General features: G+C 38.1%; 2 protein-coding genes across 4 annotated transcripts; both read left to right on the top strand.

The window, feature by feature from the left end:
- Positions 1-17,524: 17,524 nt before the first annotated feature.
- CTXN2 (cortexin 2) lies at positions 17,525-24,472 on the top strand (the record flags this gene model as incomplete). The annotated part of the gene is made up of 2 exons (XM_084900774.1): positions 17,525-17,708; positions 24,170-24,472. The coding sequence occupies exon 2, from the start codon at positions 24,227-24,229 to the stop codon at positions 24,470-24,472; it is 246 nt and encodes an 81-aa protein (XP_084756900.1). The 5' UTR covers positions 17,525-17,708; positions 24,170-24,226.
- A 4,741-nt stretch (positions 24,473-29,213) lies between these two features.
- Positions 29,214-118,775, top strand: SLC12A1 (solute carrier family 12 member 1). Of its 3 annotated transcripts, XM_084902281.1 has the most exons (28): positions 29,227-29,254; positions 30,343-30,975; positions 41,332-41,466; positions 41,618-41,693; positions 45,970-46,065; positions 46,591-46,686; positions 49,051-49,190; positions 51,356-51,466; positions 53,351-53,462; positions 55,172-55,299; positions 61,708-61,792; positions 64,784-64,935; positions 66,084-66,191; positions 66,480-66,603; positions 68,292-68,393; positions 70,402-70,557; positions 73,540-73,639; positions 74,407-74,518; positions 81,177-81,317; positions 84,471-84,577; positions 89,249-89,331; positions 99,916-100,059; positions 102,722-102,853; positions 103,095-103,206; positions 108,436-108,522; positions 114,855-114,990; positions 116,406-116,473; positions 117,470-118,775. In XM_084902281.1, exons 2-28 carry the CDS (start codon positions 30,559-30,561, stop codon positions 117,603-117,605), a joined length of 3,396 nt encoding a protein of 1,131 aa, XP_084758407.1. In that variant the 5' UTR covers positions 29,227-29,254; positions 30,343-30,558; the 3' UTR covers positions 117,606-118,775. The 3 variants fall into 3 exon arrangements, with proteins under 3 accessions (XP_084758409.1, XP_084758407.1, XP_084758408.1); XM_084902283.1 differs by lacking the exons at positions 45,970-46,065; positions 46,591-46,686 and adding an exon at positions 47,200-47,295 and having other exon boundaries at positions 29,214-29,254; XM_084902282.1 differs by lacking the exon at positions 45,970-46,065.
- Positions 118,776-120,703: the final 1,928 nt, after the last annotated feature.

The raw sequence follows: 120,703 nt of genomic DNA, 5'->3' as shown, positions 1-120,703 counted from the left end.
GTAGGAGCAGTTTAAAGGAGAGAAGCACACACACACCGCTTTGCATACTTAAAAGGCGTCTGCAAACCTTCAGGCTTCCCTTAGACATCCTTTGAATAATGCAAGTAAATCACTTGGCACTTGAATGCCTAAGGCACCCTGTGGCTCCATAGGTAGTAATTGATGACTGGTTGCAATTCAAGAAAATGAATGGCTTTTGAATTTCTGGTGAGTTCTGGTTGTTCTTGACAAAGGCTTTCCTTGGAACTCAAAAGAAGACAAGTTTTTCATGTCTCTAGGAAATAATCAATGAGGAGAGCCAGTAATTTTTATAGGAAATCTACTAGATTGGCTAATGATAGATATTTTGTTTTTTGGTTATGTCTTTATTATATGCTGATGGAAGTTATATTTGAAGCAGTTATAGACTCTTAACCAAATTGAATTACCCTATGGAGTTTTAAAATACAGTCATGGATTTTTTCCCCCTAAGTATAAAAATAATCCATTAAGATTAACTCCTAACTATTAAGTACTTTAATTTCACACTGAAATAACTTTTTTCAGCTGAACAGTTCAAAGAATTTCTTAAACGTTTCTTTTCATGAAGAAGCAAACATGTATGATTTAATAGTTTGCAAAATATTGCACACGTTAGTAGTAAAGTTGTAGTTAGAAACATACTCAAGTGTTACATAATTTCCCCCTGTTCTTTGACATTTCAATATACATGTTTCTGCGCTTAATCATAACATTTGATATACTAGAAGAGTTCATCTATGATGTCATCAAACACACAAAAATGAGAACAATTTTAATCATCAAGTACACTTGCTAAAATTTTGCTGCTTAAGGTGTTATTGAGATTCTTAAACACAATACATTCTATTAGAGTTGCTCTATTAAATTGTTGCTCTTCAGTCAATCTTATGACTGTTTGAAGAAGGGAATGGGAGAGGGGAAGGAAGCAAGAGAGAGAGAGAGAGAGAGAGAGAGAGAGAGAGAGAGAGAGAGAAATAATGTACCCTAAACAGGGATGAACCCCAAACTTGGGCATGTACCCTGACTGGGAATCCAACTGGCAACCTTTCAGTGCAAGGGACCATGCTCAACCACTGAGCAACACCAGCCAGGATGGGAATTGGATTTTGACACAGAAAACCTAGGTTAGAATGTGAGCTCTGCCACTTTCTCCCTGAAACTCCTTGGGCAGGTCACTTCACTTTTAAATTTTTCCACAATAAATAGGAATGGTAATACTTAACCTTGCAGGGTTGAGTATTAAAAGAAAGCACAAAGCGCCATATGAATGTAAAGTAGTGTACAATTCCCTATTTCTCCAGGCTGGGTAGGGTTTAGTCATAGAGAAGTCAGGTGATATTTCCAATAACTGAATTGTAAGCATTTCAAAACATTCATTACTCTAGTTATTATTTTGCTATAGTTGAATTTAATGATGAAAACTTAATCCTGCAGTCCCAAGTATATTTTTGCAAAATCATTCAATAGATCTAATTTAATATTTTTAAGAGACTTTTATGCTTGAAACAAAGTAGTAGGTGCATGAGGAATATAAAAAGAAGTGTGGGCCTGTTGAGAAAGGATGTTTATAAAAAGCGCTATTTGAGTTCTATAATAAAGATAAAAAGCAAAATATAATTTAAAATGTATTGCAGGCTAGAAGAGGTTGTGGGGGGGAACCTTTGTAATACTTCTAAAATTAAAGGTTTTTTTTTTTTTTAATTATTTACAAAAACAGGAGACCAGCCTGCATGCTATAGTGTTATAATTAAATATTCCATTAAAATATGTATCATGATTTTGAGCTTTTGACCCCCTTTTAAATTTTATGCCTAAGACAAATGCCTTACTCACTGTACCTTAGTCCTGTTTCTATAAATGCACACAGAGCAGAGGTTAATTCCTACGTGGAGATCCCTGGGAGCTGCATAGAAGAGCCGGATCTTACAAGATGAAGAGAATTGGGGACAGCTTCTGAAGAGAAAATGATTAATCCTTTCCACTCTATCTGACTGCTCTATAGATTGATCTTTTCTCCCTCTTTTGCTATTAATATTGTACTTAGCTAAATCTACAAAAAATAAAAAAATATTAACATTCTATTGCTACAATACATTCTGTTTCTGTATTTTCTTTCTTCTTGCTCCCTCTACTTTTTAAAGGCTAATTATACATGCTGTGAAATAAGTTAGTAATGTTTTAGTTTTTGTCTTCTTACAGTTCCTCTTTCAAATGTGACCCTTTGCAGTTGCATAAAATGTATTAATACAACTTCACATAACCACTTAGCTTTTTTCTTACAAATTGCAATGTGTGCATGTACAGTGTGTGTGTGTGTGTAACAGGGAGAAAGAGAGAGGAAGAGAGGGAGGGAAGGAGGGAAGGAGGGAGGGAGGGGGGAGGGGGGAGGGAAGGAGGGAGGGAGGGAGAGAGAGAGAGAGAGAGAGAGAGAGAGAGGGAAATGTATATCTGGGAATTTATGTATATCTGGGAATTTAACCCTAAAAATCTCAAAATAGTTTCAATTAATGTTTAACATATGCATCATTTAGGATTTGTGTTCAGCTGCTAGTAACAGAAACTGGAAATTAAATGATAGTGTCTGAAACAAGATATAAATTATTACTCTCCTGAGAAAAATAAATGCAGAGGGAGGTGTCTCTGAGCAGATAAAGTAGCTCCACCATCATCATGGACTCAGATTCTTTCTTTCTTAATCTTAGACCACCCTAGTATGAGGTCTCCCTTCTGAAGGTCACCCTCTAACCCAAGGTTACTGCTATAGATCTAGGCATCTAGTGGGCAAAATTTCATGCATCAGGCCTCTAGTATTATAATAACTACTAGAGGACTAGAGGCCCAGTGCAGGAATTATTGCATGGATGGGGTCCGGCTGGTCCAGCCCCAATCAGGGTGGAACAGGGCCAGGCCTGTTGAGAGTAGGAGATGGCAGGAGGTGGGCTGGCTGATGGGAGGGGCTGAAGGTGATTGGCTGGTGGGCCCCACCCCCATTTGGGGGGGGCTATTAGGAGTGGGGTTGGCTGTGGGGAGGGGCGGTGGGAAGTTGGCCAGCCAGCCCCTCCCCCAATTGGTGTGGGGAGCTGGCTGTGGGAGTGGCTACAGGCAGATGGGTTGGTGGGGGCTGATCAGGGATGGGACTGGCTGTGGGGAGGAATTGTGGGCTGGGGGCCGACTGGCCCACCCCGAAATGAGGGGGGGTTGGGGCGATTGCAGGCCAAAGGCTTTGCTGGGAGAACATGGGTAGTTGGCCAGCTGATCATGCCCCTGATCAGAGTAGGGGGCCGATTGTGGGCAGAGCTGACTGAGGGGAGGGGCCGCGGGCTGATAGGGGTGGTGGGGCCCATCAAAGGTGGGCCAGCCGGGTAGGGGCTGCAGGAAGTTGGCCAGCCAGCCTGGCCCGCAATTGGGGTGGGGAGAGTTATCAGGGGTGGAACTGGGAAGGGGGAAGAGTTGTGGAGTGTTGGCAGGCTGGCCCAGGTCATTCTGGTCATTACAGCATTCCTGTCACTGACTTTATATAGAGAGAGATGTATGGTGTCAGACAGGTCCTAGATTTATCAGAGTGATCACTTCCTAAGCTATATAAATATCTAATCACAGTTTTGTACACTGGAAATTAATATAATAATACATGCCATGCTCACTTTGACAGCACATGTGCTTAAACTGGAATAATAAGAAAAGATCAGCATGGTCTCTGAGCAAGAATGACACACAAATTTGTGAAGCATTCCATATTTGACAAAAAAAATAATATATGCCATCTGTAATTAAAAATAATAATTTTTTAAAGAATTCAAAGGCAAAAAGACCAAACTTATGAAAGTCAAACAGAAAGTGTAGTATGATTTTGAAGTCAATTTGCTTGACTTTATAAAATTAAATGGCTGCATTTGGAACTATTGAGTTTCCAAACTTTAGAGAATTAAAATGGAATTTATAACTTAAAATAATACTACAGGTGCCCTAGTCGGTTTGGTTCAGTGAATAGAGCATCAGCCTGGGAATTGAAGGGTCCAGGTTTTGATTTCGGTCAAGGGCACATGCCTGGGTTTCAGGCTCAATCCCCAATAGGGCATGTAGGAGGCAGCCAATCAATGATCCTCTCCCATCATTGATGTTTTTATCTTTCTCTCCCTCTCCCTTCCTCTCTGAAAAGAATAAAAATATTTTTTTTAAAAAATACTACAGGTTGTATTTGAAATCCATATGTATTTTGCATCATAGAAGTTCATTCTATGATTTAAAAAGAAATGGATAGCAGTTATTGTCACTAGAAAGAAAAGTATTGTCTTATTCTGACAATCAACTACTTACTATTTCTCTCCCTCCACCTCCATTGCTCTGCTTAACTTAGGAATCTATTTTTTAGCATTTAGCATTATAAAAATACATTTTGAAGAAAGCTATCAGTAAAGTGAAGTTTAGAATTAGGACAATTATCTGAATAATCCAGGCTGAAATTCTACTTTCACTTCAATTATTCAAATGATTCAGAAAATACCAAGGGTTTTGCTTGAATTTCCTAGATAACTGTACTTTTTTCAACTTTACAATGCTGGGATTATTATCCAATAATATTTACTTTTGATTTTTTGTAAGAAATATTGGGACTTTTTTTGAAGACTAAAGATTTCTTTAATTTCTGTATATTTATTCGAGTCTCAATTTTTATCCACAAACACTACTTTCAAGTTTTTTATTTTCTGAAGATAATTTATATTGGTTTTTATTTGCTCCTTTGCTTTATGCGATAAAACATTACAAGTTTTCTACTTGATAAACATTTCCCTTTTTTTTTCTTATTGGCAGAACCACAATTTTGTTGACAGTAGCAATGTGCCTAGTAAAATAGGAGGCCATAGGACAAGTTGTAAAAACAAATATGCTACAAATTCTAGAACAGTCTTTCCCAGTAAATTCTTTGCATTCCTTCTTTTCTGCAGAAGATCCCTCTTGAAACCATGAGGCAACAGTGCTGAGGACAAAAGCTACAAGCTACTGATAACAGATCATTAGTTTAGGAGATTAAAACATTGATGACCTCATAGAACCATTGTATAAGCCCTGGATTATTAATATCCAAACTTCTTGTTTTGAGAGAAAAATTATCCCCATTGCCTTTAGGCATTGCCACTGGATTTGTTACCTCACTTTTATAAAATGGAACCAAATCCAAAAAATCTACACTTTTGCAGCTCTTTTTAACAAGGGTCACACCATTCTTGCTGGCTACTTATGAGCCCAATTTGTTAGAAGAAATGATTTTTCAATAGTATGCAAATATTATACATTCTTTGTGGTGTATTGTAGATTAGTAGGCTGAAATTGTTTCATGCCATTACATTTCAATTCACAAACTGTTTGAATATGCAAATATATACACATAAATATGTATTTAAACAAACTTTACAAGGTGTATTTCCATGGTTTTCATGTCTTATTTTAGTCAGCAGAAAAAGAAATAAAGCTTTGGATCACGTCAAACAATATACGTATTTCATGTAGGATTTAATGCACAAACACATGTTTACCACAATAACTTGTAGGGCTGGGGGAGCAAAGGTATAGGAGTAATGGCTAGATTTTAGGAGAGCAACAAGAAAAGCCCAGAGGGAGCAGAAGGAAGGAGATAATAAAGATCAGAGCAGAAATAAATGACATATATATATATGATCAATGAAACCAAGAGCTGGTTCTTTGAAAGGAAAAACAAGATTGATGAACCTCTAGCCAGACTCACCATGAAGCAAAGAGAGAGGAATCAAATAAAATCAGAAATGAGAGAGGTGAAATAACAACAGGACCCACAGAAATACAAACGTTTGTTAAAAAATACTATGAACAACTTTATTCCAACAAATTAGACAACCTAGAGGAAATGGACATATTCCTAGAAAAATATAACCTTCCAAAACTCAATCAGGAAGAATCTAAAAATCTCAATAGGCCAATAACTATGGAGGAAATTGAGGCAGTCATCAAAAAACTTCCAGCAAACAAAAGCCCAGGGCCAGATGGCTTCACAGGGGAGTTTTATCAAATATTGAGGAAGAACTAAAACCTATCCTCCTCAGACTATTCCAAAAAATTCAAGAGGAAGGTATACTTCCAAGCTCATTCTATGAAACATTACCCTAATACCAAAACCAGATAAAGACAACAAAATGGAAGAGAATTACAGGCCAATATCCCTCATGAATATAGATGCCAAAATCCTCAACAAAATTCTAGCAAATCTGACCCAGCATTACATCAGAAAGATTATACACCATGACCAAGTAGGATTTATCCCGGGGATGCAAGGATAGTACAATATCCACAAATCAATAAATGTGATACATCACATAAACAAATTGAGAGATAAAAATCACATAGTCATATCAATTTATGCAGAAAAAGCATTTGACAAAATCCAGCACCTTTTCTTGATAAAAACCCTCAGCAAATGGGAATAGAGGGATCAGACCTCAACATAATATAAGTCTTATGTGACAAACTCACAGCCAACATCATACTCAATGTGCAAAAACTAAAACCATTTCACCTAAGCACAGAATTAGACAGGGATGCCCACTTTCACCACTCCTGTTCAACATAGTTCTGGAAGTGGTAGCCATAAAGCAATTAAACAAGATGAAGAAATAAAAGTTATTCAAATTGAAAAAGAAGACATAAAACTGTCATTATTTGTAGATGACATAATACTATACTTAGAAAACCCTAAAAACTCCATCAAATAATTATTAGTCTTAATAAATGAACTCAACAATGTAGCTGGATACAAAATTAATGGAAAGAAATCTATGGCATTTTTATACACAAATAGTGAACTTACAGAAAGAGAGATTTAAAAACAATAATCCCTTTTACCATAGCACCAAAAAAATTAAGATATTTAGGAATAAACTTAAGAAAGAAAGTAAAAGACCTGTACTTAGAAAACTATAAGACACAGAAAAAGAGTTAAAGAAAGACACAACAGATGGAAGAACATACCATGTTCATGGGCTGGTAGAATCAACATCATTAAAATGTCCATACTACCCAAAGCAAACTATAGATTCAATGCACACCCCATTAAAATACCAACAGCATAGTTCACAGACCTACACTGAACTCTCCAAAAATTCATCTGGAATAAAAAAAAAGACCCCGAATAGCTACAGCTATCCTGAGAAAGAAGAACAAAGTAGGAGGGATCTCAATACCAGATTTCAAGTTGTACTACAAAGCCACTGTTCTCAAAACAGCCTGGTACTGGTATAAGAACAGACATACAGATCAATAGAATAGAATAGAATAGAGAACCCAGAAATCAAACCACTACGCTCAATTAATATTTGACAAAGGAGGCATGAACATACAATGGAGTCAAGACAGTCTCTTCAATAAATGGTATTGGGAAAATTGGACAGATACTTGCAAAAAAAATGAAACTAGTCCACCAACTTACACCATACACAAAAATTAACTCAAAATGGATTCAGGACTTAAAAGTAAGACAGGGAACTATAAAAATACTATAGGAATTCACAGGTAGCAAAATCTCAGACATATGACAAAGCAATATAATCACCGATACAGCTCCTAGGGCAATGGAAACTAAAGAGAAAATAAACAAATGGATCTACATCAAAATAAAAAGCCTCTGTAGAGCAAAAGAAACCATCAACAAAATAACAAGAAAGCCCATTGCATGGGAGAAGATATTTGCTAATGTTATCACCGATAAGGATTTAATTTCCAACATTTACACGGAATGCATACAACTTAACAAAAGAAAGATAAACAACCCAATCAAAAAGTAGGCAAGGACCTAAATAGATACTTTTTGAAAGAAGATGGAAAGAAGGCCAAGGGACATATGAAAACATGCTCAAAGTCACTAATCATTCGAGAGATGCAAATCAAAATGACAATGCGGTACTATCTCACACCTGTCAGAATGGCTATCATCAACAAATCAACAAACAAGTTCTGGTGAGGATGCAGAGAAAAAGGAACCCTTGTGCACTGCTGATGGGAATGCAAACTGGTGCAGCCACTGTGGAGAACAGTATGGAGTTTCCTCAAAAAACGAAAAATGGAACTACCATTTGACCCAGTGATCCCACTTCTAGGAATACATCCCAAAAAAACTAGAAATACCAATCAGAAAGGATATATATACCCTTATGTTCACAGCGGCACAATTTACCATAGCTAAGATTTGGAAACAGCCTAACTGCCCATCAGTAGATGAGTGAATTAAAAAACTGTCGTACATCTACACAATGGAATACTATGGTAAAAAAGAAAAAATACTTACCATTTGCAACAGCATGAATAGAACTGGATAATATTATTCTAAGCAAAATAAGTCAATCAGAGAAAGATAAATATCACATGATCTCACTTATTTGTGGAATATAATGAACAAAATATACTGATGAACAAAAACAAATCAGAGTCAGGAAGCATCGATCAGACCCTCAAACCTCAGTAGGAAGGTAGGGAAGGGTGGGGATGAAGGGGAGAGATCAACCAAAGGACTTGTATGCATGCAAATAAGCCTAATCAATGGACACAGACATCAGCAGGGTGAGGGCATGAGTGGGCGGGTGGGAAGCAATGGAAGGATAAGGACACATATGTAATATCTTAATCAATAAACAAAACAAAACAAAACAAAATAAAAAGTTATGGTGGGGAGGGATGACAGAGAACCAGCACCATCTTTGTTGCCTGTGGCAGTAAGTCCCAAACTTTTCTTATACCCAAAAGCTACTGGCATAACATCTCATCTCGTCAGCCATTTGCTAATACCTACAAGATTACTGCTGCAGACATGAATGGTTTCTCTTTGTCTTCCTCCTCTAAAAATCTGTGCCAGCACCTACCTCTCAGTGAGTTTAAGTTGGAACGGTGCTGGCAACCGAGTCTGAGAAAGATTTAATAAAAGGGAGAGCTTCTAAGGATAAGGAGGATGCTGAGCATCAAGAACTAATATTTGGCACAGACTCAAATACAAAGGAAAGAATTACTTCATTCATTCATTCATTCATTCATTCATTCATTCATTCATTCATTGTGTCTGTTAGATTTAGGAATGCCTGCACTTCGAAATAAGATTAAATATGTAAAAACAATTATAAATTATGTTATTTTCTTGGCTCCACCAACAAATCTTAACTTTGAGTTCCCCCTAGATAGCCTTCAGATTCCCAAGGAGACTGCATGGTAGATGTCAAGGTAGATGGTCTGACAACCCCAAGGTCACTGAGGAAATGTGTCCATTTACTCCCACCTATATATTTCTGCAACTGGCCTCCTGGTATTTCTGGAAACTAGTTCAAAAACATTTCTGGGACATCAGACCTTATTCTTCCCAACTGTTTATTAATTTGCACATCATCTAAAGTTCTAGAACAGTCCTATAAGAACAATTGTATAATGTATACAAAATACAATGTAAAAAATTATTAAAATTAACCAGTCCTCAGAAAATTCTTTGAACTTTCTCCATAAAACCTTCATATTTTAAATATTCTTTTATGAAATAGCCACTAACTTCAACTTTTTAAATACTGCCTTGTAGGTAGCTGAAAGATAAGACCCTTTTGTAGTCTTTCCAATTGTTTTCTGTAGTTGCCCAAAGTGACATTGTATCTTACTAAATACTCATTCAGTTTAATTTTGCTTAAAATATGAGAGGTGTGAGTTTTATCTGACTAGTTTAGTTTTAGACATCTGATATCAAATATGCAAGTGTTTCATCCTTGACAATACACACATTCCTGGGGGAAAACACACACCTCATGTTCTAAAAAATAATGCCCTAAAAATAACTGGTACCAAAACCGGTTTGGCTCAGTGGATAGGGCATTGGCCTGCGGACTGAAAGGTCCCAGGTTCCATTCCCATCAAGGGCACGTACCTTGGTTGTGGGCACATCCCCAGTGGGGGTTGTGCAGAAAAGACAAGACAAGCTCTGACCAAGATAAACATCTTTGCTAAACACATCTGATAAAGGCCATATATCCAAAATATACAAAGAACTCTTAATAGTCAATGATAAGAAAACAAACCAAAGAACTTATAGCATATATAAATAGCCCAGGGACACAGACAATAGAATGGTGAAGGTCTGGGGCAGGGGACTGGGGTAGTCTAGAAGGGGTCAATGGTGGGAGAGGGAGACATATGTAATACTTTCAACAATAAAGATTTAATTTTAAAAAAAGAAAAAGTAAACAAACCACCAATTAAAAAGTGGGAAAAGATCTGAACAGATACCTCACCAAAGATATACAGATGGATGATAAGCATAAGATGTCCAATATTTTACACCATTAGGGAATCAAAACAAACACAGCAAAGTGATACCACTACATAGCTACTAGAATGGCTGAAATCTAAAGCACTGCAACTCCAAATGCTGATGAGGAATGTGAAGCAACAGGAACTCTTATTTATTGCTGGTAGGAATGTAAAAGGGTACAGCCTCTTTGAAACACAGTATTGCTGGGTTTTTTGTTGTTTATTTATTATTATTATTATTATTTTTATAAAGCTTAACATACTTTTACCACTTAATCCAGCAATCATACCCTTAGTTATTTACCAAAATGAATTGTATAGGACTCTCTTTCACGGCCCGCGTAGAAAGAGTTCCAATTCAGGGTTCAGGTTCTAGAGAAGGGCCGCACACAAATGAAGAGACTTGAAGAAATTCAATTTGGCCATATGGGGGGCCAGACGGTAGTCCAACTCTAGTGGGAGAACTACTCCTGCTCTGGCCCTGCCATCCCCTTTTATTGAGGCTTTGGGAAAAACATCTTAAGCAACATAAACAGAAATTTACATCTAGCCCCTGGGCAGGAAATAACAGAAACTTACACAGGACAAATAAGGTAGATTCTGCTTCAGCTAACATAATCTCAACTAAAGGTTACAGCAATTAAGGTTGTTGACCAGCCTTCCTGGCTTCCTGTCAACATCTCTTTTTCAGTGAAACTGATTTGGTTTCCAGCAGAATTGAAATTTATGTTCACACAAAACATCCACATGAATGGTTACAGTATCTTTAGTCATAATTTCCCAAAATTGGGAGCAACCAAGACATGCTTCAATAGGTTAACGTTGAAACTGCAGTATACCCAAACAATGGAGTATTACGAAGCAATGAAAAAATGAGCTATCAAGCCACGCAAAGTTGTAGAAGCACCATAATTGCATACTGCTCAGTAAAAAATGCCAGTCTGAAAAGATAACAGAGTCTACATGACTCTATACTTACATTCTGGGAAAGACAAAATTATAGCTACAATAAAAAGATCAGTGGTGTCCAGAGGCTGGCTGGGGGGCGGAGGGAGAAAAAGAATGAATAAGTGGAGCACAGGAAATACCTAGGGAGGTAAAACTGTTTTTAAACAACACTACGAAAACCTGTAAACTAAACACAAAGAGTGAACTTTAATGTAAACTATGAACTATATTTAATAATTTTAAGGTATCAATATTGCTTCATCAATTGTAACACATGCATGTACTAATGCAAGATGTTAATAACAGAAGAAACTATGGGGTAAGAGAAAAGAGGTATATGGGAACTTTCTGTACTTTCTGTGGATTTTTCTGTAATCCTAAAGATATTCTAAAAAATAAAAAATAAAAATAAATAAAAATTCATTCAATTAAAAAGAAAGTAGAAAATATTTAGGAAAAAAATCATGTTGAGGAAACATCCATTGTAAAACCCCTACAACTTCACAACCAGAGGCATTACAAAACACTCTTTACAAACCTAATGAAAATACTACCACAGTTAAAAGTGAAAAGTTAAAAACACATATGCTAATATATAGAACTTTACAAAGTAAGCTGAAAGAATAATGAAGTTAAGAAAGAATGATGCAAAAGTATAAGGAAAGTTTGCATTATGAAAATAAGGACAAATGCACAAAGATCAGGAAAGCTGTTCAATATGCATTTCAAGACAGCATGTGGGGAAAAACAAAACAAAACAAAACAAAACACAAACAAACAAACAAAAAAACAGCATGTGGCAAAATTGAGCCAAGAGGAATGAGTGGAGGATGGGCACAACCTATAGAACTGCTTTCCTCCACAGCTTACTGCATTCAGCTGGGGTGAGAGTTAAGCTGCTTTTACTGGCAAGTCAAAACACTAATGTTCTGGAGAGCATCATGTATAAACCAATTGATTTCCTACTTGCCAGTAACTGATTAATATTACAGAAACATAGACCATAGCAGAATAAACTGCTTTTTTTCCCCTGTTTCTTTAACCCAGCAAAATAACTGAAACCAATTAAATATATTACATTGTAGTTATGGCTTACACATTCTTGGAGATTGCGCCCAAGGTACCTTATAATACTCATTAGATTCAACAGTAAATATAACATAGGGTTTGAAGTGCACTTTACATGAATCAATTTAAGGTTTGGGAGCACTAAAATTAAAACCATTTAAATAAAACATCATAGATCACTCTGAATTGTAATATTTAGTACCTTTTTTTTTGCAGAAAAGTTTACCATCAAAATATAACATCTCATTGTCAGTGAGTCTCATCAAATAGACAGTGGTAGATCATTATCTACACCAAAGTGTCATAATGCTCAATTCACTTATGATTCCACTTAGATTAATTTCTTCCCTGTTGACAAAAATCCCACATAGCCATTTTCTAATCAAATCCATCCTATTACTGTACTCAGATCCTAGTTCAGCACATTCAGTATTGGCTACTTTTTAGAGATCAGGTGGTACAACGACCACATCTAATTTCCAAGGAAATCCAAGGGGGGAAAACAACAAAAAAATAATGGATGGCTCAAAAAACAAGTCTTTAAGTCTGTCAATACTTAGTTGCAAAATTAGGAATGAGAGATGGATCATTCATTTATATCAGAAATTTTTAAATCACTCCTTGCTTTACTTTGGGATTATACAAATGGACTTGGAGGGGCCCATGAATGCCTTGAGTTGTAAGCAAAATTATCTGCATCTGTGTTGTTTTAGGTAGATGGCATATATTTCTTATTGGAACTTCAAAATCATTCTTGATCTTTCAAAAATATTAAAGCTATGTTTGTAGAAAAAAGTATGGGTAGCTTCAAATGATACTCAAAATATGCAAATATATATTTAAAAAACAGTTGGCTTTTGGATATAGTTAATTCTCTAATCCCACCTAAAGCTAAATAAGCATAGGATTAATTTTTATATGTTTATCACAAAAGTAATTTATATTTGTCTTTAATCATTTTTTAAATTTTTTATTCAGAAGTTTTAATATCTAACATTTGAGTAAATACATCCTCTATAATAAAGAGCTAATATGCTAATTAGACCGAACAACCAAATGACCTTCCAGATGTCCTTCAGGACAACCTTCCGGACGAAGCTGAGGCTGTGAGGGCTGAGCCCCTTACACAAATTTCATGCATCGAGCCTCTAGTTTCAAATAGAAAGGCACAGCAACATTAAAACATTTTAACTCAGAAAGAATAACCAAACTTCAGTCAGACAGATTTCCATGAAAAGCTGAAGGTAACATGATGGTCTAATAAGTTCAAGGGATGATCCCATTATAGAAAATGAGAGCAAGAAGTCAACTGGAGCCAGGATAGCAAAAATTCATAACAAGCACAGTTTTCCTTTCAAAAGAACTCTGAGCTGGCTTGTCAGAGGAAATTCTTGTTTTCAGTTCCTTTGTAATACCCTCATTCGAGAATATATTCATTATAGTAAAGCTGTCATGTTCCTCAAATTTCTAAAGTTACCATGTCTTCTAACAAGGTAGATAATTAACATTTCTACGCTCTGACAAAAAAAAAAAATTTAAAAACATCTTGTCATATAAGGGACACTGTTTATAATGTAGAGAAGGAGAAACAGGAAAACAAAATGTTTGGAAATAAAGCTGATTGATAGTTATATGAATTGAAATTTTCTCCTATTAGCTTATTAGTTATTATAAATTAGATTTTACCTTCATAGCTATCTAGATGATCATTTTTTCTATATTTTAGTATAGAGGCATAATAAATTCTTGGAGTGGGGACCATACAACAACAATAGAACTATATATTTTAGTATCTTATTCAAAACAAATTTATGAAACTTCCCTCTGTTATTCTATAGTCAAAAACTTTGGCCAAAAAGTAGAGAAATGAATGTGTTTATTTACTGACTTCATTTTCTTATTTTATGAGGACATTTACATGTCCTTATATATAATTACTAATATAGTCAAAAATTTTGGCCAAAAAGTAGAGAAATGAATGTGTTTATTTACTGACTTCATTTTCTTATTTTATGAGGACATTTACATGTCCTTATATATAATTACTAATATAGTCAAAAATTTTGGCCAAAAAGTAGAGAAATGAATGTGTTTATTTACTGACTTCATTTTCTTATTTTATGAGGACATTTACATGTTCTTATATATAGCTACTAATTTGTAGCTGTTAATTTGACTCTGACATCCCTGGTAACTATAATAAAAGAAAAGGCAAATGGAATCAATTACTTGATACAATACATTGTATATAAAAAGAGAACCACACTACTTACCCCTTTTAAGTGAGTAGGAGGGGTGTGAAAGTTCAATTCATGAAATTAATATTGAAAGAAATGTTTTTTGGAGGAATATCGTAAAAAATAGGAAGTCTTTATAACAATACTGTAGTTTTTATAAGCTGATATTATTTTATATAGAATATTTGTGCATAAGCTGAAAATGTAATGCACAGCACAGTAAAGGCTATTCTGTCTGGGGAAGGTCTAGACAATGCTACCCACATATTTATCTTTCTAATAACCTTGATTGCCCCGAAAAATAAACAATGGACTATCCAGGAGTATATGTTACCTACATGTTCTGTAGAAGAACATTCAAATATTTCATATCTTTCAACAACTATTTTCTTTTTTTTAAATATTTTAATAGATTTTTTAGAGAGGGGAAAGGAGAGAAATAGAGAGATGGAAACATTAATGAGAGAAAAGATTGATTGGCTGCCTCCTGCACTCCATTCTCTATTTCCATGCCATGATCTGCAATCACCCATTGGCTTTTCAAGCCCAGCTCAAGGAAGCTGGACTAAGTTACATGATTCTACTGTTGATGTATGGGCCCCACTCCAAGAATTTATTATGATTGGAGACCCAGTAGGAGATCGAGCCAGCAACCCGGTCATGTAACCTGACTGGGACTTCTTGGTTCATGGGTCCATGCTCAACCACTGAACTACACCATCTGGACCCTTTCAACAGCTTTTATTGGCAGCAGACATTGGTAAGAATTTAAAATACAGGCATTATGGGATTTACTCTATTCTTCATTACTGTTTTTCATAACTTCTTTGGCAATAGAGATTAAAATATAAATTACTAATCTCTATGCTTCTATAGAACTTTGTAGAAATTGTCAAGTTGTTGTGCAATGTATCTTATCAAGGGCAAATACCAAATCTCATCTATCTTTGTGTCCCAGCATCTAGCAAAGAAAATGGAAGTTAGGGGATTTTTTAATCCATTATGCTTTCCTGAATAAGCCACTTTGCAGACTTTTCAGAGTATCACCCTTGTTCATATAGTTTAAAAAAGGGTCAAGGTCATGCACCCGCTATGACCAAGAAACCTAATTTATAGTCAAAACTTTCCTTTGGCATCAATTCAAAATCATTAACTAAAAGCATTGCATCAATTGACGGAGGTGTGGATTTTTTTTTAAATACCAGAAAACCATCCAGAGGAACCTTCAAAATATAATAGATAAACATTCACTCAAATGATCTATGAAACAATGGCTATATCCCACTTTCTAAACGTGGTGAGAATTATATTTGTAACATCTCTCTATATATTTAAATTATATTTGACACAGATTTTTAAAATCAGTGTCATGAGCATTTATTATAAAGCCATATTTAAAGTCATAAATTACAAGTCAAGGTCTTCAATCATAATAAATTCTTGGAGTGTGGCCCATACATCAGCAGTAGAATCATGTAACTTAGTCCTGCTTCATTGAGCTGGGCTTGAAAAGAGAATGGGTGATTGAAAATCATAGTATGGAAATAGAGGAGTAAAGAATATAGCCTGTGTTCAGACATGTGAAAATCAATCAACTTCATAAAGTTTGTTGTTAATATTGTACAAAATGGTTAACCCCTGCATTTACATGAGTAGACTATTCTTGCAACAGTCTAGAAACATATATAGAATAACAGAGGGAAGAATATAACCTCCTTTCCCATACTCTGTAAGTGACTGCATTTCCAGAATATGATTTCTCTAGCGCTTTGCTACTTGAAACATGGCTCTGAGGCTAGCAACGTCCAGCATCCCCTGGGATATTGTTCAGAATGCAGAACCTGAGACCCAACTTCACATTTGCTGAATGAGGATGTGCATTTTAGCAATATCTCCAGGGGATTTATATTCATACTAAATTTCAAGAGGCACTACTTTAGTACTTAGTACCAAAAAATAAGGATTTAGTGAGCTTTAAAAAAAAGTCAAAATCATAGCTTGATCATGTTATTGGAAGAAGATACTCCAATTTTTTTTGCCTTTGGTGGGCAGTCAATTCACCTATATTATAGAGCATTTACTACTTTTAAATGAAAAATAATAGTGTTTTTGTTTTTAATGAAGTATTTTATGAACTCCCAGTTATACATTGCCCATATTTCGCAAGACCCTAAAATTTTTTTAATTAGTAAACACTCCAATGACCACAAAGTTTGTCTTCCCTTTATTATTAAACAATAACACTCCTTTACAGTGTTTTATTTTTACATGAACGATGACCCAATTCTGTATTTATATTCTCCCCAAACTCTGACAATTTAATTACCCATAAGGTCAATAATTCATGTTTAGGAAATCTACAGGTGCTCACAACTTGTAGGTTCTGGATATATTATCCAAACTTGAATAGAATTGGAATGTTCTAGCTGAATCTGGAGAACGACAAGAATGAGATGAGAAATTTGGTTTTGTTTTGCTTTCAATGTGGTTTGGGCTGGGATTCTTTAACATTGTTTAGAAACGCGCCTCAAAACCACATTGGAGTTTCATCAGAGCTCCCCTCGCTGGGAATCTTCTTAAGTGGGAGCTAGGTTTTACTACGCAGTGCTTCAGCACTACGGACAGCGCCTGGGCACTTACTCCTGAGGAAGGGAGGGGATCCGGTTGGGTTTGCGTAGTGGAGAATACGGGGAGCAGGGGGAAAATAACCCCAAATGCCGCATGCAGTCCCCCGGTTAAAGCTCTCACTCGCGTCTTTTCCGTATTGGAGGAGAAGAAAGACGTAAGGATTTGGAGCCCTTACAAACACCCACACTCGCGCGCGCGCAGCAAATATTAGCACACTGCTACATCGAAGAAATCCAGGCACATTTTCCTGCAAACACACACTCGCGCGCGCGCACACACACACACAAGTACTTGGCGGGCGCCCGCGGCTCCTGCCTCCCGCTGACAGATACGTTTTCACAGGTAGGCCAGGAGAGCGCCAACCACGGTCCTGTGACTGACTCCACGCAGGTTCCCGGGACATGCCTTTTACATTACTGCTGAGCAGATCAGCGAACACAGACAAACCTGCCAACATTTAAGTCTACTCGCTGGATTTCATCTCCATGGCAACAAGCATGGAAGGTGAGACAACCCTGGCCAAGAAGTAACTTTCTCCCCCTACCCACCGCATTCACTGAAGGATTCCAGGGCAGGTCCAGATGAGGAAGAAGCATGTCCTCATCCTCTTGTGTTTCTGAAGCTAGGAAGAGGGAGAGGAGGTGGGGGAAAGGAGCCTGCAGGTTTGGTGAGTTCGAATTCTAAAGGAGGAAGAGCACTGATGCTGCTGCTGCTGCTGCTGCAGCTGTTGCTGCCAAAAAGAAAAAGCAACACAAAACAAAAGAGCACGTATGTGTGCAGTTTGATGATGCTTCTCCCATGTTGTGTAGATTTCTGTGCTTCTCCAATCCAGTATTTGTCCAAAGAGTACAGGAGACAAACAAGGCAAAATGATTATGATAGTCTAGGTTTCTCCAGTGAGACATTTTGAGGATTTTAGACTAGGTTTTCAGTGCTTTGAGAAGGAACGAATATCAGAGTCCTTGAGGAATCAGCCAATGATTCTCTTAAGAAGGGAATTCTCTTAAGGTTGAAATCTGAAAATTAAGGGGAGGGGTTGTTCTGGCAGATCCCAAGGTTTTGGATCCCTGGGAAGGCCTGAAATGTATGCACTACATCATGATGAAGACATCTGGGTTTGTAATTTAAGGTTTTCCTTTGATTACAACATATTCCATTCCTCATGATTAACTAGCTCTGTGCAGATGTAGCCTCAATAATGTTTCATTTTACCTCTTTAGCTTTGATGGGATTTAATAACCTTGTTATATGGGGGGAGGGCCTGTACGTGTGTGTATGAGAGGATTCATTATTTCTTAAGCTTGGGTTTTCTTATATGTCTCATTTTATGAAATTGTGAATGTTCATATTATTGCCATTAGAGATTATCCTATCTAATGACCAATATCAAAATACTTTTCACCCAGAAACATCATATTCCACTATAATAGCTGTTATTTCAGATTTCCTGCTTGGAATATCATTAATAGATCAATAAATGGGGGGAAACCTGTTGATTAAAATAAAATACAGAAGATTCTTTATTTTTGATGGGCACATACTTTTCAATATTGGCTCTGCAATTGCACATGCTGCATGAAAATTAAATAACTATCTGTTTCTGAAAAATAAATTTTATACCTCCGATCAGTAAACTTATTTCATAGAAGAAATAAGCATCACACATAACAGTCATGTTTATAAAATGCTATATATCAGGTATAAAAATACTGTTATCTTTGTTTGACTACTAATGATGGTATGATTTGTAAGGCTTAACATAGAAAATTTTATTTGTTGATTAATAGCTACAAGACAACTCAGTGAGATTTGGGCCTTGTGATATCTACAGGTATAGCCTTGGCCCACTCCTAATACTTGTCAGGACTTAGAGATTGCAGTTTCTGACAATTTCCATGAAGGAAATGACGTTTTCAACTCAATTATTCATTTCTAAAGGTGCCTAAATACTTATTCCAGTGAATATGGCTTGAGGCAATATTTTATCATTTGCAGTAGTACTATAAAATTGTATTTAAATGCTTTAATCATAATATATATAGACCCCGATATTTAAACTGTACAATAATGATAATTTTACCCATTTTTTGTTGTTGTTGTGTAGCATGTTTAAAATAACTTTGCCACACAATTTTAACATTCTACTCCTTTTGGAAATTTTATTTATTAACTATTTTTTCTCATAAAAATTTATTCATGGTTTTGTAATTTCATAGTCTAAAATTTTGTCTTTTTGCACTTATGTACTATTTCCCACTAAAACAGATTCCTTTTGAGGTAGGCATTAAAATGACTGTTGTGCAGCAAGAAGAACATGCTGATTTATTTTTATTTGCTTTCCAATCTCTTCCGGGGATTAGAGAAACTGAAACTATATTATTTATCCAGAGTTGTTGAGTAACTTTTGATACTTATTCATTATGATGAAATCAGTGTTGTAACTGAAGACTTCTATTTATTTTAATAATACCTAGTTATTACCATGGATTTCATGTTATATTATTATCTATACCAATAGAAAGGTGCAAAGCTCAGCCCTAGCTGGTTTGGCTCAGTGGATAGAGTGCTGGCCTGTGGACTAAAGAGTCTGGGGTATAATTCTAGTCAAGGGCACATGCCCAGGTTGCAGGCTCAGTCCCCAGTAGAGGGGCATGCAGGAGGCAGCCAATCAATGATTTTTTTCCCCCTCATCATTGGTGTTTCTGTCTCTCTCTCCTTCTCCTTTCCTCTCTGAAATAAATAAAAATATATTTAAAAAAAGAAAGAAATGTGCAAAGCGCAGCATACTTAGCAGTATATTCTCAAATACTTTAAGACTTGGTGTTGAAATGACACCAAGTTCTTTCACATTGTTCATTTCACAGAGCAAGATAAATGGAAAGTTTGGATAAAGATTTGAAAAATTTAGGCCTGAAAATAGTAGTATTTCAACTACTATGTATATGGCTTAAATTACCAAGACCATCTATTTGCTAAAGATAATGTTAGGCAATTGCTTAACAGTTTACTTACTTGCTTGTGTAGACACAGCCTAGAGCAATGGCCAGACTTTCTTCAACCTTGAATACCACACTTTCAGTTATTCTTCTTGACTGGTGTTTTGTTTTCATTTTTAATAAAAGTTAGAATTTTAGGGCTAATGTACAAGTCTAAGTTCTTCCTTTTAAGATATTTGCCAAACATCTGTTTTTCTCATCCCAGCATTTTTTTTTTTTTATTAAAAATGGGAATGTCATAGTTCTTTTGAAACCCAAGTGAATTTACTCGGTTCTATTTTTAAAAAACTGAATATACAGTATAATCATATCCTAATTCTTGAAAGTACTTTGTCTGATAATCTCAGCTTCTATACTTTTATAACTTTTGTACAAATAAAACTCCTTTTCTGTCAAGTTTCCTTTAGGGCCTGACCCCATTTTCTCTTTACCCACCATTCCTAAACCTTCTTCAGTTTAGTGTCCTTCCTGGACATTCAACTGAAAATTTTAAATGATGAAACAATTTTGAATGGCAGTGTCCCTTTTTTCAGTTCCCATTAACCACTGCAGAATTTGACACAGTTTAGCCACACCTTATAGACCATCTGGCCTCCTTTGTTCCAGGGGAACTTCCTACTACAGATTTCCTTGTTTTTCTGATCATTCCATATATGACTCCACAAACAGATATGATTTTCTCCTCATAAGAGAATTGTTTGTTGAGGTTCTTTCCTAGGCTTCTTCCTTCTTCAATCTTTCTAGTCCCTGCAAATAGAACCTTAAATGAATTACAACAAAATCGCCTTCTAGATCAATCCAGAACAAGTAGATCCCAGAGGATCACACTTCATATATTTGAATACATCTATGCAGCTATGTTCTTTCTTTCTTCTTCTTTTTTTTTTATAAATATATTTTATTGATTTTTTACAGAGAGGAAGGAGAGGAATAGAAAGCTAGAAACATCGATGAGAGAGAAACATCGACCAGTTGCCTCTTGCACACCCCCTATTGGGGATGTGCCCACAACCAAGGTACATGCCCTTGACCGGAATCGAACCTGGGACCTTTCAGTCTGCAGGCCGATGCTCTATCCACTGAGCCAAACCGGTTTCGGCCTATGTTCTTTCTTGATCTTTTTTTTTTCCTAGGCAAAACTCTTAAATTTTGATCTGTGAAGTTTTGATGCTTCTTTGTATTTGACTCTCTCCATCCAGGATGCATTCTTTTACACAAACTTTACTTGATAATAGGCCTTTAAGATATTCTCCCCACTGGAAATTTTATGCTGGACAAAATGATCTGGATTAATTTATTCAAAACTGTCTATTAAAGTGTCTAACGTGTGCCACTAATTCACTAAGTTCAGAAAAAAAACTCTTCATTTGCTTTCTGAATTTACACTTTGCTCATATTTTCTTTATTTTGGTTAATGAAAACACTGTCTCCTAATATATGGTGACAGGGGAAGATTTGATTTTGGGTGGTGGGCACATGGTGCAATATACAGATCTTATAACATAGTAACCCACACCTGAAACCTATATGTTTATGTTACCAATGTCACTCAATCAATTTATTTTTTTTTTAAGAGAACTCTTTCAAGTGTCCAGCTATAATAAAATGGAATCACCTTGATGCCTCTCTTTTCATGGCCCAATATACTAGTTGCCTAATTCTATCCTTCATCCTATATAATAAAAGGCTAATATGCAAATTGTCCCTTGGACCAGGAGTTCGACCAGGAGGCAGGCCTGATCCCTCCCAACTGTCCTCCCCTGTAGGTCTGGTCCCACCCAACTGTCCTCTCCTGCCAGCCTGGTCCCCCCCAACTTTCCTCCCCTGAAGACCTGATCACCCCCAACTGTCCTCCCTTGCAGGCCTGGTCTCTCCCAACTACCCACCACTGCCAGCCATCTTGTGGTTGCCATCTTGTGTTCACGTGGGGGCAGCCATCTTTGACCACATGGGGATGGCCATTTTGTGTGTTGGGGTGATGGTCAATTTGCATATTACTCTTTTATTGGATAGGATGTTAGACAAATTATAATATAAAATATAAGAGTTTTTGTATCTTTAATAGGAAGATACCTTGTTTTATTTTTTTTTTTAATTACCATTCATCTTTAACATTATTTTGCATTAGTTTCAAATATACAGCAGAGTGGTTAGACTATCATATGCTTTACAAAGTATTTCCCCTGATTTTTTCAGTACCCACCTGGTACCATTCAAAGATATTACAATATTATTGACTATATTCCCTATGCTATACTTTAAATCCCTTTGACTAGTTTATAATTATTTGTAGAAAGATACAATGTTTTAATTTGTCACAATGTAGTGACAAATGAGTGTTTTATTGCTAGCACTAAAAAAAAAACCTTTGTTTATTTATTTGGTCAATTGGTGGGTTTTAATAAGAATGACAGGGTCTATTGGGTTAATCACTGGCTAAGAGCCAAGTTAACAGGGTTTCATTCTTCTAATGAGCCCGCTTCTCTGTCTACATTATGATTTGATTAATTGATTCTAAAGGTAATTAATTTAATTAACATTAAGACATCAAATGAGAAAATTGTTTTGCTTCAATTCAGTATACACTTTTATTTTTGTTTTTTTTACCAACACTTTTGTTGTAATTTCAGAATCTCAGAATAGTAGACGCTTAGGTGCGGGATCTGGTTGGGAGGGAACTGAGGGGCTTGCCTTGAAGCTACATTTTCACAGGAACCATGCTGTTTAATTTGAATTTTATGTTTATTTAGGGTGTTCTGAAAGCTAATAGAGATCGTGGAAAAATGGCTAATAATCCACATTTACTGCTGCTTGTTTCCGGCACGCTGCTATGCTGGATACTGCACTTATAAATAAAATTTTAAAAGTACAATTTCTCTCTTTAACAAATTGAGATTTAGTGTGTGAAGTAGTTGTAGAAAAGAAAATACATGAACATAAGTCTAAAAGCTAAGGAAGGAAAAACAGAGAAGACATTAAAAGTATCAGAATCATCTGGCCAGTGTAGTACAGTGGTTGAGCATTGATCTATGAACCAGGAGATCATTTTTTGATTCCCAGTCAGGGCACAATCCCCAGTAGGGGGAATGCAGGAGGCAGCTGATCAATGATTCTCCTTCATCATTGATGTTTCTTTTTATCTCTCTCTTCCTCTTACTTCCTCTTTCTGAAGTCAATAAAAAGAAAAAGAAAAAGATCAATACCTGTATCAGACAAAATGGCACTAGAGATAGGACTTGTAACATGGACCTCAGAGAATGTGACCACCTCACACTCTATAATTATATGTGGTTGTATCTACACATGCAAAAAAAATAGATGACAATGCAGGTCAAAGAAGCAGTGACTTTACCTCACAATGCTTTTGATTAAAAGCTTTTAAGATTAATTATTTGAATATTTATCTTCATACTTAATTTTTTAAAAATATTTTTTAACCTATTTTAGAGAAAACGTAATGAAAAGAGAGGGGAAGAGAGAGAAAGAGAGAGCGAGAGAGGGAAAAGGAGAGAGAGAGGAGGAGGAGAGGAGAGGAGAGGAGAGGAGAGGAGAGGAGAGGAGAGGAGAGGAGAGGAGAGGAGAGGAGAGGAGAGGAGAGGAGAGGAGAGGAGAGGAAGAAGAAAAACATTGATGGGCTGCTTCCTGCATGCCCCCTACTGGATGAAGCCTACACTCCAGGCTTGTGCCCTGACTCGAACCAGCTACCCTTTGGAACCAGCTAGGGCTATACTTGGTTTTATTTGAGCATATAGAGCTACAGTTTTATGTGTTCACAAAGGCAGTTCTGTACTTGCTACAATAAAAGTAGCATCTCTAATGCTAATTTGATCCTGATTCGTATCTAATGATGTTTTCAAATGTCTTGTGAGTTAAGTCAAGAGGGCTTGAAAAATGCCAGATTTTATAAAACAATTACCTGCTCAATATCACACATTGATAAAACTAAACTGATTTCAATTTTGTATCTAGGCCAAGAGGTGACTCCAGCTGAAATTCTCAAGAGCCACAAGGATGTGACAGTGAATAATGAGTAGTTCCTACTGTGGCAACTCTTCAGCTAAGATGAGTGTCAACGAAGTATCTGCTTTCTCATTGACTTTGGAGCAAAAAACTGGCTTTGCTTTTGTTGGGATTTTGTGTATTTTCTTGGGACTTCTTATTATCAGATGCTTCAAAATCCTGTTAGACCCGTATAGTAGCATGCCTTCCTCTACATGGGAAGATGAAGTTGAAGAGTTTGATAAAGGGACATTTGAATATGCACTTGCATGACTATTCCAGCTTCCTGGTTTTTAATGTTTTGCTCTTGGGACATGTGGTGAATACATTTGTAATTACCTTGAGTGTGCTGCTAGAGAGAGGCTCATTTCATTGCCTAAATTCAATAAACATGCGTGGTTAATTTATCCACCTTGCTGTGTAAATGATAAACCATTGTGGGGTTTTCTCACTTTCATATATCCCCTAATACTGAGGTGTCTAAAGAATAGAGTAGAAGGATCCTTCAACCATATATACCATCTTTATTCTTATCTCAAACATCAACCTTAAATCCCTGCTTTCTTTTTGTGCAAATGAACTCTACTAGAGGCTTCCTGCTTCTGCCCTTCTGCAATGCCACTGTTAGGGTTAGGGTTAGGGTTAGGGTTAGGGTTAGGGTTAGGGTTAGCACCCTCTCCACACCCCCAACTCCAGCCCACTTAACATTAGAGAATCACTTGCCTTAAACATATGGGACCCCTAGTCCCAAGGATAAATCAAATATGATTTTCCTAGTAATAGCCATTGGTCAAAAATATTCACAGATAAAAAAAAAATTACAACACTAATACATAAACCTACAAATAGCCACAGACCCTGAAGATCCCCAATTATCACAGTGTCCTGACCCTTCTAATTATTCTCCTTCTGAAATCGCTTACAATAAAACCTCTGAGCTTGAGATCCAAACCAGACCTGCTTCACACTGATACTTCCTCCTTCTCCTTGCCCTTTTTAAATTAAATTTGTTGGGGTGACATTGGCTAATGCAATTAAAGTTCAAGTGTGCAATTTTAGGATACATGTGTGCCCAACACTCAAAGTCAAATCTCCTTCCATCACCATATACTTGATCCCTCTCCTCTTCACTTTCTCCCCGCCCTCTTTTCTCACTGGTAACCACTGTACTGTTGTCTGTGTCTATGAGTTTTTGTTTGTTTGTCTTGTTTGCCCATTGTTGATTTCAGTTTATATCTCACATATGAGGGACATCATACGGTGCTTAACTTCTTCTGTCTGATTTATTTCTCTTAGTATGATATGGTACATATAGACCATGGAATACTACAGCCCTAAGAAAAGATGAAATACTGCTATTTGGGGCAACATGGGTGGATCTTGAGAATATCCTTCACTCCTTTTATCAACTGCACACAAAAAGGGAGCTTCCAGCATGACTTACTGAAAAGAGCACTTGTCCAGGAACAAGCAGTTCAGTCTCCGCTCTGCTACCACTTCAGCTGTGTGAGTGGGCTAAATCATCTCATCTCAGTGGACTTCAGTGAGGAGGCTAACTAGAGGATGCTTAATGTCTCTTTCAATCCTAGTGTACTATGAACTCTACAAACATGTCTGGCAACCCAAACATCTGAGATGAATGAGGACTTAAGATGCTATTAAAAAAATTAGTTTAGGAGCTTAAACTCAGATATATTAATTTAATATTGGTCCACCCCAAAATAAGCTTTATGACCTAGATATTTACCTAAAGCAGACTTCTTTTCAAAACCTGCAAAACAAGGATAAAGAAGCCCATTCTGTATGTCTTTGTAGGAATGCTAAGAGGACAAGTGACACGATGAATGTGAAAGGAATTTTGAGAACAATAAAACCCAATTTAAACATACCTTTCTATCATTATTTATTATCCTCACTGGTTATAGTAATAAAGGTTCCCAAACCTTAAAAAGCAATGGTTTAGTGTAAATTATTCAAACTCTCCAGTATTCATTCTCTTCATTTGATAAGTGAAAATATAGAATTCTATAATTCCAAAATCTTTTCCAACTATAAAATTCTGATTCTCCAAAATCAATGAATGGAAGAATAGCAGGAGATAAATAAATATAAAAATGTTTGTATCACTTAAGAATACAACACTGCCAAACATACCAAAAAAAGAATGACTTATAGCCCTAGCTGGTTTGGCTCAATGGATAGAGTGTCAGCCTGCGGACTCAAGGGTCCTGGGTTCTATTCCAGTCAAGGGCACATGGCCAGCTTATGGTCTCATTTCCCAGTGGGAGGCATGCAGGAGGCAGCCCATCAATGATTCCCTTTCATCACTGATGTTTCTATCTCTCTCTCCCTCTCCCTTCCTCTCTGAAATATATATATTTCAGGACTTGTTTTCAGCTTCAGCCTCATTTCAACTGATATATATATATTTATATTTAATGAGTTAAAACTAAATTAGGTGTTTTCCATTTATTATGTGATTTAATACTTTTATCAATCCTTTGAGTTCAGTATTACTATTTTCACTTTATTATCTCAATTTTATAGGTAGGAAACTGAAGAAAGAGACGAACTTCCCAAGATCAACAATCTAGAGAGTGGTTGTGTTAGAAATTGAACTTGGTCAATCTAATGTCAGAGTCCTTGTTTGGAAACACTCTGCTACACTCCAACACTGTCCTCATACTTCTACAGATCTTACAAATACAGTTACTGCTCAGGCCTATGACCAAGAAATTTAAAACAGAGTCTCGAAAAGATATTTGTACACCCATATTTATAGCAGCATTATTCACAATAGCTAAGATATAGAAGCAACCCAAGTGTCCATCAATGGATGAACAGTAAGTAATTGTGATAAATATATACAATAGAATATTATTTAGCATTGAAAAAGAAGAGAATTATGCAATATGCCTAACAACATTACACAGTGAAATAAGCCATTTACAGAAAGGAAAATACTGTGTGATTCCACTTATATATGAGGCAATTACTAGTAAAGTAGTAAAAAATCATTAAAAAAAAAAAAAAAAAAACCAGAATGGAAATAGGGGAGGGGGGAGAATGAGGAGTTATTGTTTAATAGGTATATAGGGTTTTTTGTTTGTTTGTTTTTGTTTTGTTTTTTTGCCAGATGAAAAGAGTTATGGGGATGGATGGTGGTGATGGTCTCACAACAATGTGAATGTATTTAATATCACTGAACTTGTACTCAAAGATGATTAAGGCAATAAATTTTATGTGAAGTGTATTTTATCACAGAAAAAATGCAAAAGCAAAAACAAACAACAAAAGACCTGCCTAGCACCATATCTGGGACACGGAATGTAATAAATAAGTGTCCAATGTACTCCCTTTCCTTCAAGGAGAGAGAGAGAGAGAGAGAGAGAGAGAGAGAGAGAGAGAGAGAGAGAGAGACAGGCTGGCTCCTGAAAGGGGCAGGTATTGGGGGAACATTTGAAGGAAGGGAGACTGGAGGGGGCAGAAGTAAGTGCAAGTAGGTCCACAGCCTGCGCAAGGCCAGTGAACAGGACTTGTTTTCAGCTTCAGCCTCATTTCAACTGATTTAAATAGCCAGCCCTACCTAGCTGAATCTGAAATGCGACTAATTCCTATGCCTGACTACCTTCTATTTGGGGAGTCAGCACTCTTTGTAAAGCAGATAAAGCCCTTGTCCCAGTAGCCTTTTGAGAACAGAAGGAGTTATAGGACATGCTTGCAATTCTGTCTCTATAGAAATACAGCCACATACATTAGCTTGGCTTATTAGCATAACACTTACCTGACTAAGAGCATCTAAGGGGTTTTACTTAGGTACCTCTAGTCCCCTTTATACAGTCTGGCATCTGTTTCTCCCTATTTCAGTATGCATAGGATCTATCTCACTCTCTACTGATTCACCCCAGAATCTTGGATGTGGCTAAGTAAAAGTCACCAATTGAAAATATCTCCAAAATAGTGAAAGCGAATGTAAGTACAAACACAAATTGACTCATTTATTCCTCACAATAACTCCACAAGGCCAGTAGCACTATTATCCACAACTGCGTTTTACAGATGAGAAAACAAAGGCAGAAAGAGACTGAGGAACTCACTAGAGATCACACAGGTAGGAAGAGGCAGGTCAGGATGGGAAGGGAGTATTTTGACTCCAAAGTCTTCTCTCATTCCCTGTCACACCACAGTCATGCTGCTCAGGCAACTGGAACTCACTTGCATAGTTTCGGATAAAACACCAGGAGGACTCATTCAGTCTTTGCAATTGAAAACCATGACAGAACCCGCAGGGAGGAATTGTTTGTGCTGTCTTAATAATTACCACCTCCCAGATGTGAGCCAAACCTCTCCCTCTACAAAACTCAAAATCAGAGTTTGATAGAATGTTTCCCAAAGGGAGACAAAGAGGTCATTTAGCAGTGCCACTGGGAAACTTACCTACAGTTTGATTTCTCCTGGAAATTGTCTTCCTACTATCAATACATAGGAATATTTGCAAGAAATCATCAACTGTACTCTCAATCTGCTCACTTCCCATGCAGAGAAGAGTCAAAGTATTAGGTATGATAAGCAAGATAAAATAATCCCAAATAGCATTTTCTAGTTACAAAGTATAGAAATTATCTCTGGAGGACTGCATTTTCTGCACATGCCAAACACTAGGAGGTCACTACGAATCATGTGAAATAAGAAGATGGGGTTGAATTTATTCAGTTCCAAACAACGAAAGTACTGCTCATATTTTGTTGGATAATTGATGTTGAGTAACACAACTCCCCTTATGAATTAAAGAAACTTTATTTTACTTTCTACCTAAAAAGATTAATGGTTTACTAGTAGTTACTATTTGATGTAGTACTTAAGGTTCCTCGGGGCTAATGACTGGGTGGGACCTACTGTATTATTGCAGGCCAATCATTACTCAGTCATTTCTTTCAAGGAAGATTCTAACCAATCAGAAGAAGGCTAAGATTCTGAGCTGAAAGCTAGGTGCCCCAATATATGCCTGGGTGATGCTGAAGCAAGTTACACTTCCTGAGAAAAGGCTCCTTGGTGGTGAGTTGAACATTTCCGGGCAGGGTAAAATGCCACTTAATATTATGCATAAAGTAAATTCTGAAGAGTGGAGTAAGGGGGTGAGGATATCAAGGACTATAAAGAGAAGTGGGCTATTCCATAAAAACTGAAGAGACAACAGAATCTCTTAGGATTTTTCCAGGATAGGTTACTTGAAAGTTCAAATTGAAAATTTTTAAATTCAAATAAATAGTTTTATTAATTTCAGGAGAGAGACAAGTTTTTGTATTGATCTTTCTAAAACTTTCTTGGGAAAGACTAATGTTAAGGTATAAATAAAAGGATATTATGCTAAAGAAAGAATGTGCTTAAGATGGGGTTATACCATGGATTTTGAAAATGACCCAACACTCTGCTTATCTAAAAGTCACATATCAGCTTCTTGGTGAAGATTCAGAATATTTAATTAAGGGGAATCAGAGAAGCATGGTTGTTTAACCTAAATATCGAATACGACTTTTCTGAGGACTGTGATCGATGTCCTTACTCTGATTAATCATGTGTTATTTTAAAGACTTTATAATAGCATTTGTAAAATAGACAAATTTTTGAGCAAATCAAACATTTTGAAGGCAAGTGAAAAAGCTCATCATTTAGAGGGACATCGTATTGACAGGACATATTTTTTAAATCTACCAAGAATATACTTTAGAAGATTAAATATTTTTAAATTTTACTTATCATTTAATTATATAGATATCAATCAAAAAGTACCTTGCAGTTTCAACATTTAGAACTGTCTAAGAACTGTGTTTCAGGCTAAGAATGTTCTCATCAGCTCTTACTCTATTAAATCAGAAGTTATATCTTTTCTTATTGAATCCAACTGCATGGAATCTAAGCAATTACCACAAACACAGGTAACAGTTTAATGTCTCTATTGGAAACTCAGTTTGCTCAATCCTCAGTTATTTATCATGGGATTTAATTACTCAGGTGATCAAGGTTCCTGGACAGGCACTGTTTAATGAAATTAACTAAAAAAATATATGTCTTGTGAAACAACAGTTTCCTCACACCCCCATTCCTACTTAAATACATTTCTATTATTTAATTTTCTTTTTCAGTGACAGCCTTGAAGAACAATGTGAAGACTGACTAGGAAATACACCAAGAATCTACTTATTGAGCTCTTCTAACAAAAGCCAGGAGCTCCCTAATGTAAACATATTAGTGCTTATTTTGAGGAGGAGATATATAATTTTTTTAAAAAGCAATAATAAAGTAAATAGCTGAGTCTCTTCCCCACCCCACCCCCCAAAAAAGAAAAATCTAGTTGGAAGATGTCACTGAACAATTCTTCCAATGTATTTCTGGACTCAGCGCCCAGTAATACCAGTCGCTTTCAAGTTAATGTCATAAACGAGGGCCATGAGAGCAGTGCTGCCGCGGATAACAGCGACCCTCCCCATTACGAGGAAACCTCTTTTGGGGAGGAACCCCAGAGCAGATTCAGAATCAGCTTTAGGCCTGGGAAACAGGAGTGCTATGACAATTTCCTCCAAAATGGAGAAACCACTAAGACCGATGCTAGTTTTCATGTCTATGACTCTCACACAAACACATACTACCTACAAACCTTTGGCCACAACACCATGGATGCTGTCCCCAAGATCGACTACTATCGCAACACCGGCAGCCTCAGCGGGCCCAAGGCCAATCGTCCCAGCCTGCTTGAAATTCACGAGCAGCTTGCAAAGGTAAGTTTAAGAAAACAAGCAGCTATCCTCCCTCCGTCCTTCAGACGATGTCCTGTTCTTTGAATAGCACTAGGAATGGAGAAGTGTCCAAGGACGAGGTTTGTTCCAAACTGTCCATCTTACTTACACGGCTGTCCCTCGTTCCCAATAAGCAGAAAATACACAAAAGTGTTTCCCTCACAGATGTTTGCTGACTGAGGAAAGAAAACCAGAGAATTGGCTCTGAAAGTTAGGCAATATGTCCCAGCTTTGTTTACAATTGTGGTCTACTCGGTTCACACTTGGCTAAACATGTCAAACTGAATACTAAGCCGATTTCACCTTAGGAGGAAAGCTTCTACAACAGTTGTAAAAAATAAAATAAAATAAAAATCCCTGGTGCTTGCTGTAGTTAATTCTGTGGTACCAGCCTTTAGTGCATATGGGTATTTTTCCATACTCTTTAAAGAGACAGCAGAGATTTATAAAATTCAACATGTTATCCCTTCCTCTTCAAAGCTTTGCCTGGGGCTCCCGAGTGCACTTAAACATATAAAAGTAACTAAATTAAATTTAAGTACAGAAGCAGCAGAGGTGGCTAAACTTTTTATTATTCAAGGAATATAGCCACAGTTACCAAATCTGCCAGAACCGTAAGCAAGCATTTTTTCTAATCTTGTAGCAAACCATGTGTAAGCTTTGTCGATTTCTTCTTCCATAACCTGCTCTAAGATATGTTGCTGTATTTTATCTTCTTGTTCTTCTGGAACACATTTGGGAATGAGTATCATTCTTTGTGGATATAATCACTCGCTAAGAAGAAGAATTAACTGTCACATATCTAAATATAGTTTACTCTTGCCCAAGTGTTGAGATGAGGGGGAAAAAATTGGTTGGAACAATTTCTTTCATATTCATGCATTCGTGCAACAATTTTTTTTTATTATTAAAAATTATCACCTACTCTGGGGATTCTAGGAATGCTGATCTCATGAAAGATGCTAATAAAGGTGAAAAGTTCCTTTTAGTTTCTGCTCATCCTTCTTTTTTAAAGGAAACCCATCTCCAGGACGTGTTCCAGTGGTTGTATAAGGGATCCTGGCTCTGGGTTCTACAACCAGAGACTGAGTGATTCGGTGGGGGAGGGGGTGAAAGGAGACAGAGCCCATGCTCCTTCCCCCACCAAACCTGACTTGTTCTGTGTACTGTATCTGCAACACTTTGTTATGTGGTTGTTTTCTTTATAGGAATATGATTTAGATTCTCTGAGATATTAATGCTAACTCAAGAGGAGTGAGCAATGTGACAATGTCATACAAAATGACAATTCCCTCAGAAGATTTTTTAGAAGAGGGCAATTTGAAATCAGACCGAGGTGTCACTTTCCTTTTCTATTTGAGGGAAGAGGAGAGGAGAAGAGAAGAAAGGGAGAGGGGAAAAGGTGAAAGAAGGCTGAGAAAAGAGTGTACAAAGGGTTTCCAAGATGTGGGAGGGGTAGAAAGAGAAAGTTAGGGCATTATAAAGAAATTTCAGTTTATTCTGAAGTAGTAAAATGAACCAAAGTCCTCTTTAAAAAGACCTGAAATTCCATTCCACCAACTCTACAAGAGAATTTTTAAAGCTTCTCCTTCATAAAATTGTGATCAAAATTTAAATATTCTCATTCATTCCCTTCCCCAACTTACAATAAAAGAAAATAAATTTGACTCTATTAAAAAGGAAATGGAGTAAACTCACATTGTTCTTAGGATTGAAATTCTGGAGAGAAAAGAGTAGCATATTTACAATTTCTAAAGCCGTAACATGTAAATCTTCATACACAGGAATAAAGATTTCCCTCTAAATAACTCAGAGGGAACGACGTTAATTAAACCATCTAATTCAGTAGAAATGCAATAGCTGCATTTGACAGATGTGATAGCTGGGTTATCATATTCTTTTTGGAAAGATAAAATGAGACTAAGGACTTAATTTTAACTCAAAGCATTTTTTTTTGTCAGCTACAAAGGAATGGTAAATTAAATAAATTAAAAGTTAGGTTTAGGCCCCATGCCCTGATGAATCATTCTGAATTACCCTGTTTCCCCGAAAATAAGACAGTGTCTTATATTAATTTTTTCTCCAAAAGTTGCGCTAGGTCTTATTTTCAGGGGATATCTTATCTTTCCATGCGCTAGATCTTATTTTCGGAGGATGTCTTATTTTCGGGGAAACACGGGTAGTACAGCAATAAGATACTCTTTGTATGGACTTGACCCTTACTTATCTAAGGTACTTCATTTTGATTAAATCATACACAAGTATCTACAGAGCCACTTGGGAGCAGAATTCAAATACAACCACAGCAACTACAGTGGGATGTTAATGCTAAATCAAGAGGAGTTAGCAATGTGGCAATGTCATATAAAATGACAGCTCCCCCAGAAGATAAATTATCCTGTATCCAGGATCATTGTAGTGTCACTAAAGTTGTAGGGACAAGTCTGCCTCCCCAGGTGTTCTACCCTGTGGTATTCTTTGATTGCAAGACATTAGCAGTGCCTTCTTCAATTCACCTCTCTCCTTCCCAGTGAATTTGCCACTACTATTCCCAGGCTTTCCTCTACCCCACACCCCCAAATAAAAGATGGAGACTTGCAATGTAATGTAATGTAACTCTACTGCCACCTCCTTATAGTCCTTGACATCTTTTATGGTAGTTTGTCAAATCACTACTAGAGTAAACATTACATGATAATACTTAGATATATCACAGATTTTTGTACACACAAAAAAATTGTAAGTGATAGTGTTTACTTAATTTAAAAGTGAAAAGTAATTGACATATTACTTGTTTGGTGATCTTTTTGTATCCATTATTATATTGCTTTAAAAGCCATTTAAGAATGGTACATTTATACTAAATGGCAAGACATATTTAGTCAGAAATCAATTGGATTTTGTGCTAGTTGTAATAATTCCCATGTCAGAAAAAAAATACAAGTTTGCCCTAATAAATAAATAAAAAGTAAGTTTGAAAGATCTTGTTTTAAGTATCAATCTTAAGTGAAATTCTAGTAGGAGTACATATTGACAGAATTTGATAGGCCAATGATTTGAAATCATAGTTGAAGAAATCTTTTTTATTTTCTGTATAGTAAAGAGTCAAATTAATGATTTATAAAAACTCTAATTAAAAGCAGAAAAAAAGAGTCCTGTATCCCTTACTTGCTCTGCAGTATCATACAAGCTACATAACTTTAGCTGATCTTGCAAGATGCTTGTAAATACTAATGTTTATATGCATCTAAAGTCTAGCATATTGCCTCCAATGGATAGAAACTCAAAAAATGTTGATAACTATTATGGTAATTTTTATACTAGCTTCTAGCTAATTTAAAATTTTTATTTAAAAAGTAAAATATGCACCAATCTAATATTTAACAAGTACTAAATATATGTAATGAACTATCCCTTATATAATATAAATCTTTAGTTATTCTCTTCAGGTGAATCATTACTGAGAGTTTCTTATTAATCCTGAAATGTTTTATGCCTATACTAATATATATATATATATATATATATATATATATATATATATATGTAATTTTCTGTCCATATTCTTCTTTTTAAACATTTATTAGGACATATTTTACACATTCTCTTGCACTCTGTTGTTTTCACTAAAAAATATACTTTGGAGATCTTCCCATATCTAAACATTTATAATGATCATTATATTATACATCTAGCAAAGATTAATTTAATATTTTTACTTTGTAAAAACAATCTCACTTTTAGTATCCACTGTAATTCTTATGGCCATCTTTTCATGAAACTCCTTTTCAGCCTTACTAACTACCATTGTTAGCATTTCAGGAAAAACATAATTACAAAGGAATCAGGAAAATACATAACCTTTCCATCAAAATCACTGTTCTTATGTCATTGAAATAAATGGTCTATGAAACGTACAAAATACTATAAAAATAAAAATATTATTTTTAAGGAAACCAACTGTTTAGAAACTGATTCTAAACAAAGTCAATAGAATGACTTCATATGTGAGTCATTAGACTTAACAACTAAAATAAATTTATGAATAAAAGTATTAAGTGTGACTCTGATATATAATAAACTTTTTACTGAGAATTTTTATATATCAAGCAGAATGCTCACATTTGACAAATTCTCATTCAATTCTTATAACAATTCTTCAAGTTAGGTACTACTATTATTTTTATTTCATAGCTGGTGAAAGTGTTATAAAATCCTATGGACCTTAGAAAACAATCACTTAGAGAACTCAAAACTTCTTATTTCCTTTTTTAAAATTTATTTTTATTTTAAAGGTCACATGGCTTATAAGTTGAACCCATGCCTACATGATTGCAGAGCCCATGCTCTTTATTATATATTTCATCCTCAGCCTTCTCTCCCCTAGCACTTTGCCTCGGCTCAGTCCGTGGCGATGGAATTTGGTGGAACTCGGCACAAAGAAGAAATCACACCTCAGTCATGATGGGTTGACCCCAATTCCTTCTTATTTTGGGGACTGTGCCAAGACATTTTGTTGCTTCCCCTACAGAATTAATTGCAGATTTTGATTTTCGTTGTCACCATTAAAAGTATTTATTAGCTGTTTATTTACAAGAGCTTCTATATAAAGTGAGTTAAAGAGATTTTAAAATTTTATAAGTCAAATGGCATTGCTATGGGTAGAAATAAAGGATATGTATCAAGTTAAGCATTAAACCACAGAAGTCGATGTAGAAATGCTTATCTTCTGTAAAAGGACGAACAAAATGTACAAAGGCAGTCCCTATAAAATAACTTTTTCTAAATTGTTTCAAAGTTCAAATTTGGAGTTTTAGCTTTCAAATTGGGGCTATTAGAAATATCACCAAGCAAATAAAATGGTAATTAAAATTGAGGCAATAAATGCATTAAAGGCCAGGGATGACCAGAAACAACCCCTAAAATATTTGTTGGAGTTAAACTGCAAATAAGGACTCATTCTAATAACTGTTGAGTTTATAGTACCCAAGGCCATACTGGTGAGCTCTTACTATTAAAATATTCTATGGTACAAACAAGCAAAATATATTAATTTTCCATTATAAATTGTTCAGTGATAGATGGTGAGTAGAGTAGGAGTTCCTTTAAAATATACTTAGAAAATACTAAGAATCATTTCATTTCATTTTCTTATTCTGGTTTATCATGGTTTATCACATGTAGCACTAAGTTGGCCCAAGTTATCAAAAATATAAGTTAATTTGTGTGTGAGCCATGTGTTTTTCAGATGTAGTAAAAATACTGTGACTATAAATTGTTCCATTGGTATGAGTTAGAGGCATAGTCTTATAGTAACATTTAGAAAAATTAAAAAAAAAAAACCTCTTTTTATTTTTTTTAAAATTTATTTTATTTATAGTTAATTATATCACATTAGTTTCAAGTCTATAACATAGTGATTAGATATTTATATAACTTATTTGATCACCCATATTATCCTACAGTTATTACGATATTATTGACTATATATACTACCATATTACATCCCCATTACTAACTTTATAACTGGCAGTCAGTACTTAATACCATTTGCCATTTTCACCCTCCTCCACACCCTCCTATTTAGCAATCATCAATTTGATCTCTGTATCTATGAGTCTGTTTCTGGTTTGTTTTGTTTATTTTCACAATTTAAAATATTCCCCTTTATCACAAAGGGCTAGAAATGTACATACATAATAATATTGGTTATTAAGATATACAAATGTGCCAAAACCATTTGGCTCAGTGGATAGAGAGTCGGCCTGCGGACTGAAAGGTTCCAGGTTTGATTCTGGTCAAGGGCATGTACATTGGTGGCGGGCACATCCCCAGTAAGGGGTGTGCAAGAGGCAGCTGATCAATGATTCTCTCTCATCGATGTTTCTAACTCTCTATCCCTCTCTCTTCCTCTTTGTAAAAAATAAATTAAAAAATACATTAAAAACACACACACACAGATTTATCTTAAAAAAAAATAAAAAAAGATATACAAATGTGATTAGAAACATGTTGTTGTTTTAATTCTGAAATGAACCTTAGGAATTACCTGGTCCTTAGGAATTAGTTTTAAAACAATCCAGTGGTAGCAGTCTGAGAGGACTAGGGGAATGATATTGGACATATGTTGATAATTGTGGAAGCTGAATGATAGGTACATGAGATATATTATTCTCATCATTGCATATGTTTAAGTATTTCAATAATAAAAAATATTTTTAAATAATGGTGAGGATAACATGTAGGCTTAAATATTTATATTAAACTAGTTCTCAATGATGGTCTAAAGTTTCTACTATCCCAAGATTAAAGGCTAAAAACTTTAAAACGTATCTAGTCAGAATTTAAAGAATAAGTATGTCAATTTTTTAAATTTACCCCTTAATCTATATACAGTTGAAGCTTTACTACTTTATTAGTATTAGCGGAGCAAAGTTTGTTATCAGATGGTCTTTCTTTTTAATGCACTTTATTTTACCTTCTCCAAATACTTAATGCACAGGTAAAAACTCCTTAGTAAATAAATAATCATCCCCTAAAGCCATGCAATTTAAAATGCATTTATAAAGGTTGTGGGTCATCATTTATGGTAATGGAGTGTGAACAAACAAATTAACTCTAAGTATGAAGGGAAAAAACTGGTTCCAGGCAGCAAGCATAAAACTTTTATTAGTCTTTGACACGTTGGTCCCAAGAACATGCCTCAGCCACCAACCACCAACAAACCCTCCCCCAAAGTCCTGTTCAGTACTTTATCATCATTGCTGTTTGGGCTTGCAAACAAGTCATTTATTAAGAAGAAAAACCAAGTTTTGCTTTGCCATGCCAGAAGAGGATGATGGCAAACATAGAAAAATGAAATTGCCTTCAAGTAAACTACTTCAAAGTAAGATTTTCAGAAAACCCAGTGGATGTATCCTCATTTGCCATACCCAGGAAAAGTTTACTCGCTGGGGGACACACCCTGACTAACTGCATAGCCCCAACTGGATTCCAAGTCTCCTGGTTTATATGGTGCAGCAGTTTCTCAACTCTGGGAATGAGCAATGGAAATAGATTCTGTACTTATACATTTACTATCAGATCATTAAAGCAAATAGAAGAAATATATATATTAAAGGATTTTTTTCCCTTTAAGGTATAAATATATTTAAAATTTTGAAACTTTAGCAGGTTGAACATATTTACCTAAGGGAGGGTTATACATCCTACATCGACTTCATTTAGGAATAGCTGAGAAAATTATTGCCTTACTAATTTTCATATATGATGATTTCCCTGACATGTCCTATAAAAGATTCTTTTTGCTTTATATAGAAAGATAAGTTGAAGAACTATGAAACATGACTAGAAGAGCATCAGTCAGAAAGATATGTTCATATAAGGGAAATAATATTCTATTCATCCTTCAACCTACTTTGTAAGATTTTTTTTTTACAGCCATTGGTATTCTCATTAATCCAGATCTAAGGGTCACAGTTACCCTCAGAGTTCATCAGAGAGCAAAGCAATTTCCTGGACCAGACCCTCAAGTTCAGGTATAATCATAAAACATGGGTTTTATTCCCAAGATAGCCTTTGTAAAGCAAGTGATTAAGGCTTTGTCTCATGGGATCCCCATTAATCCAGGAAAAGGAAATTGCCTTCTCCCTGAATGAGTAACTGCTGATGGTCTGGCCATGGGATCTTTTTTTTCTAAAGCATATTAACATTTAAATAACAATGTAAAAAATTAATTTATTTTCCAATTATAGTTGACATACAGTATTATATTAGTTTCAGTGTACAACATAGTGTTCAGACATTTATACACCTTATGAAGTGATCACCATCTGACACTATCTATAGTTATTACAATGTTATTGACTATAGTCCTCATGCTGTACTTTGTATCGCCATGACTATTTTTATAATTGGCAATTTGTACTTCTTAATCTGGCCATGGGATCTTGATTATTGACAACTTTCAAAGTTTTTTTCTCAAATTAAGTCAATAAATGAACCTCCTAACTAAATAATCTCTTCAACTGTCATGGACATTTTAACACATTTCTCAATTCCCTGTTCTCATTGATTTTCCAATTGTGGAAAATGAAAGTTACATTTGACCCTCTCAGCTGCCTTATGTTTGTAGAATCCTTTCAGAGAGAAGTTGAATTTTTTAATCGACTGGAGAACAACCTCAACTGTTTCACCCATCTACCGTGTGGGGTTCCACAGCTGTTAACGAATATTTACATTGCAAGTATTAGAAATATGATATTCTGCAGAAATTATGTATATTTTTTTAAATTTAAGAATCCATATCTGAATCCATGTTATTTTACTAATTTATTTTTACTTTTTTTTAAATTAACTACTGAAAAATTGTGAATTACATGCATGACTTGCATTTGTGGCTGGGGTAGAGCACCAGGTTCTGCCCCGCTAGTTCAGCCTCTACTTCCATGGACTTTGTTTATCCATATCTTCATTGATGTAAATATATGCTGTTGACTTTCAATTATCTGTGCAAATAGGGATTTAAGGATGCTTAAGATATATATTCCAGGTAATTCATAACTAAATTTTAACTATTAATTTGTATCCTTTTTCATTCAACCTTTCCCCTCCAACGATGTAATTAAATACAATAATCTGGCTTGTGATTTATTCCTTTCCTCTCCCTTTTGGAATGTGGCCTGTACAAAAGAAAGCGTGAGAAAAGGAATACCCGATAGGGAAGGAAGAGAAAAGAAATAGGAATCAAGAATAGATGAGGAACTAAGTTGTCTGCTCTTAAGTGATAGATATCATATGACCTTCACATCCCCTTATGGATTCAATAGTGTTTATCAATAGCCTGATGTGTACGGCCCATAGTTGTCACTGAGGAGAAGTAATCAACACCACCATCTTCTGTTCAGTTTAGTTGACATACAATGACTCTTATTGTACTATATTATATGGGCTACCCAAGTGTCACATTAGTATCATGAAAAAAGTCTTATGTGAGAACAAAATTGGGAAATTCTCATTTACATAGAGAAGTAAAAAAATATGCTGGAAGAAGGAGACAGGAAGTCAAACTCATTTTGAATAAACAGCCTAAATTAGAGCCAGTTTACAGTGTGTAGGCTAATGGTACACCAAAGCTCAAGCAAGAATCCCTGAGCATGGCAAGGGCAAGAACACCGATAGCCCCCAAATTAGGTTCTTATAATTAATATGAAATATTTATTTCATACCAGTTCCATTTTAGGGGTCAGGGGGGAAGCCCTTGTTCAAGACCTCTTAGCTGATAATGTCAGAACATATCATTCTAAACTTAAATACATTTAAAACATTTAAACAAATAAAGTTGTTCTTTAATAATGATAATTAAGTGCTGAATTAAAAGACTTCCTTAATGGTTTCAAAACTCTTACTGGGAAAGATTGATTTTGGGAAGCATAATAGAATATAGTTTAACCGTTAAAGAGTCAGGTAGGTGTCAGGTAGGCTAAATTAAGTATTTGCTTCAGAAGTTAATAAAAGTCATACCTAAAAGAGAAATTAGGGAGTTGTTCTTGAGAGAAACAGAGCTACCACCTCCCCCAATGAATACAGAGACTTTCTACTAACGAGGAAGTCTTTTTCAAAGTTAGGCATAGGAAAAATAAACTTAAAAAATAAATAAATAACAATTTTTATGCTATGCCTCATTTCACACTCAGCCAGTCTTTCTAATTGTGAGACTTCTCTCCTTCTGTACAATACTAATAGCACAGCCTACAGTTCTCAGGCAAAGGCATATCCTATCGAAAAGAGATTTTCCTACAGGGAGAGCATTCTTGTAGCCATACGATGCCTTTAGACCTTTTTCTTAAAAAGAAAAAAATGTATACCCATTCACTGAATCTTCTTAAAGATACTCTGACATGAGTAGGGAAGTTTTATCATTATTATTTTATATGAATAAAATGAATCCCAGAGAGAATAATGGAAGGAAGGCCAGGTACTCTTAGTAAGGAAGGTTAACTTTCAGGTCCTCTTACCAAGTCTTCTTAAAGACCCTCATTCCTCTTGATAGACTTTCCTCCTTTTACTGCATCCCATCTTCTCTCCTTTGCTCTTTTTGTATTCTGTGAGGTGATATTCTCACCAGTAGAAGAACTGCAGAGATTGCTCACCACACCTGTAGTCTTAGTGCCTTCAACTTCCCAGGACAGAAATTAATTATCTTAGAATGTCTAGAATTATTATTATTTTTTTTTTGTCTAAGAGTTTATGTCCATTGTTTTAACATGCTCTGAAATTTTTATAGAAACGTGTGTTTGTTGACTGTACGCTATGTTTTTGCTCTCTGTAAAAATGCAGAATGTGGCAGTGTCCCCAGGTTCAACTGACAGGGTTGCTAATGGTGATGGGATGCCTGGAGATGAACAAGATGAAAACAAAGAAGAAGATGATAAATCCGGTGGTGTGAAGTTCGGATGGGTGAAAGGTGTGCTGGTGAGAAAGCTCCTCTCTTTACAAATGAGAATGATCCATTCAATGTTCGTCTATAGTAGACTGTTAACAAGGCCTGAACACCAGGCTTACAAAGACCTGGTTTGCCGCACTGTCACTTCTCATGTCCCTTTCAACACCCTTCCATCTGCAGGTAAGGTGCATGCTGAATATCTGGGGTGTCATGCTCTTCATTCGCCTCTCCTGGATTGTTGGAGAAGCTGGAATCGGTAAGCATGTTTCCCCTCTCTTATATAATTTTTTATGTCAATTTTAAGTTCAATGAGCAGTTTGTGTTTACCATTAATGCTGAATGTGAGATGAAGGTCACAGAAGAGCATTTGTACTCTTGCTTTCCTCTTAGACTTGTTTGTCAGAGAGGAAAGGTGAAGCATTAACTCCTGGGAGACTGGAATTTTCCAGTTTGTCAACCAGATAAATGCTCAAGGAAATATTTCTACATTTTCAAAGAGTTTTAGGTGTACAGGTATATAGACACACGTTCATATTAAATAATAGTATTTATGTTCGTGACATACTGACATTTATCAGAGTATTCTCCTTATGACTATTGGCAAAACTTCACTACGTAAAAATAACTTGAGGAAAACTAGTGAAAATGTGACCTGACTAATAAAAATGCTGAATTGTTGAACATTTTCCAAAAAAAATAATTCTGTTCATTTCAGATATCAGCAGTAAGAAAACAAAGGTTAATAAAGTATTGCCAGATGGAAGCGTACGTGATAGATAAAATGATTGAGATCATATATATAACTCTTGCTAATTTTTCTAAATGGAAAATGTATGCTGTTGAAATTATTATGAGTGATTACTTAATGTTTAAATATTATATTCTACTTAAAGTATTATTTCCCTGGCAAATATTTTTATTGAAAGTATATTAATAAAATTTATATAAAAATGTATTTGAATTTTATCAAAGTTCCTTAATTTAAAGTGATAAAAATTGATAATGGTGTTCTACTCTATATATAGAAAATACATTATGGATTCACTCTTAGGGAAGACTTATAAATTATTAGTATCAAGAACATAGACATTTGGATAGGTTTTCCGATACTATTCCAGAATGTATCTCACTTCTCATTCAAAAGGTGCTTGGTCAATATTTAACACCTTTGCTCCTCAGAACATTCAGAATCATCAGAAGACTACCCCGGAAAAAGAAAGGGCTGGGTTGTAAATTGAAAAACTGGAACCAGTTCCCATAGTTTTTCCATGTTTCATGTTTGGCAACCGGCTGGGTTCCTGACAAAGGGCTCCTTGCTGGCTTTATGATGCATGTCAAATGAGTGCTTACAGCCTCAGGGTTCCAGATAAGTATATGCTGTTCCATGGAAAATCTGCATCTTAACATTGCCAAGTTTTTGCTCCAGGGTTTCATGCAAAATTAGGTTTCTAAGGGCAGTTTAGTAACTTATTGAGATCATCAAGAATCATTACTTTGTTTGGAGGTGTGGGCATAGCCAAGGGCAAAAGTAATTCTTTTTAATGCAATTTATTTAACATCCATATGTTTGGGCTATAATCTGAACTTTAATCAGATCTTACATTACTCTTCACAGTCAATCCAGTTTCATGTTTATTGCAACACTGTAAAATAGGAAGAATCCTATCTTCTGCTAAACTGCTTATTATGCTTTCAGGCATCCGTCTTGTTTTAATAAAGACCTTTTACTTACACAGTTCAATCCTACTTTAGAAGAGAGAGTTCTACCTAAATGGCTATTAAAATAAGTTTCATACTACCCTTTCTTTTAACTCTCAGAGAATAGACTTTAATGAGCAGTAGAAACATACTACCCTTACTCAGTTTTACTGGCCTTTGCTCTAAACTTAAAGCTAAATTAGTTCATTAAGTCCCATTTGAGTCCCCTTTATTGGTGAGAAAAGAGATAATACAAATAGTTTCTTCTTGCTTTGGGGATAGCTAGGAGAAGAAACCTGAATACACTGAGCCCAGACCCTGGGGACAAAGCCAGAAGAAAGCTGGAGCCAGGAGTAACTAACTGTAGCCCTTAGGTAACCATTCTGGAGTCACGAGTGTTGGCTGTCTTGTCCCCAAAAGCAAGTGGTAGAATGAGCCAATAATGCTATCTCCTTGTTCTCTGCCTTGGAGACTGTGGCTGGGGCCAGATAGTTTCCCCTAAACTTAACTATCCAGCAGGGAAGAAGGATGTGAAAAGCAGGTATGACCAAAAGCAAGTAATTTATACTCTGTGAGGGTAATTTTGTCATCTAAAAATTGGGGAGCTGGACGAACGGTTTCCCAATCAATTCTTTGAAGGTAAATGATAAAGAACCTCGCTGAATAGCCAAACACCAATTGAGACAGGCTGAGGATAGTGCTATAGTTTTAAGACTGTGTGATGTATAAAAATTAAATGGGATGTTAAGTTAGAAAATTGTAGAATCGCCCTAACCGATTGGGCTCAGTGGATAGAGCATCGGCCTGCCAACTGAAGGGTCCCAGGTTCTATTCTGTCAAGGGCAAGTACCTCGGTTGTGGGCACATCCCCAGTAGGGGGTGTGCAGGAGGCAGCTGATCGATGTTTCTCTCTCATCGATGTTTCTAACTCTATCCTTCTCCCTTCCTCTCTGTAAAAAAAAAAAAATGTATTTAAAAACAAACAAACAAAACACTGTAGAATCTAGGGATTCACTTTGAAAGATCAAACTCGGTAAGCATGGGCATTTTTAATAGATGCCCCAGGTATTTTCTGGAGTAGGTGATTAGATGACTGTACTTTGAGAAAACTAGGAACTAAATGTTTTCTACCCTACTTTTTAGCAATGGGATTTTATGTTTGTGAGAGAGAAACAAATCCCTCCACTGTTTACATGAATAAAATTTATTTCTGGAGTTCATACCATTTACAGAAACGTATGCAATGCCAAGGGATAAATTAAGAATTGTTGGGAAAATAGAGGCAAGGGGAAAATTGGGGTAGGGAGATAAAATCAGAGTAGGTTTAATACCCTGAAATGCAACCTATATGGGTCTGTATAGTTGTTGGGCTGAGCTAAACATTTGCTCAAACTTACTCAAAACAAAGTCAAGAGCAAGATGATTTGCAAAAAGTCAAAAGAAATCACTTTTAGAGTTTGAGAGGCACAAAGAACTCAGGCTGCATAGTGATGAAGAGGTGATGCTCACCCAGGATCCCTGCCAGAGATGTAAAAAACGCAGTGCAACTATTCCTTAGAATACCACACTTAAGAATGTAAGGTGCCAAAGCAATATGGTAGAAGTTTGCATGTTTTACCCGTAGTTAGCTTCTTCCTACTGCACGTGTAAAATAGTCTAGAGACCTATGCTAGAGCCGGGATGTTCCCGTTTCTTCCCTTAATCTCCCTAGACTTCAATATCTCCTGGGAACGTCCAGAGAGTTCACAACCTCTCTTGGCTGATAACCCTTCTAATCATTCTTGAAACTTAGAGAGCCTGCCAACACTTTCGGAGGATGGCAAATTGTGGGAAGGCAAATATATGGAGGAACTAATAGAAGATAAGCTTATGTTCCTCTGGTACCAATTCCAGCTGATAATGGTCTAGACTTGTCCCTGGCACCTTTACAAATTTATGTCCTGTGTTTGGGCAAATAGAGGGAAGTATCTGCTTTTCAACTACTTTAAGCTCAAAATAATCCTTAGCTGAGGGCACCCTTGCCTTCCTTTGAATTCTGGTTTACCACTCTCTCCCTCTCATAATCATTGAATTCTGTACCATAAGATCCTGGAGGGCAGCTTTCTTCATTTTATTTGTTCTTTGTATTTCTCATGTTATCTAACACGTAGCTGGATAGAGAGTAGGCTTTTAATAAACAATAGCTATTATGGCTATTGTGGATCAGATCACAAAGCATTGCCACTGATTGTGGTCTGTGTTCTATGCACAATACTGGCCACTTCACACAAGCATTCTTTCTCATTTCACTGCCATTTTTGGCCCAGAAAATTATTAACTTGTCAGAAGTCACATAGCCAGTGCGTGGAAGTAGTTCAATTTGGTTCTTTCCATATCACTTATCTGCCAGATGAACAATTTGTTAGATTGTATCTAAGTTCCCATTCCCACACAACCAAATATACATAAAAAGATAGTTACCTGGAAAGATGAACATTTATTCTTTAGTTATATTAACAGCTTGGTATTGTATAGGCCAATAACTATGTGTATAAGTGCCTTTAGAACTTCATCATCATCACCAGTGAAGGTTCATGTTAAATTTTGACTAGCCATAGTTGCTTCACTGTGTTCCATTTCACACTCCACATCTCAGCTCGTGAGTTTGCAGGATCTGACCTACTATTGACAGAAACCTTTAGAACTGAGCACTTACTCTGTGGCAATCGTTAGGCCACCTTGTTAACTCAAATTTGGTCCTTTGGTGATTGGCCTAGGCTTGCTGGTTTTTATGCAAATGACCTAACGAATTGTTCCACCAGTTAATTGCCTTTATTTTTCCTCTCTCAACTGAGGTCTTGCTGTGATTATCATCGGCTTAGCCGTGACAGTGACTGCTATCACAGGTTTATCCACCTCTGCTATTGCCACAAATGGATATGTCAGAGGAGGTAATTAAACTTGTGACCCGCATGATCATTTGTAAGGTAAAGGCAACACAGGCTCAAATAGTTCACCACTGACCTTTCTGGAGTGTTTTTAAAGGTAATCCAAGTTTCCCCCCAACCCCTCCTCAGGAGAGATGCAAGAAGAATGGGGAAGGATTTTGACCTTTGTCAACCGCCCAACTCTCTCATTCATTCCTCTCCAGCAAGAGAGAAGGTCAAATGTCATGTTTTCTCTTTTCACAGCCAGGGTAGTTTCTCTCCCAGGACATCAGCACAAGTCAACGTTTCCTTTCCAGGGCTGCAGTTTAGATTGTGTTTACTTTTGGAAACCATCCTTCATCGTAATGAGCAGTGCTCTGGCTTGATCTGTATGCCAGGCAAACCAGTTTCTCTTTAGCACAAAGGAACTCCATTGTGGCCCAAGGCTTGGACGTGAAGACTTAAACCAGAGGCAGTATAGTTTGTGGCAATACGGAATCCAAGGAAGAAAAGTAAAATGTGCTATCTTTTATCTTTCATTGCTAACAGGTCTTGGAGTTCTCATAATTCTTCTTTCCACCATGGTAACCTCTATTACTGGGTTGTCAACTTCTGCAATAGCAACTAACGGGTTTGTGCGTGGAGGTAAAATTTCTAAGATATCTAATGCTCTCATCACTTGCTACGGGTAGGCAAAACTTTTTATATACTTTTTTTAAAATGGGAACAAGAAAGTAGCCCAATGTTCTTGAAGCCTGGCTAACCCTTTGGATGATCCGGATGCTGAAGGAAATATGAGGTACTGTGAGTAGAGACCTGGCCCACTCGGGCCAGCTGTGGTCTCTTTTCTAATGGACTCTCTGGCACATTGCAGGTCCCAGTTTCCAGATGCTCAGCTTCCTTGCGCAAATGTTTTATTTTTACAGGCTAATCTGCACTCCGCTTCCTGTTAATTCCTGGACATGGCTTCAATTTTAAAGTTCAGTACATTTCAGGTGTTTTCTAGATCTTCGTGGAATGTGGTTCTTTAGAACATTTCAGGTTTCTCATCGGGAGACTACTGAATCTTCTGTGACAAGAGGCAGACTGCTGCCTCCTGACGTACTGGGGACTTCTTGAAGTACTGGAGCCAAACACTTTTCTTGGGGGATTTTGCAGGTCTTGGAGTCATCATCATTGGCCTGAGTGTGGTAGTGACAACACTCACAGGTATTTCTATGTCTGCCATTTGCACAAATGGAGTAGTAAGAGGAGGTAAGCCGATTCATTTACTTGTGACTGTAAGCTTGGTAATGTAGTAACATCTAGAGTTCATTTAATGTTAGAGGTAAAAATTTTATATTGATAGTTAGTCTCCAAAGCCTTCAAATAAGACAAAATAATCCAAAATGTAAGGGGTCAGACAAAGTTCTTCTCAACTAATATTAAGAGATCTCAGAAAAGATTTCTTCAACCCATTTCCAGTGATTGAACATGTTTATAAAGTAGAGAGTGACCAGGTGTCTAGAAAGAAGGCATTTTTTATGCCTTCGACAAGCCCTGTTGGCTCTCTCCCAGGTCCCCTCAGCATGGGTCTTCTCCAGTGGCCCAGCTGTCACTGCTGAAACTTCCCACTTTGTCCTCAGAGTTCACCCCAACACTATGTTTCCAGTGTCCAACAGCCATAAGAAGATCTTTAAAAAGAAAAACAAACAAAACAAAGAGTTTCTTTCAAATTATCCAGGAACAAGCAGGCCTACACAGAAAATGAAATACCTAAAGTTGATCAATGTCCAAACTTCTTTCTTTCAAACCCTTCCATTCTGCTTTGGTTCCTCAGGGTTTCTATTTGGGTATCTTACCCAAGTCTCCCCACCCAAGAGCTTCTAAAACACAGTGCTACCCACAACACACCTCCTCTCATAATTTCTGGGTGGCTCTCATTTTGACCAAGCCTAAGTAACTGGCTAGCCAAATTATTTAATGTAATATGGACAAAGGAAATAATGGGTATTTGCCCCACTTAGGTAATAGGTTACATTTTCAGAGAGGGCTTTGACCCCTTAACCCACAGGAGTGACTATAGTGGAGGAAATTCCTTTTCAGTAAAGATAATTTGTTTTGATTTTAGTTATGTTTGTTCAATGTCATTTCCCTACCAATTCTGTCTACCTCTAAGACAAGCTTAGTATAGGAAGCTATTAATTTACTGTGGTCTGTGATAATACAAGCTATGAGGTCTCTCAACATCGAATCTTTTTTTTTTTTACCTTCACTGACAACTCTCAGGACTCTCTAAGCAGTTAACTAATCCACTCAGTATTTCATGTGCAAAGAAATACTCAGTCAAATACAGAGCTACCTTTTTAAGGTCCAAGGGAGAAGTAGTTGTTCCTCCCTACCTTTATTCCCATTTGTCTCCTCCACACACATAGAGGTATTTGGCAGTAATTATGCCTTCTTGAACTAAAAACATTTAAAAAACAAGTATGATTTATAGAGTTGATAATACACAGAACTATACAAATACCTTTTCACACAGCAAATATGTACCAGACAATTATAACAGGAAGGGAGTTAGAATAACAATGATAAACTTCACCTACTTCATTTTCTGCCTAACCTGCCTGTTTTTGAAAATTTCAGATATAAAATTTTACTTCAGTTGCATTATTGATTTGAACTTTCCAATGAAATTTTATAAAAGACAAAGCACTTTTTGTAAAGTTTGCTGTACTCTTGTTTGTAACATTTGTGTTTAATTAGGTTTTAATAAGTTGGATTTCACTGAGTCAGGATAGCTCTATTGTAGATAATATACAAAGTGCAAGGAAGGTTTAAGTTATTCATTAAGGTGACACAGATTCCTAAAATTATTAAGAAAATATAATCTTTTTATTAGAACAATTAATATTTTACATCTTCTCAGATGTTCAGAATTATTTAGCCATATAAACTAAATCCCTTATAAAATAAATAAACTAAATCCCTTAGTGGTTCCTCATGTAAAGCGTGTTGTTTCTGTTTCAGGTGGGGCCTACTATCTCATCTCCAGGAGCTTAGGGCCAGAGTTCGGTGGGTCTATAGGCTTGATCTTTGCTTTTGCCAACGCAGTGGCCGTTGCTATGTATGTGGTGGGATTTGCTGAGACTGTGGTAGACCTTCTTAAGGTAAGTAAAAGCTCTTCTTTTTTATCCAAGCAAGATAATTTGGCTTAATTTGCTTTTTCAGGGTACTAGGGCATATTATTATGGCAAGATGAGAAGAAATAGATTTATTCTGTAGAATGTGGAACTTTGATATAGTTGAAGGAGCCCTAGGCTTGACATTAAAACTAACTAAACCAGAGCATTGGCCTGCGGACTGAAGTGTCCCGGGTCAGACTCTGGGCAAGGGCACATGCCTCCATTGCAGGCTCCACCCCAGTCCAGGCCCTGGTCAGGACTTATACAGGAGGCAACCAATCGATGTGTTTCTCTCATATCACTATTTCACTCTTTCCCTCTCTCTTTCACTCTCTAAGAATCAATGGAAATTTATCCTCTGGTGAGGATGAAAAAAAACAAACACAAATCTGACTTAAAATCCTGACTCTCACATTTACCGGCTGTTGGACCAATCCCTCTATTCATCTGAATCTTGTTTTCAAAATATTTAACATGGACTAATACTCTTCTATGCATTTCATAGAAATGTGGTACAGATAAAATGAAATAATATATAATGGGTATTATTAGCAGCAGTAATACAGTATTCTCACCCTCTTCACTGAGGGTCTGTCCTAAGCCCTTTAGTAGATGCCTGAAACTGTAGACAGCACTAAACCTTACATATTCTATGCTTCCTATATATAACTATGATAAAGTTTAATTTATAAATTAAGCACAAGAGATTAACCACAATAACTCAATAAAATAGAAAAATTCTAAGAATACCTTATAATAAACATTATATGAATGTGGTCTCTTTCAAAATACCTTATTGTACTGTAGTCACCTTCTCACTTAAAGGAAGCTCTCTACGACTTTGACTTTGGCATATCCGAATTGCCAGCACCACTACCCTTGCACCGTGAAACCATTAACTAGAATAGGCTACTTGAACACAAGCACCAAGATATCATGATAGTTGATCTGATAACCTAGAAGACTACTGCGTGACTGACAGGCAGGCATGAACACACTGGACAAAGGGATGATTCACATCCTAAGTGGGACAGAGCAGACAGCATAAGATTTCATCATGCTACTCAGTACAGCACTTAATTTAAAGCTTATGAATCATTTATTTCTGGAATTTTCCATTTAATACTTTTGGACCATGGTTGGCCATGGGTAACCGAAACTATGCAGAGGGAAACCACAGATAAGGGTAGGGGGACTACTGTATTACTATTATTATTATAGGTTTACAAACAGAAAGGAAGTTAAAACATTAGAATAACCCACTGCAGAAAACTAGGCTCCATCTAGGTGGTATATGTGTGTGCATATGAATTAGCTGTATGTTACCTAACTTCTAGTCCTCTTTCTGTGGTAGTGATAGCATTCATTGAATTTAATTGGTAACAGTATATTTATTTAAAAATTAGATAAATAAATGATTGAGTCATACAGTTCATAAGGTATGCTCTCTTCAAAAGAGTATAGTTTGTTTTTTGATTAAATAAAACTTATATTCCAATATACACTTTGGAAAACACTCATTTTCATTCCTCTAGAATTTCTCTGACACACAAAAATAACTAGCCATTCTTCTGAAACAATACAGGATATGTGTATCTACACATACTTTTACTTATTGCTTTAATAGCTTCTAAAGCTGTAATTAGAATGAATCTCTAGAATGTCCAACTCCTAACTTTGGCTATCAAAGGCCTATTATCCTAAAAAGAATAATGTTTGGTGTGTGTTTTTTTTGTTTTGTTTTGTTTCAAATATATTTTATTTATTTTATACAGAAAGTAAGGGAGAGAGAGAGAGAGAGAGTTAGAAACATCGATGAGAGAGAGTCATCAATCAGCTGCCTCTTGCACACCCCCTTCTGGGGATATGCTCACAACCAAGGTACATGCCCTTGACTGGAATCGAACCCGGGACCTTTCAGTCCCCAAGCTGACGCTCTATCCATTGAGCCAAACCGGTTTCGGCAATGTTTGGTTCTTTATCTTCTCAAATTCACGAGCACTTCATTTTTCCATCATCCTGTATGGCCCCAGACAGTAGTGTATAGTATCTCATCTTACTGTTAAATAATACAATAAATACACAAGCGGGGGGGGGGGGGAATAAAAACTCCATCTCTAACTATTTTTTGTGATTTTTTCCCCCCCCAGGAGAGTGATTCAATGATGGTGGATCCAACCAATGATATCCGGATCATAGGCTCAATCACAGTGGTGATTCTTTTAGGAATTTCAGTGGCTGGAATGGAATGGGAAGCAAAGGTGAATTTCACAAAATGAGGTTGTCAACAACCGATGGTCAGGCCTGGAGCAAATTGCAGGGACAGAAGGAGGCCCATATTTAAAAAGAATTACTGTTATTACTTGCTATGGGAAAGTTGCATGTTAGGCCTAGGTGGAACACTAAGCCCTCCAAGCACTACATCCAGGTGGTCATGACTCACAGCTCACATGTGACATGATCAGATCATGTCTTTGTCCTTCTTTATGTATCATCACAGTGATACAACTACCACGGTTGGTGCCATCTTCATGCTCAGATCCCCTTATGATCATAGCAATGGTACATGCTGGCAGCATGCGTTTCTCCATCACACCCCTAGTAGCCCCTTTCAAGGTGGTTGTGGGTGCTGAAACTCAAATTAAATGGCAAATGTGTTGAAAGAAGGTAATAGAGACAGAAATGATCATTCTCTGAAATCTGGTACTTCAGTAGCAAATTAGAGGGCATCACAAGCCTTGGAACTTGACAATCCCTGAATATAAAAAGTAGTAAAACAGTTAGTAAACTTCTCAATGATGGGGAGCTTGTTTTCTGAATGCTTTGTAACTATACAGTGACTGGTCGAATAGAAACTGAACTTATATACTTAGAGATAAGTAACGAGACTACTGGTGCTCATCGGCTATGAAAAGATGGCCAAAGCCTTCCATCTATAGAAAGCAATAGGAAACACTCCTACATGGCACTTATGTATGGATTATGCGTTCACATATTAAACAAAAAACGATTAAGTATTTGTCCTGAGCATTCTGCTAGGCACTGGATATTCAGCCCTGAATAAAACAGGCACAATTTCTACCCTAGTTGAGTACATGGTCATGAGGATCTGAGTAATAAAGGAGATAACAAGTACACATAACGTGGCAAATTCTAAAAGTACTATGAAGGCAATAAGCAGGGCACTGAGATAGAAAATAATGGGAAACCCACTTTCAATGGCTTTATTCCCTGAGGGCAATGATATAGTTTCATAATAATAGAGGGTAGAAATTAAAGTTCTGCTGTTAAAATGCCTAGATTCAAATCTAGTTTACAACCATATGACCCTTAGTAAGTTGTTTAATTTATTTTCATGACTCAGTTTCTTTTTATCTTTACATATTGATAATACTACCTACTTTTGAAAGAATACTGATAAAGTTAAATTTGCAGCTGTTATATTGTAAACCCTTGGCGAATGTTAGCTATTATTGATTTAGATCCAGTAGTCAAGAAAAGCCTATCTGAGGAGGTAACTAGGACTGAAAGGATGAGAAGGAAAAAGTTCTGCAAAGAGAAGTGCCTTCTTAGCAGAGGGAACAGCGTGTGGAAATGCCAAGTCAATAAACACCATGAAATGTATGGGAAACCAAAAATAGACAATTTGGCTGGTCAGCTTTGCAGGCTGCTTGTTCTGGGAACACATTGGCAGCCCAACATCAAATACACTAAGTGTCCAGGGAATTCTATGAGTCATTCTGTGTTCTTGTACTTCTGCAGTTAGCACTGGAGATGGGAGGAATCCATGGTGCTCTGCCTAAAAAAAGAAATAAGCTCTATTAATATTAATGTTAAAAATTTAGGTTTCACTTACATTCCTGAGGACACTGCAGTAAGTTACCTACACACTACTTAGAATGTTCTTGTAATGTCACTTTCTAGTGTCCAAACACATATGCCCATTGAAAGTATAATATGTATGCTCAGGTAAAATAAGGCTTATTGAGATATCATTCCATTAGAATCTATTAACTACTCTGGGCAGTAAAGTCTCACCTGGAATAATGAGATAGAGTCTTTTGTCAGGGGAACATAACTTTCATGTTTTTGCATGAAATTGTTAAATAAATCTATTTTGGCCTCCTTTTACTGTGCCATTCCAGGCTCAAGTGATCCTTCTGATCATTCTTCTTATTGCTATTGCAAACTTCTTCATTGGAACAGTCATCCCATCCAACAATGAGAAGAAGTCCAGAGGTTTCTTTAACTACCAAGGTACAGTTGGCAAATGAGTTGCTTTGCAATAAATAGCTCTCCTTTGCTCACCTCCATCGGCATCCCTGTAACTGCCACTCCATCCTTGGAATCTCCTTGTGATCCAGGGGAGAGCCGAAGGTTGGATTCAGGAGAGCCAGCGTGAGTTGGCTAACTCACCTAACATGTTTGGGTCTCAGATTTTCAGATAAGCTGATAATAACAACTTCCTGAGGGGATTTTTAAAAATCAAGTAAGATTGTGGCTGTGAAAGTGTCTTAAAAACCTTCAGGTGCTAGACAGCTTGTTGCTGTCAGAAGAATAGAAGCAGAATGCACATGCAAAGAAGGAGGAGGAAGCTCAGACCATTGGTTAAACCACTGAGAGCACTGAAGAAAAAAACATTCTTTTTTTTTTCCCCTCTGCTAGACTTCTTTGCATCATAGTTTTTAATAGGATTGCCTGTTAGGTTTTTAGGCATAAAAGACTGTAGGAGTTACTTTCTGTAGCATCTTGAGATAGTGTCACTGAGCATGGAATTTGACTGACTTCTCTCCCCTCTTCTACCCCTCAGATCCACTCTTTCCTAGCTTCCCACTCTAGCTTACTCATGGAGCCACTGCTGAGATTTTACAAAGATTTTCCTTCATTTGCTCACTTGTCAGTATTCATTTCCTTTTTATATGATATCATCTCTTTCTTTCTGATTCTTTTTATAAGGATTGTCTTGTTTGCTTTGCATGTTAACATCATTTTCCTTGTTACTCTTTTCCCTCCTTCCACCTCTTGCTGTATTTTTTCTGATGCTATAAATTTTCTTTCCTTATGTTTGCATTATTCCAGATTCTTTTGTTCACATTTTTCATTCTTTTTTTGCTTCCTTTCCTCTTCTTCTAGATTATTTCCTTTTCATTGATGACAACCTGAAGCAATAGTATTAATAATTTGATATAAAGATTTAAAATTCAATCTCAGCAAGGGATGAGTAGGTGAGAATATTAACAGCAAAATTGTAAGGTAGTCCCCCCCACAAGATTTTGCAGTTTTAAAAAAGGCATAGAAAAGCAGTGTGTTGATTAAGGTATTTAAGCATGTGAGAATTAGTTGTATATGTATAGAAGAGTGTATGTATGTGGTATATTTGACCATGAGAGAATTCTTCATTTCTTCATTTCTCAATTTTCTAAGCAAAATAAGTCAGTAGAAAAAGATAAATATCACATGATCTCACTTATTTGTGGAATATAATGAACAACATAAATTGATGAACAAAAACATATCCAGAGACAGAGAAGCATCAAACCTTAGAGGGAAGGCAAGGGAGAGTGGGGGGAAGAGTGAGAGATCAACCAAAGGACCAAAGGACTTGCATGCATGCATATGTAACCAATGAACATAGACACTAGGAGGGATGAGAGCATGGGAGGGGGAGTCTAGGGGGGCAATGGAGGGAAAAGGACACATATGTAATAACTTGATCAATAAAGAATTTAAAAAATATTTTAAAAATTGCAGAGCTCTGTTCTAGAGATCTAAAATTTTGTGATATGTATGTGACCTTTGACAAATATTACCATGAGGTTCATCAGGAGCACACCAACATCGTTCAGTTCATTTCATTTAGATGATAGGAACTCATTTGCATTTAGGGCTATAGAAGCCAAAGGTCACTTTATCTCCTACTCTGTGAAGAATGTCTAATAATAATTTTCTCATTATTTGTGTCGCAGCATCAATATTTGCAGAAAACTTTGGGCCAAGCTTCACAAAAGGAGAAGGTTTCTTCTCGGTCTTTGCCATTTTTTTCCCAGCAGCCACTGGGATTCTTGCAGGTGCCAATATCTCAGGAGACTTGGAGGTATGTTATTTGCTCTGTTTTTGTAGTCCCTGGAGGTGGTGGTGCAGTTGGTGGGCAGCACAAAGAGCTACAGAGATCTCGATAGTGACCATGTTTCTCTACAGCTTTCAAACCATAACATTTCTGTAAGGTTCCCTGATTATTCAATTATCTTTAAGTGCCAAACTATCCTATTTTTGGTTGTCCTTCCAAAGTCTTTTTCAGTGATATCAAAAGGCAGAGTAGAGCATGTGTCACATTTCCAACAAAATAAATACAGTGCAGTGAAAAAAAAAAAAAAACTATCAGAACCACCACTTTCTCTTTTAAACACATAATGTGTAAGAACATGGAACATTTAAGAAAAACAAACAAGAAACAAAGACAAATTACTTTATTGCTGAATGCTGATATAAAATTTAGGGATACATACACTTGTTTAATTGGTATTTATCCAAACACTCATATTTTCTATGTTAACTACTGTAAGGAGCATTGTATTTGTTAGGATAAGGCTTGAATGTTGGATAAAAGACCATTAATTTTGATTTAAACAAGATAGAAGTTTTTTTTAGTGAATACAAATTTGAACTCATAGCCACTTAGTGGAGTAAGAAAGATCTGCTGCAAAAAGTAGCACAGGAACAAATGACCTCCCTATTTTACCATTCCCTTGAGGATTGCCCTCATCTGCAAGGTCAAAAATTACTGATCATTTCCCAGATCACATTGCAGTCCATCGGAAGAGGAATAGGAAGCAGAGGACAAGCAATTCCTAGACCTTCAATGTATCACTTCTGCTGACATTCCATTGGCCAGCATTTAGTCTGAGACCTTTCCTCGTAAAGAAGACTGGCAGATGTGTCGAGCTGGGATGCCATGAGTCCAGATAACATTTTAGCGGGTTCTAGGGTAAAAAGAAGAAGGTGAGAAAGAATATTTGGAGACAATAAACAGTATCTCCCCATCCATACATAAAGTAGAAGGTACAGATTTTACCTTAAGAAATTTATAACCTACTTTGGAAAATAGGAAATGTTTGCAAGAGCCATCAAGAGATATGCATAAGTGAAAACCATAGGCACTGCCAAATGGATTGGAAAATAAAATATTTTCTCTGGCAGTAACACCTAAGTGTAAACTGAAAGCAAAGGCTGAGTATTGACTATTGGTAAGAAAATGTACCATAGGCAGAGAAACAAAAGAACAGTCAGGCAAGGGGAAAACTCGGACCAGAAAGGATCTCACACATCTCAACTGGAAAAGCTCTCATGATGCTGGATAACCTTATAAGATAAGGAGAAGCTGTGGGAGAGACCAAGTGAGAGGTGCTTGCCCTAGGATATAACTCCATGAAAGTGAGGTTTTGCCTTTGGTTTTGTTCATTGCTGTAACCTCAGAGCTAGTAAAGCTTCCATAAATATTTATTGAGTGAATGAATAAAGGCTTTAGGATTTGTTATATTTAAGGACCACAGTGCCTCGGTAAATTTTTGAGCAGAAATATGGCATAAAAAAGGATTAAGCTGAGGCTCAGAAACATAAAGTTGCTCAAAATTATTCAAGTGGTAAATATCACTGCTTCATGAAACTTAGCTGTGGATGTTGAGCTTCAAGTTTCTCAGATTTGGAAAAGTATCAGATGCCACTGATTTAAGCTTCTATAAACTGCATGTATACATTTGAATGAAAGACTCCTTGCTTTTCTCAGACTCCTTTAAAATAAGTTTTCTATTGAATGCTTAGTAGTCAGTTCAGCTCAGCCAACACTTACTGAGCCTACTTACACCAGGCACCGGGGAAGCAGAGACCTCAGTCCTTCCCTGCAGGAAGGAGCTCGTGGTCTAAGGGGGAGACATAATTACTCTGAGTCCTAAAAAGCGAAAACAGATCACATGCAAGGTAAAAGAAACAGTAGTTGCTGTCCCTAAAGAAGTGAAGGAAGACTTTCAGAGGAAGGACATTCAATCTAGATTTCAAAGACTTCATTAATAGAACAAGAAGAGAGGGACAATCAAAACAGAAGGAATGGAACACAAGAAGGCACAGAGATAGATGCTACTTATGGGAATTAGTTTACCTGCAGAACAGGGCACACAAGGAAAATATTTGCATCAGTATATTAATAAACATTTATAAAGGGCCTTCTCTGTATCCTGGGCACTCTGAGAGTAAGCAAAAAAACTAAAAAAGATCACTACCTAAAAAGGCAAAACTTACAATCTCTTACTCCTGAGGTAAATGCTAACTTAAGTTAGGGATGCTGTATTAGTAAAGATTTTTACTTATCTATCAATCTGTACTGAGAAATCACTAAGTTTGATTTTGCATGTGAAGGAAATAAAGAGGCTATCTTATGATTTTTAGGGCACAAGTGGTAATAGCATTGCTATAAAAACGTGTTTGTTTTTTTTTCCTTTCTATTTAAAAATACTTTGGTGATTTTACTATTTAGCTTAACTTTCAGTATATACCCTCATTTATACCATCTAGTAAATAGAACTCAGAAGTCCTTTAAACTACAGACAATAGAGTTTGGATATTATCTCAAAACTAGCTAGAGACACTAAGGAAGTTAGATAAAGATTAGATATATGTTTTAGAGAGCCTGCTATCAGATTGTGAAGGATGGATAGTGTGCTGGAGGCAGGAGCGGGAGAGAAGGAGACTGATAGTAGGGAGACTAGAGGCAAAAGATCAATTAGAAGATATCGCAGAAGTCTGGGCAACAGATGACATGGCCTTGAATTAAGGCTATGGCAGAGAATATGGATCAAAAGGGTCAGCTTTTATTAGAGTTAGAAGAGGAAATGAAAAGGATATTTTATTTCACTATATTTTGTGGTAAAAAAAAAAAAAAACCAACCCACAAACATTATACATCACAGCCAGTGTACACATACAGAATTTTCCTCAAACAATTCTTTACTGCAAATTCTGTGTTCTGATTATTTTCACATCAGTGCTGTAATAGAATAAAATACAATAGAGTGTTCATTTCATGCTGGTGCAACCTACTGAATTGATTGCATGGTGTAAGAGATGAGAAAAAAAGAAGCTCATATTTGGCCATTGAGGTTGAAAAGGTCGAAGGATATCAGATTGGAGGTTTCTGGGTATGTATCTATTGTATTTTATTATTTTACAGCACTGATGTGAAAATAATCAGAAGACAGCATTTTCAGTAAAGAATTGTTTGAGGAAAATTCTGTATGTGTACACTGGCTGTGATGTATAATGTTTGTGTTTTTTTACTGCAAAATATAGTAAAATAAAACACCCTTTTCATTTTTTTGCGTTTGGAGCTCTAGAAAGGAGCTAGAGCCATGATTGGCAGACAGAGGCTTGCAGCCACATGGGGCTCTTTGGCCTCTTTGATGTGGCTCTTCCACAAAATACCACGGCCTGGGCGAATCTATTTTGAAGAAGTGGCATTAGAAGAAGTTTAAGTTTAAAAAATTTTGGCTCTCAAAAGAAATTTCAATTGTTGTACTGTTGATGTTTGGCTCTGTTGACTAATGAGTTTGCCAACCACTGAGCTAGAGCAAGACTGGAAGCCATGGCATGCATGAGTTCATCCTGGTCTGTGCAAAAGGGAGGAGAGGAGAAAACAAGGCAGCACCAGGGAAACAACATTCAAAGTATTGATGGTGGAGAAGGAGTCCTTGAAGAAGGAAGAGAAAAAGCTGCCTCAGACATAGGAGAACTCAAGACAAAGTGGGATCCCAAAAGCCAAGGGAGAATAATGCTTTGAGAAGTAATATTTCTCTTATCCTTACATGATCAAAAGCCAGAGTGGTCAAGCATGTTAAGGATGAGAGGTGACAGCATATTGGGAAGTGGCAAGGAAACATAAGTACATATTTCTCTCTGAAATTTAAAATAATCAAAACATCATGGACTTAGTAAACATTTATTTTTCACACTATGAGAATATGTAAGATGCTACCTCTGCTCACAACCCAGCATTCTTCTAAAGATGGCAGTTAATGAGAGTTGGCATGAAGTTCCTTCCTGAACCTTCTATTTATTAACATACTCATTGATAATCTGTAAATATGTGCCTGGGAGATACCCAAGTCTAATCAAGACAGTTAAGATGCACTTTCAGAGATGCAAGATTAGGATAAGGTTGACATACTACAAAAGCAGAAATCCAAAATATGTATCTACTAGAGGCCTAGTGCACGAATTCATGCATGGATGGGATCCAGCCAACCCACCCTGATGGGGCCCATTGAGCCCAGCTGGCAGGGGGGGAGGGGCTTTGGGCAGTTGGCCAGCCTGCCCAGCCCCTGATTGGGGTGTTAGGGGCTGATCAGGGGCTGGCCAGGCGGGCTGGTGGCCCGGATCAGGCCAGTTGGCTACTTCAGTGCGAATCATAGTCACTAGTCATTCTGCCATTCTGGTCACTGGGCACATAAATAAATAAATAAATAAATAAATAAATAAGGTGAAGGAAAGTTAGATTTAGGTTTATCACTGGGGGATGGAAACTAACAATGAGAAGGAAAACTAAGCATTTGTCAAAGTCCTGAGCCCTGTGGGGGAAATGCAGCTATAGGCCAGACAATGTGAACATATGATCATACATTAAGATATTGGCGTTCTGATTTATATCAGGTCAGTTTGACCCTCACGTAAATTCTAAATAAGTAATTTTAGAACTTGTAGCAGACAGTTCTAAGTAAAATCTAAGTTTCTGTGTTTTAAGTACAAGACTGCCTTCCATCTTCACACCTCCTATCCTTCCATATATTTTATGTCTTCCCATTTAAATCTGTTCTTCACATTTCACTCAGATCCCAAGAAGTCCTTAATCAATAAGAAATTTTGAAATGTAACTTGAATTAGGAGATTGAGTGAGGCTCACTTCAGCCACGATTGTCTTCTTCCCTCCATGTGCTGCTCAGTTGCACACACTGCCACATCCACTTGGGGAGACAATAGCCTGGAAGGAAGCGGTTGCACATATATGTACTGGACCAGCAATTTTCACCCGTGTGCCACAGAAACACTTAAAGCATGCAGTACCTGACTATTTTTGTCAGGGGCACTGCCTCTTTCCCCTTAGATTATCAAATAAAAAAATGCCAATAGCCAGCACAATAGCTGTCCAGTATGAATGAATCAAAATTATATATATATATATATATATATATATATATATATATATATATATATATATATATTTTTTTTTTTTTTTTGCAAACTGGCAAAATAATTATTTTGTGGTGTGCCACAGAATTTTAGTAATTAGTGTATGTATGTGTGCAGTGAGGTAAAGAAGGTTGAAAATCATTGTATTGGACAAACCATGTGTGGATACATTCCTGGAAGAGTGGGAAGGAATTAATGACCACAGAGTGACTCCATCGGTATGGCTTCCTCCAGACTGGCTTGATTATGCAGCTGTCAGGTTGAGTCTATAGTCACCAGTAGTTTACCTTTCTGGTGGTTTTGATCAGTGGATTTAAGATAAAAAACAAAATAAACCACACTTTTTCTTTAACTGCATTGATTTCTTATTTGTATTGATGAGTCTCGTGCCCTCTGGTGGGGGAATGAATACCTATTGAGACTATGCTTCCCTCAATTCAATATTTATTGACTCCTACTGTATGCCAGGCACTGTCCTGTACAATCAATAACTATATTAGAATCTCTATTTAATAATCCCCGTTAAGTTGAATTCAATTATTTGGAAGTTACGCTACTTGAAATTGATTATGATATGAGTTAGTCCCTGCAAATAGGATATAAAATGGTATATTATACGTGATGTGAGTTCAGCTCAGTGAATTTTTATACACTTATAAGCAAGAGAAAAGCCCATTTCTGGTAGAAACTTAAATTTGCCTCTTTATTCATGCCTGCTTCTGGAAATTAAATATCCCCAGTGCAGTCATTGCTGAGTTAGATTCCAAAGGGGAAATTTAAGGGATTGGAGAATTTAGCAGATCAACCTTTGTGCTCAGTCAAAAGTGATTTTTTTTTTTAAGGCAAGCTTAAGCTTAGTATAAAACAAACACACAGAGCTATATTGCCAATCTGCTGGGTATGGTTGGATATTTCTCCTAATAATTTCAGGTTTTATGAATTTGCATGGAATTCACAGGAGATAAAGGAGACAGAGAGGCATTAGTGAGTGAACTAACTGGTATACTTTTCTATAATAGCTCCCTCCTGGACAGTTAGAGATCTCTTCTTTTCAGTGCAGAATTCTGCAGATTTTTTCATTCACTCTCAGGACATTATCTTTATCCCAAAAAAAAACTTGGGCTCACCATTTTGCTATTAGCTTGAACTTTTCTTGAGTACTTGCCTCAGGAAGAGAAGCCTAAAAAATTGAAAATACAGAAATAACTCCAACTGATCTCTGTTTCTTATTCCACCCTGTCTCCTTGTACCTTCACGTTATTTTTTAAAGGATCCCCAAGATGCCATCCCCAGAGGAACCATGCTGGCCATTTTCATCACCACTGTCGCCTACATAGGAGTTGCTATTTGTGTAGGTAAGTTGTAGGTCTCCGATGTTGGTATCTGATGGATTGTCACGTCTAGTGGATTTTCAATAGAACTTAAGTATCATATTTTCAAGAAGACAACCATTTTAATTCCCTTGTTAGATACTGGAGGTTTGAATGCAATGAAACTGTAAGCCAGGTGTTGCTGGGTCAGGGATAGGGTAGAAGTAATCAGATTGGTCAATTTAATTGAACACAAAGGGTCCCATTTCTCTACTCTAGATCAGGGGTCCTCAAACTTTTTAAAGTGGGGGCCAGATCACGGTCCCTCAGAGAGCTGGAGGGCCGGACTATATGAACTACTAATTCCTACTGTAACACCTCGGCTGTGCTCACTGCCCAAAAAACCTGGCGGGCCGGATCAGACTCCTCTGCGGGCCGCATGTGGCTCGCGGGCCGTAGTTTGAAGACCCCTGCTCTAGATGATAAGATTCCTACTGCCAAGGAAGCCATCCCTGCCAGCACCCACTCCCTTGCCCTAAGGCAGGTGGGGGACAGCGAAAGAGAAAAGAAGCCAGATGCAAAACAAAACAAAGCAAACATCAAAAGCCTTAGGAAATTATGAAAAATATAGAACTAATGATTGTGTCCCCTCCGTGCACTTACTGTCCTTACTATGGAAAAGTTCCTGCCGCTGATCAGCAGGAAATCAGAATAAGACCCAGCTGCCAGCAGTTACCCAATGAGCAGAAAATATGTGGATTCACCTGCTATTCCTAAGCTGACTCTTGTTTTACCTGCTGCCTGCAGTCACACCTCCTCCTGGTCGGGGTCACTTCACTTGTATGTAATTATTAGAGAGGAAAGAGTGTAGAACATTCAGAGAAGAAAACTATTTTCTCTGCTCACTAGGGAATACAGCTCCAGGCTGGATCATTATGGGAATCTGGAGGATAATTTTACCAAAAGGCATATCTCGGTCACCCTCTGTTTACTATGGAGCAAATTGGGAAATACATATGTCCTGAGTTTGGTTTCTAAAGAAAAAAAGCAAAATAATTCACTTAGTTGCTTGTTTCTCTCACTGCTTTTTAATGGAGGAAATTGGATAATGTTATTAATGGCATTATTGTGGCATTTCCAAGCTTAGTTACATGTAAAGAGATTTTATTCCAATGATTTAGTAAATCAACATATTTTTAAATATATTGAAATCACTCAAAGTTAAATTTCCCAAATGGTTTTCTTTCTCACACCAAGTAAAAATAAAGGAATAAATAAAGTTACAGACCTAATTTCAAAGATTCTTTTAGTTTTTGCTCCTGTTGGATGGAAAATCTGTGTTTCTATACTTTTCCCAGAATAGGAGAAGGATAGTCATGGGTCCATGGCTTGTCATTAGTGAAAATAATGGTTCATGGCTTGGCTTCATGGGAATTTGGGGAGTTCTATTATGCAGAAGTCAAAATACATGATTTAGAAAAGTCAGCTCAATATAAATAAACAATGCAATGAAGTAAAATCTGGGATGGATCATTCTTGATAACCAGCACCCATAATTTCAAGTGTTTATGCCAAGCTGGCAGACCACTATATTAAAAAACATCTCTGCACTGACTATTTTAAGTGGTTCTTTCAACTTGCAGATTCTATGATTATTAAGTCTTTCCTGGATTTAAAGACTATGGATTGCCCAGGGTTCCCATTAGACCTTACCTACCACAGGACCTCTCTTACAGTTATTCGCAAAGAGTGAGAATTTACCCTGGCTGGAGTTTGAAAAGCAAAAAAGAACAGTTTTGCTGGTCAGCATCAGTGTTTATCCTTCAGGTAGTTCAGAAAAGTTTGTTTATGTTTCACACCTATGTTCACATATTTCAATAACCTTATTAAATACATAATGTCAGATTATAGTTAGAGAAATTCATAGGGAATATTGACAATTAAAATATATATATTAAGGATCTTTAAAAAGTTTATAACTCCAATTCTGAGAATCTATCCTAGAGAAATATGTTAAGATACAAAAAAAAATACATGCATAAAGATGTTTGTAGAATATTTATAATAGAAAATAAATGTATGAAAAAAATGGAATAAACTGAGGTAAATATTTGATAGAATATTCTTTGACCATTACTATTAACTAAGAAATCTTAATATTTTTATCCCCAAACATTTTATTATTTAAACGATTAAAATTGTATATCCTATATAATAAAAAGTTAACATGCAAATTGATTGAACCGCAGAATGACCAGTCACTATGACAGGCACTGACCAACAGGGAGCAGATGCTCAACACAGGAGCTGCTCCCTGGTGGTTAGTGAGCTCCCACAGGGGGAGCACCACCAGCCAAAAGCCAGGCTTACCATTGGTGAGCACAGCAGCAGTGGTGGGAGCCACTCCTGCCTGTGCTGAAGACCCCTTGGGGGATGTCTGCCTGCCAGCTTAGGCCTGCTCCCCAAGAGGGCACAGGCCAGTCTAAGGGAACCGCCTTCGCCCCCCATGCATGAATGTCGTGCACCAAGCCTCCAGTCAAGTATAATTGTAACTGTTTAAAATAGTATGCAAGGAATAACATTAGTTGAAAACAAGGGCTTGGTTCTCTTAATTACTAGAATTCAATAATGCCATCCTTTGGTTCTCTCACAAATGAGACAATAAATCCTATTTGAAAAACACCAAACCAATAACACTAAGCCAGAAATCTGAATTGAGTGTAGCACTGCTTTTGCATTTTAAAGGATCAGAAAGTAAGGAATTTCAACCCACAATGGTCTTACAGAGACAAGTAAGAGCTAGGACTGAAATCACCCAAGGTGACGGAAGTGGCAGCGTGTTAGACACAGGGGGTGCCCCAGGCTTCAGAGGATGGGAATCCTCAGGCACCATGTCCCAGGAAGCATTGGCAATGATGACAGGATAGTCAATGCACCTGCTCAAATGAAAAACAAAGTATGTTTTCAGAAGAAACCCCTAAGGAAAGAGAACTCTTACAGATCTAAAGAAATGACAAGCCACTGTTGTTTCCCCAGGGGCCTGTGTGGTCCGAGATGCCACTGGGAACATGAATGACACCATCATTTCTGGGATGAACTGCAATGGTTCAGCAGCCTGTGGGCTGGGCTATGACTTCTCAAGATGTCAACATGAACCATGTCAGTATGGACTGATGAACAATTTCCAGGTTCGAGCTGCAGTAATTATAACAATGTTGACTGCTGTTGTTTTCATTTTGATAACCTCATGTATAATGACACTTCTGACCCTGCAACTGATTGATTAGTGATTGATTCGAATTCTGCACAGGACAATTGGTGTGAGAGGGAAGGGAAACATACAGGCATACATGTGGCAAATCCGGGGGTTACATTTACTGTGGTCAGAGAGAAGAGGTACTTGTGTGAATTGCACTGCCAGGGAAGGATCACCTCCCGACATTGCGTACCTTCCAGTCAATTGTGCAAGAGTTCATGGTGGGGAGGAGAGACAGATTAGTTACCATGGAATGCATTTTCTGCACAGGCTTTGGCTTAGGAACAGCCTCTCTGGTGGTCCTGGAAGACAAGGCCAACAGGGAAACCGTGAGTGGCAGAGAGGCGGCACAGGGGAGGGGATAGATGAGGGGGAGAGACGAGGGAAGTTGGGAAAACTGTAAGACTTGAAACATATTAATTTGTCTAAACAATGAGTGAGCAGAAGGAGAAGCAAATTTGTCATGAAGGCTTCATTCATCTATTTTAACAACCAACAAAGAGAAATTAACTCAGCTGAAGTCATTATTCCAAAATATGATTTAAATGGACAGATTCTCTTCATGTCTAAGATCTAAAATTGTTATTAATGAGCACAGAAAAAGCAAAGGTTTATAAAGCCTCTAGGCACAGGAAGACCAAGAAAGACTAATGCCTCAAAGGTCTGGTAAACAGTTGAGTCCGTCCCCAAACCTTATTAAAACACCACTTTCTGTGAGATAGAATTTCCCATAATGAGGGAAATACACAAAGGACAGAGGGGGCAAATGCTGTCAAAACCCTTGAAACCTCTTTCTTTATTCTTCCCAGTACCTTCTGGATGTATGGTAGTGAGCATTTATTATTTTTATAATCAACAAAAAGGCCATTTCCACCTTGAAAACAACTGGAGAATGAAATGAGCAGGAGATGGAGAAATCTGCTTAGAAGCAATTAGCTTATTAAAGAAATTTCAAAACACAAAAAGTGGAAAGGAAAGCATTTGAATAAAGATATGGCTGTTTTTATGTATTTGCTTGTCCATTTGTTTGTTTTTATTGTCCATTGGATGAGTTTCCTGACTTGAACTTCTCTTCTCAAGGTCATGAGCATGGTGTCAGGGTTCGGCCCCCTTATCACAGCTGGCATCTTTTCTGCAACACTCTCCTCGGCCCTGGCCTCCCTTGTCAGCGCTCCCAAAGTGTTCCAGGTGATACAGAGCATGTGTTTCTCCCCACTGCGGTTGCCGCTGAACATGGATCAACCTGAAAGATTCATTCTCACCGGCAATCATTTTCCATCATTTGCTGAAACACTTTAATGTTTGCATCTGGCTCAAATGCTATCAAATAATATCAAGAATGATGAACCTCGGTGTTAACTTGTACCTCATGTTGTGTATCACTCCATCTTTTGCCCAGTCTTCTTGTCTGAATCACCCAGGGAAAACGACGGCACATAGATATAAATGATGAGTTTCTCCTCTTCTTTCCATTAGGCTCTATGCAAGGACAACATCTACAAAGCCCTGCAGTTCTTTGCGAAAGGATATGGGAAGAACAACGAGCCGCTGAGAGGATACATCCTCACTTTTGTGATAGCCATGGCATTCATTCTTATTGGTTAGTAGTGTTCTTGTTCTTACCCAAAGCCAAATAACTCTTCTGCTACTCATAAGGTTTTCCTTTCGGTTTGAAAAGTTACCTGCTTTATGCTCAATATTCCATTGGGGAATAGAGGAGTCTGTCTAAGAGGGAAATGAGAAAACTTTGAGGGAAGAGGGCCTTAAAAGATTTGAGTTGGGCTTCGAACGTTCATCTCTTTGAATCTGGGTGTTGGAAATTCATCCACCCAAATGTAACTGAATCCATCCCCCAACCTGCCCGTTATTGTCTAACCCCAGAGCCTCCCCCAGCTGCCACTAGTCTTTACATCATCTAGCTCGGAAGCTAGCAGGACAGTCAAAGAGTCTGTTCTCAAATGCTGTCCGTTGACCACCTGTGTCAGAAGTTAGATTCAAAATCTCTGGTGACAAGGAATCTGCATTTTTACAATTTCCTCAAGAGACTCATTAGACCACTAAAATTTGAGAACCACATAGACTAGATTTAATCTCATCTCCTGGTCCCTAGACACTATAGAAACAGCTACATAATCTTGGAGAGGCACAGGCATCAATGTAACCTGCACATTCCTCACGGCTCCCTGAGGCATCACTTTTGCTGGTGAGCTCAGAGGAAAAGAAGCAAGCGGCAGGGATGAGGGTAGCTATGCATAGATGGGCGGAGCCTTTCTCAGCACAGAGATGCCAAAGGCTGAGGGCTCCTCCTTAGCACATAAACTCAGGAAGTGGCTGTAATTCATGAATCCTTACAAGATTCCCACGAGGTTGAAGATATTTGTTACAAGGTAACAAGGTTTGTTAGATTTTAAAAAAACTAAATAAAAAAGTAATTCTGTAGAGATGTTTCAGTTCTATAGTTTAAGCGTTAAGACTTCGAATCATTGCCCTTTACTGCATTTAAGTGGTCAAATAAGCAAAGTTTTAAAAATTGTGTAAATTAAAAATCACTCTTTTAGAACAAGGCAGATTAGCTTCCAGGTGTGGGCTAGCTATTTTTGCCTACCTCCCTGCTGGCCCCCATGTTCTAGAGCCACACCCAGCTGCCCCCTGCATTTCCATCACTGAGGTTGATAGACATCTGACATTCAGAGAAACAGGACTATCTCTAAGTTACTTCTGTCACAACATAAATAATTCAGCTAGGATTAAGTCATACTGGATGTTTAGCTATAGTGGTAAAACATTTTTTTTACAAATTTATTTCTCTAGAAATAACTAACAGGCGTTCTGAAAGTCAGAGAGAGCAAGTTGAGTACATGCAGAGAGATTTCCAAGTAGGCATTTCTGGAATTTAACTAATCTGGCACCCTGCGGAGCCTGGGCGTGCATAGCAGATAAAGAACCCCTGGGATAGCCACAGGGGCTTATCATCTGCCCAATCCCTGAACCCTCTACCCATTCCCACTCAATTTTTTTATTTTTTTTATTTTTTGTAAGTAGGGGTCTTGATTGCCTATTTTCAGATTGGTAGGTTTTCTTGCTTCTTACTGTATGGAAAAGAAGCTCTGGCTAAGAATAGGTCTTAAAATGAATGCAGCCCCAAAGAAAAATCACTAATTTCTGAAACTTTGACAGATGCTAGCTATGGTTTCAGCCTCCAAATAGTCAGGCTTCCAGGCTGTAGCAGCTGTTCAGCCCCTGGTCTCATCACTCAGACGTACATGTTCCTTTCTGCTTTGTTCACAGCGGAGCTGAACACCATCGCGCCCATCATCTCCAACTTCTTCCTGGCCTCATACGCCCTTATTAATTTCTCCTGCTTTCATGCCTCCTACGCCAAATCCCCCGGTAAGTTGACTTCCTAAAATTAAAATAAGCCTAAGCCAACAATGGTTAGTGTCAATGAAATGAAACGAGTCGGTGAAAGTGCTTAATTTGTGTTGATCTGTTTCCTTACATCCTCATGGGCAGTGCAATCCACTTTGTTTGGTGAGTTGGGGGGTAACTTAGGCAATAGAAAAAGAATCATTTGAGCAGTGGCCTTTCTGACCAACCGTAAAGTCAATTTTCTCCCGCGGCAATAAATTATTCATTGCAAGAGAAACCACATTTATTTCAGCGGTAGAAAAACATCACTATTTATTTCCTCGGTGAAAGTGACCACAGAAGTGGAATAAATGTATATATTTGAAACTTCCTTACTATCAATTTGTTTCCTGCCCACTGTGCAGAAGAGAAGGATGAGTAGCTCCCATAATTACCTGCTGAGAGTAGTCAATGCAGATTCGCAGTGAAGCTGCTGACAGCCCTGCGCTCCCAGACTGTGACTTAAAGTGGAGCAAAATTCACACCCGGGAATCTTCCACCATCTTAGTCACTTATCACCTCTAATTTGCTCCCATTGGCCAATAGGATTTCTCCTGCCTTCCCACCAGAACAGAGACTTGTCATTATTGACCTTCAGAAAGTTCCTCACCATGAGGACTTTCATCCGGGACATAAACACATCGCCACTGTTTTAGGGCCTGCCACAATTGAAAAAGCTGCTGCAGTAAGACAAAAGGTGGATGGAAGGGGAGCCTTCACCCACCCAAGGCCACTAGGCTCCAGAAAACACTGAGGACTTTGTGTGCCTGTTGTGTTCTCTTCTTTTAAGCAGAGAACAGAAAGTTCTAGTCAGAGGATACTGCAAATCATAGAAAGGTGTGCCTCCATGCCATGTTATGCTCATTTTTAAAGTAATAGAGGTTGCCAGGGGAAAGATTGAAAAGGAAAAAAAGGAAAGAGAAAGAGAGGAAAAATAGAAAGCACATAGAGGGGAACACATAAATACAAAGACCCGGAAATTGAGACTCTCCCCCGCCTCTCTTTTTTCTCTCCAAACCTCTCTCTGTATTTCATATACATGCATGCACACGCGCACGCGTGCACACACACACACACACACACACACACACACACACACACGTGCATGCACACACATGCACACACAGCCAGACTTGTAAAATAAGGGCATTCCCAGTGATGTTCTCAAAGTGCTGTATCCATCTGGTGGCCATTTAGGAAACTGCTCCAGAAGACTGAACTCTCCGTTGTGTGTTGGCCTCTGCAAGTTAAAATGCACTTCACCCAGAGACCAGATGTACCGCTCCCATCAGAGCTTCCCCAGCCTGACCTCACCGTCTCCCAGCTTCTTTAATTTCAGGGAACTAATAGTAAAGCATGGGAAACCCCCTTGCATATATGAGCCGTGAGAAATATTCTCATTGCAAATCCAAAACATATTAATGTGTCAGGTTTAAGAAGACATCGCAGACAAATGCCTTCCTCTCCTCCCGTTCATTATTATTTCTGAAAGGGCAAGCATCTTCCTCTGGGGGTAAAGGAAGAGCTAGCAGGAAAATAGATTTACTTGATGACGGCTCTGCTTTCTTCATGGGAAAGTAAGCCCATTGTCTTAACCTTCTCTTTCTTGGCCCACCAAGGAATTCCTCCACCCTCCGCACAAGACCCACTTCTCCATCCCTCCTGCCTCCTGTGAACTCCTACTGGCTTAGATGTGAGGTGCTCAAGGTGTTGTAGTTTGGAAAGACAATCAGGGGACATGCAGGGAGTCAGGAGGGGCCACGAGAGACACATTTTTCTGTATTTCACAGCATCCTTATTTGGTGTAATTACACCTCCATGGGCTAGGGATCCAAGATCACAGAAAACAAATAGCAGAGTTGGAAACTTGACCTAATTCTTCTTTCTATGCTGGGAAGAAACATGTCGCTTGTATTCTGATCATATGCAATGGCATGATGGTGATAGTGTAGATTTTCTTGTGCACATAGATTTGGTTTTCTATTTTCAGGATGGAGACCTGCATATGGGATTTACAACATGTGGGTGTCTCTTTTTGGAGCTGTTTTGTGCTGTGCAGTCATGTTTGTCATCAATTGGTGGGCAGCTGTTATCACCTACATCATTGAGTTCTTCCTCTATATCTATGTGACCTACAAGAAGCCAGGTAAGATATGAAGGACTCTACAGGAGAGGGTTTATAAAGCAGTTTCTAACTACCCTTTAATTCAATAACCAGGTAGTGAGCAGCTCCTTTGTACTTAAGTGTGCCATGTGTCTGATGGATATTAATAATATAATGTAATATAACAATAGGCAACTTTGTTGAGCACCTATTATGTATCATGCACTCACAATAATGTTGTACGTTAAGTGTTATTATACCCATTTTACAGATGAAGAAACTGGAACTCAAAGAGTAGACCATTTGCCAAGGTAATGGTCAGTATCTGATGGAGCTGACATGTTAACTACTGTGTGTATGACACCAAACCCTACAAGCTTCTCATTATATCACTTTCTAATGTGCTAATAAATAAGATATAGTCCCTGTCCTCAAGGAGTTCACACATAAGCAATGAACTATGTAATATAATAAATTAATATAAGTAAGTAAACTGAAAGTAAAGTGAAAGTGACATGAACAAATTGCTGAGAAAAGGAGAGAATTGGATAGACTGCAGATGGGAGAGGCTGGAGACCACAGAGTCAGGTACTGCGATCCAGTTTCGGGGATCCGCATCCCCGCCCTCCCCCCCACCTCCCGCAATCCCCTTACTTCCACAAGTAAAGCAGAGAAGGTAGCAACTACCTTGGAGGGGCTTGTTTGTTGCTTATTCTTATTACTTCATGTGTTTTTATCAGGTATATTTACATATGGAAAAACTCACCCTTTTTTTTTTATTCTTCTGGGGTTCAAATAAATCCATCTTTATCGAAGTTATATAGAAATGTGGCTTTAATGATTTCTTTCCTTTACAATCAAACTGAGACATAAAAATCTTGATAATCTAGCAAGATAATCACAGTGCCCTTGATGAGTTAGGTTAATGCTCATGTGCCTTTTGCCTTTTGATAGCTAATTGAAGAGAACGTTTTGAAAGGATAGCATCCATTATAAACTGGATGGTGGAGTGTTTCTCTCACAATTTCCTACTTTGGGTTAAGTATTTTGCAATTGGAATACCAATGAACTTGAGTGATACTTGCTTCAACTCACCCCTTTTACACGTAAGGTCTATAATTTTTTACAAACCTACAATCATAACCACCACAACAATCAAGACAGAGGGCATTTCCATCATCTCTATAAGTTTCTTGACACTTCTATGTAGGCAATCTTCTCTACAACCTAATCTCTGGCAACCACTGCTGTCTTAATCAGGATATGGTCTTTTAGAGAATATGATATGAAATCTATTTTTTATAGCCTTTGTGCATGTTTCCTTTCACTTGACATAATGCTCTTAGATTCATCCATGTGAATGTGTGTATAAGTAATTGTTCCTTTTGTTTCTGAGTAGTATTTCATTGTGTAAATATATCTCAAATGTCTTAAAAAATCTATTCACCATTTGATGGTCATTGGGTTGTTTTCAGCTTGGGGGTGACTATATATAAAGCTTCTATAAACATTCACACACAGGATTATATGTGGACCTATGTTTTCATTCCTCTACGGGTGAGATTTCTGATTATATAATAAGTGTAGATTTAACTTTATAAGAAACTGCCGAAGTGTTTTCCACAGTAGTATTATTTTCCATTCTTACCAGCAATAAATGAATATACTACTTGTACCATATCCTTGTCAGCACTTAGAATTGTCAGTTGATTTAAGAAAATAATAATAGCATTCTAATAGATGTGAAGTACTATCTTACTGTGGCTTATCTTGCATTTTCCCAATGACTAATAATTTGAATGCCTTATTTGCCACTGATATATCTTCTTTGGTTGAGTGTCTCTTTAATTCCTTTGCCCATTTTTGGAAATGTTTTCTTATTATTCAGCTGCAAACATTATTTATAAATTCTGGGTGCAAATCTTTTACAGTATGTGTTTTTCAAATATTACCTATAGGTTTATGACTTGTATTTTTTATTTTTCTTATAGTTTGTTTTGAAGAGCAGACAGTTTTAATTTTCATAAAGTTTAATTTATCACTTTTTTTCTTTTATGGTTTGGCTTTTTGCTTCTAACCAAGATATTCTTCCCTAATCCGTTGTCACAAACTTCTAGAAATTTTAATGCTTTAAATTTTGAACTTATGTTTTTTATCCATTTTTAGTTAATTTTTGTATATAATGTGAGATATGCTTCAAAGTTCTTTTTTTTAATATACATTCAATTGACTAGTAGGGTTTTTATAAATATAAATTAAGTTAAGGTATGTTAAATGCCTGGTGCATAGTCAACACTTAGTCAATTTTAATCTTCTTTATCAGAAGATAAGGATCCCCCACCATTTCTGTGACTCTTCAAAGCAAGGCTGGGGCGATGGCTCTGTCTGCCATCCAGAGTGACTCTGTATATTCCATCAGAGGCTTTCTCTTATAAAAATTAGATAATCCATCTAATATCTAATTTTTTCAAGAAAAAGGCGAAGTATGGTAGTGTTTATCTCCATTATTATGAAGATTAGGTCCTAAAAGACCAAACTAAAATCCTAATAATGATATACCCTCTTCATGGGCACCCAGAAGTAAGAATTACTGAGCTATTTAGTCCTATAATTTCAAATATAAAAATTGTTACACACTATCTGTGTATACAAATGCCCCTTTTTATTCAGCTTAAGAATTTGTGAAGAACCCTTGAATTTATTGATAGGCCAATCATTTTCCCAAGTCTATGGTCTGCAGTGTGGTTATTGCCCAGCCTCACCACCCAGCAGAATTTTGAGGATATAAGCCTTCAAATCTGATCTTTAGTTGGAAAGAGAGGTCTTACTTTGAAGAATTCACAAAATGCTCATAGAAGAACAATGCTCTTTCTAATGTTTTCTAACAATGTTCTCTAATCAGTGCGCTCGACACTGCTGGCACAGCCAGGGAAAATTATAGGAGGGAATCGCTTATAAAAGTTTTTTACCGTAGACAGAGTGAAGGTCAATACTTTTGATGCCATATTCCTCTTTCATCCGCAGATGTGAACTGGGGCTCCTCCACACAGGCTCTTTCCTATGTGAGTGCTTTGGACAATGCTCTGGAACTAACCACAGTGGAAGACCATGTGAAAAATTTCAGGTAAATTGGCTTCTCTGGTATCCTGGTGGTGTTCCACATTAGAAGTAGCCTTTCTTTATGGGGGACAAATGCACTAGAGTAGTCACATGCTATGGGTATAATCTGAGACCAGGCAGTCATACAAACGACCACATTTTCATGACAGCACCTTCTGTAAACAAGTGTTCCTTCTCTTCCACTCTGAGCTACACCCACCCCCAACTAGAAACCCTCATAGTGCCGAGGGCCACCTTCCATGCATGGGGATACAGAGGTGATCTGAGGTGAGCTAAGTGAGGTTATTTTTGCATCAATGCCCACAAACTTTAATCCTTGGTGCTGTCTTCATTCAACTTAATGCTGTGTGGCTTACTGAAATCTCTTAGAAGAAACCTGTTAAGCTCTTTATTAGATAGAACTTATTTTGAATGGAACCTGGAAACGTAAGTTCTGAAAGGAGAATGAAGGAAAGCACTGGGTGGAAAAGGACAGGCTGGGTTGGAATTTCAGGATAGGATAGTGTCCAGAGGAAACAAGACAGGGGGAATCCAAGACCTCTTTTCCTTACTTTACATTTTAGTACTCACTAACTAAGCTAAGAATATAGAGAGGACAAGATGGGCAGGCAGATGACTCAAGAATTCTGGTGAGAAATCCAAGAAATACATAGAGGAGAGCTGGTTCCATTTTGCCAAGCCTTCTGCACCTGCCATTTCCACCAGGTGATTCTCAGCTCACAGACTTCTTGCAACAGTCATTTCTCACATCTTCTTTTTCTCCACTTCTAGGCCCCAGTGCATTGTCCTAACAGGGGGACCCATGACAAGACCCGCTCTCTTAGATATAACTCACGCCTTCACCAAGAACAGTGGCCTTTGCATCTGCTGTGAAGTCTTTGTGGTAAGAGCCACTTCATCCCAGAAAAGTGCTGCTTCCTTCTTGCTCACCTTTGTGTTATTTTAGGTCAGTTGAACGGGTACATGCAGTGAAGGAGAATGGCAAGGCAGCTTGGACAATAGCCCTTTTCCTTTGTTCATAGAGCAAAGACCGTGATCCTGAATTTAAATGAGTGGCTAAAATGTCTTTCTGATTTCATAGGACACCAACTAAAAGTGATAAATATTCCAAATGATGGCCTTTGAGTCAAGAAAAAGAAAGCTGGCCCAGAAATAAATAAAGGAAGTGAAGGCATTTGGAGTCATAACTGTCCACAGAAACATAAAAGGATGAAATGAGCCAGAGGGTGCTATTAACAGATCAACCTAGGAGGAGAGAACCTGGCATCATGGCCTTAACTGAGAGCACAGAGAATTCAGATTAGATATTTTTATAAACTTGATAACACTATACATATCTAAGAACCAAAACCAAGTTTTCCACATCTTATATAAACATCACTCATAGCTGAACTAACCCCTTTTTGGAAGAAGTATGCAGTAGACTAAAAGTAACTTATTGGTGGGTTTCCCAAGAAGTATCAAAGTAGACACTAAAATTTTAACCATAATTATTGATTGGTAACCAATCTTTAAAGTGAAGAGAAAGCATTAAAATCATAACAAAATAATAAATCTAGTCCTCCAAACCAGTCTATCTCTACTTGTATTCCTATACCATTCTCTTCTCTTCTCTTCTCCTCTCCTCTCCTCTCCTCTCCTCTCCTCTCCTCTCCTCTCCTCTCCTCTCCTCTCCTCTCCTCTCCTCTCCTCTCCTCTCCTCTCCTCTCCTCTCCTCTCCTCTCCTCTCCTCTCCTCTCCTCTCCTCTCCTCTCTTCTCTTCTCTTCTCTTCTCTTCTCTCTCTCTCTCTCTCTCTCTCTCTCTCTCTCTCTCTCTCTCTCTCTCTCTCTCACACACACACACACACAGACACACACACACCATCAAAATTCATAGCTACTTCAGTGTATTTTTAGAATAGTTTTCTATTCTTCAAAACATTTTCCTATAGTTTTTATTTTCTCTACATAATAGCCTAATAGGGCAGAAAGGAAATGAAGTCTTGTTCTTACTTTACTAATGAGAAAAGTGAGACTCAGAAAAATTAAGTTAATACACAGGGTCAAATGACAAGGAAGGGACAGAGCCAGGATGTCAGTCTAGGCCAATCAATTATGCTCTGTGTTATATCATGAGGATAATGCTTTAGCAGACTTATATCCTGAGAGTGTTATTAGAATCAGGTATCACTACCTAAACACCCAATACCTGCCAGTGAAAAATAAGGCCATCAGGAAACTGTGTAACCCTGGGACCAGTCAACTGTGCCATCATGCAGGGGTTAATTTGTCACATGCCATCATGACCAGCACTTAGCATCTTTTTACACTTGGTAATACTCTAACCGCTATATGAAGTTGGTTGGTCATATTATTTTTCCTCTCGGTGCTTATATGATAGAAACTCAAACAATATAACTCAATGCAATTACCCAGTGGGGGGTGAAAGGGATCCTACTGACTACATAAGATTGACAGGTTAAGTAATGACCAACTGTGACTCCAGAGGATTTTTAAAAATCTTATCAAGCACCCTTTTCTCATATTATCAACTTTGGTGCCCTGGATGAGTGGATTTCATTTTGGCCAATATAATATAGGAGTGGGTTTTGATGGAATAAGCAGTTTGGGGTGTTTTTCTTCTCCAGCAATTTAGAGAAAACTTAGTTTAGCAGGCAATAAGATATCTTCAGGGCAGGAGAAATGAACAGAGAGTATAAACAGTCATATATTGGCAAGGGAGGAAAGGTCTTTTTATAGAGACCAAAGATATTGCTTTTAATTAACCCTCTGCTGCTTTGCTGTAATAAAAGAATGTGATACTGGAATGTCATCTCATGTGAAGTAGGTACCTAAGTCTGTGCCTTCCACAGTCTTGGTTGTTTGACATGCATATTGGACCACATTACACATCGCTATGCTGATCTCTTTGAGTCTTGCTCCCAGGTTCTCTTGGGGACAGAAAATAGTTACTGCTGCAGTTAATGACTTTCTAGTTAGTTACTTTCTGTGAGCTCCTGGGGCTGCAGGATGCTGTCAGCATTTTTTCAATATTTTCCATATCATCTTTGCAAAAAATAAAAATTAAAAATAAAAAAACAGATGGATGGAGATGTGGAGAAAGTTGCCATTAAAAAAATTTTTCTAAATTTTCACAGTGGTTGGTGGTTAGACCAACCTTGTGGGGAAGGTTAAATAGTTACAGTGATGGTAAGGGATGATATAATTTAATATTTAATGCTAGGAAGCTAGTGCTCATGGGCTTTTGAGACACACGGTCAAGGTCTGAATCACTGTTTTGCCATCTATTAGCTGAGAGTCCCATGGGCACATAATTTAGTCTCTCTGTAGCCTCAGCTTTCTGCGGGTTGGTGAAAGAATTCTTCTGTAAGATTAGCTTTCTATTGCTCAGCTCAATGTCTGTCAAGTAGTAAATGCCCAGTTAATTTGAGTTTTTATTGTTGATATTGTTATTGTCATGATTTTTGTTAATTACCATGGCTGCCATTTTCATTTCAAAAAATATATATCCCCTTTCAATAGAGACCTAAAGCACTCTCTCTTAAGTAAACCATACTGGATCTTGAATTTTTGGGGTATCCAACAGCTTGATCAGGATGGAACAGTGAAACATGTACTCCCACTGGACTAATCACAGGGCATCAGGATCTGTGTCTGTTCCTCTGGGTGGCTTTTAGCTATTTGAAATGCTAGCTTAAAGTGCAATTATACTATGAGGAAGGGGCAAGGCTCAGAGCTCACTGATGTTTTGATGCTGGTGGGTAGACAGAAAGCATGTGGCTACAGCTGCTATGTCCTACAACCAAGGCATTTCTGAAGGGCTAGATGTCATAGCCCTCAAAGCTGCTGAAATTGATAGGAAGATGATTATTATATATTACATGATAGCCCACAGTATAGCCTTCCAACTATTCAACCAGCTCTTACACTCTCCCCTCAGAGCCTCTTCCTTCTCCAGTGACCTTATCTTACTCAGCCTAAAGATTTTATTTGAGGGACCCCAAGCCAAACTTGAGGATCCTTTTTAAGGAAACCAGCTTGACAATTTAAAGTAATGTCTATTTTTCTCCTCTCAATTACCATATAATAAATCAGTGACATACTTATATCCCAAGAGACTTTACATTCTACTTCTCTTAATAAACAGCTGCTAGCTTTTTTTGGTCATAGATGCTTCCATTTATATTTTAAATGAAATAAGCCATTACAGATCAAGCTAACGTCCCCTTTATAACCAATTAGCCCCATGACTCTCCTCCCTCTCCAGAGGAAACGCTATCCAAATTTTATTCATATTCTTCTAGTCATTTCACACCTGTGTGCCAAGATGTAAATTTAATTTGATTAATTTTTCTCTCTTTAATATTCTTTAAATCGTGAACATCCTGTCCTTTCCTCTCATTGTAAAAGCAGTTCAAGCATAGATAACCCAGTGAAAATTCTCATTCTTTCTCTGCAACATTTTCTTAAACTCAACTTTCCTATCCACTAAGAAGACAATGCATTCACTTGTTAGTGCACTATCCTCCTTAAGTCAATGAGTTTCTATCATGGTGTTAATAAAATAATGACATGATCAAATATAAGAAGAAGGAAAGGATCTATGAACGGGCACTAGGATGCATGTTGAGATAAAATGTGGATAAATCAGAAAAGAAAAAATTGTTTTTCTCATCAGTCTAACCAGAGCAACAATAAAAGCATAAGCAGAGCAATAGGACTCTCAATGTTTTGAAAAATAAGACTTGGAAAGGACACTGAACTTGGACCAAATTCCCCTATTTAATTCTAAGGATATTGGAATTCCTTTGCAAATTCTTTTTCATAATATTCATTTATTTGAAGTAGTGTCACATCAACTTCTCCAGACTAAATAATGATAATTTCTTTATCCTTCTCTCAATAAATGTCAGTTATAATATATTCAAGATGTTTAGGGCTTTTTTGTTCAAATTCTGAATTAATTTATATACTCATATTTTGGATCCTAACTGAGCTAATCTCTATAATATTTTAATAGGGTGGTAAAATTCATTTTTGTGACTATGACATATTTGAATCGTGAATAATTATTTCCCTCTTTGTTAGTTTACTCTTTCCTGACTACATTTGTATTGCAGCCCTGTCTCACATTAATAAGTATGCTAAAAGGATATTATAATTTTTTTAGCCAAGAGAGATTCTGCATGAAATATTTTTATGACTTCTCAGTATGGCAAATTTAGGCATTAAAGTAAATCTCTCTGTCACAGTTAGTGTTTAATCTGGATTTCTGTATTACAAATAGACATGTTACACTGTATTTATTTAAAATAAATGCCAGTTTCCTCAGGGTTTCAAAGTCACTGTGGTGCAACTCAATATATTGATAGTCTGATACCTTTCTTAGCTGTTGGTTTTTCTTCTATTTCATGGCTGTTGTTATCATTGCATTTACTTGAATAAAATATTTCTTCTGAAATTGATGAGGTCTAGAATGCCCCAGAAGGACTTGTGGTTCAGGAGGCATTAATCTAGAACCTGAGGGGAATCTGACCCATAATGACACCTTTCCTTAGGCTAAGTCTTCTGGTTTACTAATTACCCTTCCTATATCTTTACCTTCCCCATCTTCATGGAAGGTTCTTGTTCTTTTAAATTTAACGTAAGTCATCCAAACTGTTTTGAGAAGTTGTCACATGTACTAAAAAATATCTGGTAGGAATAAGTACCTGAAGAATCTGATCCCATGTAAATAGAGCCTTGAAGCAGAAGGGACCCCAGAGATCACCTAGTATTGTGTAATACAAAGTTAATACATGCCACAAATGTAATTTAAACATTTTAGTAACCAATTTAAAAAGTAAAAAAAAAAAACAGGTAAAGTTCATTTTAATAATATGTTTTATTTAATGTAATGTACTCAGAATAGTAAATACAAGTGATATAAAATTATAAATGAAATATTTTGCTTTATTTTTCACATGGCTTCAAAATTTAGTGTGTTTTTTACATTTCTACACAACTCCTTGTTGACCAGCCACATTTCAAATGCTCAATAGTAACATATGATAAGGGCTGTCACAGTGGGCAGTGATAAGCTAGACAATACCCTTATTCTTTGAAATGTATAATCCACATCAAAAGAGGACAAATGGCATATCCAGGTATCAGCTAGTCTGTGCCAGGGCCAGACCTAACTTTCAGCCCTCTTTCATCTCTGTTGTAGAATTAGATTGATAGTTTCAATGAGATTATGAGCACTCAGGTAAGATAATAAAAATCAACTTTGGACAGACACCTACTATGGTCCAGACTTTATCATGACTACTTAAAACAACCTTGCAAAAGGATAGAGATTGGTATCCCTGTTTTCAGAATGATATCTAAAAGCTCAGAGATCATCAATTACCTCCAATGTGGCCACGCTTAGATTTGAAAACCATTCTGTCTGGCCGGAAAGCCTGGTGTCTTTTCAATGCATCGAAGTCCTTTCTCTCCAATCTGAGACCCTCTAAGAATGTGATTCCAAGTGTAGTCTGAGGGTCAGCAGCATTCATGTCCCCAGGAGTTGTTAGAAATGCAGAATTTTGAGTCTTATCCCAGACCGATACACTGCATTTTATCAAGATTCCAGGTGTATTGTAAGAAATCTAAGATAGGCCAACAAAATCCAAAATCTCTCCATGAATTGAAATAGTTTCCCAAGAAAATAACAGATTTGTTCCCTGTCACCACATGGTAGATATTCAGAAGTAACCGTTTGGATTAATTTGGAATAATGCAAGGAAAAGCTAGGTTGGACCTTTAAGGTAGGAGGAACAAGAATAAAATTTTTAGTTAAAAATGAGTTTCCGAAACTCAAATCTTGAAATTACAAAATGCTTCATCTACCATGACAATACCTACCCCCTTCTCACATAATCTTTTGTATTCTTCCTATGCCGTAGGTATGTGAGCTTTTGTTCCCACCAGATTCCTTGAGGGAGTGAGAAATGTTGATTTATCTGAGTGGGAGTATGTCAACCTTACAAAGGGGAAAACTGGTGTAGCCATATCCTTATCACAAAGAGCAACCAATGGGCCTAGTAGAATTATCAAGTCCTGGTAGTCCACGGCAGGATTTGCAAATCATCATGCTCTGGTTCCCAAGAGCGCCGTCCATTTCTTGCAATAGGGCTCCTACTCTAACTGGTGTTCTTAAAAGAGGCTTTCGCTATTGGGTCAAAGGTAGACTGTGTATTTATTCTGCCATCACATTTTTTTTGCATTTTCCTCATGTGCCATGACGCCCTGAGCTCTTTCTGTCATTCAGCACGAGGCAGTTAATTAAGCAGGTATTAACACGTCTGACATTCTGGGTAGGAAGTGAAGAATGGGAGCAACACAGGTCCTCTCCAAAAGGCTGAATCTGCGTGAACCCCCCTTTACAGAGGTGTTTTCCCTCTTTCCCATTTCTTAACTCAATGGGGCATCGCTAGCTATTTTTGCCTTTCAGAAAACAACAGCAGTGCGATGTGTAATAGCCGAGCTTCTAACCCATATTTCATTGTGTCATACAGGGACCGCGCAAGCTGTGTGTTAAAGAGATGAACAGTGGCATGGCGAAAAAGCAGGCCTGGCTTATAAAGAACAAAATCAAGGCATTTTATGCTGCAGTGGCTGCAGATTGCTTCAGGGATGGTGTCCGGAGTCTCCTTCAGGTAAGGCTAGCATTGAAGGAATGAGCACAGAGGCAAAGGACAATTAGCACTCCACACTAATGAAGCTCCCAGGGCAAATGGACTTGCGCAGTCTAACCTCAGGGATCAGTGCAGATGGTTAAGGAATACATTTTTAATTCCTGGGGATAGATAGGCAAAGAGAAAACAAAAGCGGAGAGGTTCTATTACAATAAACTATGAGTCATACACTGGAAATGGAAAATGAGATTGCCTTTGGTCAACAGCATACATTCTGTCCCCATATTTATTGAAATGCAAATTTGTTCTGTTGGTTGACGACATTCAGGATCCTATTAAAACTTCAAACTATTTTCGCGTCTAATAATGCTCAAGTGAAACATTCTTTTCCTTTTTTCTTTTGCAAATGGTGTGAGGGCAGCTGCTAGGCTAAATAAATGCCTGGTGATTGGGATGAAAAAAATTTCTCTATCCTTTTAAATTATTTCCAGAATGTTGACTAAAATATAATAATGTATGTGGTTCAACACTAAAGCCTACATGTGTCCCATCTTTTCTCATTCATATCTTTTTTCCTCCCCTTCTAAAGTAAGTTCATAAATGCTTCCCCTTGTTCTGATCTTCATAATTTGGAGTGCCAGTTTCCTTAAAATAATCCAAGAGACTTTGGCTTTCTAATCATTCTGGCATTAACATAGTTGAATAGCCCTGATTCTACATATACCAAATGAATCATTTAGCTTTCAAAGTGGCCACACGAGGAGGGTCAACATTCTGAACAGCATCCAGATAACTCTGATGCTGGTATAGGCATAAAAGAAAAAATATGGCTCACATTGTAATATTTAAAGATTAAGAGTCTTCGATGCATTCTTTTCTCTAACATTCCTGACGAGCACTTTGTCAGTGGTTGCACAGGCAGAGAGCCCATTTCTGGAAGACCTACTATCCCAAATGAGCCTCTTTTTATCTGTCATTAATTTGCTAACCAGTGGAAATATAGGTCATTGCAAGATGCTGATTTTTCTTTCAGTCTCAAGCTACTTTTCAGTAGCTAATTGGTTAAATATATTGGGAAGGTTACACATTTAATATAAAATTATCTAGAAAATTGGAAAAATAATAAACATTTTCACTGGGAATAGGACAGCAAACATAATAAGAACAGGGAGAGAAAAGACATAGGTATGAAAAACAATTCATATATGAATCCAAAAGAAAAAAAAGGCAGCGCATAAAGCTTGTTCTCATGAGTTTCTTCAAAGTGGAGTCCAGAGAGGTCATGACAAAGGGCAGGACAAGATGGTAACACAGGGAGGCACTGATAATGATACCATCCTATCTAATAAAAAGGGAATATGCTAATTGACCCTCCCACCATCACAAAGATGACAGCGCCCACAGCCAATAAGGAGGGAATATGCTAATTGCTGTCCCACCCTCAAATATGGTGGTGCCCACAGCCAATAAAAAGGGAATATGCTAATTTACTGCCATGCCCCCAAAGATGGCAGCACCCACAGCCATAAGATGGTGGCACCCAGTCCCCTCAGCCCCACCAGAGCGGCAGATGCGTGGCAAGGCTGGGCCTGACCCCAGGTGGGCCCGGCCACTCCATACGCCTGCCTCCAGAGTCCCCCAATTCCCTCAGCCCCTCAGCCACTCAGGGATGGCCCAAGGCTCAGGTAACCAGGGCCAGCTGAGGTTTGTGCTGATGGCAGTGGCAGCAGCAGAGGTGTGATGGGACTCACCTTACACTGATCGCTGGATTGTCTCCCATTCCTGAGGGCTTCTGGACTATGAGAGAGAGCAGGCCCGGGAATGGGGGAGGGTGGGGAGGGACCCCGTATCCAGTGCATGAATTTTTATGCACCAGACCTCTAGTATCAGATAAAGCCTTCTATGCATCTAAGAAATTATGGTATGAATGACCACATCCCCAAACTAATCATGGAAAAGATTACATCCATACTGCCATATATCTGCTCTGGGCCAAATGAGCTATTCTGTTACCTGTACATTTCTAATAACAATATACCAAATGTGATGGAAGCAAAGCTTATTTTAGGAACCCTTCATCAATGCTTATCTCCTTCTACTTGCTACTATCCTCTCTAAAATTTCCTGTTCTGGTCATTTGTTTCACTATTCTCATAATCCAGAATGCCCTTCCTTCACTTTCACCAATGTGCAAGATATAGGACAAATGTCACCTCCCCGATGAAGCCACCCATGAATCCTCAACTGGAATTTGGGGTTTCTTTATGCTGCCATATGGGTTCCTAGTGCATTTGCACTTGAACTAATATTATTTGTGAATATCTTGTTTCTTCCACTTTATTCTAAGCTCCTTGAGGCCAAATAATAGGTATGTTTCACTACCATGCCACAGCACCTAACATAGTACTTTGTAATTAATAAATGCTCAATAATATTGCTGGATTAAATTTAATTAACTGTCATCTAATGGAGGGAATGAAACTTCTGATATGGAAGATAGCTGTTAATGATGCTGTCACATAAAAGAATTGGGTTCTGGAAGCATAGCTCATTTACTCCTCAATAAATAATGTAGGTAGAAGTTTCAGTAATTTTTGTATATAAGAATTTTCCAAACATGGATTTTATTGCTAATGACATTATGGATGTAACAGGTGGAGATTAGCTTTGAACCACTAAGTTACAGCATGCATGCCAACAGTTAAGTAAACCCTCACTTGATTTTAAATTATTGAACCATTTTAATGAGTGTGTCAGAAGAAATGCAAATGACTGCTAATTTAGAAAAGCTACATTTCTGTCATCTAAAATCCATTTATGGCTGAGATGATTTAGAACTAATCTTCCTATTTTATGCTTGGGTATGGGCATGAAGGACATGCACTAAAATGTAATCTAATCTTCCGAATCATCAGAACATTACTTCAGACTTATTTTTCTTTTTTTAAATTTTATTTTATTGTTTAAAGTATTACAAATAGTAGTACATATGTCTCCTTTCCCTCCCTATTGACCTTTCCCCAGCACATAGCCTCACCCCTCTTTTAATGCCGCCCTCCCCCCTTCCCTCCCCCCCCCCCCCCCCCCCCCCCAGTGTCAAGCCTTATTTTTCATTTGCCATGGTGGTTTCCTGGTACAATAAAGATTGCCCATGTGTTTATCTCCTCTGTTTAGGCCTCAGGGTTAGGAAGGATGAAACCAAACACTCTGGTGATTGGATATAAGAGAAACTGGAGGAAAGCTCAGTTAACAGAGATTGAAAACTACGTGGGAATCATACAGTAAGTGATGGCTTTCAAGACGTGTTATTTATAAAGCACTAACCAGGGCAGTACATGACACTGTTATACTAGATTCAATTGCCTGAGAAGAGGACATTCCCCTGGTACTCTGAATTCTTTACCAAAGTGAAAACACTGCCAATAATAGAACTCAAGGGAATCATAGTATCAGAGGAAACAGAATTGGGGGTGGGGGTGGGATTTGGTGTCAAAGAAAAAGGTCAGTATTAAGAGTTACAACCTTAAAACCTATTTATGAAATTAAAAACAAAGGACAGGTGGTTACTAAAGGAATTTTTCTTTCAAAACAACTGGAATCTTGGACTAGCTGGTGTGCCCAATTCAGCCCTTATCTTCTTCTGAGCCTCGGAGAATGTAGTCACTAGCCCAAAGCCTCAGATCTCCCTTTGTTGATTTGACGGTGTGCCAGTTGCCTCTGCCATTTAGCAGTGTTGGTTAGTGCACAGAAAGTGGGTCTTCAATTGTATGTGACATCTGGTCCTTGAATATTGGGAGAGTCTTGGGTTAAAGGTAATAATGATAGTCATTAAAGGATGAGTAGGCACCAGGCTAATGCCCTTCACATGAGCTATCCCATTTAATTATCACAAGATGACTTTGAAGTAAGCACTACTATTGCTCCCAATTTATAAGAAGAGACATAGACATTAAAACTTAAAACATGCAGAGTTGTGTGACAGAACTGGAATTTCAACCCAGGGTCATCAGAATTCAAAGTTTAAGCTCCTGACCACAGGTTATGCTGCCTCAAGAAGTACTTATACATCCTAAGTGTTGCCTGGCTTGCTTCTTTGCATAAGAGAAGACAGAACCTACACTTATGGAGAGGCACAAGGCAGCCTTAGTGGCCTTTCTAGAACATTGATCCTTTCTTCCCGGCTTGAAAATACTTAGTCAGATTCATCTCAAGGGAGGCAATGCTAGCAATGGTCAGCAGCCATCTTTGTATCAATGGCTCTGAAAATGGAAGATTTCCTCCGCCCAGGGCTGGCTTCACTCTGTCTTCATAGCACAGGGTATAGAACAGGGGTCTTCAAACTACAGCCCGCGGGCCACATGCGGCCCGCAGAGGAGTCTGATCCGGCCCGCCAGGTTTTTTGGGCAGTGAGCGCAGCCGAGGTGTTACAGTAGGAATTAGTAGTTCATATAGTCCGCTCCTCCAGCTCTCTGAGGGACCGTGATCTGGCCCCCACTTTAAAAAGTTTGAGGACCCCTGGTATAGAACATGCCCTGAATTGTCTGAGAAGGCCATAATAAATCCTCACCCATTAGAACAGCATATACTCAGGACTTCTTGTCCCAGGCTATGTCCTCTGGCCCCTGTTAGAATGAGCACCACGTTTGTCATCATTTGGGGGAGATTTAGGCAACATAACTAAAGCATTCTAATGTTAGTTCTACTAAAAAGAAGCACAAGGAAATAATTTTTACCTTCTGAAATTATATGCATTACTGACCAAACAGAAATTCACTTAGCCTTCCTCCTATTGGAAACCCATGCATTCTCCTGAACAGCATTCTGCAAACATGCAAAGTCCCATGCCATGTGCTGCCATCTGCCTCCTGCTGGGGCATTAGGATTTTGCCAGGCTCAACAAACAGCATTCTGATAGGTTTAGATTCACAGTCAGTTGCTGGCCTGACATTCTTGAAAATGGATTTAGATATACTCTCTGTTATCCAGATTTTTCAGTACAATTTCATCTTTATCTTTGGGGGGAAAGAGGAATGTCAGGGAAAGAAATTTTATCTTCATTTTGGGAATGAAAAGAAATATGTAAATCTTAGTCATAGAGTCCATTATTTGATGCAAAATCACCTGGAATCATATTCTAACCTCACCATCCCAAACAGTCTAGAAATTTAAAGAGACCAAAATAATCAAACCTAGTAATATTAAGCTGAAGAAACTTCTGACTTTTATACCAAATTAATGATTGATCTTTTGTGTAATAAAGTTCAGCTTTAAAGTGGCTCAATTTGGTCTGCGGACTGAAAGGTCCCGGGTTCGATTCCAGTCAAGGGCATGTACATTGGCGCATCCCTGGTGGGGGGTGTGCAAGAGGCAGCTGTTCGATGTTTCTTTCTCATCGACGTTTCCAGCTCTCTATCTCTCTCCCTTCCTCTCTGTAAAAAAATCAATAAAATATATTTTAAACAAATAAATAAATAAAGTGGCTCAAATTGCCGAAACCGGTTTGGCTCAGTGGATAGAGCATCAGCCTGCAGACTGGGGTTCGATTTCGATCAAGGTCATGTACCTTGGTTGCGGGCACATCCCCAGTAGGAGTGTGCAAGAGGCAGCTGATCGATGATTCTCTCTCATCAATGTTTCTAACTCTCTATCCCTCTTTCTTCCTCTCTGTAAAAAATCAATAAAATATATTTTTAAAAAATGAATAAAGTGGCTCAAATTTGTATAGTATGAAATTTAGCTGGCTTGGCAAAGTTAAATGACTTTACTGCCATAGCAATGGGTCACTACAGAAGAAAGACAACCTTACAACCATATTGGGTTATATTTCTCTTTCTGACTTTTTTGGCTGTGTGGTTGTATGGCTTAAAGCACATTTTTATTGATATCAGAAAGATATTTTTACAATGGATTAGTACTTTACCATTTTTCTTAGAATAAAAGATTTTAAATACATGTAATATTCTTAAGTATGGTATAAGTTTAATTAGAATCTGTACTAGTTTTTGTTGGCTGCGTTAACAAATTATCTCAAACTTAGTGGCTTAACAGCACACAAATATATTAGCTTAAGGTTGTGTGGGTTAACATTCTGAACACTAACTCACTGAGCTAAAATCAAGGTGTGGGCTGAGCTGTATTACCTTCTGAAGGCTCTAGGAGAGACTTTATGGCCTTCCCTTTTCTAGGGTCCACAGGCTGCCCATTGCTCATGATGCTCTTTCTCCATCTTCAAAGCATTTGATGGGTCAAATCCTTCTCACATCACATTACACTAACCGCTTCAGCCTCCCAATTTCACTCTCAAGGCCCTTGATGATTGCACTGGGCCCACTCAGATAATTCAGGATAATCTCTCCACCTCAAGGTTCTTAATCTAATCACATCTGCAAAGTCCTTTTGCCCTGTAGTGACATACTCCACAGGTCCCAGTGATAGCAATGTGGGTGTCTTTGGGGGTCTGAAATGGTCCTGCCTAACACAGAATCCAAATATTTATGTGGAACATGTTGCCTGATTTTAATAATCTAGGACAATTAGAAGATTTATTAGGAATTTACCTTGTGGCAGTTTTACTAAAATCGATCTATTTTGTTAAGTAGAGATCACTTACAGTTTTGCAACCAAAAGCAAATGAGTGTTAGTTAAGTGAAAAGTTGAAGCAGACAGTAGTGAATATGAGGCTGCTGATAAAAGATCCTGATTTTAAAAGCCCTCATTTTCCATATTAAAATATGTGGATCATATTCTATAATCAACGAGGAAGAACTACCGGTATTGAGAATATTTAAGTGAGAGAATAATGTGGTCAAATTAAGGTTTTTAAATCTCATTTGAAATGAATAGTCATACTATATTGAACACCTTTATATCATTATTTGAAAATTTAGGTTGACTTTGGCTATTGAAATCTTGTTTGTGTACAGTGAGTTGATCACAACCTGCCTTGTTTCTGAGGAAGGGTGACCCTATGAAAGGGTCCTGGGCTCCTGGTCCAAAGAAGATTGAACATAGGAACTCCCTAGGGGAGAATTTTAAATGAATCCAAAGGACTCATTGGTTTGCACCATATTGGCGGGCAGAGGTAAAAAACATATTCTACAAGAATGGAGATAAAAGAAAGCAAGGCTCTCTTTCCCTTCCAGATAATCTAATTCCATGTAGTGATGGCACAACAGCCAGCTTCAACAGCTTCATGGGGTTGCCACGAAAAAGCACTGCTTTAAATGGTTTGTCCAAAGTCACTGGTGAAGGTTCCTCAGAGGAACTGGAGACATTTTTAGCATGGAACTTGACGTAAGAAATGTTGTAGGATTCTTCCTCAATAGAAAAAGAAAAAGAGATTTGGCTGATAATTTCCAAGGGTCTTTGCTGTCTGAAAATTCTCTGTTCTAAATATTTCAGTGATTTTGTCTGCATTAGAAAATAATAATTTTGCTGAAACCAGTTTGGCTCAGTGGTAGTGTCGGCCTGCAGACTGAAGGATCCCGGGTTCGATTCCGGACAAGGGCATGTACCTTGGTTGTGGGCACATCCCTAGTAGGGGGTGTGCAAGAGGCAGCTGGTCAATGTTTCTCTCTCATCGATGTTTCTAGCTCTCTATCTCTCTCTTTTCCTCTCTGTAAAAAATCAATAAAATATATATTTAAAAAAAGAAAATAATAATTTTTTTAGAATTATGTTACAAGCTCTTAATCAAAATTCTAGTTGATAGTATATTTGAATAAATTGGTTCCAGAGTAAATGAATGAGTTATCTTTACCCAGGATGTGTTTTTTTACGGGTATAAAGGGGGGACGGGGAACTAACAGAAAACTATCAACTCTTGGTTGTATTTTAAAGTGAATTTCCTTAATTTAATTACATTAAAATCTTAGAAACAAGTTTAATATTTGTCTGAAGCTTGAGGATTAAAGAGTCATTTAAGTCACTAACCACTTTGCTTCCACTTTCAGTGATGCGTTTGATTTTGAGATTGGTGTGGTCATAGTCAGAATCAGCCAAGGCTTTGACATCTCTCAGGTTCTCCAGGTACAAGGTATGTACTTTCTTTATTCAACCAACAAATATTTATTGAGCCTCTACTCCACAGCTGGCATGGAGTTCTGGGTGCTGGGGTTAGACCAGTGAACCATATGGACAAAACCCTGTAACAGCAGAGCTTACATTCTTGTGCTGACCTGAGGTTTGTACACTTCTTGTGCTTTCCCCATTGCTAACACAGGTGGCCTTTGTCCTGCTAACCAGAAATATAGAGTACTCCAGGGCTGTCATCAATTATTCTTCTTATCACAAAACCACAAAGCCAGCATCGCTGAAAATAAACACCTTCGGTAAATTAACTTGCCGAATTAATTTCTGCAAGATGTTTCGGAAAAATGAAGATTAATGCTTTCCCTGGAAAACCATGTATTTTGTCTTTAAGAGAGTCTATGATCTAGTTTACAACTCACATGGAAATGAGCCTGAATGTACCTTGCTATGTGAATCACGAATTTAAGCCAGAGGCAAAAATCGCTAATTCAGATTAGTGACTCTGCTTCTTCTCTAGGACTGTGGGCCCACTTATGCAGGATTTTTTTTAATTGACCTGCACAGTTTAATTGACCACAGTTCAACTGAAGCTCACAGTTCACTTGACCCACGCAGTTCAAACCCACGTTGCTCAAGGATCAACTACTTCTTTAGTCTTAAAGTTTAAACCTACCCTTTTGTGTATAAAATAAAGAACACATCTAAAAAGTCACTGAAGTATTAGGACAGGATAGTAATCCATGACTTATCTCTTTAACTAAACTTTAAAATGGAGCCCACTGAAGACATGGGCACCAACACAGGATTTTTTGGGTACCTCTTATGTCGCAGCCATGATGTAGGTATCAGTACTGGGTACAATAAGATGAGTAAGAGTCTGTGTCCTCAATAGACTCACAGCCTAGTAATGGAAATGATTATGATTAGTGTGATGATGGGTATATTTAGCGGGTATTGTGGGAAAGAGAGAAGAGGCATCTAAAAAGAAGGCTTTCTGGAAGAAATTTCCTTTGTTTTGAGACCTCATGGGTGAGTAGGGTTAACTAGGTAGGCTATGTTGGGGAAGAAAAAAATGAGAGAGTTTGGGGACTAGCATTCCTGGCAAAGAGGAGAGCAGTAGCAAAGGTGGGAAGGCAGAGGAATGTGGAAGAATGCATAGGCAACCAAAAGCAAATGAGTGTTACTTAAGTGAAAAGCTGAAGCAGACAATAGTGAAATATAAAGCTGCTGATATAAGATCCTGATATTAAAAGACCTCATTTGCCATATTTTAAAAAAAATGTGGATCATATTCTGTAAGCAACGAGGAAGAACTATTGAGATTTCAGTGAGAGAGTAATGTGGTCAAATTTAGGTTTTAAGTCTCATACTCTTTCAGTTACATTGGCATGGACTCAGTCAGGACTGTAAATGAAAACAGAGAGACAAATAAAAAAGATTTTTATAATAATCAAAGCTAGAGAGGGTGACAGCCTGAGCTAGAGTGAGGGATGGAGAGAAAAGGACAGAAGTACTTTGGAAGTACAAAGAGCAGCATCTGGGGTTGGTTAGATGTGTGGAATATGGGAGAGAGAGGAGTGGAAAAAGATTCCTTGGCTGACTAAGTGAATGATGGTTCTACCAATGGAAATGGGAAACTCAAGAAGAAGAGTAGGTTGAATGAAGGGATGCCTGGTTCACTTTTAAAGAATCGCCTGTGGGATATTCTACTGGAAATGTCTTATAGGAAGTTAGTCCTGGTCTTACGGGAGAATTGTGAGCAGGAGATGTAGATTTAGGATATATTATGGGCCAAATTGTGTCTCCTCAGATTTCATTATGTTGAAGTCCTGACCTCAGATGTAATTGTATTTGAAAATATGATCTTTAAGGAGGTAAATAATGTAAAATAAGATCATTAGGGTGGGCCCTGTTCCAATAGGACTGATGTTTTTATAGAAAGAGATTAGGATACAGACAAGCATAGAGAAAAGTGGGATGACGGCTATCTATAAATTAGGGAGTTGTTAGAATGAAATCAATCCTACCAGCACCTTAATCTTAGACTTCTAGTCTCCAGAACTGAAAAAATTATATTGCTTAAATGAGTCTGTGGTATGTGTTATGGTAGCCTTACCAAACTAATAAAGTTTTTAAAAGGAAACATCATAGTGAAGGTGAAACCATGACACTGGAAAACATAGCCCAAAGAGAGTATGTACTTGAGAGCCCCCAGGCACAGGAAAAAAGCCCCGAAGGAGGAGCAGGATAGGAGCCATCAGAGAGGCAAATGAACCAGACCTCTGTGGTATCATGCAGCAGAGTGCTCAAAGTGAGAAGAATCATCAGAATTGTCCAGGACACCAGAAAACACCAGAAAGATTTGTGAATAAAATGTAAGTGACACAGCAGAGCTAAGCTTAGTGAGCGTAATTCCTGTAGACCAGTGTTGACAGAATCCAGTTTACAGTGGGTTGAGGAGATAATATGAGGTGATGAAGCAGAGAATATGGATGTGACCAATCAGTTTGAGAAATTTAGATGCTAAAGAAGAGATACAGACCTTAGAATAGAAAGGCATGTTTTCTGACTGGAAAAAAAAAATGGGCCCAAGCTGAAACTGGTTTGGCTCAGTGGATAGAGTGTCGGCCTGTAGACAGAAAGGTCCCAGGTTTGCATCCAGTCAAGGGTATGTACCTTGGTTGCAGGCACATCCCCAGTAGGGGGTGTGCAGGAGGCAGCTGATCGATGTTTCTAACTCTCTATCCCTCTCCCTTTCTCTCTGTAAAAAAATCAATAAAAAAATATATATTTAAAAGAAAAATGTACCCAAGAGATTGGGAAAGATTGAAGGTAAAACATGGGGTGGGGGGGGAGGGGTTAGGTGGCATGCAAGGTTGACCCTTGGAGTAAGATCCTGGAGGTACAGGAAGAATCAGGGGAAGGAAAGGGATGGAAGAGTTGGCTTGAAACTTAAGAAAAATGCTTCATCTTCTAAAATTATAGCAAAAGAGGTGAGAATTGATGATGAAGTATGTGGTTTTGTAAGAGAGTAGTGATAAGTTGAGGAGTTGAGGAGGATTGTACACGGTAGTCTTAATTCTTTTTCTGTTTGTTTGTTTGTTTTTGAAGTTGAAGCAATTTCTCAAGTTTTCCAGTTTTTATCCAGTGACTTTAGTCTCCAGAGTATAGGAGGATCAAGGTTTTGCTGGGTATGTCCAGCATAAAAGAAAAGCTTGAGAGAGATTTGAGAGCACTGGTGCCTGATGGGTCCAGATTCTATTTGGCTATTTCATTAATGTCACCATCATAACAGAAGGAAACAGGAGTGGATTAGGTAAATATTCTGATGCAACCATTCTGGTGTATTGTAAGGGAGGAGAAGAAAAAAGAGGAAACTAGGAATCAAGAGTTTGTATAGGTAGAGAACCATTCACTATCTGATATGTATACTCTGTGATTATATACAATGAGCTTTAAAAAATGAGAATAGAGTTCACCTTATGCAAAATATGTTTTTGGTATCTTCAGCGTTCCTTCTTTTATGCCCCTTTCTCTTTTTATGGACCTTTTATACTTACAGACTAGATACACTAATTTCCCCTCAGTGTTCATGATTAATTTATATATTCCTTCCTAGTTGAACTTAAAATCCTAGTAGCAACAATAGTTAACATTTTGAGTATTTACTATGTGCCATGTAGTATGTTTCATGTTCACATATATTACAACATTTATTACCCCAACTATCCTCTGAAGAAAGTATGATCATTGACCTCATCTTACAACTAATGAAACTGAGGCTTACCCAAAATTTACAAGGCTGGTAGTCAGTAGAGCTGAGATTCAAACACGTGCCTGTTTGAAGCACTATTCTACCTTTTAAAAAGGAAAGCCAGAGAGGACAATGACTTACATAAAGAAAGGCAATGGTAAAATCTGAGATATTGAAATGGAACAAGGCCATTTCCACCTATTCCTTCAAAACCCAACATAGGGCCTGCCTCGCTATGATAAGATAGACATAATGTTGAAGATAATTATAAGAACCTTATCTTAAGAGACCTGCTGTGCTGCTAAATTTCTATATTTACTTTAATTTTGCCTGGTTTTTGTGCTATGATGTTTTACCATCTAAACAATGAGTATACAAAATAACGTATTTGTTTTATATGTTACTAGAGGCCCAATCAGGAATTCGTGCATGGGTGGGATCTGGCCAGCCTGGCCCCAATTGGAGGATCAGGGCCGGGTCTGTTGGGAGGAGGAGATGGTGGGAGGTTGGCTGGCTGGCCTGCCCCTACTGGAGCTTTGTCAGGGCCAGGTTGGCTGCGGGGAGAGGTCACCGGTGATTGGCTAGCAGGCCCCATCCCCTATTGAGGTGTGGTGGGGAGCTGATTGGGGGTCAGCGACTGGGAGAGGGGCATGGGATGTTGGCTGGCCAGCACCACCCCTGAACTGGTGTGAGGGAGAGTAATTGGGGGTGGAGCTGGCTGGGGGGAGGGGCCACAAGAGGTTGGCCACAGTGGGTATCATAGTGAGTGACTGGTCATTACGGTCGTTAAGGCGTTAAGGTCTCTGGCTTTTTATATATATATAAATGTTGATCTCTTCAAGCTGAAAGATGTGATGTAGCTGAAAAAATATGGCTCCCACCCTTCACTGCTCCATCCCTGAAAACGCACCATCAATTTAGTTCTATAAAGCAACACAGAAGCTCATTCTGTATGTAGTATTTCTGAAAGAATCCTGGCAGTGAACTGCATCCCCTTTTAATTTCCCAAGGGAAGTATCTGATTTATATCAAATTTGATGTTTGAAATATTTCTGCTTCTTAGTCAAGGAAGGGAAAATACAGTTGGATGCTAATAAAATAATTAGAAGTACCAATTATCTGGGGTAAACAAAAAACAACATTACACAAATACTACATGAAGAACATGCCGAATAACAGCAGCATAATGATAGAAATTAACTTTACGCCACATTTCCATGCATTGTTTTGAAGTTTATGTAATTTACAACACAATCCTCATATTAGATTTTGAATTGGAAGAAATAAGCTTGTGTTTCATTATATTATACTGTAATATAAGGCTTAATAAGAGCCTGATAAATCTTAAGTATTGCATTATGTTATGTTAATGATTATCATCATAGCTTTTCCAACACAGGCACCAAGGTGTCATCACACATTATAATTTAAAGGAAATATTAGCAATTCTGAGTGCCCATATACTGTAGTTAATAAAGCAGTGAATAGAAATCAGCTTTATAGGTAATTTGCCAGCTAATGACAATCATTTCTATACTGTGTCACAGGCTTATGTGAAGAGAATAACTTTTTGTATAAATAAGATCAATGCTCAAAACACTCTCACTTGCATACTGCAGCAACTCATCCAATACTGGAAGCTGATAGTGTCTCTTAATAAATTAATTTATTGCCAACAACACAAAAGACACAGTATTTCATGTTGTTCATTTCTCAGGGGTATTCAGCAAGTTTGCCAACTTCAATAAAAAGTCCATATTATTCTGGTAGGAACTAAAGTGATGACATGTGATTTGCAATATATTGCGGTCAAGTGTTCCATGTAAGAGCTGCAGGATTTATGACCATCTCAGAGCGCGGGGATTCTGCTGTGTCTGAGGAAGTGGCTTAGCAAAATAAAGACAGATGGCAGTGTAGTAAATAATTGCTTGATTGGAAGGTGACCACTGCAGGATTGCTTCCTGCCTTCAGTTCAACTAGACTTCACCAGGCTATGGCTCATTGATTCATGTGAGCATTTACAGCTTTGAGTTGACTGACCAAGGAAAGAAGCATAATTGAATAATTAATTAAGAAAAAGGATGCTGTGAAGTGGGAGGGATGTCATTCCTCAGGAGGTTTCCCTGTTCTCCCTTCTGTTGTGAGATAACTGACTATTCTCCCTCCTAAAAACTGAAAGGGAATTATAAAGAGTAAACTCTTGACTGTTTCTAAAAGACATCTTAAAAAAGAAAAGACTGAAGATGAAACAGTGGAAGCAATCTTGGCAACTAAATTGAATTTCAAAATATGGTTACTCTAGTTGGTTACCACACAATCCTATATGATAAAAGTCTAATATGCTAAGTATCCAACAGTTCCTTTCACCTTTCAACCAGTTGCTATGACGCACACTGACCACCAGGTGGCAGATGCTCTGACTGGTAGGTTAGCTTACTGCTGGGGTCTGGCCGAATGGGACTGGGCTAGATGGGCCAGACACGCCCTACATGAATCCATGCATCAGGTAGTTTCAGCCCAATCCCTGCAGGCCAGGCTGAGGGACCCCACCAGTGCATGAATCTGTGCACCAGTCCTCTAGTCAATTTGTAAAGCACTTGCAAATAGAGTAACTACTATTCAAGTGAGTTGGCATGTGCATGAAGATACAGCTCAGTATTCACTCTGTTTTTACTATGAGAAATATTTGGGGCTATGTTTGAACAATTGGTTAGAAACCCATTCAACTGAGAGACCCTAAAGCTTAAGCTTTTTCATCCAACCTCAGGGATTCTCTTCGTCTTGGAATGAGAGTAGGGCAAGATCTCTCTCTCTCTCTCTCTCTCTCTCTCTCTCTCTCTCTCTCTCTCTCTCTCATTGTTGCTCTCCAAGATGATGGAGTATGGAATTATCTAACATGAAAAATTAAAGTTCCCACATAATTCACCTGTCCTACCTTCTGTCATATTCCATCAGCACCTGTTTCCATATCTTTGTATACAGCATTCATTTCACTTCTTTCAAACACTGTTTTTTATACCTATCCTTTACACACACATTATATGCCCCCATTCTGGCCAACTATCCACTCATTTTTCTCCCTTTATAGAGAAAATACTTTCAAATGTGTTGAACTATATTAACAGCACTGACCTATTCTTTTATTTCTCAGCAAACTATTCTTGGGTACTTGGTAGTCACTAGCAGAAAGGTTGGGCTCAACTAAGAATGAGAGAGAGGAAGTATGTGAAGAAGAAACAGAGGGTCTGAAATCTGACAGACCTGGGTTCAAATCCCAGCTTGACCCTTTTTGGCTGTGTGGCCTTTGTCAAATTATTCATCATCTGTGTTTCACTTCACATTTTCAAATTGGAATAATTAAAGTACCTACCTTACAGATTTATTATTTTGCATTAAAATATATGATGGCTTCTAAGTGTTTGGCATTGTACCTGGCACAAAATAAATTCTGAATAAGTGGCGGTAATAAAATATAACCTAAGCCACTCTCCAGGAGTTTGCAGTTTAGTGGGGGTAAAATAAACATGTATCTTAAAACTATATTTGGTGCCCCATAATGATAGTTACTGGAATAATAATTTAAAAAAAAAAAGGTTAAAGCAAGAGTATTATAGAAATGTAGAGCATTATGTAAATTTCTCTGATTTGGAAATTTGTATATGGTATCTTTAAAAAACTGCAGATTGGGTATTCCTTCAACAGGCAGTCAGAGCACATCAGAAGAAGGTTGGTAAAGAATTGGAAGCTGAAAGCTTGGTTCACCAGCTGTGCAACTTTGGACAAATCACTCGAACTGTCTGAACCCAGGTTTCCTTTACATTAAAGTGGGGAGACTACTACCAGCTCTGCCTGCATCCCAGTACTGGTATTGGGATCAAATCAGATGCTGTGTGGAAAGGGCTTTGTGAATCCTGAAGTCACAAAGGGAGTCGTGATGGTCGCAGTGATGAAATGAATCATTTTCATTGTTAGCCTTGTGGACATTAGTTTATAGCTATCCGTTCACTCTACCTTGGCTCACCCACCTTATGACTAATGGTCAGCTAGCCAGCACTCCCGTTGAAAGAAATGTGTTGACAAGTCTGCTCTTGATTTCTTATGCAAACAGAGGCCAGCAGCACAGAGCACAAACATCACTGCTCCTTAGTACTGAAATGAGAAAGGGAGGGAGGGCACAGAAGGGGGCCTCAGATTACCTACAAAGTGAATAATTTAGAATTAATTCTAATAAGAACTCGCAAAATCTCAGTGCCTATTCCAGATGGCCACGCAAGCAGATTGCAGCCTTTAGAATAGACTTTGTCTCCATCATCTTTGAGAGAACTGCTGAATCTGCCTCATTCAAACCACGTCTGGTTTTGTCTCTCAGGCTAGGAGCTAGCCGCGTGCTCTGTCCAGGATGGGCTGTGTACATACCTTCAAGCAAATAGTTGGAGCAGCTCCCGGTGCACTCAGCCAGCTGACTCTGTTACAGAGGAGGATTTATCTTCTCTTCTCCTTTGTCCAAACTAGAGGACAAAGAACATGGCAACTAGTAGCTAATCACGGGGTGTGCTGGAGCCAGCCAAAAAAGGAGAGCAGAGGAACCCCTCCCCACTGCTCCCAAAGAAACTCACAAATGTGCACCTTCCAGCTGACTGCAGAGAGCAGTTACTCTACAGCTGCCCCTGCAGCACCCCAAGAATGTACATGACAGCTGGGGTGGGGGGCTGTCACCCAGGCCAGGATGCTGCCGATGTTGCTACTCTGGGCAGCCTGCCATATGTACCTGTATCGTTAGGGTCTTCTCTTTACAACTGAGGGGCTATAATTTAGAGAATTAACTTGCATTATACCATGTGCCTGAGTGTTCCAGCTTCCCTGAGTATGAAGGGTTAGGTGTTCACAAAACAATTCTGAAATAATAGTAATGAGCCAAAAGCACAAGGTCTTCACCGATGGAAGCATGCAGGATTTGGAATCAAGCAGACCTCTTTGTGGTTGAACCCTGTTACTTGCTTATGGGTGACATCATACAAGTTACGCAACCTTTCTGAACCTCACTGTCTTCGTCCACAGAATGAGAATAATCACAGTAACTATCTCAGAGTTGTTGCTGGGGAATAACATGCAGCACAGCCTCCAGCACCTAGAGAGTGTGAGATAAACAGTGACTGCTAGGATAAATCCCGGGCTTTCCAAAATACTCACTTTACTGTGCATGACTAAGCCCATTTCCAGGAGTTGCATAAATCCTCGGCCTAGAGAATGTACTGGTTGCTTTGTTCTGTAAGGAGCTCCGAAGCCCCATGTCAGAACTGTTGTTTATTCTTTTTGCGGTGCCAGGGAAAGGGGAAGGTTACAATTTTCCATTTCACAGACAGAGAATCAGAGGCATAGAGAAAATCAATGACTTGCTTCATGTCACATAAAGCCAGCAGCAGAGCCATAATCGGTCATGACCTCCCCGTGCAATGCAGCCTGTGTTCACCTTTCAAAAGTCAGGGGTAAGCAACTCCTGTCTGAGCTTTAATACCATCGGTCTAATTTCTCAGATTTTCTATAGCTGCTGGTCTTGAGAACCTTTGAAGCTTTGGGGAAATCACATGGGTGATTTGACCTTAAATCTCATGCCACTGGCAAAAGATTAATTGCTAAGACCTGGAAAGGGGCCAGGCAATTCCGCGCAGCTGAATAACAGCACCGTCTAGGGATGTGCCTGTCCTGACAGATTTAGTTAGTGCATAATTGATAAATCCAGAGTTTGTATAGCTCTGCTTCCCAGATAGATAAGGCAACAGGCTCCGAGGGCTGACATTTACAGAAGCCCTTACCAGTATCGCCTATCACTGAATCTCGGTTTTCTGCTCTCTGTCTCGGAACATTGCTCATTTTCTACGGCTGTGTTCTAGGCAGACAAGAAGATGAGGGATCTGACAAGAGGGCCACCTTGCTCGCTGTGAGCGAAAAGCCCATCACTCCTTAGCGCTGCCATCTCACTGCTTTTGAAGTCTTTACTTAACTGATCCAGCGCAGGCTGAGGTCAGAGAGTGATGCAATGCATTACATAGCAGCTAGGAATGTTTCGTCACCATCAGAATCCAAAAAAGATAAAAGGCAGCCAGTCACAACATCCAACTTTGGATAGTGGACCTAAACCGTGGGCAGGAAATCCTGCACAGCCCGACTCTTATTCCAGGCTCGAGTGTCCTGAAACCCTCTTTAGTAATTTGAGATCAGAGAGGCACAAGACATCTCAGCTTTTACTTCTTTCGCTTTGGTCACTCCAGAAAGTATTTTGCTCGCCGGGAAGAACTGTTGGTGGATATTGTTCCCTGTCATTTGTATCCAAAGCCCATAAAGTTTATTGTAAGATTTGGTTCTCTTTCTTAATTCTTGCTCTCTAGCTTTATGTTTCAGTTCAGGAGGCATTATTGTGTGCCTGATATATAGCCAATATGCTTCTGCAATTTGGCACTTCCACTGTAAAATATCTGACGCAGTAACTCAGTCAAGAAATAAGTGGCTTTCAGTGTGTAAGATCTTTCTGTTCAGTGGGTCTGGCTTTTTGGTTTTTGCCAGAAGTGAGTAAAGATGGCATTAAATAGCCCTTACAAAAAAAACCCTAGTGACTTCTCATATTATAATTAACACAGAGCTAGTTTCTCGGTAGTTATTATTTTCTGAATATAATTTACTGACATGCATTTCTTTTTAATAATCATTCAGAAAAAAATCATATAATAATCACGTTATTGCATATATTCCACGTTTAATATAAAAGTAGTATAGAAGAGTGTTCCTACAAGCTTTCTCTCTCTGAGTTTAGTAAGTGATCGTGTCTTCTCTCACCAGATGAGCTGGAGAAATTAGAACAGGAGAGGCTGGCTTTGGAAGCCACCATCAAAGACAATGAAAGTGAAGAAGGAGCTGGAGGCATCCGAGGCTTGTTTAAAAAAGCTGGCAAGTTGAACATCACAAAGCCAACCTCTAAGAAAGGTAAGTACAGTTACATTTATAAGAAATATTACAAGGTGACCCCTCCTGCAGACTTCAGTATCTGCAGGGGTGAGAAGTCACCGTCTAAGACATTGGAGGCCTTGACTAAGAACTGAAGACATTTTTTTTTTTTCAAGAAGGTTGTATGGATGAAAAGTAGAAGCTGTTGTCACTTATCAATAATGCCAAGCCCTTTGTGCAATCTTACTGTAAAAACTTTCTTTCAAAATAATATTTGGTGAGGGAGCAGATTGAGTGCCATGAGACAAAAATTTCTTAGTTAAGATGAAAAATGGTTAAAATTTACAAACCAGCACCCAACCTCACCACACACACATACACACACATACCTTGCAGACATTTTAGGTGTTTGAATGAGAGATCCAGCTAGAATTCCAATTTCAAAAAAAGCATCTTTGTCACAGACCAGATTTCTGGACTTTACTGATACTAATTACCTATAGATTTTGGCAGAGTAACGCACTTATATCTGAATATCAGGTATACATCCCAGGAACAGAGGACCAGAAAATGAGAAATCTTGCTATAAATTTCATAAACAGGTGAATTAAACATCTGATTTTTGATTTTTGATTTTTGAAAATTGCTCTTTCCATAACACGGCAGTTTGAAGTTAATGAGGTCCACAGCGACCTCTGCTGGTAGAAAATTGGAATGTTAACATTTATTTCTGTCATGCACAAAAAATTCCATAGTTACTGAAGTCATTCACTGGTGTTTTAACTGAGATTTAGTAGGCTTCTGGATTAGGTTGACAGAATCCAGCCTCTGAAGAGGCTATCTCCTACCCTGGGAAAGGTTTTGTTTTGTTTCCTTGTTTTCCTACTTTATCCCAAGGATAAAATTTTATACCGGTATATGCCTTCAAATACTAGAGTCACCCTTGGGTACCTGAACCATTGAATGGGGTATTAAGAGAGCCAAATATGTATTGTCACCCTTATATATACCCATTTTTAGGAAATGATGTGTTTAAATATTAAGTGAGTGGTATATCGGGACTTTAAGGGTGTAACTATTAGAATAAGACCATCTGGATGCTAACTACTATCTTCTTTTCCTTTCCAAATATTTGGTTTATTCATGAGAAGAGTTATCTACCCACTGAATCTGCTCATTCAATCACAGAGTCTTGCAAAGCAATGGAAAATTCAAAGTCATAGCCCAATACTATTCAGGAGCCGAGAGGGAGCAGGAAAGCATTAATGTACTTATTAATAAAAGGGAGGGAGACTTGTTATTATTCTGCAACCTGTTTCTGCACCACAATACTTTAGGCAAAAATGTGCTCCTCTGAAAGTCAACATATCTCATTGTTTGGAAAAGCAAAATAATATTATGTTTTATATTCAACACCTAAAATTCAGACACTGCTCTAATGTAGGCCCCTTTACTGCTCCGGGCTTATGTTGGTTAACAACTCTTTGAGTTCTAGATCAAGACCATCTCTGCCTCCAGGTGCTCATACTTGAGTCTCTGGATGCTTTGATATGCATGTAAGTGGGGGCAGAATTTGGTCCATTCCATAAATGCATTTACTTTCTCCCTCAGCAGTCCCAGGGAGATAAAAAACAATATAAGATAATTGCTTCAGAATGGAGAGGCCCAAAACATGAAAACAGCAAAAGACAGAACAAAGGATCTTTAGAACCTCTTAGATCAGAGAGGAAGCTCTGGGCGGCTGTCGGCTCTTCTCTAAGCACCACAGTGACACCGTCTCTTTGAAATAAGCAATAAAGTCACAACTATGAAAGACATGGAAATAAGAAATAATATATACAGTGTAGCAAAGAAACCCCTGCTGGTACAAAGAAACAAAGGTCCGATTCAACCACTGACCTAGTTCCCTAGAACACTTTCATTGTGTCCATATTAGATTGTAAATTGCATTAAATTTTTTTTTAAGTATTTTATATGCACCATTAAGTATAGCTCAAGTAAAGAAATTTTCTCTTTCCATATTTCTGGCTTTTTCATCTCATTCACAGAAATTCAAATAGCTCAAATGGCTTCACCTTAGCTTCACAGACTCCTTGAAAAGAAAGCAGAGGAGCAAAGCAGGCTGGCATTAGGACCGAAGGGTCATACAAGGTCAAGGTGCACAGTATCCCTGGTTGCCTTTACAACCCGGGCACTCAGGGAATGTACATCAAAACTGCACTCAAGTGAATGCATAGCCTCATAAAGGAATACTTCCAATTCACTGGTTTATTTCTGGAAAACTTGATCACCACATGTTTTTCTTTCAAGTAAATCTGAAAGTATGATTAAATTGAGTTATATTTGGGGGGGGGGGGGAATCAAGGTTTTTCTTTACAGATAATTTAGCGTTCTTATATGTCTAAGTAATAATTCCACTCTGAGACCAATTACTAAGGACTTGAAAATAATCCACAATGAAAATTATAATCATAAAACCGATATCAAACATGTTGAACTACTAAAGATGACAAATATTACTCTGGGATTTGACCTTTATCCCCCCTTTTCAGAGAAAAGAGCTCACTATTTACCTGTAAGCATAAAAAATAGTTAGGAATGTATGACCCTTTCTCTATTTTCCTGAACAGATTTATTGGAACGTTATTTTGTTTCTTTCCTCAAAAGACTAATGGACATACTACTTTCTCTTTCATCACAGACAGCGGCATTAACACCATCCAGTCCATGCACGTGGGGGAGTTCAACCAGAAGCTGGTGGAAGCCAGCACCCAATTTAAGAAGAAGCAAGGAAAGGGCACGATTGATGTTTGGTGGCTGTTTGATGATGGAGGTAAAATGTTCTGGAATGTACACTAGGGAACAGAATTCCTGTGTTGATAAATTTAACAAACAGCATGGGGAGGTTTCTGAAAACGATGCCAGTTAAAGAATAACATTTCTGTGTTCTCCTAAGACCTTAAATGATTTAAGAGCTGTTGGTGTGGGAATGAAAAAAGAGGGAAAGCCATAATTTTCTTTCAGCTGGATATACTCATCTTTTTTGTCATAATTTACCTTTTTTTTTTTTTCAGGGCTAACACTCCTTATCCCCTATATCTTGACTCTCAGAAAAAAATGGAAAGACTGTAAATTAAGAATCTATGTCGGAGGGAAGGTTAACCGCATTGAAGAAGAAAAAATTGCGTAAGTAACTTATCACTTGTGTGTTAGAACGTTTTGGATGGTTGTTGTTCGAATACTTGGATTTATAAGAAGTGTACATGTCTTTTGAAGGGCAGCCAATATAAAGACAAAGCTCATGGTAACTTGGTTTTCTGGTCAGTAAGTTATCTGTGCAAGTTTTCTAATCACTGTCTTCCAGTCCATTTACCCCCTGCCACAAGTGTCTTCAAAAAGGAGCCTCATCTCAGGTCTTGAATGACAGTGCCATTATCTATACTAACAAAAGGATAATATGCTAATTAGACCGAATAGACTGGACATCTTCCGGATGTTCTTCCTGACAAAAGCACCGCAGCAGCTGCGGGGGGCCCCAGGGCAAGGCAGCCATGGCAGCTGGCAGTGGCAGCAACAGTGGGGTGATGGGGGTGGCATCTTCCCCTGATCAGTCTGGTCGCCTCCCACAGAGGTGGGCCTAAGCCGTCAGTAGGACATCCCCTGAAGGACTCCCAGACTGTGAGAGGGGGCAGGCTGGGCTGAGGGACCCCCTCTGGTTGCGTGAATTTTCATGCATTGGGCCTCCAGTCTTGTATAATGTTACTGTGTTTTGACTAGTAAGTGTACCCCAGAAAGGAAGCACCTGGAGGAATTTGTGTCCAATAGCTTCTCCTGAGAGACTTGAACTTGTCCATTCCCAGCAGTCGCTCTAGCACAGCTCACTTCAAAGATAACCTGGTCCTCCTCCCAGCCCCGCAACCTCTAAGCTGCAGCACTTGGCCACAGTCACTATATTCATATCTGGATCTCATTTGTAGTTTGGAAGAGTTAGTATTAGTCTGTATCTTTATTCATTTACTCATGAAGTGCTGATGGGTAGTTGTGAGGATAGCAAGAGTGCAGAGAATGTGGTGTGACCGAAGGTCTCTGGAGGAAACCTGAGGTAGGACCTTCGGCAGCCTTCAGTCCCTTGGGGCATGTCCAAATCCCGAGACCTCCCTGGAACCTACTCCTAGAAATCAAAAAATCATGATGGGCTCTTACTCAGTGATGTTTTTATATTTTCTTCCCCTTCTTAGGAGATTTGTGTATTTAATTTCTCTTAAAGAGGACCATAGTAAACTGGAAATGAATATGATTTCTATAACAATTATGTTTTCTTAAAGCCTCCAAGTGTCTTATTGGGACAACTGATAAAAGTTGAAACTGGTTAGTGAGTTACATGATAGTATGGTATCAATGTTAAATTTCCTGATTTTAAAAATTGTACTATCTATAAGAGAATGTCTTTGGTAGATATGTGGGGAGGAAGATAGAAAGCAAAAAAGCAAGGAAAAGAAAGAAAAAGAAAGGAAGAAAGAAAGAAAGAAAGAGAGAAAGAGAAAGAAAAAGAGAGGAATAAAAAGAGAAAGAAAGAGAGAAAGGTGTAGATATAGGCACAAATAAAGAGAGAAAAGGAAAATAATAAATCAAATGGGGCAGATCATAAACAATTGATGACTCTGGGATTTCTTTACAGTATCCCTGCAATTTTTCTGTAACTTCAAAACTATATAAAAATGTTCACTTGCCAGGGGGTAAAACCTCTAATATATAAAAATATATTTTCAACTGATGGTTGTCAGCTTCAATTCAATGCCAAAAGGAATCCCAAGTTTGGGGTGTGGAGAAGAAGGAAACTTGATTCAATGCAAACTGCTCATTGGTGATACAGCACAACTGCCAGGAACAGCACGGCTGTGGAATAGGTCAATAGTGTTACAGCTCAACTCTGAAGCAGCACAGCTGTGGAACAGCATGATTGTGAGATGGTCGTGGGGTAAGGTGGCCCTGGGGCGAGGAGGCTCTGCTCTGCTCCACTCTGCTCCACCTGTACCTGTGCTGACTTGTTCTATGCCAGTCTGCTCTTCCTACTGTGCTTTGCCTGCTTCAGGGGGACTTCAGTGTTTCAGCTCTAGCTGGGAAAAGGAATTCTCTGTCTTTGGTGATAGGGACAGTGCACTCTCCAAGCCAAAGAGGGGAGGACTTTTATACTACTAGAGAGAAGTTCCCTCCCCTGGTCCCTGATTGGTCTGTCCTCATGCAAATGAGTACTCCAAATCCTCGTAGTTTGATTGGTCCAAAAAGCACAGCCTTGATTGGTAGGAATGGAGCTGCTCTAATACGTTAGTGAAGATGCTGTAGCTATGTAGCTCTGATTGAACTGAGAAAGCTTCAGTCCTAGAGAACCAAGATGGCAGCATAGGTAAACACCTAAACTTGCTGCCTCTCACAACCACATCAAAATTACAACTAAAATGCAGAACAACTACCACCCAGAACTGCAGGAAATCTGGCTGAGTGGAAGTTCCACAACTAGAGAGGTGAAGAAAGCGTAGTGAGATTGGTAAGAGGTGCAGAGGCACGGAAAGTGCTGACACCTGGATGTGCTGCTCTTTAAATCAGGAGGGAGATACCAGCTACTGCTTGCTCTGAACTCCAGTTCTGGACTAGACTCTGGGGGACCCAGACACATATGGGGAGAAACCGGACTGTCTGGCATTGGTACAGGAACACAAGGGTGGCTTTCTCTCAGAGGTGCTCGCAGCAATCATTGTTCCTACACAGGGGCATGGGAAGCAGAGAATCAGGGACCTCTCTGGTGTAGGGCTGACTGGAAGCCATTGCTGTTTGCTCTGCCCTGGTGCTTCCCAGAGACCCCACCCCACCGGATTTACAACCCCACCCAAGCTGTGCGCATTGACTTTTGCATATGAATAGCCTGTCCTTTCTCTGCCTTAAACCTGTCAAACTATAGCTGGTTCAGAGAACCTCAGAGCTTCCAAAAGAAGACCCAAGGCCTGGTAGCAGCAGCCAGCCTTGCTTCACAGCTGGGCCTCGCCTGGACACTTCCAAACTCCATACAAAGAGGAGGAATTTGCAGATGTCTCTGTAGCTCCTGCTGGGAAGCCTCAGGCAGTGGCTGACCTTACACCTCCTTGGAGATCCAAGAGCCAGTGTACCCAGTGGTCAGAGTGAGACATCCAGACTACAACTCTTCACATCCATAAAAGACACACTCAAAGGGCAGAGTCAGTGAGCACCAAAGCCCCACTGAAGCAAGTCCTGCCCCATAAGGGTGTCTCCTGCACAACATATCTTCCTGTGTGGACACAGCTGGTCAGCACAGCCAATTGGCATGGAGGTCAATTTCTCCCAGTGATACCAACAGCAATCAAGGGTTAACTACAATAAGACTGTGCAAACAGCCCACAAAGGGGTGTACCAAGAGCATCCACCTCAGGTGACTGGGGAGGCTGAACCACTGGGCCTTATAGGACACCTAGCACACAAAGCCACTCTATCAACTCAAGGAGGCTTAGCAGCTACCCAGTAAATAGAAACAAACACAGGGAAGCAACCAAAATGCAGAGACAAAGAAACAACTCACAAATGAAAGACATGGAGGAAAGCAAAATACTGAATATAGAGTTCAAAACCAAGTTATAAGGTTACTCAAGAATCTTCTAGAAACCTCTGAGAAATTTAGTGAGACCCTCAAGGATATGAAAAAGGACCAATCAGAAATTAAGCATACACTGACTGAAATAAAGAATAATATACAGAGATTCAACAGCAGAGTAGAGAATCCCAAGAATCAAGTGAAAGATTTGAAATACAAGGAAACAAAAAAACACCCAACCAGAAAAGCAAAAAGAATCCAAAAATATGAAGACAGTGTAAGGAGCCTCTGGGACAACTTCAAGTGTGAGGTGCCAGAAGAAGAGAGAGAGTAAGATACTGAAAACCTATTTGAAGAAATAATGACAGAAAACTTCCCCTACCTGATGAAAGAAATAGACTTATAAGTCCAAGAAGCTCAGAGAAACCCCAACAAGAAGAATCTAAACAGGACCACACCAAGACACATCATAATTAAAATGCCAAGGGCAAAAGACAAAGAGAATATTAAAAGCAGCAAGAGAAAAACAGTTAGTTACCTATAAGGGAGTACCCATATGACTATCAGCTGATTTCTCAACAGAAACTATGCAGGTCAGATGGGAGTGGTAAGAAATATTCAAAGTGATGAATAGCAAGAACCTACAACCAAGTTTACTCTACCCAGAAAAGCTATCATTTAGAATTAAAGATCAGATAAAGAACTCTACAGACAAGAAAAAGCTAAAGGAGTTCATCGTTATCAAACCAGTATTATATGAAATGCTGCAGGGTGCTCTCTAAGAAGAGGAAGAAGAATAAAAAGGTAAAGTTAAAAAATTATGAACAACAAAGTGACAACAAATACCTATCTATCAACAAGTGAACCTAAAATTCAAATGAATAAAAAACCTGATGAACAGAACAGACTGGTGAATGTAATAGAATCAGGGGCATGGAAAGGAAGCAGACTGACAGTTCTCAGGGGAAAGGGGTTTGGAGGAATTTGGGAAGAGATTGGACAAAGAGCTTACACTTATGGATGAGGTCAGTGGGAGAGGGGAGGCCTGGAGTGGGGTAGGAGCTGGGTGGAGGAGGGCTATGGGGGGGAAAAGAGGTACATCTGTAATAATATGAACAATAAAGATAGAAAGAAAGAAAGAAAGAAAGAAAGAAAGAAAGAAAGAAAGAAAGAAAGAAAGAAAGAAAGTTTCAGTCTTACTGGTTGAAATACAATCCCAATAATATCCTTATAAGGCTGGCTCAGATGGCAGGAACACAGTGCAGGCAGGCAGTTCCGTGCAGGAAGCAGATAGTTCAGTGAAGGCTTTTCCCTGAAGTACAGTCTGTGTGAGAGGGCCCTGCTTAGAAACAGCTGCTAGGCTCTGCTTTTAAATTTGAGCCCAGTTATTCACCAGGAGCCCTTCTTGACAGGTATCTCTTTTCTTAGGGTCCACAATATAATTATCAATTTGTCAGTCAACTCAGAAAATTATCAGCAAAATAAAGGCAATAAATGTTAAAACGTGTCCTGTTTTCAAAGGATAACGACACTTGGAGAGCTCTACATTATTTTCCCTGAAACATAAAGGCAGAACTGGGTTTGCTATTTCCAGAGACTGCACATACAGGAATTTCTCTTTGCCTTCAGTGAAATAGCTTGGTCCACACTTCCTATATTCATCAAGTACGATAATGAAAATCAAACACTAACCAAAGCCTTTTCTGAAAACTAAGTGGAAATACAACATGATTGCTTAAACACAAAACTCTTTGATTGAAAAGTAGCTAAATATGGCATGACAAAGTGTTTTTTTTTTTTCCTTATATTTTCAGAATGGCTTCCCTTCTGAGCAAATTTAGGATAAAATTTGCAGAGATCCATATCATTGGTGACATCAACATGAAGCCAAACAAAGAAAGGTATGAAACATTTAACAAGATCTATTCTTAAAATCTGTGATACTCTCTCATTTTTATTTATTGCAGTGATTTCCTGGTAGGAGTTTTTTTTTTTTTTTTTTTTTTTTTTTTTTTTTTTTTTTTTTTAAGGGACTTCAAATAATCACAAGATAGCACTATCAAGTGCATTCTAATGGAAGGAAAAGTTGTGTGGTGAAGATAAGCTTGAGAGGGAGGATTGTAGAAACACAGTTTAGTTGGCATTGTAGAATTGCCCTTCATGTTCTAGGTGTCTATGATGGCAAGATCAGCAGGGAGTACATGCCTAGAGAATTCTAACCTGAGCAGTCAGGGCGATGTTTCATTATTTAACGTTACTGGTGAAGCATCCAGCTGGGGAGCTCCAGTGGAGAAGATGTGGAATCAGCTTGTGTCTTCTTGGCATAATGATAGTACTGGCCCTCCATGGCCATTTGAGCTTTTAGGCACTAAGAATTCAACACTTCAAGCCTCTGAGGGCCCAAAGGCATTCTTTAAAACTATCTGAATCCTGGCAAGGAAATGTATTGGCTCCAAAATTGTAAAGTAGCAAAATAGAAATAACTGTTTAAATGTCTTCAAAACATATCATCTCACCCCCCTTTAATTGTTGAATTTGTCACGTCCATGATATTTACAAACAATTTGTAGGTTAGATCTTCACAGGAGTTCCCAGAGATGCAGGAAGATTATCTGTAAATTATAGCTGATTGTAAGTTAAGTGAACTACTTAGAGTGATAAGTTAGCGATTATGTTTTTGATTGTATACAGTTCAAAATCATGTTTATTATTGCATCTGGATGTAATTTTCTGTGTTTGATTTGGTGTGGAATGAGGCCTCCAAGGACTAGAGTAGAGAGAGTCACTAAGGTCTCAGTATGTCTCAGGTCCTCACCTGTCTGTTAGACCTCTTCTCCTTTCTGTTGACCATCATTTCTTCTTCCTATTCTGGTTGGGTTGACGTTCCACATTCCTCAAGTCTTCATCCTTTTCCTTATTTTGATTGTTATCCTAAATGAGTTTAATACCTGAAAACCATCCAAATTTAGGATGCATTTTTATTTACTGAACAACCCCTTGAACTTCATGCTTTTTGAGGGTATTCATGATTCCTCCAAAACTATGAGGTCACTTAAGATGGCTTTACAAAACACCTTAACTATGATGGCTATAATCAACAGGGTCAACCTAGGTTATTACTATGTAATATTTCCTCACATCATATATACCACTAATGCATTCCTATATTTCTATAGTTATAAATACTTAGGAAAAATTAAGAACACATTTATAATTTTCCTTTGTAAGTGGAATTAATATTTTGATATGAACTGGGTTTTCATGCAATCTCTGGTAGTCTTCCACATTGCATTTGAATAATTTTAATTCCTAAGTCATCGCCTCTTGGCATTTGCAGTAATGTGATCAAATGAGCTCATGTATGGATCTAACATATAAATGCATTCTCCTTCAAAATGCAGAAGGTCCAATAGTCCCTAGTATGTGACACTTTGGAATAGGCCAGAACCTGCCAATGCTCTGCAAGTACAGGGCCATCTACTGTTGTCTAAAGGGTAGTCACAGTGTCCCCTACTGACTTTAGATTTTCTGAAAACCCTGGGTACAAATTAGTCACCTACTTATAGCTGAATTCCTCTTGTTGCTGTTTGTATTATTAGCAGCTAATGATTGTCCTTCTTGATCAACTTATTCCTGTATCTTTGCCTCTTTACCCATTAACATGGTTTTCTCTACCCAAGTCCTTATTTCCTTCCCTTCCTTTCAAGGTAGTCTCTGCCATGGTCACCCTCTCATACCCATCATTTCTGTCCTGTCACTGAGAAGTTGATGAACCTCTTCCACTAACCAAGCCTCTTCATTCTTTGATTGCCCAGAATAATTGATCCACTCTTCATCTTACTACCCCTGAACTTTGTACCATAGTTTCCACTTTTCAGGGATTAAACTCGATGAACTGTAGTAAGAAGCAGAGACCCAGGCATTGTTGCTCTGTTCCTGGTATTTAAATTTTATTTTAGACACCATTTTCATTGGTGTTTCTTATATAGCCTCTTTATCCTGCAATGAAGATATTCTTTCCCTTTCTCTGGAAAAAAAAATTCATTTTCACAATCTTGGATATTTTTTTCCTGATATTTCAAAGTGTTGAGGAAGATGGGGGAGTAGGGGGTCATTCTTACTGGAATTAAAGAACTTTTGCAGTGATGTGCCCTCATATTAAGAGAGGTGTGCTGGAAGTGTGATCCTCCTCTCTTCAGACTGGGCTCTAAGTGATGCCATACTACTTTAGAGAGCAGTGACATATCTGGTGTGGGCAATGACTGTTCCAATATTTGAATGCAAATTTTAGAACCAAGAATGGTAATTTAGTAAATCTTACATGTGGCCACTGGTAGCACATCTGGCACTTTTTTATCATTTAAAAAGGCCACTCCTCAGTTCAATTAGAGAAAGAGAACTCTTTCTCTGGGCTGATGCAGCCCTGGGCCCAGGGCCCAAAGCTTAGAGCACTTAATTCCAGCTCCCATCTGGGCCTTCTTGGCTGGGCAGTCCTTGTCTACCAATAACAATTATCTCCTGATCACTGGCTTTTTGTTCTTGTTTTTGGTCACAGGATACCAAAAATAGTTTGTCAGCAATTTCCATGTTGAAAGCACGATGTTAAATCCCCTTAAATTGTGTTTAGTAAATCTTTCAACTACCCATAAAACATCAGTAAGCCTTAATGGAGACATTTTATCACAGAAAAATTATCTATAATATGATAGAACAAGGGTGAGAAGGAGTACAAAAGCAAATTTAATGAGAATCTAATTGAGCCAGGAAAAATGGAAAAGCTCTCGTGGTTGGATTTCATTTTTTATTGTATAAACTGAATTAAAAGTCATAGGCCAAAAAGACAACAATCTTTATCTAGAAATCAAAGAGAAACTAGAAGCCATTAACTAGATCATTTAAAGATGCTAGAGTGGTCATAAAAAAACAGCTAGTACATTAATTGGAAAGAAGAAATCTTATATGAATTAAGGCAAAACTGTACACAATTAAAACAATTTTAAACTTTGTTATTATGAAGAACAAGATGAGGAAGGCCGGGCAGCTGGAAGTTAATTTTTAATTAAATTAATTCTCATTTATTTTTAATAGCATGTAATGCTAGGCCTACTCTACAGTTGATTAAAAATTAGAAGAAAATTAATGTAATAAGAATCAAAATAGAAATCTTGAGCTAGCTTTGGATCACCTCGCTAGAAGATAGAAAATTATTAGCTGGTTTGGCTCAGTGGCTAGAGTGCCAGCTTGTGGGTCCCTGGTTCAATTCCAGACAGGGGCACATACCTCAGTTGTAGGCTCCTCCCCAGCCTTGCAGGATGTAACCAATTGATGTGTTTCTCTCACATCAATGTTTCTGTCTTTTCCTCTCTCCCCCACTCTTTCTAAAAATCAATGGAAAACATATATTCGAGTGAGGATTAAAAAAGAAAAAAAATTACAAGTTCATGGGCGAACCTTAAGGTAAAGAAATCAAAGATAAACACAGGCAAAGAGTAGCGAGGGTTCAGAGAAAACTGGGCAAATACAGCCCCATGATAACCTTCTGTGTCCCTTTAGCATGTTTCAATTGCATGTAAAAGAATAGAGACTTAAGAAATAGAAATTATGTTTAGTCAAACATCACTGAAAAATCCAAGTGTATTTTGGCTTTCAGGCCAATCTTGGTCTGGAAGGTATATTTTGCAGCTAAGGACTAAGTCTCTTCCATTCTCTCTACTGTACCTTCCATTATGAAATCATCAGTCAAAGTTGATTTTGCTAATAAAAATAAGATGACTGCCCATAGCAACCAGGACTACATCTTTGCTAATTTGTTTTTAGTGAGAAAGGTTGTGTCTTCTCCAGTCATTGAATTCAGGTCATAGGCACCACTTAGGTTGTACCAATCTAAGTCACTGCACCAGTTGCCACAGTCAAGTGGAATGCTAGGTCCTTGTTCATCAAGCGCGGCTGGGTTATGTGCCCATGCTGACCAACCGCTCTGGTAGAAGGAATAGAAGAATTGTGCTGACTGGCTGATGCCGGGGATGGAGTCATTCCCACCCAGACTATAATGGGAAAGCACAGTATAAATGCTGAGGAGACAGCCAGCAACCTTCATTTCACCTTCTATTTCTTAGAAAACTAGTTTTGAACTGGTCTTTCTGCATCTGGGCTAAGACGCAAAGAAAACTCTTATCCTGATCAAAATAGGTGTATGGGAAGCTTAAACAGAGAGTCTCTCAGTTGCTAATCTCAGTCCTGTAGCTGTGCAGTAAATGAATGCTTTGATTTTACAGGAACTGCACACTTTTCATAGTACTTGCACCCAAATCATAACACTGACCCTCATACCGGTCCTCATGCCAGCTCTGAAGAGCCATTGTTACGCCCTTTTATAGCCAGGTTACCCATGTCAAGGAGGACAGTGGAAAAACTGGAGGTAGAACCCAGGCTCTGCCCTCCTAGGCCAGCACCTTTGCACTGATTATCACCAAAGATCTCTGAAAGCTTGGCACTGTTTAAATGCACTGCAAGTGGAAGTATTGTGTGGTCGAAAGAATAACAGGGCATATCAATCTTCTTCCTTCCTTGTCATTGTATTCCAAATAAGCCAACTTCTCAGAAACCTACTGTTTTAAGTATTTTTCCAATGTTCAAATAAGGCACACTGCTAGGCATACATACTCCTTTGTAATCTGTGCATCTGATCTGAGAATCCCAAATCACCTCAACTGAGGAGATCATTGAACTCATGGCTTTATATTGTTTGTTTGTTTGTTTAAATATATTTTATTGATTTTTTTTTTTACAGCGAGGAAGGGAGAGTGACAGAGAGCTAGAAACACTGATGAGAGAGAAACATCGACCAGCTGCCTCCTGCACAACCCCCACTGGGGATGTGACCCAAGGAATGTACATGCCCTTGACTGGAATCGAACCTGGGACCCTTTATTCCACAGACAGACACATTATCCACTGAGCAAAACCAATTTCGGCCATATTTTGATTTCTTAGCCTAACAAATAGCACATTGAATCTAATTATTACTCATTCCAAAGTTACTAAATTATAAGTAAGCTACTTTATATAAAACAGAAGAAAAGTATTTACATTTGAGATCATCTTAGAATGGCATATTAAAGACAACTACTCTCATAAATTAATAAACTTTGTTTTGCTGTATCATTTTTTTAAATGGTGTTATTTTCTTTTCTTTTAAAAAAATATATTTTATTGATTTTTTACAGAGAGGAAGAGAGAGGGGTAGAGAGTTAGAAACATCAATGAGAGAGAATCATCGATCAGCTGCCTCTTGCACACCCCCTACTGGGGATGTGCCCACAATCAAAGTACATGCCCTTGACCGGAATTGAACCTGGAACCCTTCAGTCCACAGGCCAATGCTCTATCCACTGAGCCAAACTGGTTTCAGCTTGCTGTATCATTTTTTGAACTAGATCTTATGAGATTGTTATGAAAGATGAGAGTGAGATTTTTCAGCAATTTTTTAAATATTCCACAGTGCTGACATACTACTAATTTTCTACTAGATGATTTCTTCTTAATTACTCTAAAGTGGCCTCAGGTTTTTAGACATTAAAATATTATTGATTTTTGTTCTTTCTTTTGACATGCACCTGAACAATAGTAATTTGAAAAGCTCAGGCAACAACAGCAGAAAGACAAAGGCTGCATTATCTGCAGCCAACATTCAAATAGTTCTATAGCCATTAAACCTGTGGGAGCCCTTGCCTTTCTCCCACCTGCCCAGAGCCTCCTGGGAGTTGCCATGTGGACCGAAGGTGAGGAGGACAGCCCTACCTAAATCCCAAGGAACCTAGTTTATCTCCTACATTAATTCACACAGGTCTTCCATGGAGTCTGTAAAATAAGCTGATGGAAACTCATTTATGGGCTAAAGTGTCTACATAACAACTGTGTCTTTGGCTATATATTACTTAGAAAATGTATTTGCGGAATAGTTACTGTCTATGTGTTTGTGTGCTTATACTGCAGACCTAAGATGTAGGAGGTTAACAAGGCCTCAAACCTGTTAAGGCCTTTTCTTGGATAGGGAAGCAGTACTATAGTCACAGTTTTACTCACAGCATGTCCCTGGCAAAGATAACTCTTAAAAGATTTGCATGACATGAAGCTCTGATATGCAGCCAGCAGAGCCAGTCAAACTTAGAGTATCTGTGAAATAATGCGTTAGCTTCCCACCGTGAGGCCTCCTTTATATTTCCTATTTCAGCTGGAAAGTCTTTGAAGAGCTGATAGAACCATACCGTCTCCATGAAAGCTGCAAAGATTTAACAACTGCTGAGAAATTAAAGAGAGAAACTCCATGGAAAATCACAGATACAGAACTGGAAGCAATCAAGGAAAAGGTAGACTTGTCTTCCCTAATTTCTACTTTGCTCTCTGTCTGAAAAAGAAAACAGTGGTTGATTTAAAGATCAAGAAGTAATGTATGTTATAGGATTTCATTATTTAAGATCCTGCGTTTTTCAAGTGCTTTCCAATTATATTACCAGATATGAGGATTTAGAAAACTTTTTATTCATTTAATATAAAGTCAATTCCTTTTAAAGAAACACAGGCTATTGATATTTTAAAATCTCCTTTCAAGTTGAATTTTATAGAATAGGAGATAGACCCATCAGTCCACCATAATTTAAGACAATCTGTGTGCAAAGTAGATAAAGATAGACACACAGTTTGACCAATAACTATGAGTTTTAACCTGATAAAGATAGCGATGAAAACTAGCATAGGGACCTGAGAAAATATGAAATTTGTATAATGAAGCTGAAAGTTGGATCAGGCTGGGTATACACACAGGATGGGTGTAAAATGCTGAGCTCTTCTATAGTAGAAAACCCCACAAGATGGGAGTTACCCCCATCTGGCCTGCAATGAATGGAGTCATGATGAAGAGATGAAAAGGGTAGGGACGTGGAATAAAGTAGAAGAATAGGCATTTGAGTTGGATTAGACATTCAAGGGAAAGGACTACAAGGACCTCTAAACTACAAAATGTAAATAAACTACATTAGGAGCTGACGTTGGAACAAATCAGAGCAAGAGATAGTAAAAACCTTTCGAATTTAGGAGAATATTTACCGAGCTAAGAATCATAAACTTTGTGTGTAATAAACTGCCCAATTATAATAAGGACTTTTCATATAATTGAGCAAATCGCATATCTGGAATCACATTTCTGAAACCAGTAAAATATATATATATATATATATATATATATATATATATATATATATATATATATATATATATATATATTATTACTCTTATCACTGCAAAATAGTTCATTGTGATTATTTTCCCAAGTTAGTCTTTTGGAGGTATTTTAGTTGAAACCAGTTCCCAATGCTGACAAATATCCAAAGAGCTTAAAGAAAGGTAGATTAATGTTTAATCTATAGTCTTAAAATATCAAATTGGTATCAAGATTAGGTTAGTTTTCTTCTTTTTTTCTAGTCCCAGAACTGGCCATTCACATTTTACTGTTATCTTTTTACCGTTATCCATGTGGTGTGCTTTGTTTCCCCCCTAGATTTTAATAAGCCCCTATAGCACAAGGACAGTCTGGTTTTATCCTTTATATTTCCAAAGTTTCTCATGAGTTCTTCAAACACGGTATGTTTCCAAACCTGAATGAAATAAATGTAATATTTTTTAAAGTGAGGTTTTTCTACTTGTCCATAATTTGAGGTAAGAAGAGAAATTCTTATTCATAATTCTGGGAAAACAGCCCTCACCAAAATCTGAATGTTGTCCACAGAGTTACCGCCAAGTTCGACTGAATGAACTCTTACAGGAGCACTCGAGAGCTGCTAACCTCATAGTCCTGTAAGTAATAGTGCAGGTATTTAACAATATTACAAAGAAATCTTCAGTAAATGGGTTAATCAATTGAAAAGCTCATGCCTATTTAGGTGCCAAGAAAAAAAAAAAGAAAAAAGGGAACATGTGGGATTTTAGACAGTGCAGGCAAATAAATGCCACCCTCAAACCTAGAAAACTGGGCCCCAGGGGCTTTTGAAGGCCCCACTTGCTCCAAGGCCCAGGGCAGTGCCCACCTAGAACCCAGGCTGCCCCACCAGGCCTGCTTCAGGACCCTGGCCCTGCATTCCCTGCTAACAAGCTTCATGCCAACCAGCAAGCCTCACAGGCCCCTTCGCTGGGTAGGTGCTCCTGAGGTGTGGCACCCACTGCATGTTCACAAGCCTCCTTGCCATGTAGCGAGATTCCAAGGTGAGACTCTTCACCCCACAAATTTTAGGGGTGCACCTGCTGAAAATATTAATATTCGTTTATCTAAAGATTGATGGCTAAATATGAAGATCTCCAACTGTTTCACATTGATAGCTCATGAACTGGCTCGTATGTACAAAGATAGATAGTATATCTTCAAGCAAGATCTAGCCTGGAGGCCTATCCATTAAAGATATAAAATGGTCTCCTGAACTCAGTGGTTTGATAGCTGGTTTCTAAGGTTTCTCCCAAATATAAGAGCTTTAAACGACTGAGAACAATTATTTCTGCCAAAAAGGGGGGAGAAGTATTGGTTGATCATATTTTATATTTAAAGAGGAGTGAAATTTTATACTTGTGTTTTGTCTCTACAATGCCTAAGTCTACTGTTCTGCTTTATAGATATTTGTATTATCTGAGAAATACATGGGTGTAATATCTATATTCAAAGTAATTTCCCGTGACTTCATTTTGGGGAGGAGAGGTATAAAACTTTCAGGACACTGCTTATTAAATAGCTCAGACAACTAGGGATGCTGCTGTCTGTAGTAATTGTCACCTTTGTTTTCTGCTTTTCTCCCATGCTGCCAGGAGCCTTCCGGTGGCAAGAAAGGGATCTATCTCAGATTGGCTGTACATGGCTTGGTTGGAAATCCTCACGAAGAACCTCCCTCCTGTCTTACTGGTCAGAGGAAACCACAAAAACGTCCTGACATTTTACTCTTAAACATGAAAAATTAGAACACAGTTTTACTTAATGCATGGATAATTACAAACCAGACCAGTACTTTAGAGTGTAAATCTGATCTGCGGTTATGCAAACCTCTGAGGACAATACCACAGGATTCTACATAAACGTTGTCACTATTTTTTTGTTAGTTAATGGGAACTATTTTTTTTTTTTCCTGTCAGCTTAAGGGCAGTGTCAGAGCTAAAGGTACACCTTTAAAAAAAACAAAAACACAACTTTTGTCATTGCTGATGATAAACAAGAAAATTCAGCGAATGCGTGCTGGCTTATGCTCATGAAAAACAGCAGCCTGTCAGCTTCTGCAGGCAGACCTAATCTTCTGTTTGCTTCTAGGCCCCCTTAGAGGCTGCAGCCCCCAGCAGGTTCTCGTTAAATGCTTATTGACAGGCCCGTAGAGTAACAGGGGTGGTTATCAAAGGAAAAGACCAGCCGGGCAGGAAACGTGATTATGCTTGCCCTTCTGAGAGGCTAAGACCTACAAAGAAGATTTGAAAATCAATAGCTGAAAACTTTAAGAAGTACTTGCATCTACAAAATGTTTAAAGCGGTTACCTAAATAAGGTTATTTAATGTAACACAGATTATATACTTAGAATGATCTGAGCGATCATGGATAGCATACGGCTTCAATTTGCTGCTGACTGAAATGTATATTAGCTGGATTAGAAGGCAGCGCATATTCTAATTAAATGAAACATACTCCATTCTTAATATAGAAACTTTAACTTTTCTTCCTATTAAATATTTTCAAATTTCCACGTTAGTATTACTTTGCATATTTTTCTAATTAAGTGGTTAGCACAGATGAAATCTTCATAGATGTCTAGCAATTGAGAACCAACCACCACAAGTTTTCAGACATTATAAAGAAATATATCCTGAATCATTTTCTTAGTTACTTTATATAGTGATTGTGTGGATTTAAAAGAGCAATTAAAATGTGAAGTGGAGAAGCTTGCAAAATTTGAAATATATAAGTACTGATTTTTTTTCCCATTCCTATAATACTTAATCACATTGAAAAAACAATGTAATTTTATCTTCTGATGCATGCCTTGATTTTTTTCCCTAACATGTTTTGAATTCTTATTCTAACTGATAAAATGTAAGGGAAACAATGAACTTGAAATAAAAGCACTGAAATTCATTTGCTTTGGCCCAAGGTTTATTTCTCAGTCACTAAGATCACAGTGCAATGGTATAGCAGATGTGGGCCTGAAAGTGTCTATCCTGAATCTCATCTGAAGGCTGTCTAAAACTGGGATTTGAGATAGGACTTCCGGCCTCCACCGGGAAAGATGACCAGGGAGGCAAGAATCAGCGAAGCCTCGGCAGCAGGCTCTCCCCATTCCGAGTGTGGGAGCATTGACTTGGCTCAGTCCTGGATTAGACCCTCTCTTTTGAGCCCTGTGCACCCGAAACCCACATGACTATCCGGACCAGGGGCAGGTGTGCCCAGTTTCCTCTTGGGCCTGGCATTCTCTGAGACACTTGGGAGGGTGTCTGGGAAAGGTGAGAAGTGTTGACTTCTGTAACCGCAGAGTCTGGCTTTTGTTTCTTGGAGAGGCTGTTTCAGTTTGGGTTCCCTGGGAAACAGACTCTGAGAAAGTTTACTGTGGAGCAAGTTTACTAAGGAGTGCCCTTGGGATCTACACCCCCAGAAGGAAGGGGGAGGAAGCAGGAAGGGTAGAGGAAAAGGTGAACTGTGATGCAGACCCAAGGGCAGCCTCAGCTGACCCACCGGATGCTCTGGAGACAGAAGATCCCTTCAAAGCAGTCCCAAGCAGGCTGAGAGGGCCAGGCCTTTATCCCCCTCACTGCTCAGTCCTTGAATATGGCCTGCCAGGCAGGGTGTGAACTTGGGCGAGGCAGCTCTCTGCAGCTGCAGGATCCCTGGGGGCCTGAGAGCGGAAGTCTCACAGTTGCTGGGGCACTGAGTCCTTCATTAAACAAGGTCTGGGTGGGACATCACCATGCCAACCAAAGGGCATATAAAGTAGTGGTTAAACTACAAGCGCACACACACACACGCACATATACAGAAATCTTCAGACTGACCTCACCACTTATTAGTGGTTTACCTTAAACCTAGTTATTTCTGGGGGCTACTGGAAAGAGAGTGACTAAAGTCCTTGGTTTCTATATTAACAAAGGAGAAAACATGGACTGAGAGAAAGGGATGGGTGGCAGTGAGGGACTGATGGTTTGGTTTTAAGATGAAGAGCAGCTGTTTTGGGAATAAGTTAGAGGGGCAAATTTTTGAAAGAATGGGGCTACGGCCAGGTGCCAGCATATTTTTGTAGCCCTCGGGGTCCTGCCCTTGTCCTTTGTTTCACCCAACTCTGTTAACCCAGCCAGCCCTCATCTGTCTGTCCACACTCATCTTTCTCAGCAGGAGAAAGTTGCCCAAGGATGTGCATTGATGTCCAACTTTCTCTGTCCACTCATCATGCTTACATTTCTCATCAGCTTCCCCCACAACCAACTTTTCAAAACCTCCACCATCCCTTCGACCTATCCATGTACACAGAGACATAAAATTTTCCTACACTAGTAGGACCATACTGGAAGCATTGTCTTCCAAGTTCTTTTCCTAATACTCAATACTAGGAATCTTTCCATGGAAGCTTTGGAGACCTCATAGGCCTGGTGAGTTAGAATCTCTGGGAGAGGGACTGAGTTCTCCAAGATTTTGAAACTATTGCTCCAGTCTCTCCCATTCCAGGGACTTGACTGCCACCACATGCTGATATCTCCCACATTTTTATTTCTAACCCAGATCTGCCTTAAGTCTTGTGCACAAATACTCAATCACTGATTTTTATCGTGTTTCTCTTTGTAAGTCCTGCAGATACCCTAAATGTAGGATGACCAGACTTCTGTTAAAAATAAACTTAAATTAAAAACTCAACCTATGCCACTGGAACAAAGACAATTCTCTTTCTCAGTTGTCTGTCTGATCCCCCATGAAATGACCAAAGAAACATAAAAGTAGGAAAAAAAATCAATGTCACAGTAGGATGCTAAACAAGGATGCCATCCACATGGTAATATTTTAAAAAACTGATTACTTG

The sequence above is a fragment of the Pipistrellus hanaki genome (assembly GCF_964339955.1).
Source record: "Pipistrellus hanaki genome assembly, chromosome: 1".
Classification (NCBI taxonomy): domain Eukaryota; kingdom Metazoa; phylum Chordata; class Mammalia; order Chiroptera; family Vespertilionidae; genus Pipistrellus; species Pipistrellus hanaki.
The sequence above is the reverse complement of the archived record's forward strand: the minus strand, read 5'-3'. Positions and strand labels throughout refer to the sequence as shown.

Coding starts and splice junctions, on each gene's coding strand:
- SLC12A1 (XM_084902281.1), top strand. CDS start 30,559: ATGTCACTGAACAATTCTTCCAATGTATTTCTGGACTCAGCGCCCAGT. Junction 51,467..53,350: donor GAATGGAATGGGAAGCAAAG/GTGAATTTCACA, acceptor GTGCCATTCCAG/GCTCAAGTGATCCTTCTGAT. Junction 70,558..73,539: donor TGTGACCTACAAGAAGCCAG/GTAAGATATGAA, acceptor TTTCATCCGCAG/ATGTGAACTGGGGCTCCTCC.